The 121,974-nt window shown below is 38.0% G+C and overlaps 1 protein-coding gene across 2 annotated transcripts; it reads right to left on the reverse strand.

Annotated features, from left to right (window-relative positions):
- Positions 1-28,105: 28,105 nt before the first annotated feature.
- On the reverse strand, positions 28,106-111,390 carry IL13RA2 (interleukin 13 receptor subunit alpha 2). Of its 2 annotated transcripts, XM_070785217.1 has the most exons (10): positions 111,297-111,390; positions 47,398-47,524; positions 41,580-41,731; positions 40,378-40,531; positions 39,679-39,799; positions 36,014-36,198; positions 34,727-34,869; positions 33,415-33,559; positions 29,019-29,134; positions 28,106-28,266 (listed from the first exon to the last, which is right to left on the reverse strand). In XM_070785217.1, the coding sequence occupies exons 2-10, from the start codon at positions 47,489-47,491 to the stop codon at positions 28,234-28,236; spliced, it is 1,143 nt and encodes a 380-aa protein (XP_070641318.1). In that variant the 5' UTR covers positions 47,492-47,524; positions 111,297-111,390; the 3' UTR covers positions 28,106-28,233. The 2 variants fall into 2 exon arrangements, with proteins under 2 accessions (XP_070641318.1, XP_070641319.1); XM_070785218.1 differs by lacking the exon at positions 29,019-29,134.
- Between the last annotated feature and the right edge of the window lie 10,584 nt (positions 111,391-121,974).

Raw genomic sequence — 121,974 nt, forward strand, 5'->3', positions numbered from 1 at the left:
TCCTATCTTGCCTCTTCCTGCTTCCCTCTTCTCACTGGCAATCAGCAGTTTGTGCTCTATATCTGTGAGTCCATTTATTTTCAAATTATATTACCTGTTTTTTTTTATATTTTAAAATTCCACATATAAGTGATAACGTACAGTATTTATCTTTCTCTGACATTTCACTAAGCATACTCCTTTTCAAATCCATCAGTGTTGCTGCAAGTGCCAAAATTTTGTTCCTTTTTATGGCTGAGTAGTATTCCATTGTATGGATATACCATTTCTTTAACCATTCATCTGTTGATGGACTCTTAGGTTGCTTCCATATCTTGGCTGTTATAAATAATTCTAACTTTTAATACTCTTGATGGTGTTTTCCCAAGGCTGTGTTTGTAGTGCTCTGGAGACTTAGATGGTTACTAGTGTGCTGTGAAGACTGTATTGAGTTCAAGGAGAAGAAAGAGGGGTTATCTATCCTTGACTAAAATAATCAATGATGAGAATTCATATAACTGTACAGAGGGCATTAATAATGGAGTACTCTGAGGCAGAATGATAATAGCAAGGACTTTGGCATTAGCCAGTCTTGGGTTTGAATTCTGTGTGATTTTGAAAATATGACCTAAATTTACTGAGCCTCAGATTTCAAAAAAGTACAAAAAACTCAAAACATAAAACATTCCAAAGGTAAAAAAGAATAAAATAGCAAATGTAAATGCACTCATCACCAAGTTTTAATATGTAGAATAATTATATTTACAAATACAATTGTAGACTCATGTATATCATTCCCCAAGCACATTCCCCTCCCTGCTCTCCAACCCTGCCACTCTCCAGAGTCCCACCACACACACACACTAAAAGAAATTAATACTAAAAAACTCAAAAAGACTCTGACATATATAAAGGAAAATTACTTCTGAAATGGCAGAGGTTGGTAGAGATTCTCTTATTGAAGAGTTAATATATCAAGCAAAAGATTAGCAAAAGAGTTTTCATAGGGAGGTCATGGATAGCATTTCTAATTTAAAAATGTTAATTGGACTCTGCCAGGGAAATATTCGATTTCTAATAGGCAGAATGGTTTTCTGAACATGAGCAGATTAGTTAGTCCCTATAATGAGTTCTCAAATATATGAGTTACCAAATACACATTGGCTGTATGTTGGTAATGGATAAGTTTCTATATCAGCTTGATTGGGTCACAATGCCAAGATACTTCATCAAGCATTCTGGATTTTTCTATGAAGGTGTTTTTGGATGAGATTAGCATTTAAATTGGTAGACTTTGAGTAAAGCAGATTACCCTCTATAATGTGGATGGGCCTCATCTGATCAGTTGAAAGCCTTATGAAAACAAAGATTTGGCTCCTCTGAGAAAGAAGAAATTCTACCTTCAGGCTGCCCTTGTACTAGAGCTACAACATCAACTTTTTTTGGATCTCCAGCTTTCTAGTTTAAGATTTTGGACTTAAACCAAACCTCTGGATCACTTAAGCCAATTCCTTATAATCTCTCTTTCTCGTTCTCTCCCTATACACACAACATACACACACACACACACACACACTTTTGATTCTGTTTCTCTGGAGAATCCTGAGTAATACAGTTGGTTAGGCAGCCCATCTTTGTTTCCCAAAGGGTAAAATCGTGGGTGCTTTCTAATCATCCTATTTATTGGTTCCTATGTTTCAAATATATATACACAGCTGTACATGCATTACATATCATGTCACTCCTTAGTGCAAAAACTCTCCATGACCACCTCTGTTTACCAGGTTAAGTAAAAAATGCCTCAGCTTAGCACCCCAAGCTGTCCACAGTTTCCCTGTTCACTATATCTTTATGCTCTTATACTCCAAAGAAATTGTATCAAATACTTATTTTATGTGACTCTTGTTAAACTTGGGTAATATTCATTCTGTACCCTGCATATCTTAAACTCAACTTCAGACATATCCTACCATGTTTCAGATTTTCTTTTAGAAGCTGAAGATTTGTGGGGACCAGATAGATTTGATCCCTTTTCTCATGGAGTTGGGAAGAGGCAGAGAAGGCATACTGGAAAAAATGACATTTGGGTTGAGAACGAGCACAGGTAGGAGTTAGACAAAAAAAAAAAAGGTGGGGGGGCACAAGGAGAGAACATTCTAGGCAGAAAGAGTGGTTTGTATGAACATTCAGAGGCCAAAAAGGGGAGATAGGGCAAGACTTTTTGGGAAATGAAAAGAGCTCATTAAATTGAAAGTTAAATATGAGCATGGAAAGATAAATGATGAAACTGGAGAATTAAGTCAGATCAGATCATAAAGGACTTTGTAAGTTCTACTACTAAGGTTGTAGTGATGAGATGGGCTTTATTATCTTTATCTTCCTTCCACATGTAAGGAGATTGAGTCTCAGAGGAGGTAAATAATTTGCTCACTAATGCTGGTGTTTTTCCTTCTGCACACAGAGCAGATTTATACTATTCTCCTCTCTTGAAGTTAGATGTGGCCATATGAGCTATCTCACTTCTAAGTAGGAACATTTAATTGTTGGTTCTCAACTCTCCAGTGTTCTTTTCCTCTGCACTGTCAAACAGGGAAGCACCCATTGATAACAGAAATGCAATACTGAGCCATCAAGTAGAGGACAGCTACCCTGAAAAGCCACCCCGACCAGCAATGGACTGTTTAGGAGAGAAAGAAATTCATGCTGTTTTAACTTACTGAGATCTTTAAAATGTTTACTATTGCAGCATAACATGACCTATCTTGGTTTATATGCCCCAGAAAGTAAAATCAAAGTGTCCCTTAATTTAATACCTAGTAATGTCTTTGAGGACACTGTGTAAAAAGTAAAGATAAAGTTAATGTGACTAATTTTTAACAACTTGCCAGAATTTACAGTCCTCCAAATTAATGTTCTTGCCTTCAAAGTAGTCACTGTGGGATTATATAATAACTTAAATGATATTAAAAACAGTTATGAAATTACTTTTACAACTCAGCCTCAAAATTGATTAATTTAGTCATTTACTATGTGCTGGGCATTGGGGAGAAAAAGATGAAAAGACATGTTCTTTCCCCTTCAGGACCTCATAGTGTTATAGCAGGAAATATGTTCTAAACTGTTGCAATGCATGGTGGGGCCATAGATGAAGAAATGATCAGTTATACCAGAGAAATTCAGGGAAGGCTTCATAAATTAGAGATGAATAGGTTTTCATTAGATGGATACATTGGGGTGGGAACAAGGCTATTTCAGGAAGAGGGACAATGGGAGCAAAGGCACAAAGGTTTGAAGTAACTCAGCACATTTTGGTAAGTGCAAATGCTTCTGTATATCTGGAGCCTAGTGCAAGAAAGGGATGCTGGAAGGCATGAATCTGGAGAACAGATAGGGTGCAGATATGGGAGGCCATCCATTGTGCTAGCAAGGATTGTAGCACAGGCAGAGTGGTTCTGGAGCCAGTGGTTCAAAATTCTCTTCTGCAGAAACAAAGAGAATGGCACCAGTGCTGGTTTAGCAGAATATTGATGATGGCTTCCAAACGCGTCCAAGTTTCTGAAAAGTATTACCTTTATATTTGTCTCCTTAGGTTTCTGAGAAGTAAGTACAAGACTCACTACTTCCTTAATGGCCTCTATTCTGCTTTCATGTTTTGGTCCCCACCCCCACTTTTTTTGCATTATGTTTAATCTTAAAACTCATTTCAAATTATTTGAGAAGTAGATGTAAATCCCAAATCAGGACATCATAGAAACATAGAAGTCTAGAGGTACACGAGGCCTTTGCATTTAACTGAGGGCAAAGTGTATGGACATCAGTAGAGCCCACTTGTACAGATGGGACTTTGTTGTCAGGTTCTCCTGAATATTCTCTCATGCTTAATTTCCCCATGCTTAATGTATGTGAGAAGAGGAGGTAAGGGAAGCCTTGGAAGTAGAATGGGTGAGTAAAAATTTTTGCAATGTCTGTTGCTGGTACATGCTGTTTATAAATCAATGTCTAAAAGTTCAAGAGTCATGTGGTGGGCAAAGGACAATACCCTATTATATGCCTCACTGTGGTCCTGTGGTTAAGACTCCACATTCCCAATGCAGGGTGCCTGGCTTCAGTCCCTGGTCAGGGAACTAGATCCTGCATGCTGCAACTAAGAGCCCACAGGCAGCAACAAAAACTTGGCCCAGCTAAATACATTAAAAAGAAAACCTCATTGCAAAGATGAAATGTTAAAAGTAAATTCTTGTCTTCAGAATTAGAATTGGATTAATAAATAAACTATAAAACTTTAAATAAGGAATATGCTGTTCTCAGTGATGTCAGTGCAGTATTCTTTATAATTTAAAAAAAAATTGGAATGAAGCTAAATGATATACCAAAGGAGATTTAAGTAATGCCTAGTGTAATGATGCTAGTAAAGTAATGCTCAAAATTCTCCAAGCCAGGCTTCAGCAATATGTGAACTGTGAACTTCCAGATGTTCAAACTGGTTTTAGAAAAGGCAGAGGAACCAAAGATCAAATTGCCAACATCTGCTGGATCATGGAAAAAGCAAGAGAGTTCCAGAAAAACATCTATTTCTGCTTTATTGACTATGCCAAAGCCTTTGACTGTGTGACTCACAACATACTGTAGAAAATTCTGAAACAGATGGGAATACCAGACCACCTGACCTGCCTCTTGAGAAACCTATATGTAGGTCAGGAAGCAACAGGTAGAACTGGACATGGAACAACAGACTGGTTCCAAATAGGAAAAAGAGTATGTCAAAGCTGTATACTGTCACCCTGCTTATTTAACTTATATGCAGAGTACATCATGAGAAATGCTGGGCTGGAGGAAGCACAAGCTGGAATCAAGATTTCCGTGAGAAATATCAATAACCTCAGATATGCAGATGACACCACCCTTATGGCAGAAAGTGAAGAAGAACTAAAGAGCCTCTTGATGAAAGTGAAAGAGGAGAGTGAAAAAGTTGGCTTAAAGCTCAACATTCAGAAAACGAAGATCATGGCATCTGGGCCCATCACTTCATGGGAAATAGATGGGGAAATAGTGGAAACAGTGTCAGACTTTATTTTGGGGGGCTCCAAAATCACTGCAAATGGTGATTGCAGCCATGAAATTAAAAGACACTTGCTCCTTGGAAGAAAAGTTATGATCAACTTAGATAGCATATTAAAAATCAGAGACATTACCTTGCCAACAAAGGTCCATCTAGTCAAGGCTGTGGTTTTTCCAGTAGTCATGTATGGATGTGAAATTTGGACTGTGAAGAAAGCTGAGCACTGAAGAATTGATGCTTTTGAACTGTGGTGTTGGAGAAGACTCTTGGAGTCCCTTGGACTGCAAGGAGATCCAACCAGTCCATTCTAAAGGAGATCAGTCCTGGGTGTTCTTTGGAAGGAATGATGCTAAAGCTGAAACTCCAGTACTTTGGCCACCTCATGCGAAGAGTTGAGTCATTGGAAAAGACTCTGATGCTGGGAGGGATTGGGGGCAGGAAGAGAAGGAGACGACAGAGGATGAGATGGCTGGATGTCATCACTGACTTGATGGACATGAGTTTGAGGGAATTCTGGGAGTTGGTGATGGACAGGCAGGCCTGGCGTGCTGCAATTCATGGTGTCACAAAGAGTCGGACATAACTGAGCGACTGAACTGAACTGAGTGTAATGATAGAATGAAATATCATATAGCTATGGTTGGGATTTTTGGGAGGTGATTAGGTCATGAATGGAATTAGTGCCCTTATAAAAGGGACTGCAGAGAGCTCTCTCACTCCTTCTGCAATGTGGGAACACAGAAAGAAGACAGTCATCTGAACAGGAGGCGGATCTTCACCAGACACACAATCTGCCAGCACTTTGATCTTAGACTGCCCAGCCTTCAGACCTGTGAGAAATGGATGTTCATTATTGAGGCCTATGGTATTTTTGTTATAGCAGCCTGAATGGACTAAGACAGAAGTTGATACTGAGAAGTGAGGTGCTGCTATAATAAATACCTAAAAATGTGGAAGCAGTTTTGGAATTGGGTAATGGGTAGAGGCTGAAAGGGTTTTGAGATGCATGTGAGGCAAAAGCCTACAATTTTGTGAACAGAATTTTAAAGGCAATTCTGGTGAGAGTTTAGCCCCCATACCTGATTTAGGTGGTACTTAGATGAGACCTTGAACTTAGACTTTAGAGTTAACTCTGGATCCAGTTAAGAATTTTGGAGCTGTTGGGATGAAATGAATGTATTTTGCATTCGAGAAGGACATGAAGTTTCGGGGGCCAAAATGTTATTAACGGAATGTTTGTGTCCCCTACCAAATTCATATGTTGAAATCTTAAACCCAATATGATGTTATGAGGAGATGGGCCCTTTGGGAGGTGATGAAGTCATGAGAGTGGAGCCCTCATGAATGGGATTTAGTGTGCTTGTAAAAGCGACCCCAGAGAGCTCTCTAGCCACTTCCACTGTGTAAGGAGACAGTGAGAAGAAAAGTGTGTATGAACCAGGAAGCAGGTTCTCTCCAGACACTAATTCTGCCAGCACCTTGATCTTGGACTTATCAGTCTCCTGACTGTGAGAAATAAATATTTGTATTTTAAGTCACCCAAGATATGTTTTTTTTACAGTAGTCTGATTGGGCTAATATCACTTTATGCAGAAAAGGCAGTGGCAACCCACTCCAGTACTCTTGCCTGGAAAATCCCATGGATGGAGGAGCCTGGTAGGCTACAGTCAATGAGGTCACAAAGAATCGAACACGACTGAGAGACTCCACTTTCACTTTTCACTTTCATGCATTGGAGAAGGAAACGGAAACCCACTCCAGTGTTCTTGCCTGGAGAATCCCAGGGATGGGAGAGCCTGGTGGGCTGCTGTCTATGGGGTCACACAGAGTCAGACATGACTGAAGCGACTTAGCAGCAGTAGCATGATGATTTAAATGACTCATAAAGAGAAATAAATGCTCACTGAGGTTACTGAAAAAGAGAAATCCTAAAGTAGCCAACTTCACAGGATTTTCCAGGTAAGAATACTGGAGTGGGTTGCCATGTGGCACTAGCCTAAAAGAACTGTTTCCTGTTGAATTTGTTTTCTTGGCTATTGAAGATGAGAAAAACAGAGTGTGAAATTGAGCTTGTTCACATGAACAGTTCCTGAAATTCCAAGCGGGTTGGGAGTTATTTCTCCAGGTGGAGAATCCTCTCTTTGTATCCTTCCTATTTCTTTTAACAAGGGGATGAGTTGAAATTCAGAAATTTTATTTTTGAGTAAGATGAATGAAGGCTCCCCCTTTAAATTTCCTCTCTTCTGTATTTTAGGCTTATGAATTATAATCTTTGAGAAATGGGGGCTGCAAATCCAACCTGGTGTTCCTCCCTCTAAAATTGTATCAGAAATAGTTTGGGGGAGAATACAAATATTTTATTGCTGGGAATTCACATGAATCTCTTCAAAAGATGATTTGGGTGCAGATCTGAAAAAAATGGGATAAGATGGTTCTTCTAGGCTGAAGGAATACTATTTTAAAAGTCACTCTCTCATCTATCTAAATCCCACCATTTAGTCTTTTCACACAAAATATGCTTAATGTAGAAAATTTAGAAAATATTAGTAAGTAAAAAGAAATAGGACACATGTAGTTATGGCAACTACTATTTATTGAGCACTTACTGTGTACTTATACACTGTCTCATTTAATCCTCAAAACAACCTGAGATTATATAAGGCAATAACTATGATATTGTATTGCTGGGCTTAAAATATACAGAGATATAATACATATGACAAAAATAGCACAAAGGTGGGAGAAATAAATTGAATTATATTGGAGCAAAATTTATTTTATCAGAATTTAGTATTAATTTGAAATATATTGTGATAAATTAGTAGATTGTGATAAATATTGTAATCCTTAGAGTACCCAGTTATAAAACATCAAAAACTGTAGTAACAAAAATTAGTAGAGAGATGAAATGGCACACTGAAAATATTTAACACAAAAGAAGGAAGTAAATGAAATAGCAAAGATAGAAGTCATATAGAAAACAAATTGAGAATGGCAAATGAAATTAAACTATAATAAGAATTGAATTAAATCTGAATAGTTTAAATACCCTAAACAAAGAGTAGAGAACAGTCAGACTGTATTAAAAAAAAAAAAAAAAAAGCATTCAACCACATGCTATATTTAAAAACACAAATATGTTGAAAGCAAAAGAATGGAAAAAAATATATTCCATTATAACAGTAACCATAGGAGAGCTATCATGGTTATATTGATATCATAAGATCATGGCATCTGGTCCCATCACTTCATAGCATATAGATAGGGAAGCAAAACGAAGATCATGGCATCTGGGCCCATCACTTCATGGGAAATAGATGGGGAAATAGTGGAAACAGTGTCAGACTTTATTTTGGGGGGCTCCAAAATCACTGCATATGGTGACTGCAGCCATGAAATTAAAAGACACTTGCTCCTTGGAAGAAAAGTTATGATCAACTTAGATAGCATATTAAAAATCAGAGACATTACCTTGCCAACAAAGGTCCGTCTAGTCAAAGCTATGGTTTTTCCAGTGGTCATGTATGGATGTGAGAGTTGGACTATAAAAAAAGCTGAGTGCTGGAAAATTGATGATTTTGAACTATGGTGTTGGAGAAGACTCTTGAGAGTCCTTGGGACTGCAAGGAGATCCAACCAGTACATCCTAAAGGAACTCAGTCCTGAACATTCATTGGAAGGATTGATGCTAAAGCTGAAACTCCAATACTTTGGCCACCTGATGTGATGAACTGACTCATTTGAAAAGATCCTGATGCTGGGAAAGATTGAAGGCAGAAGGAGAAGGGGATGACAGAGGGTGAGATGGTGGGATGGCATCACCGACTCTATGGACATGAGTTTGAACAAGCTCCGGGAGTTGGTGATGGACAGGGAAGCCTGGGGTGCTGCAGTCTATGGGGTTGCAGAGTCAGACACGAATGAATGGCAGAACTGAACTATAGCTTTACGTGCCTATATCAGAAAATATGCTAAAAAAAATAGAGTTGAATCAACAATCTAAGCTTCTACCATGAGTAAAAAAGAGGAAATTAAACCCAAGGTAAGCAAAAGGAAATAATATGATTATGAGGGAAGCCATGAAAGAGAAAACAATAAATAAATAAATAAAAATCGTTAAAAACAAAAGTTATTCCTTGAAAAGATTATCATTAACAAACTTTTAACTAGACTGATTAACCAAAAAAAAAAAAAAAAAAGGAAAGGAAAGGAAAGGCACAAATTATTAAAGTCAGGAATGAAAAAGAAAACTCTTCTGACCCTTCAAAAATTAAAAGGACTTTAAGGAAGTGTGTTCATTTCCTAGGATTGCTGTAACCAATTACCACAAACCGGGTTGTTTAAAACAACACAAATTCAATCTCTCACAATTCTGGAGACTAGAAGTCTGAAATTAAGGTGTTGGTAGAGCCACACTCCCTCCAAAAGCTTTAGGAGAGAACTTTTCCTTGCCTCTTCCAGCCTTTGGTGGTTGCTGGCAATCCTTGGCATTCCAGGGGGTTGTGGTTTCATATGTGTGTGTCTACTCTACGTCTTCAGATAACCATAGGAGGACCCATATTTAGATTCCACTTTAATCCAGGATGCTGCTGCTGCAAAGTCGCTTCAGTCGTGTCCGACTCTGTGCCACCTCATAGATGGCTGCTCACCAGGCTCCCCTGCCCCTGGGATTCTCCAGGCAAGAACATTGAAGTGGGTTGCCATTTCCTTCTCCAATGCATGAAAATGAAAAGTGAAAGTGAAGTCGCTCAGTCGTGTCCGACTCTTAGCGATCCCATGGACTGCACCTTCCAGGCTCCTCTGTCCATGGGATTTTCCAGGCAAGAGTACTGGAGTGGGGTGCCATTGCCTTCTCCGGAAAACTGTATACTTTCCCATAAGTTCAGGAACGGGGCAAGGATTTCTGCTTTCACCATTTCTTTCAGCACTGTACTGAAATATCTAACTAGTGTAATAAGGCAAAAACAAATATAAATAAATGATGAATAAATACATGATACACATTAAGTTTGGAATGAAAGATTTAAAACTGCTATTATTCACAGATTTCATGATGTAGAAGAATCCACAAAACACTAGAACTAATAAATGACTTTAGTAAGGTTGCATGATACAAGATCAATGTACAATATTCAATTGTATTGTTTCATACTAACAATAAACCATCAGATATTGATATTAATAAAACAATTCCATTCATAATAACATCAAAAAGAATAAAATGCTTAGGAATACATTTACCAAAATAAGTAAAAGATTTGTATAATAACAACTACAAACATTGTTGAGAGAAATTAAAGAGGATCTAAATAAATGGAAAGACATTTAATTTTCATGGATTGGAATATTCAATATTGTAAAGATGGCCGTTTTCACAAAATTGATCTATAAGTCACTTCAATCCCTATTTAAATCCTAGCATCCTTTTCTTGGTAGAAACTGATAAATAGACCCTCAATGTATATGGACATGCAAAGACCTAGAAGAACCAAAAATTTGTGAAAAAGAAAGATAAAATTTGAGGCAATACGTTACTAAATTTCAAAATTTACTATAAAGCCACAGTTAACAAGCCAGTATAGTGATGACATAAGGATAGACATATAGATCAATAGAACAGAATTGAGAGTCCAGAAATAAGTCTTCACACTTATGATCAACTGATTTTCCACAAAGGTGTCAGAGAAATTCAACTACAAGATAGTCTTTTTAACAAATGATGCCAGGATGATTGGATCACTTCAGTTCAGTTCAGTTCAGTTCAGTGGCTCAGTCGTGTCCGACCCTTTGCGACCCCATGAATCACAGCCCGCCAGGCCTCCCTGTCCAGCACCATCTCCCGGAGTTCACTCAAATTCACGTCCATCGAGTTGGTGATGCCATCCAGCCATCTCATCTTCTGTCGTCCTCTTTTCCTCCTGCCCTCAATCCCTCCCATCATCAGAGTCTTTTCCAATGAGTCAACTCTTTGCATAAGGTGGCCAAAGTACTGGAGTTTCAGCTTTAGCATCATTCCTTCCAAAGAACACCCAGGGCTGATCTCCTTTAGAATGGACTGGTCGATCTCCTTGCAGTCATATCTACTTGCAAAATGAATGAATTTGGGATATATATATATCCACTCAAAGTAGGTAATCAAGCTAAATGTAAGAGCTACAACTGTAAAACTGATGGAAAAAAATATAAGAGAAAATCTTCATGACCCTGGGAACTCATGACCTTGAGTTTTTACATACAGTATCAAAAGTAAAATCCATGAAAAGCTGATAAGTGAACTTAAAATTAAAAGCACTTGTATTTCATAGGACATTCTTAAGAAGTTGCACTCTTGGTCATTTTCCCCAAAGAAATAAAAATTTATGTTCATACAAAAACCTACACACAAATGTTTATAGCAGCTTTATTTTTAATTGCCATAAAATGTAACAACCCAGATATTCTTCAATAGGTGCGTGGTTAAACAAATGTATATGCATCCACATCATGGAATACTACTCAGGAATGAAAGGTAATGAACTATTATTTTATGCATCTATATGGATGAGTCTGCAAGGAATTATATTTAGTGAAAAAACTCCATATAAGATTCCAGACCAAGATGGTAACATAAGAGGATCCTGAATTTCCTTCCTCTCATGGACACACTGAATGTACAGCTACACCTGGAGCAATTTCCTCTGAGAGAAATCCAGAAACTAGCTGAGTGACTCTTAAACATCAAGTGACTGAGGAAATACCATCACTGGAACAGATAGGAAAGACTGAGACACTAGCCATAAACCCACCCCTAGCACAGTACCATACAAATAGGAATGAACTTCAAACTCCTAGCTTCTCCCTGAGGAAAAAAAGATTTGGACCACACATCTACTGCCCCAATTTTTAACACTTTCACCTGAGAGATGGGCCCCCAGAACACCTAGCTCTGAAAGCCGATGGGGCTTGCATTCCTGAGTCCCACAGGACTATGGCAAACAAAGAACCAGCTCAGTAACAGGCATGCAAGCACTCAACTGTGGCTGGCCTCCAAGGCTCAGTGCAGAGGAACACACAAAAATGCTCATCTCCCAATCTTTCCCATAAAAGAGTTTAACTGCATATTTTACAACTGCTGCCTGAGGGTCAAGGTTTTAATTAGCATGCAGCTGATTACTGCTTTCCTTCCTGGAGCCCCCAAATCTGGTGAGCACTTTCCTCAATTTCCCCCTTTTGTTCTCTCCAACAATAAAACCAATTTGCCAGTATTTCCCTTGAAGGAGCTTGTCCACATATCTAGTGCCTTAACTTTTATGGCTGCCACCTGAGTATCAGGCTCCCAAATCACCTAGCTCTGTAAGCCAACATAGCTGGCATTCATGAGTTCCATAGGACTAAAGCAAACAATGACACAATCTTTAAACAAGCACAGGATCACTCTTCATGCAGCAGGAGCAGGCAAAAACCATGCATCTCCCAGTTTCTCCCTTGTAGGAGTTTGACTACTTCCCAGCTGCTGCTAGAGGGTCCAGGTTCTAATCAGCCTTTATTACTCTGATGCCAAAGCCAGTCAAGGACAGTGCAAGAAAATAAAATTACAGGCCAATATCCCTGAAGAATACAGATTCAAAAATTCTCAACAAACTGAATTCAGCAATACATTAAAAGGATCATACACCATGATCAAATGGGATTTATTTCTAGGATATAAGGACAGTTCAGTATATGCAAATCAATCAATGTGATAGCCCACATTAACAAAATAAAAAATAAAAATCATATATCATTTCAATAGATGGGGAAAAAAAGCATTTTATAAATTTCAACATCCATTCATGATAAAAACTGTCAACAAATTGAGTATAGAAGGAATGCACACCAACATAAAAAGCCATATATGACAAGCTCACAGCTAACATCATACTCAATAATGGGAAAAAAAAAAAACAACTTTTCTTCTAAAATCAGGAAGAAGACAAGAATGCCCATTCTCACTACTTTTATTCGATACTACTCTAAGGCTAGCCAGAGCAATTAGACAAGAAACAGAAATAAAAGGCATCCAAGTTGGAAAGTAAGAAGTAAAATTGTCTTTTTTCAGATGACATTGTATTATATTGATATTTAGAAAACTCTAAAAAATCCACCAAATAGTAAATTCAATAAAGTTACATGATTCAAAATCAGTTGTGTTTCTATACACCAACAATGAACTATCAGAAAGAGAAAGTAAAAAAAAAAATGCCATGTACAATAACTTCAAAATAATAAAATACTTAAAATACTTAGGAATAAATTTAACCAAGGAGGTAAAAGACTGGTACACTGAAAACTATAAGATATCAATAAAAGAAATTGAAGATGACACAAGCAAGCGGAAATATTTGCCACAGTCATGGATTGGAAGAATATTGTTAAAATGTCCTTACTATTCAAAGAATTCTTCAGATTTAATGTAATCCCTATCAAAGTTTCAAAGGCATTTTCACAAAAATAGAAAAAACAATTCTAAAATTCATATGTAACCATGAAAGACCTTGGATAGGTAAGCAATCTTGAGAAAGAACAACAAAGTTGGAGCCCTAACACTTCCTCATTTCAAACTATATTGTAAAACTATATATAGTCATCAAGCTGTATGGTACTGACATGCAAACTGACACATATAGGAATGAAGCATAATCGATAGCCCATAAATAAACCCATACATAAAAAGGCCAATTAATTTTTGACAAACTAGCTAAGAATATGCAATGAGGAAAGAATAATTTCTCAAAAAAATAGTGCTGGGAAAACTAGACATCCACATGGAAAAAAATGAAACTAGACCCCTATCTTACACAAACACAAAATAACCTCAAAATGAATTAAAGACTTGAATTTGAGATCTGCTAAAAACAAAACAAAACATACAGGTTATGCTCCTTAACATTGGCCTTGGCAATTTTTTTTTTTAATTTACACCAAAACCAAAGGCAACAAAATAAAATATAAACAAATGAGACTATTTCAAATTAAAAAGATTATGCACAGTAAAGGAAACCATAAACAAAACGAAGAAGAGACAACATATGGAATGGGAGAAAATATCTGCAAACAACACATCTGACAAGAGGTTAATATCTAACATACACAAAGAACCACACATCTCCAAAGCAAAAAATGGACAATTCAAAGATGGACAAAGGACATAAACAGACATCTTGTAAGAAGATACACAAATTGCCAATGAGTACATGAAAAGGTGTTCAACATCACTAATCATCAGAGAAATGCAAATCAAAACCACAGGGAGATGTCACCTAACACCTGGTAAGATGTCTATTATTTAAAAAAAAAAAAAAAAAAAAACGAGAAATAAATGCTGGTGAGGTTGCGGAGAAAAGAGAATCCTTGTACACTGTTGGCAAGAATGTAATCTGGTGTAGCCACTATGAAAAACAGTATGAAGACTCCAAAATAATTTTAAAATAGAAATACCATAGTGTGATACAAAATAACTATCTTGAAGAGATAGCTGCTGGAGAAGGCAATGGCACCCCACTTCAGTACTCTTGCCTGGAAAATCCCATGGACAGAGGAGCCTGGTGGGCTGCAGTCCATGGGGTTGCTAAGAGTCAGACACGACTGAGCGACTTCACTTTCACTTTTCACTTTCATGCATTGGAGAAGGAAATGGCAACCCACTCCTGTGTTCTTGCCTGGAGAATCCCAGGGATGGGGGAGCCTGGCGCGCTGCTGTCTATGGGGTGGCATGGAGTTGGACACAACTGAAGTGACTTAGCAGCAGCAGCAGCACATAGTAAGGGGCCTATAGATCTTGAGAAGTATAAGCTGGATCAAGGAACTATCTGAAAATGAATTGGCCCCACACTGTCCAAACAGATCCAGAGAAAGTCCTAGATATATTTTTACTATTATCATTTTTTAAATTAAAAAAAAATATTTTAATTCCTTTATTACTCCTTTAATTTTCATTGTTATAACCTACTATTACCTTGAAAAAAAGACTCTATTTTTAAAGCAAACTTCATATATATATATATATATATATATATATATATAAAATAATTTTTGTGACTTTTTTTTTTTTAATATTGTGTTTTTGAGAATCTAACCTCTACTCTAGACTTTTAATCTTTGCTTTTTGATACTTGTTATCAATTTTGTACCTTTAAGAACCCAATCTTCAGTACCCATTTTTACTTGGGAGCAAAATTACTGGCTTGATTGCTCTCTCCCCCTTTTGACTCTCCTTTTTCTCCACCAGGTCGCCTCTATTTCCTCCCTCCCCCTTCTCTTCTCTATGCAACTCTGTGAATCTCTCTGTGTGTTCCAGGCTGTGGAGAACACTTAGGGAACAGTTTACTGGCTGTATCTGTCTCTCTCCTTTTGATTCCCCCTTTTATCCTCCTGGCCACCTCTATCTCCTTCCTCCCTCTTCTCTTCTCTGTGTAACTCCATGAACATCTCTGAGTGGTCCAGACTGTGGAAAGCACATAGGGAAGTGATTACTGGCTAGCTTGCTCTCTCCTCTTTTGATTCCTCCTCTTCTCCTTCTGATCACCTCTATCTCCCTCCTCCCTCTTCTCTTCTCCACGTAACTCTGTGTACCTCTCCAGGTATCCCTCACTGTGGAGAAACTTTGCATCATTAACCTAGATGTTTTATCATTGGTGCTGTATAGATGGAGAAGTCTTAAGGCTACTATAAGAATAAGACTGAAAACCAGAGGCAGGAGGCTTAAGTCTAAAACCTGAGAACACCAGAGAACTCCTGACTCCAGGGAACATTAATTGATAGGAGCTCATCAAAAGCCTCCATACCTACACTGAAACATTAATTGATAGGAACTCATCAAAAGCCTCCATACCTACACTGAAACCAAGCACCACCCAAGGGCCAACAAGTTCCAGAGCAAGACATACCACGCAGATTCTCTAGCAACACAGGAACATAGCCCTGAGCTTCAACATACAGGCTGCCCAAAGTCACACCAAACCCACTGACATCTCAAAACTCACTACTGGACACTTTATTGCACTCCAGAGAGAAGAAATCCAGCTCCACCCACCAGAAAAGCAAAACAAGCTTCCCTAACCAGGAAACCTTGACAAGCCACCCATCCAATCCCACCCACATCAAGGAACCTTCACAATAAAGAGGAACCACAAACTGCCAGAATATGGAAAGGTCACCCCAAACACAGCAATATAAACAAGATGAAAAGGCAGAGAAATACTCAGCAGGTAAAGGAATGGGATAAATGCCCACCAAACCAAAAAAAAGAGGAAGAGATAGGGAATCTACCTAATAAAGAATTCCGAATAATGATACTGAAAATGATCGACAATCTTAAAAACAAAATGGAGTTACAGATAAATAGCTGGGAGACAAGGATTGAGAAGATGCAAGAAAGGTTTAACAAGGACTTAGAAGAAATAAAAAAGAGTCAATATACAATGAATAATGCAATAAATGAGATAAAAAACACTCTGGAGGGAACCAACAGCAGAATAATGGAGGCAGAAGATATGATAAGTGAGGTAGAAGATAGAATGGTAGAAATACATGAAGCAGAGAGGAAAAAAGAAAAAAGAACTAAAAGAAATGAGGACAACCTCAGAGACCTCTGGAACAATGTGCAATGCCCCAACATTCGAATCATAGGAGTCCCAGAAGAAGAAGATGTAAGAAAGACCATGAGAAAATATTTGAGGAGATAATAGTTGAAAACATCCCTAAAATGTGGAAGGAAATAGTTACCCAAGTCCAAGAAACCCAGACAGCCCCAAACAGGATTAACCTGGAGAAACACCCCAAGACACATATTAATCAAATTAACAAAGAGGGAATGGCAGGACATAAAGTGATGAAAAAGAAAAACCTACAGCCCAGATTACTGTACCCAGCAAGGATCTCATTCAAATATGAAGGAGAAATCAAAAGCTTTACAGACAAGCAAAAGCTGAGAGAATTCAGCACCACCAAACCAGCTCTCCAACAAATGCTAAAGGATATTCTCTAGACAAGGAATACAGAAAGGGTGTATAAACTCGAACCCAAAACAACAAAGTAAATGGCAAAGGAATCATACTTATCAGTAATTACATTAAATGTAAATGGGTTGAATGCCCCAACCAAAAGACAAAAACTGGCTGAATGGGTACAGAAACAAGATTCCTATATATGTTGTCTATGAGAGACCCACCTCAAAACAAGGGACACAAACATACTGAAAGTGAAGGACTGGAAAAATATATTCCACGCAAATAGAGATCAAAAGAAAGCAGGAGTAGCAATACTCATATCAGATAAAATAGACTTTAAAATAAAGGCTGTGTAAAGAGACAAAAAAGGGTGTTACATAATGATCAAAGGATCAATCCAAGAAGAAAATATAATAATTATAAATATATATGCACCCAACATAGGAGCACCACAATATGTAAGACAAATGCTAACAAGTATGAAAGGGGAAATTAACAATAACACAATAATAGTGGGAGACTTTAATACCCCACTCACACCTATGAATAGATCAACTAAACAGAAAATTAACAAGGAAACACAAACTTTAAATGATACAATAGACCAGTTAGACCTAATTGATATCTATAGGACATTTCACCCCAAAACAATGAATTTCACCTTTTTCTCAAGCACACACGGAAACTTCTCCAGGATAGATCACATCCTGGGCCATAAATCTAGCCTTGTAAATTCAAAAAAAAAAAAAAAAAAAAGAAATCATTCCAAGTATCTTTTCTGACCACAGTGCAGTGAGATTGGGTCTCAATTACAGGAGAAAAACTGCTAAAAATTCAAACATATTGAGGCTGAACAACACGCTGCTGAATAACCAACAAATCACAGAAGAAATCAAAAAGAAATCAAAATATGCATAGAAATGAATGAAAATGAAAACAAAAGAACCCCAAACCTATGGGACACTGTAAAAGCAGTGCCAAGGGGAAGGTTCATAGCAATACAAGCTTACCTAAAAAAAAAAAAAAAAAAAAAACAAGAAAAAGTCAAATAAATAACCTAACTCTACACCTAAAGCAACTAGAAAAGGAAGAAATGAAGAACCCCAGGGTTAGTAGAAGGAAAGAAATCTTAAAAATGAGGGGAGAAATAAGTGCAGGAGCAACAAAAGGGATCATAGCAAAAATCAACAAAGCCAAAAGCTGGTTCTTTGAGAAGATAAATAAAATTGACAAACCATTAGCCAGACTCATCAAGAAACAAAGGGAGAAGAATCAAACCAACAAAATTAGGAATGAAAATGGAGAGATCACAACAGACAACACAGAAATACAAAGGATCATAAGAGACTACTATCATCAACTATATGCCAATAAAATGGACAACTTGCAAGAAATGAACAAATTTTTAGAACAGTACAACTTTCCAAAACTGAACCAGGAAGAAATAGAAAATCTTAGAGACCCATCACAAGCAGAGAAATTGAAACTGTAATCAGAAATCTTCCAACAAACAAAAGCGCAGGATGAGATGGCTTCACAGCTGAATTCTACCAAAAATTTAGAGAAGAGCTAACACCTATCCTACTCAAACTCTTCCAGAAAATTACAGAGGAAGGTAAACTTCCAAACTCATTCCATGAGGCCACCATCACCCTAATACCAAAACAAGACAAAGATGCCACAAAAAAAGAAAACTACAGGCCAATATCACTGATGAACATAGATGCAAAAATCCTTAACAAAATTCTAGCAAACAGAATCCAAAAACATATTAAAAAGATCATACATCATGACAAAGTGAGCTTTATCCCATGGATTCAAGGATTCTTCAATATTCGCAAATCAATCAATGTAATACACCACATTAACAAATTGAAAAAAAAAAACCATATTATATCTCAATAGATGTACAGAAAGTCTTTGAAAAAATTCAATATCCATTCATGATAAAAACCCTCAAGAAAGCAGGAAAAGAAGGAACATACCTCAACATAATAAAAGCCATATATGACAAACCCACAGCAAACATTATCCTCAATGGTGAAAAATTGAAAGCATTTCCCCTAAACTCAGGAACAAGACAAGGGTGCCCACTTTCACCACTACTATTTAACATAGTTTTGAAAGTTTTGGTCACAGCAATCAGAGCAGAAAAAGAAATAAAAAGAATACAAATTGGAAAAGAAGAAGTAAAACTCTCACTGTTTGCAGATGACATGATCCTCTACATAGAAAACCCTAAAGACTCTACCAGAAAAATTCTAGAGCTAATCAATGAATATAGTAAAGTAGCAAGATATAAAATCAACACACAGAAATCCCTTGCATTCCTATACACTAATAATGAGAAAATAGAAAGAGAAATTAAGGAAACAATTCCATTCACCACTGCAACAAAAAGAATAAAATACTTAGGAATATATCTACCTAAAGAAACTGAAGACCTATATATAGAAACCTATAAAACACTGGTGAAAGAAATCAAAGAGGACACTAATAGATGGAGAAATATACCATGTTCATGGATCGGAAGAATCAATATAGTGAAAATGAGTATACTACCCAAAGCAATCTATAGATTCAGTGCAATCCCTATCAAGCTACCAACGGTATTTTTCACAGAACTAGAACAAATAACTTCACAATTTATATGGAAATATAAAAAACCTCGAATCGCCAAAGCAATCTTGAGAAAGAAGAATGGACCCAGAAGAATCAACCTGCCTGACTTCAGGCTCTACTACAAAGCCACAATCATAAAGACAGTATGGTACCGGCACAGAGACAGAAATATAGATCAATGGAACAAAATAGAAAGCCCAGAGATAAATCCATGCACCTATGGACACCTTACCTTTGACAAAGGAGGCAAGAATATACAATGGAGAGAAGACAATCTCTTTAATAAGTGGTGCTGGGAAAACTGGTCAACCACTTGTAAAAGAATGAAACTAGAACACTTTCTAACACCATACACAAAAATAAACTCAAAGTGGGTTAAAGATCTAAATGTAAGACCAGAAACTATACAACTCCTAGAGGAAAACATAGGCAAAACACTCTCTGACATACATAAATCACAGCAGGATCCTGTATGACCCACCTCCCAGAATATTGGAAATAAAAGCAAAAATAAACAAATGGGACCTAATTAACCTTAAAAGCTTCTGCACAACAAAGGAAACTATAAGCAAGGCAAAAAGACAGCCTTCAAAATGCGAGAATATAATATCAAATGAAAGAACTGACAAAGAATTAATCTCAAAAATATACAAGCAACTCCTGCAGCTCAATTCCAGAAAAATAAACGACCCAATCAAAACATGGGCCAAAGAACTAAACAGACATTTCTCCAAAGAAGACATACAGATGGCTAACAAACACATGAAAAGAATCTCAACATCACTCATTATCAGAGAAATGTAAATCAAAACCAGAATGAGGTACTATTTCACGCCAGTCAGAATGGCTGCTATCCAAAAGTCTACAAGCAATAAATGCTGGAGAGGGTGTGGAGAAAAGGGAACCCTCTTACACTATTGGTGGGAATGCAAACTAGGTACAGCCACTATGGAGAACAGTGTGGAGAGTTCTTAAAAAACTGGAAATAGAACTGCCTTATGACCCAGCAATCCCACTGCTGGGCATACACACCGAGGAAACCAGAACTGAAAGAGACACGTGTACTGCAATGTTCATTGCAGCAGTTTATAATAACCAGGACATGTAAGCAACTTAGATGTCCATGAGCAGACAAATGGATAAGAAAGCTTTGGTACATATACACAATGGAATATTACTCAGACATTAAAAAGAATACATTTGAATCAGCTCTAATGAGGTGGATGAAACTGGAGCCTATTATGCAGAGTGAAGTAAGTCAGAAAATAAAATACCAATACAGTATACTAATGCATATATATGGAATTTAGAAAGATGGTAATGATAACCCTGTATGCGAGACAGCAAAAGAGACACAGATGTATAGAACAGTCTTTTGGACTCTGTGGGAGAGGGCAAGGGTGGGATGATTTAGGAGAATGGCATTAAAACATGTATAATATAAAAAAAAAAAAAAAAAGGAAAGAGACAAGTGTACCCCAGTGTTCATCACAGCACTGTTTATAATAGCCAGGACATGGAAGCAACCTAGATGTCCATCAGCAGATGAATGGATAAGAAAGCTGTGGTACGTAGACACAATGGAGTATTACTCAGCCATTAAAAAGAATACATTTGAATCAGTTCTAATGAGGTGGATGAAACTGGAGCCTACTATAGATAGTGAATTAAGCCAGAAAAATAAACACCAATACATTATACTAACGCATATATATGGAATTAAGAAAGATGGTAAGATAACCCTGTATGCAAGACAGCACAAAAGACACAGATGTATAGAACAGTCTTTTGGACTCTGTGGGAGAGGGCAAGGGTGTGATGATTTGGGAGAATGGCATTGAAACATGTGTAATATCATATGTGAAATGAATCTCAAGATCAGGCTTGATGCATGATACACGATGCTCGGGGCTGGTGCACTAGGATGACCCAGAGGTATGGTATGGGGAGGGAGGTGGGATGGGGGTTCGGGATGGGGAACACGTGTACACCCGTGGCAGATTCATGTTGCTGTATGGCAAAACCAATACAAAATTATACTGTAATTAGCCTCCAATTAAAATAAATAAATTTGTATTTAAAAAAAGAACAGATGACATTCCAAGAATAATGGACGTCAAGACATTAGTCTAGTAAAGCTCCTGGATTTCAGAAATAGGAAGACTCAGGCAAAAATCAAAAGAAACAAAAAAAAAAGGTGGGAGCGGAGTTCATGCTGAACTTAAACTTTGGTGTGGAGTCACTCAACATTCATGGACAAAGCAATACTCAGGAAAATAAAATGTGGTCCAGTTCAGTTCAGTTCAGTTGCTCAGTAGTGTCCAACTCTTTGTGACCCCATGAATCGCAACATGCCAGGCCTCTCTGTCCATCACCAACTCCCGGAGTTCACTCAGACTCACATCCATCGAGTCAGTGATGCCATCCAACCATCTCATCCTCTGTTGTCCCCTTCTCCTTCTGCCCCCAATCCCTCCCAGCATCAGAGTCTTTTCCAATGAGTCAACTCTTCACATGAGGTGTTGTTCAATTAGAAATAAATATTATCCAATATACATGACCTCAAATTATGAATCCTTCATGAAAAAAATTATTAAAGGACTAATGTAGCAAAATAATAACTGATGGTATAAATAGCAGCAGAAGTTTAGCTGAGCAGAAGATCTATTTAAACCTCAGATTAAAGATAAAACACCTGAAGAATTTATGGTAATAAAACACAACGGAAATATGGAAATAACTTTTTAGAGTAGACTGGTGAAATGAAAACAATGAGATACCACTACACACTTATTGGAATGGTCAAATACAAAAATCTGAAAAAAAAAATCTGACAAAGTCAATTACTGGCAAAGATGAGGAACAACAGGAACTCTCATTCATTGTTAGTGGGAATTCAAAATGGTACAATCACTTTGGAAGCAATTTCTTACATAGCTCAACATTGTCATACCGTATGATCTAGCAATTATGCTCCTAGATAGTTAACCAAATGATTTGAAAGCTAATGCCCACACAAAAACATGCACATGAGTTTCATACAGCTTAATTCATACTCTCTCTCTCTCTCTCTCTCTCACACACACACACACACAAACACACAAATTGGAAGCAACCAGAGTGTTCTTTAATTGATGAATGGATAAACAAACTATGGTACATCAACATGACATAATACTATTCAAGATTAAAAAGAAATGAGCTATCAAATCACAAAAAGAAACAGATGAAATCTGAATGGATGTCACTAAGTAAAATAAGCTAGTCTGGAAAAGGTTATACACTGCATGATGCCAATTATAGGACATTCTGGTAAAAGTAAAACTGTAGAGCGAATGAAAAAATCTCAGTTTTTTTTTTTTCTTTTGCTTCAAAATAGTTTTATTAGTTTGGATGCAGTTTGTGAACAATCAACTTTTCCTCTCCTACTTTGACACACAAATCCACTCGATTGGGGGTCTTTATCACCCCATAGCTCATATATTTTAATGTTATTGTATGCATCTGCAGTCACCTTGAATTTGGGGAGTCTGAGGTTACCACTGGTTGCCCTGGCGAGTTTCAGATTCTGCACCCTGGACACAAATTTCACAAGGTCCATCTTGAGCTGGATTAAGGTATCAAAGGTATAGCCTGTCAAGGGAAGGCTTTTTTTCTTTTTTTCTTTCCTGGAGAGCCAAATGAACTGCCCTAACGGGCAGGGGTGCACATTTACTCTCACCAACTCTCTCCTGCTACCTTAACTATCATGTACATCAGAACAATGAAGAAAAGCCAGAGCGACATGATCTCAAGCCAGTCTTGGGCATGCTCTGGTAGATTCTGCTGAATTAGAATGTGCCCCCCACAGAACACCTTCCCCTGGAGCTCTTCAGCTTTCTCTCTCAGGGAAAACTTTAAATCGTAGAAACAGGAGACACACATAAATAAAAACAGGAGCCATTTCAGGGACCACATGGTGAGAAGAGAGGAAATGGCTCCTGGTGTGCTAGTCTGCCCTGGCACCTGGAGACTGAGGAGCAGGTAGGGCTGGGCTCTTTGTGATGTCGCAGAGGGCCCGCCATGGCCAGAACTCATGTGGCCATTGTGATGACTTCAGGGCAGAGGATAAGGAAGCTTGCCAGGGTCAACTGGGAGTAGGTCTTAAAGGGACATGGCGACATTTCCAGCAGGCAATCAAAAAACAGGGAGTGACAGAATGCTATCTCCTTGCCTGTGTTTTCTTTCTGAACCTGGTGCTCTACTGAGAGGGTGGGTCCATCTTCTATTTTTATTTTTCCATTTGTTGAATCCAGACATTGGGTGAGCAGAGTAGCAGGCATGTGTCCCTGTGGAGCAGAGAGCCAAGTGGGAAAAAAGATATTAAAGGTCACAAACTAGGAGCCACTGATGTGTTTTGTGTGGCCTACACTGTTCCTAAAAATGACTGTGCTCAGATGAATGGATAAGGAAGTTGTGGTACATATACACAATGGATTATTATTCAGCTATAAAAAAGAACACATTTGAGTCAGTTCTAATGAGGTGGATGAAACTGGAGCCTATTATAACAGAGTGAAGTAAGTCAGAAAGAGAAACTCCAATACAGTATATTAATGCATATATATAGAATTTAGAAAGAAGGTAACAACAATTCTATATGCCAGGCAGCAAAAGAGACACAGATGTAAAGAGCAGACTTTTGGACTGTGTGGGAGAATGCAAGGGTGGGATGATTTGAGGAAATAGCATTGAAACATGTATATTACCACAGGTTAAACAGATGACCAGTTCAATTTCCACGCATGAAGCAGGGCAGTCAAAGCCAGTGCTCTGGGACAACCCAGAGGGGTGGGATGGGGAGGTAGGTGGGAGGGTGTTCAGGATGGGGGACACATGTGCACCATGGGTGATTCATGTCGATGTATAGCAAAAACCACAACAATAATGTAAATAAATTATCCTCCAATTAAAATAAGTAAATAAAAATTTTAAACTTCATTAGATATTAGAAAAAAAATGACTGTGCTCAGTCACTAAGTTGTGTCTGACTCTTTGAGACCCCATGGACTGTGGCCCACCAGGCTCTTCTGTCCCTGGGATTTCCCAGGCAAGACTACTGGAGTGGATTGCCATTTCCTTCTCCAGGCATAGAGGATGTTTTAGGGCAGTGAAATTCTTCTGTATAATGTTATGGTAAATACATGACATCATATTTGTCAAAACCAGTAGAACGTTACAGCACAAAAAGTGAATCAATGTATCCATAACTTGTTGACATCAAGAAAGGAATGCAGAATTTGACTAATCTAATTATATTAAAAATGTATGAAACCACCTCACTAAGATCCCCTGACTTAAGTAACTTTGGAAATGAATGGAGTTTGCAAGATTAAAAGCAAAAGAAAAAGGCACTGTAATCTAGTTGATAGTGTTCTTTCTCGTAGGGGTATAGGTTGACAATCCTGATACTGTTATACATGTTTCACAAGTATAGGTCTACTTAAGGAAATGGTGGTGCATCCTATCATTGAATACAAGTGGTAGTAGACAATGGTATTCTAGTTTATATCTCAGTTTTAGGTCTTTTCTCTCCTTTTAGAGACAGATGATCAGTGACAATGATAGTCAAAGCTGCAGTTAATCTGCCCATGTTCTAATCTATCCATTATATTATTTTAGTCTTTTTCATTCTAGAATATTGCAATATATTAGTGTTTTTCTTTTTTTTATAATTTTTTATTATTATTATTTTGTTTTTACTTTACAATATTGTGTTGGTTTTGCCATACAACTGAATGTGCAAATGAATCACTTGGGGATGTTGTTAAAGTGCAGACTGTTAATTAAGTAGGTCTGGGTTGGAGTCTGAGATTCTGCATTTCTTCTAGTAAGTTCCCAGGAAAAACCCACTCTGTTGGTCTGTGGACCACACAGCAGAATAATTCTGAATAATATTAGATATTGATCTAAAACTTGATTGTAATCTATAGATCATTAATCTCTAAATTTTAAAGTAACTGTCTATAGCTCGGTTGCCACATCTTCTACTAGGAGTTAACTGTCAATCGGTCTGAAGTTTGCATGTACCTTTAAAAGGCTTCTTACTGATTTCAGAGGCTTGTGCTTTTTGGTCTCTGAACGAATTAAAACACACACACACACACACACACACACCATGAGAAAATAGGAAATGTTGCCTGCCAACTAGCATAGGAAACTCTCAAGCTTGTATTACATAGTTTATAACATCTGAATATTTCAAATACGATCTCTTGTCATTTCATTATTTTCAGCCTTTTAAGCACTGCAAGTTAGGCTTCAACAGTACATATACCGAGAATCTCCAGATGTTCAAGGTGGATTTAGAAAAAGGCAGAGGAACCAGAGATCAAATTGCCAACATCCGTTGGATCATAGCAAGAGCAAGAGAATTCCAGAAAAACATCTACTTCTGCTTCATTGACTACACTAAAGCCTTTGACTGTGTGGATCACAACAAACCATGGAAAATTCTTAAAGAGATGGGAATACCAGACCACCTGACATGCCTCCTGAGAAATCTGTATGCAGGTCAAGAAGTAACAGTTAGAACTGGACATGGAACGAGGGACTGGTTCAAAATTTGGAAAGGAGTACATCAAGGCTGTATATTGTCACCTTGCTTATTTAACCTATATACAGAGTACATCATGTGAAATGCCAGATTCAATGAAGCACAAGCTGGAATCAAGATTGCCAGGAGAAGTATCAATGACCTCAGATAGGCAGATGACACTACCCTTATGGCAGAAAGTGAAAAAGAACTAAAGAGCCTTTTGATGAAAGTGAAAGAAGAGAGTGAAAAAGTTGGCTTAAAACTCAACATTCAGAAAACTAAGATCATGGCATCTGGTCCCATCACTTCATGGCAAATAGATGGGGAAACAGTGGAAATAGTGTCAGACTTTATTTTTGGGGGCTCCAAAATCACTGCAGATGGTGACTGCAGTCATGAAATTAAGACACTTGCTCCTTGGAATAAAAGCTATGACCAACCTAGACAGCATATTAAAAAGCAGAAACATTACTTTGCTGACAAAGATCCATCTAGTCAAAGCTATGGTTTTTTCAGTAGTCATGTAAGGATGTCAGAGTTGGATCATAAAGAAAGCTGAGTGCCAAAGAATTGATGCTTTTGCACTGTGGTGTTGGAGAAGACACTTGAGAGTCCCTTGGACAGCAAGGAGTTCCAACCAGTCCATCCTAAAGGAAATCAATCTTGAATATTCATTGGAAGGACTAATGCTGAAGCTCCAAGACTTTGGTCACTGGATGCAAAGAAATGACTCATTGGAAAAGACCCTGATGCTAGGAAAGATTGAAGGCATGAGGAGAAGGGGATCACAGAGGAGGAAATGATTGTATGGCATCACCAACTCAATGGACATGAGTCTGATCAAGCTCAGGGAGTTGCTGATGGACAGGGAAGCCTGGCATGCTGCCTTCCCTAGGGTCACAGTAAGACATGACTGAGTGCCTGAACTGAACTGACCTGAAGCACTGCATGCTTCCCACCTTTTCATGAAATGGGAAGCACACATTTAGACTATGAATGTATTTAAAATTTCTTGCTTCTTATTAATCCTCTCCACATCTTATTTTAAAGCCAAACAACCTCATTCATGGTGAATACTTTCATCCCAAGTGCAATTAATAAAAAAATTAGGATCTCATATTCCATATTTGACAATATCTCTATGACTCAGTGCCATTCTCAAAATCACATTGTTTTACAAATACATCACAGATTATATTCTGACCCATCCCTAGATTTTTCTATATGTAGCACTCTCATCTTGGATTGAGGAAATGTTAAAGAGAAAACCACAGGCCCAAAATGGCACAACTTGTGCTAAAGCCCATGATAGCAAATGTAGATTAAACAACTAACCTAATTGCAGTTTTGACCTTCACCAGAAATGTAATCTTAATCAACCAGTCTGGAATTTTCTGGTCAGCACCAATGAGGTCACCTGCTACATGGGCTCTCTATATCCCCTCAGAGAAGAAGAGGCAATCTGCCTGCTAAAACCCCTTGCTTTCCCTTCCCCCCTCAAAAAAGATGTGTTGGCCTAAAAACAATCCTTTTTTCTTTTGCTAATAGCTTCCTTGCCCTATCCTTCTTCCTATAAAAATCTTCTGTTTTGTACAACCCCTCAGAGTACCCTTCTAGTTGCTAGGTAGGATGCAGTCTGATTCATGAATCACCTAATAAAGGTAATTAGATCTTAAATTTAATTGGTTGAACTTTGTTTTTGTTTTTGACCTCACCACCCAGCGTGAGGGATCTTAGTTCCCTGACCAGTGGAATTTAGAACCCTGCAGTGGAAGAGCAGAGTCATAACCACTTGACTGCCAAGGAAGTCTCTGAACTTTGTGTCTTAATAAGAAAAAAAAATCTGTTAATAGAATCCATAAAATTCCCTACTAATTGAGGATTTTAATAATCAAACACCTATTTAAAGACAACAATGTTGTCAAAATAAAATTTATTCAACATTTAGGAAAAAATTCAGTTTGATAAGACTCATATCTAACATTTGGCCATACGACTGGGATTTATTGAGTCAACAGAGTGAATCTTGATTAGAAAGGGCTTCTTTTTTCAGTATGAAAAACCTGAAATTAAGAAAGAGCTCCATTATTAACAGTCATTAATAACACAAACTATTTGACTTAGATTAATAACTCAGAGAAATAGAAAAAAAGCATTCAGCAGGGAATAAAGCAAAACATTTCATGTACATTCACATTTCTTTTATCTTTAAAAGACTTGGCATTATGGTATTTTTCCTCTAATCACATTTCCTTCTTAAAGCTCACCAAAGATACAGTGGTCAACCTATAGCATTATCTGTATAACTCAAATAGCTAAAATCAGCTCATAATGCAGGTTATAATCAGCTCATAATGCAGGTTATGTTTTTGTATAGATTCTACTGTACAGCTAGCAGAACTGGAGTGTGAGCTCTCGGAGGTTATGCACCAAGATTTTTAAAATTTTTGCGATCTTTCACCTGTGGCACACTAGTAATATATATCAAGCTGTGTACATTTTAAGTCAGTCTTTCCTTTTCCCCATCCTGCTTTTCTCCTGTAATTCTCATGTTTTCCTTAATCTAAAGGTAGCGTTTCATGTTCTAAAGCATTATTCTTATACATCATCAAAAGCAAGTTCACCCCAAAATGTAGCTTTTTAGGGTTAATTTTTTAAATTACTGTTCATTCTTAAGACATCATCATAGTCTACACAACATCATTGTACATTCACAGTGTACAGGTGGTTATAAAATGTAGGTTCATCAGTTCTAAAGCAAAATATTTTTTTATCTATTACCTCAGACTAAACATGGTAATGCTATACAACTTACCATTTTCAATAAATTTCTTTGCTTATATAAAAGTGTACAAGTAACTATCAAAACAAATAATGAGACAAGAACAAACGGTACCAAGAAAAATAGTAAGATTTCCTTCCATATGTCACCTAGGATTAAAATCACAAAAAAAAAAAGGGAAAGGGTTAGATGTGTACAATTATTTTGAAAATGGAATTATTTTATAAATAAACTTGTAAATGGAGAAGAACTGAGTTAAACTTGGCAACTTCTGCCATATCTCCCAGTGTGATGTTTGAGTATGGCATTCCTTTAATTCGTGCACTTTTTTTTTATAGAACAACTACTTTACTGGATTGTGACAGCTCTTCATTTTGCTTAGAGAAATAACTACCTAAAGCCCCATTCTATTTTCTTTTAAAAATATTTATTTATTTATTTGGCTGTGCCAGATCTTAGTTGCGGCATACAAGATCTTTAGTTTCGGCATTAAAACTCTAAGTTGAGGCATGTGGGATCTAGCTACCTGACCAGAGTTAGAACCTAGGTCCCCCTGCATTGAAAGCACAGTGTCTTAGCCATTAGACCACCAGGGAATTTCCTCCCCCCATTCATATTTTCTTACATGATTTTGTTTCAAATTTGTTCTTGTGAATTTTTTACAAAAACACAGTGGTAAAATATTAACAGAGGGATTAGATAAACACACCATATGTATCTCTTAACTCGCAATAAGTCAAATGTTTATATCATACAATGCAGTAGTGAGTGAAAGTTGGTCTTCAATAAGTCTCAGTGCAAATAATGGAGCTAGTCTTTAAAAGTCATGTTTTTGAAATTGTCTCACATTCTGGAGACTAAAGAAATGAGCTTTTTCTTATCATTCCTTTTTTTTTTTTTTTTTTTTAGGGATGAAATTTTAATGGTTCTTCTGCATAGCAAGGGCTTCCCTGGTGGCTCAGTTGGTAAAGTGTCTGCCTGCAATGAGGGAGAGCCATGTTTGATACCTGGGTTGGGAAGATCCTCTGGAGAAGGAAATGGCAACCCACTTCAGTATTCTTGCCTAAAGAATTCTATGGACAGAGGAGCCTGGTGGGCTACAGTCCATGGGGTCACAAAGAGTTGGACACAACTGAGTAACTGACACTTTCACTGCATAGCAAGAAATGAGCAATCACTAGACAAATTGAAAATGTATACAAGGTTTATCCTTCCAAAACCAGTATCTCCCACATTTTTGAAATACTATGGAACATTTTGAATCTTAGGCCTATACCTATACTCAAAACTATCTCCAGCCCCACTTTTTCTTGGTGTCTTATTCATTTAGGATCTTATTTTCTATTAGAAAATTACCAAATTCATAGGCCCAGTTAAGAATTGCAAGGATATAATCCAGAGAAATGACTAATGATATGAGCTTCTGGCATGCAAAATTAACAGCAAGAAATAGGCTTCTTTTGTGAAGTTTCAGAGTAAATCCTGAATAAGATAGTCATTTTCAAAAGATTACTGTGCTATTTTTCTATAACTTAAAACATCCAATAAGAAATGTGCAAAAGAAATAAGACCACATGCATCTCAAAAGTCTTTGTTTCTAATCTAAAACTTATTAAGATTCTACCAAGAGATAGCCATCAGGGCAAAAGAAATCTGTCATCAAAAACATGGTTAAGATTACATACAAAAAGTTTAAAAAACAAAAACAAACAAAAAAACAACATAAATCAATTATACTCCAACTTTAAAAAAGATTATATGTAAAATATATAAAAGGATGTTATTTTGAGAATGTGGCTAAAAATCCACCATGTCTTCTTTAAACACTCATTGACTAATGAAAGTGAAAGTCACTCAGTCCTGTCTGACTCTTTGTGGTCCCATAGACTATACATGGAATTCTCCAGGGCAGAATACTGGAGTGGGTAGCCTTCCCTTCTCCAGGGGATCTTCCCAAACCAGGTCTTCTGCATTGCAGACGGATTCTTTACCAGCTGAGCCACAAGGGAAGCCCAAGAATACTGGAGTGGGTAGCCTATCCCTTCTCTAGCGGATCTTCCCGACCCAGGAATCGAAACAAGATATAATTCAGGGCACAGTGTCAGTTCCAGAGTCTCAGATTTTTTATATTAGTGACAAAAATGAAAAAAAAAAAATAAACATAGTACAAGTAAGTGTTCTTTCTGATTCCATGTATCTTTAGTTAATTGAGTTCTTTCTCTCTCTCTGCCTGTTTTTCCTCCATAGCCCTTAGTGATTATAAGATATATTTGGCTTCTTTGCTTATGTCTATCTCTACTTAACTTGGGAATAAAATATAAATTCAATGAGAACAAAGATTTTTTTTTTTTTTACCACTGTACCTCCAGTACCTGAAAAACTCTGACACGTAGTAGGTGCTTAACAAATATCTGATATATGAAAGAGAATGATATCAGTATACTAATAGCAAGATAACAAAAACAGATTCTATTATAATGGAACAACATAAAAGGAGATGAATGATCAATAAAAATGCCATTATATGTTTGTATCTGCATATGTGTTTATATGCCTTCAAGAAAGAACAAGGCTGAGCTGATTTCCTTCCATTTAAAATAATTACTAACATTTATATTGATAAAGCTAGTATACCGTGAAGCACAATAATATTTTGCCACTTTCTCAATGTTGTTTATATTGCTATTTTTGTCTTCCATGAAAGTTTATTTTCTTTTTTTAATTCTTTATTTTATGTTGCCATATTATTGGTTAACAATGTTGTATTAGCTTCAGGTGTACAGCAAAACAATTCAGTTATATATATATATATTTTTTTTTTTTCAAATTCTTTTCCCATTTAGGTTATTACAGAGTATTCAGCAGAGATCCCTGTGCTATATAATAGGTCCTTATTGGTTATTCATTTTAAATATAGTGTGTACATGTCAATCCCAAACATATTTAATTGAAATATATCTTTTACCATAAGTCACTTTAAATCAGTGTTGGAAGTAAACAGAATGTATATTTTACTAGTGATAACATATTATTCAGAAAAATGTTCATTAGGCATGGTACCAGACACTCGAAAACAAGTGTCTTGTTTAAGATTTCTGTTCTCTTGAAAATCAAAAGCATAGGAAAATATTGATTAAAATAGTCTTCCCCACAAAAGAACTAGCACATTCTCTCTTCTGAAAGAAAAGCAAGAATGTTGATAACTGAACTATAACAAGACTCTGAACTACAACAACTTAAACTAGCTAAAACAGAACATTAGATTTCCTATAAATCTATGTTCAGTTGAAGTGCTTGCTAATTTATCTTTTGTTTATAGACTATCTGCAAGAGCATTTGGAGAAGGCAATGGCACCCCACTCCAGTACTCTTGCCTGGAAAATCCCATGGACGGAGGAGCCTGATAGGCTGCAGTCCATGGGGTCGCTAAGAGTCGGACACGACTGAGCTAATTCACTTTCACTTTCACTTTTCACTTTCATGCTTTGGAGAAGGAAATGGCAACGCACTCCAGTGTTCTTGCCTGGAGAATCCCAGGGACAGGGGAGCCTGGTGGGCCGCCGTCTATGGGGTTGAACAGAGTCGGACACGACTGAAGAGACTTAGCAGCAGCAAGAGCATTTGGACTTTCATAATTACAAAATTCACTGAGAGAAAATTAATTTTGCTAGCAAAGAGCAAATAGTTTAGTTACTGTTCTTTTTAAAATATATTTTCTTCAATAACTATATCAACATATTTTATGATTGTTCCCTCTTTCTAACATTTAAATGGATTCATTTGAATTTCAATGGGGAAGAGGCATAGACTTTAAAAATCTTGAATAATGAGCATATAATTTTTCAAAACCATATAAAGAAGATACATAATATACCCAAGGGTCTAATAAAATACATATATGCTTGTATGTAAAACTTCAGAGTAAATGTACTACTGCAACTCCAGTTGGTACTAATACAGATTTGGTTAACATCTGGTAAGTATATAAGAAACTCAAGAATAGCACCACCAAATTTTGGAGCTAAGACTACCATTGGAAGGTAATCCACTAGCAAAATCAAAGCAAAACAGGTAAAATTAGCTTGTCAAATGAAAGTAGAAAGAATCAAACAGAATTTATTAAACCTTGCAGTGTGGAAAAGATACAGCTCAATTAATATTATAGACATCTATAAAAATAAGTAATATAGCCAATATTTTATAATAACTTTAAATGGAGTAAAGCCTTTTAAATTGTGAATCACTATATTGTACACTTGTAACTTATATCTCAAGAAACTATACTTCAATTAAAAAAAATGGTGAAGAAAGGTTGACCCTATGATATTGATAACCTGTGTCACTAAATTGTAGTGACCTATGACATCCAATAAGGCATCTTCTTCTTCAAACAGTGCTAGAAATACTCTACTGTTCTTTTATCCCATACCTTTCCAGCACTGTTCATCACTCCACTCACTCCATATTCCATCATCTGCACAATAAATATTCATTTTGCTTCTTACTAAAAAGCATAATTGGAGACTTTCATTTGATGTTCTTGTGATGTATATTTCATTTTCAATTGTGGTAGTCTGAAAGCCAAGAAAAAAATAAGATGTCATTATTTGACCTAACTGCAGCTAGCCATACTCCATTTGATTTGTCATTTTTATAAAGTGAATTTTGTTACATGAAATAAATGCATCAAATGCCTAGAAAGGTATATACCAAAATCCTAACAGTGGCCATCGCTGTATGGTGTTTTACTTTTCATTCTTTCTTCCTTATTTATACTTAAAATTTTTCCTGTAGTGATAATGGATTACTGGTAGTAAAGGGAATATATGACAGGGCAAAATTCCTAGGTAGTTTTGGTGCTTATGACTCCCATTTTGGATTAGTTTCAAATTGTCCAGATTCCATAAATTAGAAAATGCTACATATACTGAGTTAGCAAAAAGAGTCATCATCGAAGGTTGTTTCTATGGATACTGTAAAGTTCATACACACAAAGCTTCTTTTTTCCCTTATTCTTATTTTGTTTAATCATAAGACCAGTATAACAGTGCTCAGGGCCTGACATGAAACCACCCCTTCCGATATGAGAATACACACAGCTGGATGTTCTCAAAAGAAAAAAAGAAAATCACTTCATGATTACTTCAGTTTTTCATTTAAAAGAGCCAAAGAGTGTTTCTCATCCAAAACAACAGCTTTTCATTTGTTATAACTTTTCTTGGGAGCTAGCATAATGTAATGTAAATTAAAGTAGACTGGGAATAAGATCTGGATTCTAGTTCTAGGTACATAATTTTATTGTAAGTCAATTCACTTCCTTGGGACTTGTAAATCTATTTTTTCAAGTAGAATAAATCAGTTTTTTTCATCTGTACGTGAAGTGAATTGATTAGAACTAGTCTAATCAATTGTCTCCACCACTTGTCTTCATCACTTGTTTCCACCACTCCCTAAGCTGGAAACCAATGAATAAAATTAATATATAACAATTTGGAAACAAGTGACTAGATTATCTCTAAGGACCTATGTAGCTTTAAAGTTGGTATAATTAGCTGATTATACTTTCAGACTGCAAGCATCTTTCTGTTGTCCACAAGATTGTTTGATTTTCTGGAAGTTAAACTAAGGTGCATGTCATGTTCCATCCTCATGTGAATAGCAACTGACTTTGGTTCTCATGTTTACTATTTTATTTAAAAGGCTGTGTTTATGATTTTCCCAAATAAATGAAATTTCCATACCACCCAGGCAGTATCATCTTCTGTGAACTCAATTTCATAAATGAGACATTTTGCTGGAATAGGTCCTCTGGGAATGCTCCATTTCAGGTTGACTTCTGAATTCTTCATAGTAAGACTAAGGTAGTCTGGTGGCAAAGGTTTAACTGAAAACAAAAGGAAACAGTTTCAACATGAAAGTTATTGAAGTTTAGCAGTAGCCTTTATCAAAAGCTAGGGGCACCTATTAACTGAAGCCTCCAGGGTAAATCAGGTGGCTCAAGACTATTCTCTATAAGTAAGTAAATAAGCGTTAGTTGCTTAATTGTGTCTGACTCTTTGAGACCCCATGGACTGCAGCCCACCAGGCTCCTCTGTCCATGAGATTTCCATGCAAGGATACTGGAGTGGGTTGCCATTTCCTTCTCCAGGGGATCTTCCCAACCCAGGGATCGAACCCAGGTCTCCTGCACTGCAGGCAGATCCTTTACTGACTGAGCTATAAGGGAAGCCCCAATGTGAATTAAAATCAAAGCCACTTGCTAACCAAGATCAGTTGAAGAAACTTGGTTATTTGGGAAACTGATTTTTTGTTAAGCCACATATTGACAAATATGTAAAGAGAAAAGCTAGAAGATCCAAATCATTACAGTCATTTTTCCATTTTATGGCATTAGAAACAACTACCACAACAAATTACTACTAGTATTTTTATTTTTATTAATAGCTAATTCTTATTTAGAGCTTATGATGTGTCAGGAAGTAAACCAGGAATGTTCCATCATAAACTTATTCATATCTCACAATAAATCTATGAGGTGGTCCTCTATTATCTTCATTTTACTGATAAGGAAATTGAAACATATTAAGAGTAACTCACCCAAAGTCATATAGCTAGAATGTAATAAATTCAAAATTTATGGCTGGCTCTAGAACCTGTCATTCTTATAACTGTTAGAAATGAGAACACAGACTCAGACAATATCCAACCTATTCCCAGGGCCTTTTGAGCATTGGGAATGAGTGATTCCATAATTATTCCATTATTAACACTAGACAAAAATACTTTCTAGAAGACAAACTCTGAAGCTGGGAAACAAATTATGAATTCTAAATGAAAACTATGCTTTATACTCATTCAATTCCTTATCTTCCATACTTTTATATTTAATTAGTTCTTCCTTGTACTCTGTTGGCCTCCAGTTTTCTGGCTTTGCATTCCAGTAGATATCTATTTATCTACCTCTTCTCTTCCACATGGTCGGTTGTAAATGGTCTAAACTAGAAACATTTTGAAGTTGTTTACCTCACCTATATTTTGAAGCTGAAAAATGAAATAGCTGGGTCTGATTAACTGGGATTCTGATGATCCATTAACACAGATGTAGAAATCTTTATAGTCTGATGACTCCAAGTAGGGAAACCTGCATCCAATATTTTTTCCTTTAGCCTGGATGTAATCAATACACTCTAACACATGGTCCAAGCCCTCATACCTATAAAAAGAAGTGTGGTAAGAATTGTGTTTATCAATATCTTCTAGTTGTATGTTGCTCAGTTTTCAATTATTTTAAAATACCAGATAAATAAAAAATAATTTAATAACATACAACATTTACTGAATACCAACTATGTGCCAGATCCCATGAAAAGTGCTAGGGGTACAATAGTAAGGAAAGTAGACACAGCCCATTATTTTACAGAGCTTACAGTCTGGTGGGAATCTATATAAAATTTCAGATATAAGGCAATAATTCTTACTCATATATTTAGGTTATGTTGATTCACCAATAGGATTGTGAATCAAAGAATAAGATTCCTATTAGGAAAACATGGGATTTATATTGATAATCCTGAATGGTACTGCTTTTTGAAATACAGTACTGAAGAATTTACTAGAAGAAAGCAGATTTAAAAGCAGATTTACAAGGTGGCCAAGAAGCACAGGAAAAGATGTTCAACATCAGTAATTATTAGAGAAATGCAAATCAAAACTACAATGAGGTGTCACCTCACACCAGTCAGAATGGCCTTCATCAACAAGTCTACAAACAATCAATGCTGGAAATGGGGTTGGTAGATGCTAACTATTACATTTAGAATGGATAAACAGCAAGCTCTTAATGTATAGTACAGGGAACTATATTCAATATCCTGTGATAAACCACAATGGAAAAGAATGTATATATGTATATAACTGAGTCATTTTGCTGTACAGCAGAGATTGGAGCAACACTGTAAGTCAATCTCACTTCAGTGGGAAAAAAAGAAAGAAAAATAATGCTGGAGCAGGTGTGAAGTAAAAGGAGCCCTCCTACACTGTTGGTGGGAATATAAATTGGTATAACCACTATAAAGAACAGTATGGAGGTTCCTTAAAAAAACTAAAAATAAAACTACTATATGATCCAGCAATCCCACTCCTGGGCATATAGCTGGAGAAAACTAACTAGGAAAGATACATGCATCTCAGTATTCATAGTGGCACTGTTTACAGTAGCCAAGGCATGGAAGCAATCTAAATGTCCATTGATAGATGAATGGATAAAGTAGATGTGGTACATATACAAAATGGAATACTACTTAGCCATAAAAATAAATGAGATCATGCTATCTGCAGCAACATGAATGGAGCTAGATATTATCATACAAATGAAGTAAATCAGAAAGAGAAATAAAAATATCATATGATATCACTTATATTTAAATATACAAAATGACACAAACGAACTTATTTACAAAACAGAAACAGTCTCATAGACTTCAAAAACAAACATGGTTACTAAAGGGGAAAGGTGGTGGTGGGGTAAATTAGGAGCTTGGATTAAAATATACACACTATTATATACAAAATAGGTAATCAATAAGGACCTACTGTATAGCACAGGAAACTACTCAATATTCTCTAATAACCTATGTGGGAAAAGAAACTGAAAAAGAATAGATATATGTATATGTATAACTGAATCACTTTGCTGTACACTTGAAACTAAAAACATTGTAAATCAACTATATTCTAATATAAAATAAAAATCAAATTTCAAAGTAAATAAAATATAAAAATGAAAGAGAAAATTTAATTAAAACATTTAAAAAATAAAAGCAGACATAAAATATTGTTATGTTTAATAAAATGAATGAAAATCCTCTGAGAACATAATACACATAGGGATAAATCTCATAAAAGCCAGCCAGTTCAGTCACTCAGTCGTGTCCGACTCTTTGCAACCCCATGAATCCCAGTACGCCAGGCCTCCCTGTCCATCACCAACTCCCGGAGTTCACTCAGACTCACATCCATCGAGTCAGTGATGCCATCCAGCCATATCATCCTCTGTCGTTCCCTTCTCCTCTTGCCCCCAATCCCTCCCAGCATCAGAGTCTTTTCCCTTTGCATGAGGTGGCCAAAGTACTGGAGTTTCAGCTTTAGCATCATTCCTTCCAAAGAAATCCCAGGGCTGATCTCCTTCAGAATGGACTGGCTGGATCTCCTTGCAGCCAAAATATGAGCCTAGCAGCTGATATGGTACTGGTACAAATATCTGGACTCCATTGAATTCACTTTATGCCAAATATTTTGCTAAGTCATATCCGACTCTTTGTAAACCCATGGGCTGCAAGGTTTCCCTGCCCTTTACTATTTCCCAGAATTTGTTCAAACTCCTGTCCATTGAGTCAATGATGCCATCCAACTAACTCATCCTCTGTTGCCCCCTTCTCCTCCTGTACTCAACCTTTCCCAGAATCAGAGTCTTTTCCAACAAGTTGGGCTCTTCATATCAGGTAGCTAAATTATTGGGGCTTCAGCTTCTGCATCAATCCTTCCAATGAATATTCAGAGTTGATTTCCTTTAGGATTGACTGGTTTGATATTCCTGGCTGTTCAAGGGACTCTCAAGAGTCTTCTCCAGCACCACAGTTTGAAAGTGTCAATTCTTTGGTGCTTAGCCTTCTTCATGGTCCAACTCTCACATCTGTAAATGACTACTGGAAAAACCATAGCTTTGACTATATGATTGTTGGCAAAGTGGCCATGAAATTAAAAGATGCTTGCTTCTTGGAAGAAAAGCTACAACAAACCTAAATGGTATATTAAAAGCAGTGACAACACTTTAAACACTTAGTGAGAGTTAACAAAGTCATGGAAGTCAGAAAAAGGATCAGGTTTTAATAGCTACATGGTTTTTTAAAAAGCAAGAATATGAAATATGTCAAAACTATTTAGGTTATAATTCCATCTATCTAGAAGATGCAAAATTTAACTCAGTACAGAAACAATGATTGCATTCCTTATATCACCCATAGAGTGCCTTCTAGTAGCTACAGCCTAAACCTACTTATTCCCATTGAGAACCCTAAACAACTGTAAATAAACTTCATCATAAATCCAACTCTGAAAAAGTATAATGAATTCAGTTTAATGAAAATGAAATTCGCTCAGTTGTGTTCAACTCTTTGTGACTGCATGGACTATACAGTCCATGGACTTCTCCAGGCCAGAATACTGAAGTGGGTAGCCATTCCCTTCTCCAGGGGATCTTCCCAACCCAGGGATCGAACCCGGGTCTCCACATTGCAGGCGGATTTTTTATTAGCTGAGCTATCAGGGAAGCCCATCTAGAGGCCCAAGTATCTGTTTTGTTTGCCTTGTTTGTATTTTTTAAAGTTTGAATTGGTATGTATATATGTGCTAGTCACTCAGTCCTGTCAGACTCTTTGCGACCCCAAGGACTGTAGCCCTCCAGGCTTCTCTGTCCATGGAATTCTCTGGGCAGGAATACTGGAGTGGGTTGCCATTCCCTTCTCCAGGGGATCTTCCCAATTCAGGGATTGAACCCAGGTCCCTTGCATTTCAGGTAGATTCTTTACCATCTGAGCTACCTGGGAAGCCCTAACGAAAATACAGTTACTCATACTGTGGATTAATTTTGATAGATATCTTCTGGATATGGAATTCTTATTATAAAAATACTTACCAGTAGTATAACCTGTAATTGCTATCCAAATGGGCACCCATGCCAGGTTTCCAAGAGCAGAGTAAATATTGCCAGTTGTAATATACACAATCCATATCCTGAATTTTAGTGTCCAGATTTCCTAAGAAATGAATAAACTGTGAATGCTTGAAAGACATGATAATGAATCACTTGGGAAATCACTAAGCAATTTTATTTCATTTCCTTTGACCTCTCCACTTCATTTAGCAATCAACATAATCAGGAAAACCCCCAAAGGAAGTTGTTGGAAATCACTTCACTTCAAGTGGAACATGCAAAATCAAAAACTTTTCAGGGCTCATTTATTGGTACTAGTGTAAGCATATGCAGAAGTGCCAAATTAATAATTCTAGGATGCTCTGAGCAGCTGCATAGTTGCATGTATATTCACTGATATGAGCCCCAAACTGGGATCTATATTAACCTAATAAGGGCTATAGTCTATGGGGCCACAAAGAGTTGCACATGACTGAGCATGCATGCATGAAATAAGATGTAGGTTTTGCCACATATGTTTTCTGATTTAAAGAATTCAAAACACCAGTCACCCACTTCTCAGAAGGATTCTATTTTGTGCCACATTCTCAACTGTACATATAATCTGCTGTATAAGTGTTAAGGAACTTACTTCCCATAGATTTTTCTAACAGTATTATGACAAGAGAGCTTTGTTTTAACCTTGTGATGATATCCAATAAGTAGCTTCTGACCATGAACTTTGAACTTCTGATCCATTTGTGCATTGCCTTGGCAGAAGTGTGTGTATCTTTGCTTCAACACCTTTGTTAAGATCAAATCCATCTTTGTAAAGTAGATTCTTAGTGATGATCGTCTGTTTGATAAAAAGATGAGACAGAGTCAAGCTTAGAAACAATAATGGTATCATGAGCCACATTAATAAGACTAAAAAGTCATTAATACTCTGGGGAGTCCTCAATAGCTAAGAAATTCCAGATGATTATCTGATAAAGTGTCCCAGATATATTTTTGGCAGAGTTCACCTTCTGCATATTATGTCATTTGATGAGATCTTAACACCTCATTTAAAATAAATTCTGGAAGACAAAAAAGGCTCTGTGGCAAGAACTTGAGCTATAACCAACTTAAAATCAAGGGATAATTTTCATGTACCATATGCCTATTACATGACAATTTATCACCTTTCAAAAATCACATGAAATCATGTACAATCTTGGTGGTAACTGGAGGAAGCCAGACAAAGTGCGACTATCTGAAGGACTAAAGCCATATATCATTTATCTTTTTATTCCTGATACCTAGCTAGTGAAGTAGCTGGCAAAAAAGTTTTGGAAAACTTTTGGAAAAAAAGTTACTCAATGACTGTTTGATTTTAATTGTTCTTTGAAACTACCTAGCTGAATTAAGAAGATAACAGAATTCCTTGTACAATCAAAATCTTTGAAAGAAATGCTTGTTGACTATGTAAATAGTTAATGATTCAATAAACTTTCACTGAGCACTTACTACAATATATGCAAAGAACCATGCTGTGTTCTGTAGGGTGAGTACAAAGATAAATAAGGATTAATTCCTACAGAGAAAAAGCTGACATCATCCAGTAGCATAAGTAAGATCCATACACAGGATTTAAGTAACTCTGAAATATGGTAATATGTATAAGTACTCTATGAGTCCATATTTCATGAGATCAGGTTTTCCTTTCCTGTACTTCCAGTGGTAGTCTTAATAGTGGGTGGGGTGAGAACAGATATTGCAGGATACACAGGAGACAACAGCAGGCATGCAACTTATATCTTAATAATAGCTATTGAGATACAGAAATAAGAGCAGACACTGACATCAGGAATCACAAGAAAACTAATAAGCACTCTAGTATCTTAAGTGCATGCTTTACTTACCCTCCAGCTTTCACTATCAACATTTCGATATTTTAACTCATATTCTACAGTGCATTTGTTAAAATTATCCAGAGACACTGGAGGTTGCCACTGCAAATAGAGATAACCTAAATATCCAGGGTCCACTATTTGAAAATCCTGAGGAGGATTAACTGAAATAAAATCAATAGAATATTTTAATTTTTATCCTGAATTTTATGACAAAGATTTTTAAATCTAGATTACTTCCATATGTCCATCAACTGATGAATGAAAAAAAAAAAAAACTATGATACATTCATAAAATGGAATATTATCCAGCCATAAGAAAGAATGAAATACTGATATATGCTAGAACATGAATGAACCTTGAAAACCTTATGCTAAGTGAAAGAAGCCCACATATTGCATGATTTCATTTACGTGAGATATTGAAATAGGCAAATTCATAGAGACAGAAAATCAATTAGTGGTTGTCAGGTGCTGGAGGGAGGGGCGAATGAGATGTAACTACTTAATGGATATGAAGTTTCTTTTTGGGGTGATGTAACTATTCTGGAATTTGGTAACTGTGGCTATTATACAACTTTGTGAATATACTAAAAACCACTGTACATTATACTTTAAAAGAATAAGTTTTATGTCTTGTGAATTAAATATCAGAAAAGCTGTTTTTAAAAATCTAGATTACTACTACATAGTTGTCCCTTCTTTAAGAAATTGCATATGTAAATGTGACTTAGCCTAGCTAGGTATTGTTTTCATAGAAATAAGAAATTCAACATGGAGTTATCTCTGCAGTCATATAGACCACAATTTGGTCTTGGGTAGGAACATTTTATTACATAAATCTCTCTCATAGCAAGAATCAGTCAGTATTAATCTAGTGTTTACTATATGTATAACAACATAACATACATGGCACATAGACACAAAGGGATAGAAAATATAAAATATGGCACACACAAAAAGGGATAGAAAATATAAAATATGACTACTCTGGCTAAGTGCCTTAAGAATTAGGAGAACAGGTAGATTTTGTTGGTCCATTCAAGATAATTGAATCCTCTGGTTAACTAAAGCTCAGAGCTATTTGTAGAATATGCAAACCTGAGCCATTCTTTGGAAGGACTCAAAAAAAAGTGGTAGGCAGCTGAGTGACAGGAAACAGCTTCTTTTATTTCAAGGGAGGGGGCAGCAGGAGGCAATGGCTCCTTCATCTGGTGATTTAGAAACCAATAAAAATTAACAAATTATTCTATAAATGTAGAAGTGTTAGTCACTCAGTCATGTCCAACTCTTTGCAACTGCATGGACTGTAGTCCACCAGACTCCTCTGTCCACAGAATTCTTGAAGCAAGAATACTGGAGTGGGTAGCCACGCCCTTCTCCAGGGGATTTTCTGGACCCAGGGATCAAACCTGGGCCTCCTACATTGTAGGCAGATTCTGTACTGTCTGAACTACAAGGGAAGTCCCATAAACTTACTAAGCCTACTAGCAAATCTAGTACATAGTACTGCTCTCATGTTGCCTTTCTGCTAATAATTTCTTCTCATTTCTGCTCTGCTTTTCATTTTAATACTTTACTTCATATTACATATTGAGGTAAGTAAAAGAATCAACAGAAATAAATGATGCCACAAATAATGATTTGAAATGAGAGCCCCATGAACCAAATAAAGAAGGTCTCTATTGAGGATGAAATGACAATCCTATTGTTTCATGATTAGAAATTTTTGTTAAATACATACTTCTAATTACCTTCTGCAATGAAAAGTTCATTACACATGACTTAATAATTGTGTAATTATTTTTAAAATTCATTTTAAACTTATGTATTTTTAAAACTTATTTAATTGTCTTAAAAGTTAAGGTAGCTATGGTTTTTTCCAGTAGTCATGTATGGATGTGAGAGTTGGACTATAAAGAAAGCTGAGTGCCAAGAACTGATGCTTTTGAACTGCGGTGTTGGAGAAGACTCTTAAGAGTCCCTTGGACTGCAAGGAGATACAACCAGTCCATCCTAAAGGAAATCGGTCCTGAATATTCATTGGAAGGACTGATGCTGAAACTCCAATACTTTGGCCACCTGATGTGAAGAACTGACTCATTGGAAAAGACCCCAATGCTGGGAAAACTGAAGGTGGGAGGAGAAGGGGACGACAGAGGATGAGATGGTTGGATGGCATCACCGACTCAATGGACATGAGTCTAAGCAAGCTCCAGGAGTTGGTGATGGACAGCGAAGCCTGGTGTGCTACAGTCCATGGGGTAGCAAAGAATCAGACACAACTGAGCGACTGAACTGAACTGAGTAATTAAGGAAAGTTTTCAGTTAATTGCATACCAGACAATGAGGTTTTGGGTAAATAGCCTCTTTATTAGAAAAGATTATATGAAAACTAGGGCAGAAATAAATGCAAAAGAAACAAAAGGGACCATAGCAAAAATCAACAAAGCCAAAAGCTGGTTCTTTGAAAGGATAAATAAAATTGACAAACCATTAGCAAGACTCATCAAGAAACAAAGGGAGAAGAATCAAATCAATAAAATTAGAAATGAAAATGGAGAGATCACAACAGACAACACAGAAATACAAAGGATCATAAGAGACTACCATCAGCAATTATATGCCAATAAGATGGACAACTTAGAAGAAATGGATAAATTCATAGAAAAGTAACAACTTTCCAAAACTGAACCAGGAAGAAAGAGAAAATCTTAACAGACCCATCACAAGCATGGAAATTGAAACCATAATCAGAAATCTTCCAGCAATCAAAAGCCCAGGTCCAGACGGCTTCACAGCTGAATTCTACCAGAAATTTAGAGAAGAGCTAACACCTATCCTACTCAAACTCTTCCAGAAAATTGCAGAGGACGGTAAACTTCGAAATGCATTCTATGAGGCCACCATCACCCTAATACCAAAACCTGACAAAGATGCCACAAAAAAAGAAAACTATAGGCCAATATCACTGATGAACATAGATGCAAAAATCCTTAACAAAATTCTAGCAATCAGAATCCAACAACACATTAAAAAGATCATACACCATGATCAAGTGGGATTTATCCCAGGGATGCGAGGATTCTTCAATACCTGCAAATCAATCAATGTAATAAATCACATTAACAAATTGAAAAATGAAAGCCATATGATTATCTCAATAGATGCAGAGAAAGCCTTTGACAAAATTCAACATCCATTTATGATAAAAAAAAAAAAAAACTCTCCAGAAAGCAGGAATAGAAGGAACATACCTCAACATAATAAAAGCTGTATATGACAAACCCACAGCAAACATTATCCTCAATGGTGAAAAATTGAAAGCATTTCCCCTAAAGTCAGGAACAAGACAAGGGTGCCCACTTTCACCACTACTATTTAACATAGTTTTGGAAGTTTGGGCCACAGCAATCAGAGCAGAAAAAGAAATAAAAGGAATCCAAATTGGAAAAGAAGTAAAACTCTCATTGTTTGCAGATGACATGATCCTCTACATAGAAAACCCTAAAGACTTCACCAGAAAATTACTAGAGCTAATCAAAGAATACAGTAAAGTTGCAGGATATAAAATCAACATACATAAATCCCACGCATTCCTATACACTAATAATGAGAAAATAGAAAGAGAAATTAAGGAAACAATTCCATTCACCATTGCAATGAAAAGAATAAAATACTTAGGAATATATCTACCTAAAGAAACTGAAGACCTATATATAGAAACCTATAAAACACTGGTGAAAGAAATCAAAGAGGACACTAATAGATGGAGAAATATACCATGTTCATGGATCGGAAGAATCAATATAGTGAAAATGAGTATACTACCCAAAGCAATCTATAGATTCAATGCAATCCCTATTAAGCTACCAGTGGTATTTTTCACAGAGCTACAACAAATAATTTCACAATTTGTATGGAAATACAAAAAACCTAGAAAAGCCAAAACAATCTTGAGAAAGGAGAATGGAACTGGAGGAATCAACCTGCCTGACTTCAGGCTCTACTATAAAGCCACAGTCATCAATACAGTATGGTACAGGCACAAAGACAGAAATATAGATCAATGGAACCAAATAGAAAGCTCAGAGATAAATCCACACACGTATGCACACCTTATCTTTGACAAAGGAGGCAAGAATATACAATGGAGAAAAGACAATCTCTTTAACAAGTGGTACTGGGAAAACTGGTCAACCGCTTGTTAAAGAATGAAACTAGAACACTTTCTAACACCCTACACAAAAAAATAAACTCAAAATGGATTAAAGATCTAAATGTAAGACCAGAAACTATAAAACTCCTAGAGGAAAACATAGGCAAAACACTCTCCGACATAAATCACAGCAGGATCCTCTATGACCCACCTCCCAGAATATTGGAAATAAAAGCAAAATTAAACGAATGGGACCCAATTAAAATTAAAAGCTTCTGCACAACAAAGGAAACTATAAGCAAGGTGAAAAGACAGCCTTCAGAATGGGAGAAAATAATAGCAAATGAAGCAACTGACAAACAACTAATCTCAAAAATATACAAGCAACTCCTGCAGCTCAATTCCAGAAAAATAAACGACCCAATCAAAAAATGAGCCAAAGAACTAAATTGACATTTCTCCAAAGAAGACATACAGATGGCTAACAAACACATGAAAAGATGCTCAACATCACTCATTATCAGAGAAATGCAAATCAAAACCACATTGAGATACCATTTCAAGCCAGTCACAATGGCTGCGATCCAAATCTACAAGCAATAAATGCTGGAGAGGGTATGGAGAAAAGGGAACCCTCTTACACTATTGGTGGAAATGCAAACTAGTACAGCCACTATGGAGAACAGTGTGGAGATTCCTTAAAAAGCTGGAAATAGAACTGCCTTTATGACCCAGCAATCCCACTGCTGGGCATACACACTGAGGAAACCAGAATTGAAAGAGACACGTGTATCCCAATGTACATCGCAGCACTGTTTATAATAGCCAGGACATGGAAGCAACCTAGATGTCCATCAGCAGATGAATGGATAAGAAAGCTGTGGTACATATACACAATGGAGTATTACTCAGCCATTAAAAAGAATACATTTGAATCAGTTCTAATGAGGTGGATGAAACTGGAGCCTATTATACAGAGTGAAGTAAGCCAGAAAGAAAAACACCAATAGAGTATACTAACGCACATATATGGAATTTAGAAAGATGGTAACAATAACCCTGTATGCGAGACAGCAAAAGAGACACAGATGTACAGAACAGTCTTTTGGACTGTGTGGGAGAGGGTGAGGATGGGATGATTTGGGAGAATGGCATTGAAACATGTATAATATCATATAAGAAATGAATTGGCAGTCCAGGTTTGATGCAGGGTACAGGATGCTTGGGGCTGGTGCATTGGGATGACCCAGAAGGATGGTACAGGGAGGGAGGTGGGAGGGGGGTTCAGGATGGGGAATATGTGTATACCTGTGGTGGATTCATGTTGATGTATGGCAAAACCAATACAATATTGTAAAGTAATTATCCTCCAATTAAAATAAATAAATTTAAATTTAAAAAATAAATAAAAATAGATAACCAAAAAAAAAAAAAAAAGAAAAGATTATATGAAAAGGTATACAAAGTATATTTTAGTTTGGCTTTTATCCCACAAAATTTTTTTTATCATCAGTTACGTTACACATGAGGCTGACTAGTAAGAACGTATCTTTTGTGTTGGGCTCCCTGAAATATTTCCAATAATAATCCATCTATTTATGCACTTTCATATGGTAGCTTGAAAAGGCAGTTAATATCTCTGATTTTAAAACTACTCCATTCTTGGTTTACCTTTTATTTCAGCATTTGAAGACAAAGTAGAGCCAAAAGCTGTGCAAATAAGAAGGGTATATAGACATCTGATATCCAAATGAATGAAAGCCATTTCTCTAAGATTTAATACCTTGAAATTTCCACTCTAAGAAGGAAAAAGATACAATTTTAACATTGTCATACTTCAATATGGACTAAATGTGATTAAAAACACAGTTAGGAACTCTTCGTGGGCTTTCCACCAAGAACTGGGAAAACTGTGCCCCTTTGAATCATTTAAACAGAAAAAAAAAAAAAAAAAAAATCAAGCTTGGAACCAAAATAATTGGAAAGGAAGATTTTTGTCTCATCCTTATGAAAGCAAAAACAAGACAACACAAACATATCACTTCAACCCCCGGATTTCACACACACACACACACACACACACATATTATACATCACGTGATATGACCAAGATATGATGAGCTCAAATAGCCTTCAGCCTGAAGACTGAACCAGACCCACCTGAGTGTTCTTATCTATTTGCAGGGGGAATTATATCATTAGTCTCCATAGTGATATTCTCCACTAGCCACCAATACATACACACACTCTTTTCTATGACAAAAATTATTTGAAAGTTATCTGAATATTGATAAAAGCTCAGAAACAATACCAAATATACCAAAGCCTCAAATAACTCAGAACTTTGCTTCATTTCTTCATAAACATTAAATCCTCATCATCTAATCTCCTATGTGTTCTACTCTTCCCTGTATTTCTTATATCAGTAAATGGCACCATAATCTTCCCAGTTGTCCAAACCAGAAACCTGAGTCTTCCTGAACCCCTCCCTCTCCCATCCAATTTCTCCATTATCACTACACCTTCCTAAGCTGAGGATCTCATCATCAGGGATCTCCTTATCCAGTCTTTCTTGCCTCCAAACCATTTCACATCACATACAGTAAGGACAAATCTGAAATTATCACCTCTCTTAAAACAGCAATTCACTGCCACAGAATACAATTTAATCATTTTTTCCCACTGAAGAATACTGGTTTTATGATCAAAACTAAAAGGATTCATGTCTCCACACATGTATTCAATCAAAAAATACTCTCCTTTCCATAAAAAATCATTACTTCCAGTTCTACACTTCTCTTTCAGTCTATATTCTTAAAACCAACAATTTCACAGGAAGGATTAAAAGTCAATTACCCCAACAGTCAGAGACTGCTTTTCTTTTCTCCTACTTAAGTTAATTATGCAGGACAGACCCTTTTCCCCTGCCCCACCCTCTTAATCTTACCTGCTCCAGTTGTAATGTTCTCATGTTGCTAGGCTTCAATTATTACATAATGGAATCTTGGAATCAGACTGTTAGAGCCAGCAAGTATATTGGAGGCAATGCTAGTCCAATCCTCCTTTATATATTGGGAAGTAAAACTCAGACTTGCCCAAGATTACACAGTAAGTTAGTAAATTAGTAACAAAGCTGGAAGTAGAACAGAGATGTGATTCCCAGTCTAGTGCCCTTCCACCCTAATATGCTGGATCCCACATGTTTGGCTCAGTATTATGAAAGCTTTTCCCTTGGGACTCCAGCATTTAAGTCTTCCTTAAGTTAGCTAGCCAGGCTGAAGCAACACCATGCTATTTCTTTTTCTCTGTCTCATACAATCATAAGGGGATGCCATTTCTCTTACTGAGGTCCAATGAATCTCTCTCCACAATTCCTTCCTCCCCATCAGCAGCCCATTGCTGCCTTCTAAGGCATGTGTAAGTAGTAAGTGGGTTTGGTGAACAGAAGGCCACATTTCTGCCATAGAGATGCTCTTAGAGATAGAGATAAAAAGACTGGTTACTTTTGGATCCAAGGCAATAATAGGTCTGACAAACAAATTCTTTCATATTATCTATAAGGATGAAGACAATCATGCTTGCCCTATTATCAATCTGTCCTTAAATATTTTATTAGCCCCTGGTCATGTACAGCATAAAAGCTAACTAAGGTTAAAAATAACTTGCTTCTATTCTATTTATAGGCTACTGAAATTAAACTCAGACCATCAAATAGCATTTCCTGGATCAGTTAAACACATTTAAGCAAAAATGGGAAATAGGCTAGCTGGCTTCCTGAATCAATTATGTAGAAATCCACAAAAGGAATTCCTGAATAGCAGTGTCCCACCTAGACTTTCTTACCCAAGTGAATGTGAAGACAATTCTTTCCTCAGCTTCTGGGTTACAAGACAGTCACTAGTGCAATGAGGGGTTTTATATATATATATATATATATATATATATATAGTTATATATATAGTTATATATATAGTTATATATATAGTTATATATATAGTTATATATATAGTTATATATATATAGTTAGCAGAAAAGTGAAAGTGAAAGTGACGTCACTCAGTCGTGTCCGACTCTTTGAGACCCCATGTACTGTAGCCTACCACGCTCTTCCGTCCATGGGATTTTCCAGGCAAGAGTACTGGAGTGGGTTGCCATTTCCTTCTCCAGTAGTTAGCAGAAGGACAGAGTTTTTCACAAGGGATCTGAAGGCAAATGAAAGATGGGGGATAGAAATGCAGAGATACAAAATTTGAAACAGTTTCAGATATACTCCCCACTCCCAGCCCACAGTTAACAACCACTTATCTGGTCATTTTATTTTTAAAAATGAGGAAATACCCAAAGAGGAAAGTGAGTCATCCTAGCTTACACAACTTACTGGGAGCAGAGCTAGGACTGAAAAACAGCTCTCTTGAGCCCTTTCTGCTGACTAAATAAATTTTCTTGTTATAAGGAGTCTATCCTGCACCTATCTTTCCAGAAGTCTCCCTGCAAACCTTCCTCAACCTACAGTCGCCACCCAAACCATCAACCCCACCACACAGTTTTATCATCATGACATTTTTAGCAGAGTAATAATTCAACAAACTTTGATTGTGCATCTTTTTTTTTTTTTTTTTTTGCCAAATACTATTCCAGGTAAATCTTGTCTGAAGACGCAAGGTGCAAGTGATGAATCATAAAATCTAAAATAATGATAATATCTCCTACTATTGATTGCATTCCCAGCACCTCAGGCACTGGCCTGTGCTAAGCCCTTTATATGCATAATCTCATTTAATACTCAGTCAGCCTTGGATGTATGCAATATTTTTATTCCCATGTTAAAGACCAGAAATTGAGAAGAGAAGAAATTAAACAACTTCCTACAAGTTACTACAGGCCATAAATGGTGAAGCTTGGATTTGAACCTAAAGAGCCTAGTGTCAGACTCCTTGATAACCAATACACTAGGCAGTTTCCAGACCTAATATCAATGTGGCAAACAACTTCTTGTTTCTGTCCACTCAGTTTTACACAACATTTTTGCTCAGACAGTTTTCCACTAAGAATCATCTTTGGGAAAACAAGCCTAAAGCTAGTTCCTGGTTTCAGCCTCCCTTCCCCATCTCTTGAAAGCCATGCTAGATAAACTCTTCATTCTAAGCATTGGCTGGGACAATTCTTGCATTATTGGAGAAACTCCAGGTACTTACCAATAACATTGTTTCTCAAGAAATGGATTATCGTAAGTAATTATCATAGCCCCCCCCCTTCCCCCCCTTTCCAACTTAGAGATATTTATTGAATCTCTAATACTTTCCTTCCTGTCTGATAATCAACCACACTGAACAAAAACAGGTATTCCTGAAACAGCCAGGGGGCCAGGGCACAGATTCTATAAGTCACAAGATAGGGGAGTTTATAGGTGGGGCTAAAAGCCATCTAAAGCAAATTTAGAATCACAGCACAATATTGTAAAAGCTGACAGGACTGACTAATCTTTGAATAAACCAATAGATATATAGCCAAGGAACTTGTTATAATACAAACAAAATAGTATAAATATCAACTTGGATTTCAGCCCTGCCTCCGCCACTAATGTGATTTCAGTTCAGTTCAGTCACTCAGTCATGTCCGACTCTTTGTGACCCCATGAACTGCAGCACGCCAGGCCTCCCTGTCCATCACCAACCCCGGAGTTCACCCAAACTCATGTCCATCGAGTCGGTGATGCCATGCAGCCATCTCATCCTCTGTCGTCCCCTTCTCCTCCTGCACCCAAGCCCTCCCAGCATCAGAGTCTTTTGCAATGAGTCAACTCTTCACATGAGGTGGCCAAAGTATTGCAGTTTCAGCTTCAGCATCAGTCCTTCCAAAGAACACCCAGAACTGATCTCCTTTAGAATGGAATGATTGGATCTCCTTGCAGTCCAAGGGACTCTCAAGAGTCTTCTCCAACACCACAGTTCAAAAGCATCAATTCCTCGGTGCTCAGCTTTATTCACAGTCCAACTCTCACATCCATACATGACCATTGAAAATACCATAGCCGTGGCTAGATGGACATTTGTTGGCAAAGTAATGTCTCTGTTTTTCAATACGCTATCTAGGTTGGTCATAATTTTCCTTCCAAGGAGTAAGCGTCTTTTAATTTCATGGCTACAATCACCATCTGCAGTGGTTTTGGAGCCCCCCAAAATAAAGTCTGACACTGTTTCCACTGTTTGCCATGAAGTGATGGGCCCAGATACCATGATCTTCGTTTTCTGAATGTTGAGCTTTAAGCCAACTTTTTCACTCTCCTCTTTCACTTTCAGCAAGAGGCTTTTTAGTTCCTCTTCACTTTCTGCCATAAGGGTGGTGTCATCTGCATATCTGAGGTTATTGATATTTCCCCCAGCAATCTTGATTCCAGCTTGTGCTTCTTCCAACCCAGTGGTTCCCATGATGTACTCTGCATATAAGTTAAATAAGCAGGGTGACAATATACAGCCTTTTCCTATTTGGAACCAGTCTGTTGTTCCATGTCCAGTTCTAACTGTTGCTTCCTGACCTGCATATAGGTTTCTCAAGAGGCAGGTCAGGTGGTCTGGTATTCTCATCTCTTTCAGAATTTTCCACAGTTTATTGTGATCCACACAGTTGAAGGCTTTGGCATAGTCAATAAAGCAGAAATAGATATTTTGCTGGAATTCTCTTGCTTTTTCCATGATCCAGCAGATGTTGACAATTTGATCTCTGGTTCCTCTGCCTTTTCTAAAACCAGCTTGAACATCTGGAAGTTCATTGTTCACATATTGCTGAAGCCTGGTTTGGAGAATTTTGAGCATTACTTTAGTAGCGTGTGAGATGAGTGCAATTGTGCAGTAGTTTGAGCATTCCTTGGCATTGCCTTTCTTTGGGATTGGAATGAAAACTGACCTTTTCCAGACAGAATGACCTTTGTTCATTTCCAAGGAAAACCATTCAATATCACAGCAATCCAAGTCTATGCCCCAACCAGTAACCCTGAAGAAGCTGAAGTTGAACAGTTCTATGAAGACCTACAAGACCTTTTAGAACTAACACCCAAAAAAGATGTCCTTTGCATTATAGGGGACTGGAATGCAAAAGTAGGAAGTCAAGAAGCACCTGCAGTAACAGGCAAATTTGGCCTTGGAGTACGGAATGAAGCAGGGCAAAGGCTAATAGAGTTTTGCCAAGAGAACACACTGGTCATAGCAAACACCATCTTCCAACAACACAAGAGAAGACTCTACACATGGACATCACCAGATGGTCAACATCGTAATCAGATTGATTATATTCTTTGCAGCCAAAGATGGAGAAGCTCTATACAGTCAGCAAAAACAAGACCAGGAGCTGACTGTGGCTCAGATCATGAACTCCTTATTGCCAAATTCAGACTTAAATTGAAGAAAGTAGGGAAAATCACTAGACCATTAAGGTATGACCTAATCAAATCCCTTATGATTTTACAGTGGAAGTGAGAAATAGATTTAAGGGACTAGATCTGATAGATAGAGTGCCTGATGAACTATGGGCGGAGGTTTGTGACATTGTACAGGAGACAGGGATCAAGACCATCCCCATGGAAAAGAAATGCTAAAAAGGAAAATGGCTGTCTGGGGAGGCCTTACAAATAGCTGTGAAAAGAAGAGAAGTGAAAAGCAAAGGAGAAAAGGAAAGATACAAGCATCTGAATGCAGAGTTCCAAAGAATAGCAAGGAAAGATAAGAAAGCCTTCCTCAGTGATCAATGCAAAGAAATAGAGGAAAATAACAGAATGGGAAAGACTAGAGATCTCTTCAAGAAAATTAGAGATACCAAGGAAACATTCCACGAAAGATGGGCACAATAAAGGACAGAAATGGTATGGACCTAACAGAAGCAGAAGATATTAAGAAGAGGTGGCAAGAATACACAGAAGAACTGTACAAAAAAGATCTTCACGACCCAGATAATCACGATGGTGTGATCACTTTCCTAGAGCCAGACATCCTGGAATGTGAAGTCAAGTGGGCCTTAGAAAGCCTCACTGTGAACAAAGGTATTGGAGGTGATGGAATTCCAGTTGAGCTCTTTCAAATCCTGAAAGATGATGCTTTGAAAGTGCTTCACTCATTATGCCAGCAAATTTGGAAAACTAATGTGCTTAGAGGCAAATTATAACTCAATTTCCATCTATAAAGTGGAGGTAATGACACCAGCCTGGCAGTTTTGCATTTAAGATTAAACGAGATAATGTATGTGAAAGAGAATAGTAAATTGTTCTATATATTTGCAAGGGGTTTGCTTCTGAGCATCATATTACTCAGAAAAAACTTGAAAACAGCTTGCTCTAAATCCACACGTTTCCTCCTACTACTTCAGCAAAATCTACTTGTGCACAGTTGATAAAAAGGCACTTATTGTAAACCTCTAACTTCTACCACCCTTTTGGACCCATTAGCTACCTTTATTGGTCTTTGTCTTAGTAATAATAATTTATTGCATTTATTAAGTGTTTTATACTTTACAAAAATATATGGAATTATTTTAACAAATCTGTAGGTATAAAAGTTTGTATCACATATCTACAATCATTAAGACTGGGGTTTAGAGAAGTGATGTGACTTGAAAAAGATCCCACTGCTTGTAAAATCCACACTGAAATGAAAGGTAAAAGAAGTAAGGAACAGAAATACTTTGTAAGGCTAATAGTGCAATCACTTACATAATATGGTTTTGTAGAAAATTTCCTTCTCTACCTTGACAAAGAAGAAAAAAAGATTCTTCCAAAGTATCTGAAATGGCCACAGGTTCTTTTAAAAGGCAATTACTAAGTTACAATGACAAATATTATCTATCAAAAATGATCAATGAAGTTTTGCAATGTCACTAATGTGGCCTATAAAAACCACCTAAAGGGAAGTATGGCCGCGTTATTTCTATTGCCGTTTAGGGGAAAAAAAAATCAGTGTTATGAAATTTGATACTTTCTGTTCACATTATTTAAAATATCTAAAAATATCAGCCAAAGCAATTGGAATAGGGTTAGGAGAACAAGAAAGTGGGAAAAATAGAAGAGAACTAATGGTTGAGTAGTGTGTTAGTCACTCAGCCATGTATGACTCTTTTTGACCCCATGGACTGAAGTTCACCAGATTCCTCTATCCATGGAATTCTCCAGGTAAGAATACTGAAGTGGGTTGCCATTTCCTTCTCCAAGGGAATTTCCCAACACAGGGATCGAACTCGGATCTCCTGAATTACAGGCAGATTCTTTACAATCTGAGTTATCAGATAGAGAGAAATAGAAAAGAAGGGTTGATACAGGAAAAGCTTTACCAAAGCCCAAGCTCTTTTTCAACTTGTCCAAAAGAATCTGGGTAAGGAACACAAGAAACCGAGGAAAAATAAACACACACACACACACACACACACACACACACACACAAACTCACACTGAGACTGAGGAGCAAAGAGAACAAAGAAGCAGTTTATTCAGGGCAGATGCAAAGGGTGTGGGCATCCTCCTGAGTGAGGAATACCCACAGGGTGTTGATACCCTCCTTTTAATATCATTTTCAGCTCTGTGAATGGGTGGGGGTCTTTTTCATGAGGGGTGGAATATTTATTGAAGGGAAGGTTGAGGTTTGGCCCAGAATGCACCGTGTAGCAGGCAGTACCAGCTTCTGGTCCTGTGCATTTGTCTCCTAAAGCCACTGTGTGTGCTCTTTAAGAGCTGTTTTCCTTAAACTTTCCCTTTCTAGTTGAGCACCACATGTGAAAATTCCTAGAGGGTCATCAGCAACCTGTGCTTTTTTATTTGCACATGTTCCATGCTTTTCAAGGTCAGAGTTTCTTGCTCAGATGCACAAAGGGTTCCTTCTAGACGCCATTTTTCTCTGCATCATGGTCTCATTAAGTGCAAAACAAGGAGGTGGCTTTGCCTTCTGCCTAATGCCTATACATGAGGAGCCCATCCTTGCGCCAGCCTATCTTTCCTGCCTCAAGGTGATTGCAAAGGCTTAAATGTTGTCTTTGGGTGAAATGATAAAATTATATGGTCTTACATGAGAAGACATTGACTAGAAGATCTGGGCTCTAGCACCAACGTTAGCAGGGGATTTAGAAAATGATAATAATAGGGACTATAGTTTCTTAAGCTCTTACCAGGTGTCAAGCTTTGTACAGATGTTTGATATGGATTAACTCATTTAAGTCTCACAAATGTTGCTAGTTACTATTATTATTACAATATCCCAATATTATAAATGAGTTGTTTGAGTCTCAGAAAAGTTAAGTAAATTATTCAAGGTTATACAATTTAAGCAAAAATTATGTCCAAATCTAATTCTAAAGACTATGCTCCTTTTAACATATAAATGTCTTTCCATCTCACTTTAGTGAAACTCAATTTCCTCTCATAGGAATTATCCCTGGGACATCATTCTGCTTCATCAGTTAATCTGGTGTGAATCCATCCATGGTTTCAGGATGTGACTCAAAAGTCCCAGCTTCCTGAATAAGCAATCTTGTTTCAAGGAGACCATCCAACATGTACAAATATTTATTCATAGTTTATGGAGTATAGCCATGACTCAGCATCATAATTAGCACACCTGGAACCTGCCAGATCCTGAGGCCAACAACATTTTGAGATCAACGCATAGCTCAATAATAGTACAATCAGTCTATAAACTATTGATGAGTCGATTCTGATTTAGATAATAAGTGGCAATTATTACTTCCTGCAGTGGAATAGCTTTTAAAGAATGCTAAAGATGACTTTGTGTACTTTAAAATATAAAAGGACTTTGAATCAGACAGATTCGTCATGCTTGCCTTTAGTCAACTATCATTTCCCACAAAAGTGCAAAAAAAGTTAGGCACATGATGAATAATGGAAGTCACTGCAGATGAGTGAAGTACAGGTAGGATCTCCTTTTAACAAATACCACTTTAGCATCCAGTTATAAATAACATGATTATATTTGTGTCCATGTCAGCATTACGTACTAACATTGTTTCTTGACATTTATGAAATATGTTCAATAAATCTTGTAAAACATAAGTAGTCATCTTATTCCCTAATTCTTTTTATAGATGGTTTCCTGTATAACATCTTGAGTTCATCCAATTGACAAGTTTCCTGAAGTACTATCAAAGCTACAGAATTCGGTTTTAAGCTATTCAGTTCAGTTCAGTTGCTCAGTCGTATCCGACTCTTTGTGACCCCATGAATTGCAGCATGCCAGGCCTCCCTGTCCATCACCAACTCCTGGAGTTCACTCAAACTCAGGTCCATCGAGTCGGTGATGCTATCCAGCCATCGCATCCTCTGTTGTCCCCTTTTCCTCCTGCCCCCAATCCCTCCCAGCATCACAGTCTTTTCCAATGAATCAACTTTACACCATGGCAACTGACAGGTTTATAGTGTTAATTCATGAAGCAGCTTACACATTTCAGAATCTGTTCCTAGTCTGGGCAGATCAGAGCCTTTTACTTTATAATTCCATCCAATAAACCAACAAAAGGCTTTTACAACCCTTTAAAAAAATCTTCCAGGTCATCAATTTCTTAAAATAAGTAAAGTTCTTCTTATTAAATACATTACATTCTATTCAAATTAAGTCACAGCTGAAGAGCAATGCAGTATCTTGAAAGGCATCACTGCTCTGGAACTAGCAAAACAATCTCTTTTGTTTGTTTAACACCCTTCTTCTCACTCCCAAATGTTCCCAAATACTTGTTAGTGAACAAACACTGTGTACCCAAAACATTCACTTTGAATAACAAACTTTGGAATAACAACTTTAAAAGTCATTCCTTAAAAAACTGGAAATAGAACTGCCATATGACCCAGCAATCCCACTGCTGGGCACACACACCGAGGAAACCAGAATCGAAAGAGACAAATGTACCCTAATGATCATTGCAGCACTGTTTACAGTAGCTAGGACATAGAATCAACGTAGATGTCCATCTACAGATGAATGGATAAGAAAATTGTGATAGATATACACAATGGAATACTACTCAGCAATTAAAAAAATGCATTTGAGTCAATTCTAATGAGGTGGATGAAACTGGAGCCTATTATACAGAGTGAAGTAAGCCAGAAAGAGAAACACCAATACAGTATATTAACACATATATATGGAATTTAGAAAGATGGTAACAATGATCCAATATGCAAGGTAGCAAAAGAGACACAGATATAAAGAACAGACTTTTGGACTATGTGGGAGAAGGCAAGGGTAGGACGATATGAGAGAATAGCATTGAAACGTGAACATTACCATATGTAAAATAGATGACCAGTGCAAATTTGTTGTATGAAGCAGGCAACCCAAACCTGGTGGGATGGGGTGGGGAGTGAGGAGGGTGGGGGGTTCAGGATGGGTGGGACAAATGTACAGTCATGGCTGATTCATGTCAATGTATGGCAAAAACCACCACAATATTGTAAATAGTCTTCAATTAAAATAAATTATTTTTTTTTTAAATGCACAGAGAAAAGAGGAAAGGAAAGGAATAAACTACAAGCAATTATGTAAGTGGAAAAAAAATAGTTTATTTGTCCCTACCTTTATCCTACTTGGTCTTCAGAAACAAAAGGAAATTATATTTGAAAGAAGATAATACCCATAGCCTCAGTTTATCTCCACAATTTTTCACAAACAGTATGTGGCATTAGATAAAAAGTTATCAGGGATGCAAAAAAAAAAAAAAAACAAAGATCAGAATCCTGGTCCCCTCTCCATAATGATCATGGAGCTGGGCCACCTAGTTCTCCTATTTAGGATATTTATTGTATAGGGAACAGAGCTGACTAACAACATCCATTAGCCACACCTTTAGAGCCACTAAAGTGGTCACATCAAGGCTACACTTTCCCCAGGCTGTTGCCAGCAACAACTGAGCACGGCAGGGCTATCAGAAGTGGGGCATTTCTCCCTGATGCACAAGCCAACTCTTACACTCAAACTTTTTTCAAGTCCAGAATTTATGGATGAACAAAACATTTCTGAGCACAAAATAAAAACATAACCCAGTTCATCTTCCAGTGTTTTGTGACAAAGAACATGATCATCCCAATTTGCTAAAGAATGTGTAACAATATTCTTTATTTTTTTATTTATTAATTTGCTTGTTTTTGTGCACCAAACTTGATACTGTTTGTAGGTGGACAAATACTACAGACAGGCATGATACAAATGTGATTGGAAGCAAATTAAAAGTGTAAACATTTAGGGAGGTCCTAAGATGGCAGAGGAATAGGACGGGGAGACCACTTTTTTACCCACAAATTCATTGAAAGATCATTTGAATGCTGAGCAACTTTCACAAAACAACTTCTGAACACTGGCAGAGGACACCAGGCACCCAGAAAGGCAGCCCATTGTCTTTGAAAAGAGGTAGGACAAAATATAAAAGATAAAAAGAGAGACAAAAGAGTTAGGGACAGAGACCCATCCCTGGAAGGGAGTTGTAAAAGAGGAGAAGTTTCCAAACACCAGGAAACCCTCTAATTGGGTGGCTCTGTGGGGAGTTTTGGAATCTCAAAAGGCAACATAACTTGGAGGAAAAAAATAAATAAAACCCAAAGATTACACCCCTAACTGCAACTCCCAGTAGAGAAGTAGCCCAGATGCTTGCATCCACCACCAGCAACTGGGAGCTGAACAGACAGGCACAGGCTGCATTGCTTAGGGTAAGGACTGGGCCTGAATGCCCTGAGGGCAATCTGAGGGAGCTAACGGGAGATAGAAACCCAAACTGTGGGATAGCCAGAGCGGGGGCGGGGAGAGGAAAGAGAGGGAGAAAGAGAACTTCCCCACAAAAAGCTCTAACCTAAGGCACTGCTGGGCTCGCTCACAGAACAAAGGACTGAGTGAATACCAGAGGAGAGGTAGCCAGCAGCGGACTGGCCCATCCCCTACTGGAGCCAGGGAGGCAGGCGGGCGCCAGCCTGAGCTGGAAGGCAAGGGGCAAACTCGGCCCCAGAGATGGCATCCTCTACCAAACTGAGAGCAGGCTCCCAGCTGCTAACCAAGTCTTCCTGGGATCCTGGATGGTTGACACCCGCCAGGAGGGTCACAGCCAAAGATCAGCTCCCCACAGGAGACACATGGCACATATGAGAAGGTGCTCCCACTGTGCACCTGGGAAACCAAGCAACCAGGATCAGGGAGGAGATAAGATGCACTGCCCCACACAGGTAGAGAGCGCTCACCAAGCATCTGGTCGCCTGAGCTGCTCGGACCTTGGAAGGGCACAAAACGCAGGCCCAACCAAGTCTGTGCCTGTATGGAGTACCCGGGAACCTGAACCTGAGCGGCTTAGACCTGGGAAGTGCACCCAACCCAGGGCCCTCTTTAGACAGTTCCCTTGCAGAGCAACCTGGAGCCTGAGCAGTGTAGACCAGGAAAGCACACACACCTGATCAGGGGCAAACCCAATGTGGCTCAGGCGCTGCAAGCACTCCCCACACATGCCAGTGATATTTGTTTGTAGTGTTCCCCCCTCCCTGCACCACAATTGAACAAGTGAGCCTAAATAAATGACCACCTTCAATCCCTTGTGTCAGGGCGGAAGTTACATACTGAAGAGACTTGCAAACAGAGGAAGTTGAAATAAACAAAGAAGAGGGAACCACTTTGGAAGTGACAGGTGCAAAAGATTAAAACCCTATAGTTAGCATTGACTACATTGGAAGCGACCTATAGACCTTGAGAAGACGTATTAGCTGGAACAAGGAACTATGTGAAACTGAACTGACTCAATACTGCCCTCAACAGCTCCAGAGAAATTTCTAGATATATTTTACTATTATCATTTTTTAATTTTTAATTTTTTTAATTTTTAAGTTCTTTATTGCTCCTTTAATTTTCCTTTTTAAAACCTACTATTACCTTGCAAAAAAAGACCCTATTTTTAAAGCAAATTTCATATATTTTAAAATAACTTTTGCAATTTTTTTTAATATTGTATTTTTGAGAGTTTAACCTCTACTCTAAATTTTTAATTTTTGCTTTTTGGTATTTGTTATCAATTTTTACATTTAAGAATCCAATCTTCAGTACCCATTTTTACTTAGCAGTGTGATTACTGGCTTGATTGCTCTCTCCCCTTTTGACTCTCCTTTTTCTCCCCCAGGTCACCTCTATCTCTTCCCTCCCCCTTCTCTTCTCTACCCAACTCTGTGAATCTCTTTGGGTGTTCCAGGCTTTGGAGAACACTTAGAGAACTGAACACTGGCAAGATTGGTCTCTCTCCTTTTGATTCCCTTTCCTCTCCTCCTGGTCACCTCTATCTCCTTCCTTCCTCTTCTCTTATCTATGGAACTCCATGAACCTCTCTGAGTGTTCCAGACTGTAGAGAGCACATAGGGAATTGATTACTGGCTAGACTGCTCTCTCCCCATTTGATTCCGCCTCTTCTCCTCCTGGTCACCTCTATGTCCCTCCTCCCTCCTCTTCTCTCCATGTAACTCTGTGAACCTCTCTGGGTGTCCCTCACTGTGGAGAATCTTTTCACCAGTAACATAAGTGTGTTGTCATCAGTGCTGTACAGATGGAGAAGTCTTGAGGCTACTGTAAGAATAAGACTGAAAACCAGAGGCAGGAGGCTTAAATCCAAAACTTGAGAACAGCATAAAACTCCTGACTCTAGGGAATATTAATCGACAAGAGCTCATCCAAAAGCCTCCATACCTACACCAAAACCAAGCTCCACCCAAGAGCCAACAAGTTTCAGAGCAAGACATACCAAGCTAATTCACCAACAACACAGGAACATAGCCATGAACATTGAAATACAGGTGGCCAAAAGTCACAGCAAACTCATAGACACTTCAAAATTCACTACTGGACACTTGATTGCACTCCTGAGAGAAGAGATCCAGCCCCACCCACCAGAACACCGATGCAAGCTTCCCTAACCAGGAAACCTGGAAAAGTCACTCATCCAACCCCACCCATAGGGAGCAACCGCCACAATAAAAAGGAACCACAAACTTCCAGCATAGGGAAAGGCCACCTCAAACACAGTAACCTAAACAAGATGAAAATGCAGGGAAATATTCAGCAGATAAAGGAACATGATAAAAGCCCAGTAACCCAAACAAAAGAGGAGGGGATAGGGAGTTGACTTGAAAAAGAATTGAAAAAGATAGTAAATTGAAAAAGACTTGAAAAAGATAGTAAAAATCATCCAAAATCTTGAAAACAAAATGGAGTTAAAGATAACTAGTCTGGAGACAAGGATTGAGAAGATGTAAGAAAAGTTTAACAAAGACCTAGAAGAAATAAAAGAGTCAATCAATAATGAATAATGCAATAACTGAAATCAAAAGCACTCTGGAGGGAACCAACAGTAGAATAACTGAGGCAGAAGATAAGATAAGTGAGGTGGAAGACAGAATGGTGGAAATAAATGAAGCAGAGAGGAAAAAATAAAAAAGAATTAAAAGAAATGAGGACAACCTCAGAGACCTCTGGACAATGTTAAATGCCCCAACATTCAAATATAGGAGTCCCAGAAGAAGAAGACAAAAAGAACGGCCATGAGAAAATACTTGAGAAGATAATAGTTGAAAACTTCCCTAAAATGGGGAAGGAAATAATCACCCAAATCCAAAAAACCCAGAGAGTCCCAAACAGGATAAACCCAAGGGGAAACACGCCAAGACACATATTAATCAAATTTTAAAAGATCAAACACAAAGAATAAATATTAAAAGCAGCAAGGGAAAAACAACAAATAACTGAGAAGGGGAGTCCCATAAGGATAACCGCTGACCTTTCAATCAACCTTCTTCAGGCAAGAAGGGAATGGAACGACACACTTAAAGTGATGAAAGAGAAAAACCTACAACCCAGATTACTGTACCCAGCAAAGATTTCATTCAAATAGGAGGGAGAAATCAAAAGCTTTACAGACGAACAAAAGCTGAGAGAATTCAGCACCACCAAACCAGCTCTCCAACAAATGCTAAAGGATCTTCTCTCGACAGGAAACACAGAAAAGATGTATAAACTTGAACCCAAAACAACAAAGTAAATGACAACAGGATCATACTTATCAATAATTACCTTAAATGTAAATGGGTTGAATGCCCCAACCAAAGACTGGCTGAATGGATACAAAAACAAGACCCCTATATATGTTGTCTACAAGAGACCCACCTCAAAACAAGGGAGACATACAGACTGAAAGTGAAGGGCTGGAAAAAGATATTTCATGCAAATGGAGACCAAAAGAAAGCAGGAGTAGCAATACTCATATCAGATAAAATAGACTTTGAAATAAAGGCCGTGAAAAGAGACAAAGAAAAACATTACATAATGATCAAAGGATCAGTCCAAGAAGAAGATATAACAATTATAAATATATATGCACCCAACATGGGAGCACCACAATATGTAAGACAAATGCTAACAAGTATGAAAGGGGAAATTAACAGTAACACAATAATAGTGAGAGACTTTAATAGCCCACTCACACCTATAGATAGATCAACTAAAGAGAAAATTAGCAAGGAAACACAAACTTTAAATGATACAATGGACCAGTTAGATCTAATTGATATCTATAGGACATTTCAACCTAAACCAACGAATTTCAACTTTTTCTCAAGTGCACACAGAACCTTCTCCAGGATAGATCACATCCTGGGCCATAAATCTAGCCTTGGTAAATTCAAAAAAATTGAAATCATCTCAAGCATATTTTCTGATCACAATACAGTAAGATTAGATGTCAACTACAGGAAAAAAAAAAAAACTATTAAAAATACAAACATATGAAGGTTACACAACACACTTCTGAATAACCGACAAATCACAGAAGAAATCAAAATATGCATAGAAACAAATGAAAATGAAAACACAAAAACTATTCAGATTCAGATTAAGATCAGTCACTTAGTCATGTCTGACCCTGAGACCCCATGAATTGCAGCACGCCAGGCCTTCCTGTCCATCACCAACTCCCAGAGTTCACTCAAATTCACATCCATCGAGTCGGTGATGCCATCCAGCCATCTCATCCTGTGTCATCCCCTTTTCCTCCTGCCCCCAATCCCTCCCAGCATCAGTCTTTTCCAATGAGTCAACTCTTCTCATGAGGTGGCCAAAGTACTGGAGTTTCAGCTTTAGCATCATTCCTTCCAAAGAACACCCAGCGCTGATCTCCTTTAGAATGGACTGGTTGGATCTCCTTGCAGTCCAAGGGACTCTCAAGCTTTGGGCTGGTGCACTGGGACAACCCAGAGGGATGGTACAGGGAGGGAGGAAGGAGGAGGGTTCAGGATGCGGAACACGTGTATACCTGTGGTGTATTCATGTTGATATATGGCAAAACCAATACAATGTTGTAAAGTTAAAAAATAAAATTAAATTAAAAAAAAAGTCTTCTCCAACCCCACAGTTCAAAAGTATCAATTCTTCAGCACTCAGCTTTCTTCACAGTCCAACTCTCGCATCCATACATGACGACTGGAAAAACCACAACACCTATGGGATTCACTAAAAGCAGTGCTAAGGGGAAGGTTCATAGCAATACAAGCCTACCTCAAAAAACAGGAGAAAAATCAAATAAATAAGCTAACTATCCACCTAAAGCAACTAGAAAAGAAGAAATGAAGCACCACAGCATTAGTAGAAGGAAAGAAATTATGAAAATTAGGGTAGAAATAAGTGCAAAAGAAACAAAAGAGAACATAGCAAAAATCAACAAAACCAAAAGCTGGTTCTTTGAGAAGATAAATAAAATAGACAAACCATTAGCCAGACTCATCAAGAAAAAAGGGGAGAAGAATCAAATCAACAAAATTAAAAATGAAAATGGAGAAATCACAACAGACAACACAGAAATACAAAGGATCATAACAGACTACTATCAGCAATTATATGCCAATAAAATGGACAACTTGGAAGAAGTGGACAAATTCTTTAAAAAGTATAACTTTCAAAAACAGAACCAAGAAGAAACAGAAAATCTTAACCAACCCATCACAAGCACAGAAATCGAAACTGTAATCAGAAATCTTCCAACAAAAAAAAGCCCAGGACCAGATGGCTTCACAGCTGAATTCTACAATAAATTTAGAAAAGAGGTATCCTACTCAAACTCCTCCAGAAAATTTCAGAGGAAGGTAAACTTCCAAACTCATTCCTTGAGGCTACCATCACCCTAATACCAACACATGACAAAGATGCCACAAAGAAAACTACAGACCAATATCAATGATGAACATAGACGCAAAAATCCTTAACAAAATTCTAGCAAACAGAATCCAACAACATATTAAAAAGATGATACATTATGACCAAGTGGGCTTTTATCCCATGGATGCAAGGATTCTTCAATATTCGCAAATCAATCAATGTGATACACCACATTAACAAATTGAAAAACAAAATCCATATGATTATCCCAATAGATGCAGAGAAAGCCTTTGACAAAATTCAACATCCATTTATGATAAAAACCCTCCAGAAAGCAGGCTTAGAAGAAACATACCTCAACATAATAAAAGCCATATATGATAAACCCACAGTATACGTTATCCTCAATGGTGAAAAATTGAAAGCATTTCCCCTAAAGTCAGGAACAAGACAAAGATGCCAACTTTCACCATTACTATTCAACATAGTCTTGGAAGTTTTAGCCAGAGCAATCAGAGAAGAAAAAGAAATCAAAGGAATCCAGATTGAAAAAGAAGCAAAACTCTCACTATTTGCAGATGATATGATCCTCTGCATAGAAAACCCTAATGACTCCACCAGAAAATTACTAGAGCTAACCAACGAATATAGTAAAGTTGCAGGATATATAATTGACACACAGAAATCCCTTGCATTCCTATACGCTAACAATGAGAAAACAGAAATAGAAATTAAGGAAACAATTCCATTCATCATTGCAACGAAAAGAATAAAATACTTAGGAATAAATCTATCTAAAGAAACAAAAGACCTATATATAGAAAACTTAAAAACACTGTTGAAAGAAATCAAAGATGACACATATCAATGGATAAATACACCATGTTCATGGATCAGAAGAATAAATATAGTGAAAATGCAAATACTACCAAAGCAATCTATAGATTCAATGCAATCCCTATCAAGCTACCAGTGTTATTTTTCAGAGAACTAGAACAAATAATGTCACAATTTGTATGGAAATACAAAAAGCTTCTAATAGCCAAAGTAATCTTGAGAAAGAAGAACGGAACTGGAGGAATCAATCTGCCTGAACTCAGGCTACACTATAAAGATACAGTCATCAAGACAGTATGGTACTGGCACAAGACAGAAACATACATCGATGGAACAAAATAGAAAGCCCAGAGAAAAATCCACATACCACTGAACACCTTTGACTGTGTGGATCACATTAAACTGTGGAAAATTCTGAAAGAGATGGGAATACCAGACCACCTGACCTGCCTCTTGAGAATCCTATATGCAGGTCAGGAAGCAACAGTTAGAACTGGACATGGAACAACAGACTGGTTCCAAATAGGAAAAGGAGTACGTCAAGGCTATATATATTGTCACCCTGCTTCTTTAACTTATATGCAGAATACACCATGAGAAACATTGGGCTGGAAGAAGCACAAGCTGGAATCAAGATTGCCGGGAAAATATAAATAACTTCAGATATGCAGATGACACCACCCTTATGGCAGAAAGTGAAGAGGAACTAAAAAGCCTCTTGATGAAAGTGAAAGAGGAGAGTGAAAAAGTTGGCTTAAAGCTCAACATTCATAAAACTAAGACGTGGCATCTGGGCCCATCACTTCACGGCAAATAGATGGGGAAACAGTGGAAACAGTGTCAGACTTTATTTTTCAGGGCTTCAAAATCACTGCAGATGGTGATTGCAGCCCTGAAATTAAAAGACACTTTCTCCTTGGAAGGAAAGTTATGACCAACCTAGAGAGCATATTCAAAAGCAGAGACTACTTTGCCAACAAAGGTCTGTCTAGTCAAGGCTATGGTTTTTCCAGTAGTCATGTATGGATGTGAGAGTTGGACTGTTAAGAAAGCTGAGCACTGAAGAATTGATGCTTTTGAACTGTGGTGTTGGAGAAGACTCTTGAGAGTCCCTTGGACTGCAAGGAGATCCAACCAGTCCATTCTGAAGGAGATCAGCCCTGGGTGTTCTTTGGAAGGAATGATGCTAAAGCTGAAACTCCAGTACTTCGGCCACCTCATGCTAAGAGTTGACTTACTGGAAAAGACTCTGATGCTGGGATGGATTGGGGGCAGGAGAAGGTACGCCAGAGGATGAGATGGCTAGATGGCATCACCGACTCGATGGATGTGAGTTTGAGTGAACTCTGGGAGTTGGTGATGGACAGGGAGGCCTGGTGTGCTGCAATTCATGGGGTCACAAAGAGTCGGACACGAGTGACCTGAACTGAACTGATGAACACCTTATCTTTTACAAAAGATGCAAGAATATACAATGGAGAAAAGACAATCTCTTTAACAATGGGTGCTGGGAAAACTGGTCAACCATCTCTAAAAGAGTGAAACTAGAACACTTTTTAACACCATACAGAAAAATAAACTCAAAATGGATTAAAGGTATAAATGTAAGACCAGAAACTATAAAACTCCTAGAGGAAAACATAGGCAAAACACTCTCTGAGGTAAATCATAGCAGGATCATCTATGACCCAACTCCCACAGTAATGGAAATAAAAGCAAGACTAAACAAATGGGATCCAATTAAGCTTCAAAGCTTTTGCACAAGGAAGGAAACTATAAGCAAGGTGAAAAGACAGCCTTCAGAATGGGAGAAAATAATTGCAAATGAAGCAACTGACAAAAAAGAATTAATCTCAAAAATATACAAGCAGCTCCCACAGCTCAGTTCCAGAAAACTAAGTAACCCAATCAAAAAATGGGCCAAAGAACTAAACAGACATTTCTCCAAAGAAGACATACAGATAGCTAACAAACTCATGAAAAGATGCTCAACATCACTCATTATCAGAGAAATGCAAATCAGAACCACAATGAGGTACCATCTCAAGTTGGTGAGAATGGCTGCTATCCAAAAGTCTACAAAAAATAAATGCTGGAGAGGGTATGGAGAAAAGAGTACCCTCTTAGACTGTTGGTGGGATGCAAACTAGTACAGCCACTATGGAGAACAGTGTGGAGATTCCTTAAAAAACTGGAAATAGACCTGCCATATGACCCAGCAATCCCACTGCTGGGCATACACACCAAGGAAATCAGAATTGAAAAGACATGTGTACCCCAATGTTCATCACAGCACTGTTTACAATAGCCAGGATATGGAAGCAACCTAGATGCCCATGAGCAGACGAATGGATAAGAAAGCTGTGGTACATATACACAATGGAATATTACTTGGCTATTAAAAAGAATGCATTTGAATCAGTTCTAATGAGGTGGATGAAACTGGAGCCTATTATACAGAGTGAAGTAAGTCAGTATTCAGTTCAGTTCAGTTGCTCAGTCATGTCCAACTCTTTGCAACCCCATGAACTGCAGCACACCAGGCCTCCCTTTCCATTGCCAACTCCCGGAGTTTACTCAAACTCATGTCCATTGAGTCGGTGATGCCATGCAACCATCTCATCCTCTGTCATCCCCTTCTCCTCCTGCCTTCAATCTTTCCCAACATCAGGGTCTTTTCCAATGAATCAGTTCTTCGCATTAGGTGACTTTTCTGGTGGCTCAGGTAGTAAAGCGTCTGCCTACAACACGGAAGACATGGGTTCAATCCTAGGACTGGGAAGATCTTCTGGAGAAGGAAATGGCAACCCAGTCCAGTATTCTTGCCTGGAAAATCCCATGGACATAAAAGCCTAGTAGGCTGCAGTCCATGGGGTTGCAAAGAGTCAGACATGACTGAGCAACTTCAGTTTCACACTCACTTTTTCAGTTCTTCGCATCAAGTGGCCAAAGTATTGGAGTTTCAGCTTTAACATCAGTCCTTAGAATGAACACCCAGGACCGATTTCCCTTAGGATGGACTGGTTGGATCTCCTTGCAGTCCAAGGGACACTCAAGAGTCTTCTCCAACACCACAGTTCAAAAGCATCGATTCTTCTGCACTCAACCTTTTTATAGTTGGACTCTGACATCCATACATCACCACTGGAAGAACCTAGCCTTGACTAGACAGACCTTTGTTGGCAAAGTAATGTCTCTGCTTTTTAATATGCTGTCTAGGTTGGTCATAACTTTCCTTCCAAGGAGTAAGTGTCTTTTAATTTCATGGCTGCAATCACCATTTGCAGTGATTTTGGAGCCCAGAAAAATAAAGTCAGCCACTGTTTCCCCATCTATTTGCCATGACGTGATGGGACCAGATGCCATGATCTTAGTTTTCTGAATGTTGAGCTTTAAGCCAACTTTTTCACTCTTCTCTTTCACTTTCAGCAAGAGGCTTTTTAGTTCTTCAGTTCAATTCAGTTCAGTTCAGTCGCTTTCTGCCATAAGGGTGGTGTCATCTGCATATCTGAAGTTATTGATATTTCTCCCGGCAATCTTGATTCCAGCTTGTGCTTCATCCAACCTAGCATTTCTCATGATGTACTCAGCATATAAGTTAAATAAACAGGGTGACAATATATAGCCTTGATGTACTCTTTTCCTATTTGTAACCAGTCTGTTGTTCCATGTCCAATTCTAACTGTTGCTTCCTGACCTGCATACAGGTTTCTCAAGAGGCACATCATATGGTCTGGTATTCCCATATCTTTCAGAATTCTCCACAGTTTATTGTGATCCACACAGTCAAAGGTTTTGGCATAGTCAATAAAGCAGAAATAGATGTTTTTCTAGAACTCTCTTGCTTTTTCGATGATCCAAAGAATGTTCGCAATTTGATCTCTGGTTCCTCGGCATTTTCTAAAACCAGCCTGAACATCTGGAAGTTCACAGTTCACATATTGCTGAAGCCTGGCTTGGAGAATTTTGAGCATTACTTTACTAGCGTGTGAGATGAGTACAATTGTGTGGTAGTTTGAACATTCTTTGGCATTGCCTTTCTTTGGGGTTGTAATGAAAACTGACCTTTTCTAGTCCTGTGGCCACTGCTGAGCTTTCCAAATCTGCTAGCATATTGAGTGCAGCACTTTCACAGCATCATCTTTTAGGATTTGAAATAGCTCAGCTGGAGTTCCAACACCTGCACCAGCTTTGTTCATATCACCTCCACTATCTTTGTTCATAGTGATGCTTCCTAAGGCCCACTTGACTTGCACTCCGGGATGTCTGGCTCTAGGTGAGTGATTATACCATCATGGTTATCTGGGTCATTAAGATCATTTTTGTAAAATTCTGTGTAATCTTGCCACCTTTTCTTAGTATCTTTTGCTTCAGTTAGATCCATACCATTTCTGTCCTTTATTGTGCCCATCTTTGCATGAAATTTTCCCTTAGTATCTCTAATTTTCTTGAGGTCTCTAGTCATCAGTATATAGGTAGTATCTAAAGCCATAGGATTAATTAAAGTCACCTAAGGAATAGTGTCGAAGAAGGCAATGGCACCCCACTCCAGTACTTTTGCCTAGAAAATCCCATGGACAGAGGAGCCTGGTAGGCTACAGTCCATGGGGTCGCTAGAGTCAGACACGACTGAGCAACTTCACTTTCACTTTTAACTTTCATGCATTGCAGAAGGAAATGGCAACCCACTCCAGTGTTCTTGCCTAGAGAATCCCAGGGACGGGGAAGCCTGATGGGCTGCCGTCTATGGGGTCACACAGAGGCGGACACAACTGAAGCGACTTAGCAGCAGCAAGGTACAGTGTGTGGCTTCCCTGGATGCTCAGTCGTAAAAATCTGCCTGCCAATGTAGAAGATGCAGGTTCAGTCCCCAGGTTAGGAAGATCCCCTGGAGGAGAAAATGACAACCCATTCCAGTATTCTTGCTGGAAAAAAATCCCATGGACAAAGGAGTCTGGCAGGCTACAGCCCATGGCTAGCAAAGAATCTGACACAACTGAGCCACTGAGCACACACACCCACACAAGATAGAGTGTAAATAAGATAAAGAGAAGAGGAGCAAGGACTGAGATATATAGGACCCTCCAATATATAGAGGCCAAAGTGATGAGAAGGTACCAACAAAAGGCACTAAAGGGAGGCCAAGGAAAAGAGAAGGAAACCCAAAACTTGTGGTGTCTCAGAAACCAAGTAAGGAAAATGCTTCAAGGATAAAGTGACAGACAATGTCAAAAGCTGTCAGTAAGCCTGACTTGTGGACACAGCTGGGGAAGGAGAGTGTGGAAGGAATTGAGAGAGTAGCATGGAAACATACATTACCATACATAAAATAGATAGCTGGTGGGAATTTGCTCTATGATGCAAGGAGCTCAAATCTGGTGGTCTGTGACAACCTAGAGGGGTGGGATTGGGTGGGAAGGAGGTTCAAGAGGAAGGAGACATATGTTTACCTAAGACTGATTCATGTTGATGTATGGCAGAAACCAACACAATATTGTAAAGCAATTATCCTTCAATTAAAAATAAATTAAAAAAAAAAAAAAAAAAGCTGTCGATAGGCCAAGTAAGATGAGGCCCGAGAATGGTCTAATAAGTTTGGCAAACTGAAGATAACTGGTAACATTGATAAGGGAATAAGTGGAATGTCTGGAGCAAAACAGATTAAAATGGGTTCAGGAAAAAAATGGAAGGGTAAAAATTAGAGACAATGAGTATGGATAATTCTCTTGAGACTTTTGCAATGAAAGAACATAAGGTGCTCTTGCTAGGAGGAAGTCACTCATTTCTTCCCTTTGAAGACATGAATGGAGAACATTTTACATAAAGGCTTGATACTGTTGTTACTTGGATTTTGGTCATACCTGCTTAATAACAGTAAATGTTCTTATTTGAAGGATGCAGGCTACAGTATTTTAGGATTGTATTGATCCTTATCAAAGCATACCATACCAAGGCAGAACATTTTTCTGAGACAATTAGAAACGATCACAGTTGAGTTTCACCAGTGAATATTTTAACAAATACTTCACATCTGCTCAAATTGTTTTACTAAGGTATCTGCATCTTCTCACATTTCCAATGAAATATTATTTTTAAAAGCCTGCGATTTTTCCAGACTATTGAACATCTTTTCTTTTCATCTATTTGCAATCTGGGATTTCATTCGTTTTCTTCTAAATTTGTCTTCTGCAGCAAAAGTAACAACAAAATAAACAACTTTATAGTTTTATAGGGTGCTTTAAAATTTGGCTATTGGTCTAGAAATATGACTGAAGATCAGAATGAAGGTATATCAGAAATTCTGGTTCTAGGGAACATAAAACCTATATGGTATTTTGAAAACTTTGAAACAAAGGGATCAAATAATAAAACTATACAAACTCCCAAAGGGTTCCAGTAAATGCACATCTTTAAGCAAGAGGATTTGTATTCTGGCTTAGATTGGCAGTCTATTTGAAACTCAGCATAGAGGGTCCTATTTCATCATTCATGCTCTTGCTGTTTGTTTCTTCTCCCACAGATCTCTCACCTTCTTTCCTTATATTCTTTTTCTACTTTCTCCCTCTTTTCCTCTTTCTTATTGATTTTTTTTTTCTTTTCCATTAGGTGGAAATAAATATATATTTTTTTTATTTCTGGCTGTCCTTAATTTAAAAAGACTATAGCATTCTCTCTTTGGAGCTTCCCTGGTAGCTCAGCTGGTAAAGAATCTGCCTGCAATGCAGGAGACCCCGGTTTGATTCTTGGGTCAGGAAGATCCCCTAGAGAAGGGATAAGCTACCCATTCAAAAATTCCTGGGCTTCCCGGTGGCTCAGATGGTAAAGAATCCACCTGCAGTGCAGGATACCTGGGTTTGATCTCTGGGTTGGCAAGATCCCCTGGAGGAGGGCATGGCAACCCACTCTAGAATTCCTGCCTGGAGAGTCCCCATGGACAGAGGTGCCTGGCAGGCTACAGTCCATTTGGTTGCAAAGAGTCAGACCAAGTGACTAAGCACAGCACATTCCCTTTTCTTAATATATTTTCCTTAATTCTTTGGCTTCAGAATATTTTCCAAGCATTACTTGAAGATTAGGCCAGTTTTGTAACCTTGTAAGTTTACTTTTTAAAAGTGTTTATGACCAAGAAAGTTCTTTTTTACTTGTATGTGGGCAGACCTTCATTGTTTTTCACTGGGCTGACTGCCCTTCATAAAAACGAATTTCCTGCTTTAAGAGGACTGGTTCTTTATCTGCTTAAAAGCTCTAAATTCACTTCATAATTTTAAGTGGTAAATCTGCCTACTCACCCACTTTCTCACTGTTTTGGGTAGCTGCTTTTGAGCATGGGTTAGACAACGTTTCCTAAATGACTTCAGAGTCCTCTCATCAAAATAGAACCTCAGAGTGTCTATTTTTATGGCTTGTGCCTTTGATTGCTGTATTGGTGCTGACATGGTCATAGGCATCCATCCAGATCTTCATTTCACAGACATTTCCTAAGCATTCATCTTTGTACTCAAGGCTACAGATATGAAAATGACCTAGATACGGAGTTCCCTGCCATCAAGTTTATTGAAGGACAGCAAAAAAGAAAAACAAAACAAACAACACAGTAACTCAAAACACACTTATCAGAATGGTCAAATTCAGGACACTGAGGACAATAATAAATGCTGATAAGGCTGTGAAGCAACAAGAACTCTCATTTATTGCTGGTAGGAATGCAAAATGGTACAGCCACTTTGGAAGATAATTTGGCAATTTTTCACAAAACTAAACAAATTATTACCATATGATCCAGCAGTCATGCTCTTTGGTTATTTACCAAAAGGAGTTGAAAATTTATGTGTACACAAAAACCTGCATACAAATATTTATAGCAGCTATATTCACAACTGCAAAAACTTGGAAGCAACCAAGATGTCACTCAGTTCATTCATGCAAAGGGCAACATTTAAATGATGTAGCACTTCCTATGGCTGGAGTCTCCAATCAGATATCTGAGGAAAACATCATACTGATCCATCCCACCCATAAATATTATAATCACAAAATGCTGAAATAGAAACTTTACACAGTGACAAAATACAATGTGACAACAGTTCAGTATTCCTCCTTGAGGCCTTCAAAGTCCTTACTGTTCTAAATAAGTGCCAGAGAATGCTCTCTGGCCATTTGGAGTTTCTGCTAATATGAGAAACTTACAGGTACCATAGCCCTCTCCCCTCCACCATGAGCTGCTGTTGCCACAGTTTTCTGAATGATGTTCTAATGGTGTATGCATATAGTTTTAGTCCAATGCTGTTTCAACTTTTTCATATGTTGACAGCTCATCCACATGCTTTGTTTATTCTCAAAATGTCCTGGAGTTCAAATTCTCAATGAATCAGTACTAATTCCAATAATAACCTACACTGTTCTTCCTGCCAAAGTGCCAGATAAATAAAATGGCTGATTCCAAAGACAGAAAGTAATCACTGCTGGATGAGCAAGGTCAAACGTACCTAGAGAAAATAACTATTTGTAGTAGAATCAAACCTAGAAAAGCATGGCTTTGCCTTCCTTTGATGGGCCATCCATGGGAGAGTTAGAATGAACAATTCCTTCTACCCTCCAACCCTGTTTCATTCCTTAGAAATGGGCAGTTTGCTCTTCAGGCATCCCTAGGCCCTCTTGATTCTCTTGGTTGTTGTTTAGTCACTCAGTCACATCTGATGCTTTGCAACCCCACGGACTGTAGCCCACCAGGCTCCTCTTTCCATGGAATTCTCCAGGCAAGAATACTGGAGTGGGTTGTCATTTCCTACTCCAGGGGATCTTCTGACCAAGGGAGTGAACCCGGGTCTCTTGCACTGGCAGCCAGATTCTTTATCAGTGAGCCACCAAGGATGCCCCAATTCTCTCCATACTTACTAACAAAAGAATTATATATATATATATATTCTCAGTTCAGTTCAGTTCAGTCGCTCAGTCGTGTCTGACTCTTTGTGACCCCATGAATCACAGCACGCCAGGCCTCCCTGTTCATCACCAACTCCCGGAGTTCACTCAGACTCACATCCATCGAGTCAGTGATGCCATCCAGCCATCTCATCCTCTGTCGTCCCCTTCTCCTCCTGCCCCCTATCCATCCCAGCATCAGAGTCTTTTCCAATGAGTCAACTCTTTGCATGAGGTGGCCAAAGTACTGGAGTTTCAGCTTTAGCATTATTCCTTCCAAAGAAACCCCAGGGCTGATCTCCTTCAGAAAGGACTGGTTGGAGATTATATATATAAATTTACACACAAAAAACATACTTGGCTTCCACCGTCTATCACCATGGCTTATATGTAGATGAGAAAACAGGCCAGAAAAGTTAACTGATTTTCCCATAATCCCCTTTCACTCTAGCTTACATTTTAAGTACTGTCACTGTGATGATTTTTCAGCTTTGCAACAGTTTGATTGCTTTTTCCAAATCCATTTGGCAGACTTTGCCTTCTTCCTTTCTTTGTTAAATCTAGATTAGCTCCCATACTCTCAAACTAAAACTGCCCCTTTGCCTGTTTGTCCTAACTTCCTAAGAAAATCCCAACCAATAAAATTAGTTCAACTTTCAGGCTTTCTCTGGGCCCATCCCTGAGAAAGTGAGTGCTGAAAGAATAAATCTCACAATAGATTAATTCCATGATAAAGTTATAATATTCAATTTTAAAGGAACCCACAGTACTGCTCAGAAACACTATTATATGCCTCTGTTTAGCTTTATTCCATTCTTGACAATAATTATAAACTTCTTCCAGTATCTTCCATCCTCTCATTTCCTCTCTCTTGATCTCAGCACATGACTTTGTCTCTTTAAAAGCAAAACTGAATAAGGACCTGTTAGATAGCACAGGGAACACTTCTCAATGCTCTATAATGATCTATATGGGAAAAGAATCTTAAAAAGTGAATATATGTATATGTATAACTGATACACTTTGCTGTACACCTGATACCAACACAACATTGTTAATCAACTATACTCTAATAAAAATTTTAACAAATAAATAAAAACAAAAGTGAAACTATTGTATGGAGATTTCCCTCATTTTCTTGATTCCACATTTTCCCCATATCCTCTCTTCCTTCCCTACTGTTATAAAAAAAAGAGTATATTCCCTACTAAGGTAAAACTCTTCATGTGTGTTTCAGACTCCAACTTTGATCACATTATCAGGGTCCTTATAATTTAATATTTTCTTTTCTCCTATATCTTCAGAGAAGGGATAGCAAACAACTTCAGTATTCTTGACTCGAGAATCCCATGAACAGTATAAAAAGGCAAAAGGATACGACACCAGAAGATGAGCCCTGTATGTGGGTAAGTGTCCAATAAGCCATTGGGCAAGAGCAGAGAAATAGCTCCAGAAATAATGAAGAGGCTGGGCCAAAGCAGAAATGATGCTTAGCTATGGATGTGCCCGGTGGTGAACATTTGATGCAAAGACAGGCACAATAAAGCACAGAAATGGTATGGACCTAACAGAAGCAGAAGATATTAAGAAGAGGTGACAAGAATACACAGAAGAACTATACAAAAATATCTTCATGACCCAGATAACGATGATGGTGTGATCACTCACCTAGAGCCAGATCCTGGAATGAGAAATCAAGGGGGCCTTAGGAAGCATCACTACAAACAAAGCTAGTGGAGGTGATGGAATTCCAGTTGAGCTATTTCAAATCCTAAAAGATGATGCTGTGAAAGTGCTACACTCAATATGTTAGCAAATTTGGAACACTCAGCAGTGGCCACAGGACTGGAAAAGGTCAGCTTTCATTCCAATCCCAAAGAAAGGCAATGTCAAAGAATATTCAACCTACCCTACATCTGCACTCATCTCACATGCTAGCAAAGTAATGCTCAAAATTCTCCAAGCCAGGGTTCAACAGTACATGAACCACGAACTTCCAAATGTTTAAGCTGGATTTAGAAAAAGGCAGAGGAACCAGAGATCAAATTGCCAACATCTGTTGGATCATAGAAAATGCAAGAGAATTCCAGAAAAACATCTTCTTCTGCTTTATTGACTATGCCAAAATCATTGTGTGGATCACAATAAACTGTGAAAAATTCTTAAAGAGATGGGAATACCAGAGCACCTTAACTGCCTCCTGAGAAATCTGTATACAGGTCAAGAAGCAACAGTTAGAACTAGACATGGAACAACAGACTGGTTCATAATTGGAGAAGAAATATGTTAAGGCTGTATATTGGCACCCTGCTTATTTAACTTATATGCAGAGTACACAACGTGAAATGCCCAGCTGGATGAAGCACAAGCTGGAATCAAGATTGCCGGGAGAAATATCAATAACCTCAAGTACACAGATGACACCACCCTTATGGCAGAAAGTGAAGAAGAACTAAAGAGCCTCTTGATGAAAGTGAAAGAGGAGAGTGAAAAAGCTGGCTTAAAACTCAGCACTCGGAAAACTAAGATCATGGCAACTGGTCCCATCACTTCATGGCAAATAGATGAGGAACAATGGAAACAGTGAGAGACTTTATTTTGGGGGGCTCCAAAATTATTGCAGATGGTAACTACAACCATGAAATTAAAAGACGCTTGCTCCTTGGAGAAAAGCTATGACCAACCTAGAAAGTGAAAGAAAGAAAGAAAGTGAAGTCACTCAGTTGTGTGTGACTCCTTGTGACCCCACAGATTGTAGCCTACCAGGCTCCTCCGTCCATGGGTTTCTCCAGGCAAGAGTACTGGAGTGGGTTGCCAGTTCTTTCTCCAGAGAATCTTCTCGACCCAAGGATCGAACCCAGGTCTCCTGCACTGTAGGCAGACGCTTTACCGTCTGAGCCAACAGGGAAGTGATGACCAACCTAGACAGCATATTAAAAAGCAGAGACATTACTTTGCCAACAAAGGTCTGTATAGTTAAAAGCTATGGTTTTTCTAGTAGTCATGTATGGGTGTGCGAGTTGAACCATAAAGAAGGCTGAGCACTGAAGAATTGATGCTTTTGAACTGTGGTGTTGGAGAAGACTCTTGAGAGTCTCTTGGACATTAAGGAGATCCAACTGGTCCATCCTAAAGGAAATCAGTCCCAAATATCCATTGGAAGGACTGATGCTGAAGCTGAAACTCCAATACTTTGCCACTTGATGCGAAGAACTGACTCACTGGAAAAGACCCTCCTGCTGGGAACGATTGAAGGCAGGAGGAGAAGGGGATGACAGAGGATGAGATGGTTAGATGGCATCACAGACTCAATGGACATGAATTTGAACAAGCTCCAGGAGTTGGTGAAGGACAGGGAAGCCTGCCGTGCTCCAGTCTATGGGGTCCCAAAGAGTTGGATATGACTGAGCGACTGAACTGAACTGGTGGTGAAAGTAAAATCTGATGCTCTAAAGAACAATATTGCATTGGAACCTAAAATGCTAGGTCCATGAATCAAGAGAAATTTGACGTGGTCAAGCAGGAGATGGCAAGCGTGAACATAGACTTTTTAGGAATCAGTGAACTAAAATGGATGGGTGGGTGAATTTAAATAAGATGATTTTTATATCTATGACTGTGGGCAAGAATCCCTTAGAAGAAATGGGATAGTCCTCATAGTCAACAACAGAGTCCAAAATGCAGTACTTGGGTAATCTCAAAAAAGGCAGAATGATCTCAGTTAGTTTCTAAGGCAAATCATTCAACACCACAATAACCCAAGTCTATGTAGCAACCACTAATGCCAAAGAAGCTGACGTTGAGCAGTTCTATGAAGATCTACAAGACTTTCTAGAACTAACACCAAATAAAGATGTCCTTTTCATCATACAGGACTGGAATGCAAAAGTAGGAAGTCAAGAGATACCCGGAGTAACAGGCAAGTTTGGCCTTGGAGTACAAAATGAAGCAGGACAAAGGCTAAGAGTTTTGTCAAGAGAACACGTTGGTCATAGTAAACACCCTCTTCCAACAACACAAGAGACCACTCTAGACATGGACATCACGAGATGGTCAATACCAAAATCAAATGGATTATATTCTTTGCAGTCAAAGATGGAGAAGCTCTATACAGCAAAAACAAGACTTGGAGCTGACTGTGGCTCATATCATCAGCTCCTTATTGCAAAATTCAGGCTTAAAATGAAGAAAGTAGGGAAAACCACTCGACCATTCAAGTATCAAATGCTTTACAATTACACAGTGGAGGTGACAAACCAATTCATGACATTAGATCTGGTAGACAGAGTGATTAAAGAACTATGGACAGAGGTTCATAACATTGTACAGGAAGTGATGACCAAAACCATCCCCAATAAAAAGAAATGCAAGAAGGCAAAATGTTTGTCTGAGGAGACCTTACAAATAGCTGAGAAAAGAAGAGAAGTGAAAAGCAAAGGAGAAAGGGAAAGATAAACCCAAACCCAACTGAATGCAGAGTTCCAGAGAATAGCAGGGAGAGATAAGAAAGTCTTCTTTCTGGCTTACTTCACTCTGTATAATAGGCTCCAGTTTCATCCACCTCATTAGAACTGATTCAAATGTATTCTTTTTAATGGCTGATTAATACTCCTTTGTGTATATGTACCACAGCTTTCTTATCCATTCATCTGCTGATGGACATCAAGGTATATGGAATTTAGAAAGATGGTAACAATAACCCTGTATACGAGACAGCAAAAGAGACACTGATGTATAGAACAGTCTTTTGGAGTCTGTGGGAGAGGGAGAGGGTGGGATGATTTGGGAGAATGGCATTGAAACATGTATAATATCATATATGAAACGAGTCGCCAGTCCAGGTTTGATGCACGATACTGGATGCTTGGGGCTGGTGCACTGGGACGACCCAGAGGGATGGTATGGGGAGGGAGGAGGGAGGAGGGTTCAGGATGGGGAACACATGTATACCTGTGGTGGATTCATGTTGCTAATGGCAAAACCAATACAATATTGTAAAGTTAAAAAATAAAATAAAAAAGTAAAGTCTTCTTAAGTGAATAATGCAAAGAAATAGAGGAAAACAAAAGAATGGGAAAGACTAGAGATCTCTTCAAGAAAATTAGAGATACCAAGGGAACATTTCATGCAAATATGGGCACAATAAGGACAGAAATGGTATAGGCCTAACAATTTGGCAAAACTAATACAATTATGTAAAGTTTAAAAATAAAATAAAATTAAAAAAAATTCTTTTCCTAAAAGGTTAAAAAAAAAAAGAAGAAGATACATTAGATCTGGCTCTTTTTTATAAAGCTAATGGTAAAGAGTTAGGATTTTATTTCACAAATTAAAGGCAATTATTATCATTTGGATAGTACCTTGGAAAATGTTTACCACTCTTTGTGAAACATTCATATTCTACAATATGTTGTATACTGAGTTAACAGATTTATGTGGCAATAAAGGAGTAGGAAAAAAAAAAGAGATTAAGAAGAGGTGACAAGAATACACAGAAGAACTGTACAAAAAAAGGTCTTAATGACCCAGTTAACCACGATAGCTTGGTTAGTCACCTAGAGCCAGATATCCTGGACTGCAAAGTCAAGTGGGTCTTAGGAAGCATTACTATGGACAAAGCTAGTGGAAGTGATGGAATTCCAGTTGAGCTCTTTCAAATCCTGAAAGATGATGCTGTGAAAGTGCTGCACTCAATATGCCAGCAAATTTGGAAAACTCAGCAGTGGCCACAGGACTGGAAAAGGTCATTCAAATCCCAAAGAAAAGCAATGCCAAAGAATGTTCAAACTACTGTACTGTTAAGCTCATTTTGCATGCTAGCAAGTTAATGCTCAAAATCCTTCAAGCTAGGCTTCAACAGTGACCTGAGAACTTTCAGACGCTCAAGCTGGATTTAGAAAAGGCAGAGGAACCAGAGATCAAATTGCCAACATCTGGTGGATCATCAAAAAAGCAAGGGAATTCCAGACAAACATCTTCTTCTACTTCATTGACAACTTTAAAGCCTTTGACTGTGTGGATCACAACAAATTGTAGAAAATTCTTAAAGAAATGGGAATACTGGACCATCTTACTTGTCTGCTGAGAAACCTGTATGCAGGACAAGAAGCAACAATAAGAACCAGACATAGAATAATGAACTGGTTCATAATCGGGGAAGAAATACGTCAAGGCTGTATATTGTCACCCTGCTTATTTAACTTATATGCAGAGTTCATCATGCAAAATGCCAGGCTGGATGAATCACTAGCTGGAATCAAGATTGCTGGGAGAAATATCAACAACTTCAGATATGCAGATGACACCACTCTAATGGCCAAAAGTGAAGAGGAACTAAAGAGCCTCTTGATGAAGGTGAATGAGGAGAGTGAAAAAGCTGGCTTAAAATTCAGCATTCAAAAAACTAAGATCAATGCAGGTGGCCCCATCATTTCATGGCAAATGGATGGGGAAAAAGTGGAAACAATGGCGGATTTTATTTTCCTGGGCTCCAAAGTCACTGCGGACACTTGATGCAGCCATGAAAATAAAAGACACTTGCTCCTTAGAACAAAAGCTATGACAAACCTAGACAGCGTATTAAAAAGCAGAGACATCACTTTGGCAACAAAGTTCCATATAGTTAAAACTATGGTTTTTCCAGTAGTCATGTACAGGTGTGAGTTTGGACCATAAAGAAGATTGAGCACTGAAGAATTAATGTTTTCAAACTGTGGTGTTGGAGAAGACTCTTGAGAGTCCCTTGGACAGCAGGAGTCATGTCTGATTCTTTGCGACCCCGTATACTATACAGTCCATGGAATTCTCTAGGCCAGAATACTGGAGTGGGTAGCCTTTCCCTTCTCAAGGGGATCTTTCCAACCCAGGTATCGAATCCAGGTCTCCCCCATTGCAGGCAGATTCTTTACCAGCTGAGCCACAGGGAAGGTGATCCAGCCAGTCATTTCTAAAAAAGTCAACCCTGAATATTCATTGGATGGACTGATGTTGAAGCTGAAGCTCCAATACTTTAGCCACATGATGTAAAGATCTAACTCATTGGAAAAGACTCATGCTGGGAAAGATTGCAGGCAGGAGAAGAAGGGGGCGACAGAGGTTGGATGGCATCATCAGCTCAGTGAACATGAGTCTGAGCAAATTCCAGGAGATAGTGGAATACAGAGGAGCTTGGTGTGCTGCAGTCCATGGTGTTGCAAGAGCCGGACATGACTTAGCAGCTGAACAGCAACTACATATATCTTTAATATACATGAGATGTGTGTACAGATACATAAATATCAGTTCGATATACCCATTAGCATTAAAATATCCTATTTCTCCCCAAACTTAAAAAAAATAAATAAAAAACTATCTTACCCATATATTTGTCTCCACCTACTGCTCTAATTCTCCCAACTTCTTCACAGTCAAATTTCTAGGAAGAGTTGTCTTATCTTTGCTATTTTCACACCTCCCACTCACTCTTCACCACTCCATTTCTTTCCGGGTTCTTCCGCTAATCCATGACTTTCCTGAAACATGTGACTGAATCCAATCAATCTTTTTTTAGCCCAATCTTAGTGGAATTCATCTGTTAACCACCATCCTTCTTGAAACAGTGTTCCCTTGGCTTTTCTCACAGCAGTGTCCCAGTTTTCCTTCTACCTCTCTGGCTACACTTTTCATTTCATACAGGTTCACACTTTACTTATCCTAATATTAAATGAAGTTCTTTGAAACCCTCATCTCCTTGACTGTATGTTCTCCCTAGGAAAATTTATCCACTCCCTAGCTTCCATTACCATCTACATGCTAATGACTTTCAAACATTTCTCTCTCACTCAAGCTACTGTTCCTGTTCTGAGCACCAGACCTGTATATCTAATCATTTTCTCAAAATTGTACACTTAGAAGTCTCAAACACAACGCAAATGCAAAATATCAAAATCACAATCTTCCAACTGAAAAGGGGTCCTTTTGCCAGAGTTGTAGTAGTTTCAAGGTGTCAAGGTGTAGTGGTCCCATATCACTAATTGGCAGTGGAATCTATTCAACAGTATAAACCAGAAATGAAAGAATAGACACCTAATCAAAGAATAAACACCTAATATCTATATCTCACATCTAACCCATAATCATTTAATCCATTTTTCAAACATTCTGTGAAATTACTTGAATCTGTCTCCCTACCATACTAGTTCAAATCATCATCATAATTTTCCTGGACTCTTACAATAACTTCTTAATACATGTCTCTGAATTTACTGTGGCACCACCCTATTTCCACACTGTAGGCTAAGTGCCTTTCTTCTGTTTTCCAAATGTAAATATGATTATGCAACTTCCTTACTAAAAATTCTTCACAGCTTCCTTTTGGAATAAATACAAAAATATTTGACTTGATTCTCAAGGTCCTAAGTATTGTGACATCTGACTACTTTTACAGATGCCTTTTATACATTCTTCTATATTGTGGTCTGGGCTCTCACTAGAGGGCCTGCGCACTTGTTAATCCATCTTCCTGGAATATTTGTATCTCTTTCTATCCCCCTTGGACTAGTTCACTTCTACTCATATTATTTTCTCCATTTCACATGAGAAAATGAGACACAGAAGGGTTAAATTACTGATCCAAGATTACATAGCTAGTAAGTAGGAAGATAGTAAGTACAAGGGAAGTGGGCTTCCCTTGTAGCTCAGTCGATAACAAATCTGCCTGCAGTGAAGGAGACCCGGGTTCAATCCCTCAGTTGGGAAGATCCCCTGGAGAAGGAAATGGCAACCCTCTCCAGTATCCTTGCCTGGAAAAATCTCATGGACAGAGGAGCCTGGTGGGCTGCAGTCCATGGGGTCACAAAGAGTCGGGCATGACTGAGCGACTAACACTTACTTACTTACTTAAGTAGGAAGAAGCAGTATTCCAGCCTAATCAGTCTGATTCTAGAAACCTTTTAATTCATAAAACACCAACACTGGAAACTTTCCTTCAAAGTAGTTAGAATTTAAAATTATACATTTATCACTGTGACTGTTTGAGTAGGGCCCATCAATTCTGGTTATTGTAAAGTCCATGAGAGCAGAAACTGCTTCTGCTTTTGTATTAGTATGAGGCTTGTCACATAGTAGGCAGTAAATGTCTGCTGAATGAGTGAATGAACTGATATGACTTTGACTATGAACTAGTTATTTCCAGAGACTCTCTCATTTGGGAAAACTGACAGACTCCTCATCCAAAACAAAGTTACCATGCTCTATCATAGTGCCTTGATACTTCTACATCAGTCACCAATAATATTTTTAACTTGTATAAATAACAAACCTGTACTTATCAAAGAAAGGCATGGAGAAGAATATATCTTTCCTAGAACACTGATAAATTCCATTTATGAAGATTTTCTTAAGATATCCAAATAACCCTTCAGTACATGATTTCAAAACACAGACAGATGATGAAATTCAGTTGTCTCTGTTTCAAAGAACGTGAATACACATGGGGATTATAAATATTCAAAACACTAATGCAACTTATCATCAATTTCCTTTCCTCTATTTCCAGTACCAAATGACAGTAGGACTTCCCAAGCAGTGTCCTAAACCAGAAACATAGGAATCATCCTAGATTCCTTTCTTTCATTTATCTTCAACCATGATCTCCTTCTCTAATTATTTTACCTTTGTGACCTATCCATATCACTCCATCTTCGCTGTCATGACCCTAATCCTAACCATCACCCTTCCTTGACTGATGAAGTACAATTACATCCTGATACATTTTACCCTATACAACATGTCAGATTCAAGCAATCTTCAATGCTGTAGCCAGTGTGACCTTTTCAAAACACAAATACATCCATTCAAACTCATTCATTGGCTTCCCATTGCTCTACAGGTCAGTTTATAATAGCTCACAATTCAATGCTGCTTATAGTGTGCTAAGTGATTTTATAAGCACTTCACTGTATTACTTCACTTAATCATGACCATGGCATTATGAAATAGGTAGTGATGTCATCCTATTCTACCAATAAGGAAACTGAGGCACAGAAAAGCTAAATGATTATCTCAAGGTCCCATAGGTAGTAATGAATGGAGACAGATTCAAAGGCAAGCACGTATCATTCCAGAGTTTGTGCCTTAATCTCTATGCAGCATTGCCTCTCATAAAATAACATATAAACTCTTTAACATAGTAATCAATACTTCTTATTATCTGGACCTTATTAACACTTTCAGTCTCATCTCCTACCTATAGATCTTAAAAAGTAGAGTTTTGCATCTTTAAGCTGTTAGTTATGCAGGTCCCCTGATACCAATCCTGTTTTACCTAGCCTAATCATGATTACCCCTAATCACTGAGATTTAGCTCAAGTAGCACTTACTTCTGGGCTTTCCAGGTGGCTCAGTTGTTTAAGAATCTGCCAACAATGTAGGAGATACAAGTTTGATCCCTGGGTCAGGAAGATTCCTTGGAGGACAGCATGGCAACCCACTCCAGTATTCTTGCTTGGAGAACACAATGGGACAGAGGAGCCTGGTGGGCTCCATAGGCTCCATCAGGAGCCTTGTGGGCTTCATACGGTCCATAGGGTCACAAAGAATCGGACATGACTGAAGTAACTGAACACACAGACATGCATAGCACTTAACTTCTATAAGCTTTCTGCACTCCCTCTTCCCAGACTGAATTTTGTAAGTCTCCTCTGTACTCTCTACTGAAATATTAGGGAATGAAATTCTACAGTATGTTAAAAGGCACTCACAATTTAGTGAAGGGAGAATCTCATAAACAGGCAAGTATTGCCAATGTATTTTGGGATAATTATTTGTATTTTTGTCTAAGTTTTTTCACTTCTCCCTACAATTTTAAGAAGATAGTTGAGCCTTTTTTTCTTCTTTACCTCACCCGAGGAGATCCCTACTCCCCGGTTGCCAGGACTGAAATTTGAAGTTTTCCACACAGACCTTCCTTCCTGGCTTCTGTATTCCCAAAACCCAAGCTCACTGGAGAGATCATGCTTGGACGTACCAATGCAGGTCTCTGGAAGACAGATAGAATTTCTTTTAGGATATTCAAGCTAGAAAGGGACATACACTTTAGACAAAAAGAAGTCAGGGCTCTGATAGGGGTTAGAGGTGGCAAGGAGAACAGGAGAACTCAACATTCGATAGTGGCAGCCAAGGAAGGGCAAAAGCTCAGAGAAATCGTAATGAGTGTGCTGGGCTCTAGACACAGGGGACTCAATCCCAGAAATCATCCAGTCCCCTAAGCATGATACAGAAGAAGCAGCAGCAAACCAAAAAGGACCATACCTGACAGAGACAAAATGGTATATCAGAGACTATATCATACAGTTGACAGTTACTGATTAGTGACCAACAGGGCTTCCCTGGTAGTGTGGTGTTGCCTAAGTTTTCAGCATATTTGCTTGAGCCAGTAGGAGGTTCAAGTATTGACTGAAATTGCATATTTTATTTTTCTGGCAGAATGTTGAATACAAGGGAACTGAACATATTTAAATGTGAAATTTCTTACATACACACGTTTGTGGACTATTTCATGATGCTAACTTCAATTAAAAGTAAAGATATACCCATTTGAATGCAGAGTTCCAAAGAAGAGCAAGGAGAGACAAAAACACATTTCACAGTGACCAATGCAAAGAAATAGAGGAAAACAATAGAGTAGGAAAGACTAGAGATCTCTTCAAGAAAATCAGAGATATCAAGGGAAATTTTCATGCAAAGATGGGCACTAAAAAGGACAGAAATGGTATGGACCTAACAGAAGCAGAAGATATTAAGAAGAGGTGACAAGAATACACAGAAGAACTACACAAAAAAGATCTTCATGACCCAAAAAACCACGATGGTGTGATCACTGACCTAGAGCCAGACATCCTGGAATGTGAAGTCAAGTGAGCCTTAGGAAGCATCACTACGAACAAAGCTAGTGGAGGTGATGGAATTCCAGTTGAGCTATTTCAAATCCTGAACGATGATGCTGTGAAAGTGTTGCACTCAATATGCCAGCAAATTTGGAAAACTCAGCAGTGGCCACAGGACTGGAAAAGGTCAGTTTTCATTCCAATCCCAAAGAAAGGCAATGCCAAAGAATGCTCAAACTACCACACAATTGCTCTCATCTCACACGCTAGCAAAGTAACGCTCCAAATTCTCTAAGCCAGGCTGCAACAGTACGTGAACCGTGAAATTCCAGATGTTCAAGCTGGTTTTAGAAAAGGCAGGGGAAACAGAGATCAAATTGCCAACATCCTTTGGGTCATCAAAAAAGCAAGAGAGTTCTAGACAAACATCTATTTCTGCTTTACTGACTATGCCAAAGCCTTTGACTGTATGGATCACAACAAACTGTGGAAAATTCTTAGAGATGGGAATACCAGACCACCTTACTTGCCTCCTTATAAATCTGTATGCAGGTCAGGAAGCAACAGTTAGAACTGGACATGGAACAACAGACTGGTTCATAATTGGGAAAAGAGTACATCAAGGCTGTATATTGTTACCCTGCTTATTTAACTTATATGTAAAGTACATGATGAGAAACACTGGGCTGGCAGAAACACAAGCTGCAATCAAGACTGTCAGGAGAAACATCAATAACCTCATATATGCAAATGACACCACCTTTATGGAAGAAAGTGAAGAAGAACTAAAGAGCCTCTTGATGAAAGTGAAAGAAGAGTGTGAAAAAGTTGGCTTAAAACTCAATATTCATAAAACTAAGATCATGGCATCTGGTCCCATCACTTCATGGCAAATAGATGGGGAAACAGTGGAAACAGTGGCTGACTTTATTTTGGGGGGCTCCAAAATCACTGCAGATGGTGACTGCCGCCATGAAATTAACAGAGTTTTGCTCCTTGGAAGAAAAGTTATGACCAACCTAGACAGCATATTAAAAAGCAGAGACATTACTTTGCCAACAAAGGTCCATCTAGTCAAGGCTATGGTTTTTCCAGTAGTCATACATGGATGTGAGAGTTGGACTATAAAGAAAGCGGAGTGCTGAAGAATTGATGCTTTTGAACTGTGGTGTTGGAGAAGACTCTTGAGCGTCCCTTGGACTGCAAGGAGATCCAACCAGTCCATCCTAAAGGAAATCAGTTCTGAATATTCATTCATTGTAAGGACTAATGTTGAAGCTGAAACTCCCATACTTTGGCCACCTGATGAGAAAAACTGATTCATTGGAAAAGACCCTGCTGCCGGGAAAGATTGAAGGTGGGAGGAGAAGGGGATGACAGAGGATAAGATGGTTGGATTGCATCACTGACTCAATGGACATGAGTTTGAGTAGACTCTGGGAGTTGGTGATGGACAGGAAGGCATGACGTGGCCATGGAGTCACAAAGAGTCAGACACGACTGAGCGGCCAAACTGAACTAAACTGAACTTCAATTATAATGAAGTGAAGTTAAAATCGTGTCTGAGCCTACCAGGCTTTTCTGTCCATGGGATTCTCCAGGCCAAAATACTGGAGTGGGTAGCCATTCCCTACTCCAGGGGATCTTCCCAACCCAGGGATCAAACTTGAGTCTCCTGCATTGCAGGTGAATTCTTTACCAACTAAGCCACCAGGGAAGCCCAAATTATAATAAGATGTGGTAAGTTTCCAGAGAGAGGCAAGCCCTTAGGAGCACAGAGGACTGGCACATAATCTACTCTTGGGAGTGGTGGAGTCAAGTAAGTGTCCTTACAGGAATATGTATCTAAACATCCTCATAGATAAGGAGTAGGTGTGTGCCTGGGGAATTTGAGGAAAGGATTTCTCTTCAATGGTAATTGATGAAGCAAAAGCAAGGAAGTGAGACATCTTAATGAATTCATGGATCTATTACACAAGTGGTTTGCTTTGGCTGCAGTATACCGGTACATTCCCAAGTGGTGCAGTGGTAAAGAATCTGCCTTCCAATGCAGGAGATGCAAGAGAGTCGGGTTCAATCCTTGGGTTGGGAAGATCCCCTGGAGCAGGAAATGGCAACCCACTCCAGTATTCTTACCTGGGAAATTCCATGAACAGCTGATACATAGGCATGCTTTCTGAGTCCTGTTAAGACTTTGGACTTAATCTGATGGTAATAAATGGTACTGACAGGAGGAACTGATAATCATTGACATTAGTGAAACAGAAGATTCCAAGGAAAAAGCATTCAACAGCCAAGAGCCTCACATGTCAATGAAGGAAAGGCATGGGGGCAAGCAAGACAAGAACTGAAATGCGCCTGCTGTACTTGGAAATAAGAAGTAATTCATGACTATGGTCGGAGAAGGCAATGGCAAGCCACTCCAGTACTCTTGCCTAGAAAATCTCATGGACAGAGGAGCTTGGTAGGCTGCAGTCCATGGGGTCGCTACTAGTCCGACACGACTGAGCAACTTTACTTTCACTTTTCACTTTCGCACATTGGAGAAGGAAATGGCAACCCACTCCAGTGTTCTAGCCTGGAGAATCCCATGGCGGAGCCTGGTGGGCTGTTGTCTATGGGGCCACACAGAGTCGGACATGACTGAGGCGACTTAGCAGCAGCAGCAGCAGTGACCATTGTAAAGGCAGTTATATGTGTGGACCCATTATTGAAGTTTGGTTGTACAAAGAAGGGTCAAGAAATGGTATTTCCCCCCCTCTTTCTAAGAAAAGAACTCACAGAGAGGAAAAGGTTAAAAATACAGAAGAGAAAGGTGATCATTATATAAAAAGATCCCTGAAATAGCAATAGGAAGGTATGGAATCTAAAACAAAGGCAGAGAGATTGAACTTGGATTGATAGAGGGCTAGCGTATCCTCAGACAAAAGCATGGATAAAGATGCAAATCAGTGTATGTATAAAAGATGACGAGGTAGGTGGAGGAGAGGTTCAGACACACCTGGTGGCTCTTATTTTCTATGTCAAATAGGAACCAAATCCACCTCTGGAGAATAAATGTGCTGAGTAGCTGAGTAGGAGACTTAAGAGAAGTGACCATTTGCAACAGCCAACAAAGAGGGCATAAAAGAGCTGAAGGAAATCCATCTGAATAATGACATGTAGAAGAATGACCTGGTTAGCTCCTGTTCATTTATTAGATCTCAGCTCAGATGTCACTTAGAGAAGCTGATGTGCAGCCTCTGCTACATGCTTTTAGAGCACTGACTACTTTTCCTTTAAAGACTTATAATGGTTTTAACCTTATATTTATCTGATTAACTTCTATTTCAAGTCAATGAGGATTAAGTAAGTGTTAGTCGCTCAGTCGTGCCTGACTCTTTGTAACCCCATGGACTGCAGCCCACCAGCCTCCTCTGTCCATGAGATTTTCCAATGAGCATTAGGGAGTATGTTTACTTTGCTCACTATGATACCATTTAACCCTTAGTTTCCCATCTCTAAAACTTGAAGAACATTAATCCTTTTCTACATGTGTATGATATGGATATAATTAGCTTAGCACCAAACTAGAATTTCAGATATTAGAAAGCAGGAACTTCAAATTATTCCCTGTTGTATCCTCAGTACCTAGCACAGTGCATGACACAGTGGATGCTCAATAAATATTTGCCTACACAAGTAAAACCAATATGGCAGGACACCAAATCTCCTGACTTCCATTCCAGTGCTCTTCCCACTCTACCACAACTACCCACACCAAATGTCTACTATGTTATAATTAATATATATGCATATATATTATTATTTTTGTTTTACTCAAGAAGAAAGTGAAGTTCTGGGAGATTAATTATCCCATGAAAGTTAAACAGCTATTAATAGCATGTGGAATCAGAATTCAGTTCCAGGTCTTCCTGGCTCCTAAATCTGAGTTCTTTCTGTAATTTCCCACTGCTGCTAAGATATTAAATGATGAAAGACTTAATACATGAACTCTCCCAGGGGTATGTGCATTTGGAAGTCCTCCCAACATCTCCACTGGCAAACATAAACAAAACAAGGAAAGTAATCATTTAGAGGTAAAACCTCAGGGAAAGTGAACATGACGAGTCAATGAAGATGATATTTGTGGACAGGCACCTGTCAACTGCTTTGCAAATCATATCATGTAGGCACCTGCCTACCTACTCTGTGACTCTATGTTATCCATCTCCCCAGTATAAATCTTGAGCCAACAGAAAAAAATGAAAGACATAATTCCAAATCTTCTCAGTATTGTCTCCATGAAACTATAGAAGAAGCATGGAATAATGGGAGGAGCCCAGACATTGCAGCCACACAGATTTAAACAACACACTTCAGCTTTCTGTACCTAAATTTTTTTACCTATAACATGAAGGCAGTAATACTTGGGGTTTAGGAAATACTTAAATGGGAGGAAAGTAGAGTGAAAGTGAAAGTCACTCAGTCATGTCTGACTCTTCTCGACCCCATGTACTGTAACCTGCCAGGCTTCTCTGTCCATGGAATTCTCCAGGCAAGAATACTGGAGTGGGTTGCCTTTCCCTTATCCAGAGGATCTTCCCAAATCAGGGATCAAACCTGATATCTCGCATTGCAAGTGGATTGTTTACTGTCAGCCACCAGGGAAGCCCAGCATACTGGGCATAAAAACCCAATTGCTATTAGTTGTCTTCAGCTTCTCCCATATCTAGGCGCCACCTCTTATCAATTCTTTGGAGACACTCTGAAAAATACATCAAAGGGAACAAGCAATCTATTTCACCCCTACTTCTCCAAGTTGTAAAAAAGTACAGGTGATATTTCTCCAATTGTCAAAAAAAAAAAAAAAAAAAAATACCCTGAAGTCAAGTTTTTCATTTACAGGTAACATCATAGCATCAAAAAAATTAAGAATCCAGTAGTTGTTCTGTTTCACCTTTGTTTAATCTTATTGTTTGAATAATCATTTCAAACATTTCTACTGCCTTTCACATTAGGCAGAGTCAGGACATCTGGTTCATTTTACAGATGAATAAATAAAGACAGAGAAGTGGGAGGATGTCTATCCCAAGGTCACAGGACTATATATGGGAGGTTTATTATTTAATAATAAGAAGAAATCATCTATGAGATTCCAAGTCTTAAACACTCTAAAAATTCTGTGTATCAATAAAATTTTGACCAAAGACAGCTGATAGACACCCTGTATTCATCTAATTTTATATATCTTTTTACATATTCAAAAAAGAAAGATAATCTGGAAGCACCCAAAATAAGTGCAAGGTATAAAAGTGATAGTCACATTTAAGTGTTAACTATATATTCTTTCAAAGGAAGACGACGTCAGATGCATAAAATGCTAGTTGACTTCAGAGCAAAAACAGTGAAAATCAGAAATTTTATTTTAATAACTTACTATATACATAACCATAATATTCAAATAAATAAAATCATCATATATAGAGGTATGCATGCTCCATATATTAAATCAAACTGTCATATAAAAGAAATCATTCATTTTAAAGGAGCTCTATGGTTATTTCTAAGGTTAAGAGAGAAAAGTTACAGTGAAGTGGAAAATTCACATTTATAGAAAAAAAAATCACACAGAACTCTCAGAAAACCTCTTAACTTTAAAATGAAACTATCTTTACCATTTCTAATGGACCAGGTTTGCTTATAAAAGGTATGATTTTTTTATAGAAAATAAAAGCTAATAAGATGAGAATAATAAAAATTAAAATCCAGTGTTATTTACTCTGATTATCCATCACCTATTAGTTAACTTCATGCAAAATATTACAATATTTTCCCAGATTAATATTGTCAAGTCAACTTTTTGCCACAAAAAAGAATTATGAGCCCCTTTTAAAAGAAGTGAATAAAGTAAAACAAAAAATTATTCAAAATAGCTTACCTCTAATTCCCACACTCCCTCCCTCAAATTTAAGTTCCAGACTTACTACAAGTGAATAATGTGTCCAGTTATAACTGAATTCTTCTGCAATGTCACTGAAATCTGTCTCAATGAACAGTTTCTTAGCTTAACGGATTTTAAATGACCTTAGAACTAAAGTTTTTATGGAGGAGGAGCTCTGCCTTATCCACCAAATGTACTGTCATGAGAATATGTGAATTTAAACAGGTCAGCATTCAAGGTTATATTTGTCAAAAGATTCAGAGGAAATCACAAAGTTCATCTGAATGATTTTCTTTCCCTTTTAATTAGTTCCTGATATGGCATTGCAGTATGCCAATGTTATTTTACTATGTGACTCACCACATTGGAAATTAAAAGATAAGTAAGTGATTAAAGGTAAGTATGTTATTGCCAGGACTATGTTGTTTCCTCAGAGTGCACTATCTATAAAGTACTTTACTGTGTTGAGTTTCACATATCTTTAAGTATGAAAAGTATCATAAGTGGACAAGGAATCAGGAAACCTGGATTCAACTTTAGACTCTCCTTCCCACCGTCAGCCAGGTGACTTTGGGCAATTTCTTTAACTTCTTTGGCCTCAGTTTCAAAAAATTTATTGAATGGAACCTCAAAATTCATCTAGTTTAACTTGCAATTCCAAGCAAAAATTGCCTCTGCATTTCCCCCTAAGAAACAGTCAGTTTCTCATATGTAAAATTAGCAGTTAGAACTAGATGATGACTAAGGTTTTCCCTGATTTCTAAAATTCCTGGTGTTGTAATTAAAACTCAGTAAGTGTCATGTATATTTTTCCCATTGAAAGTTTATAAAATATCCCTTTACATAACCAAACAAGATTTTATGTTAGCCCAGATAAAACTAAGAAACTCAGATCACCATCAAGTTGGCCCTCATCTTTCAAGTCTCCACAGTTTTTAATCCATTTCTGATTTTATCTCCATGACCAGGAACTATGCAAAACTATAAGAAGCTTGGATACTTTTGATGTTTTTCGAAAGTAGCTGAAGTGGTGACAGTGATTTATTCCAAAATAGGAATGAACTGAGATTGGATTCAGTCTATATACCATCTAATATTCCAATGGATTAAAAAGTTATCTTTTTTGCTTTGGAACACAGGTTCAGAATTGATAACTTCTCTCCGATAACAAAGATATATTTTACATTAAATATATGAATAAACAAATAAAAAGCAAAGAGTCTGACTGAAGAAGGTACCATGGATTATAGTCTTGACTCCATTACTACATGTGTTTTACCTAAGTTTTTTTCCTTCTTTATTCATTTGCATAGTTAATGCTTCCTCTTAAATTGAAGTTGAAGATGGAAAGAAACAGAATTGTTCAGGGAATTTGGTATTTGCTTTTCAGATGTCAGCTAGTTTGGCTCTTTTGTCAGAAATTACTTATCAGGCCTACATGAGGAATTTTATAATCAGAATTTGCTGACGAGATGATAAGGAAATAGAGACCTAGATTCAAAATCTTCTTTACTTTCCCTGTGATCACAATTACAATTAATTAATTTAGTCTCTACTTAAAAAAAAAAAAAACTCTCTAGGAAGTTTTCAAGCTTCCTGTATCCCCCAAATCCTCTGGCTCTTGCAAATATTTTATTATACTATGTAATATAATGGAGAGGTACAATTAAAGAAATAGTATAATAATATCTTGGAATAACACAGTACATTTATTTATAGACAGGCAAACTGTCAGCTACAAATTGGCACTTGCCATCTACCTCTACAAGGATTAAATCATGTGCTGCTACAGCTGCTGACTTTCAACAACACCTGAAAGGAGCTCAGGGCAGAGAGCAGAAATGAGGCACCATGTGTTCTGGGAAAAATTGGCAGGACAGGTCTTCAGATAGATATTTTTAGGAGCTGATTTTATGAGCCCAATTCTTGCATCTCCTCATATCTAGAAAAGCACTAAAATCATTCATGGTGACACCTGTTTATCGTGACTAGCAGTCACCTACAAGAGACTAGCAGAAACTTTTGCAAAAAATATGTGCTTGATTGCATGTACTTCCCCTTCATCAAAATCACATATTTTAGACCTTCCCCTCTACCTCTTTGGAGCAGTTTCTCAGAGCTATCTGAGGTGCTGTCTCTCAGGCTATAGTCCTCATTTTGCCTGAAATAAAACTTGACTCACAGCTCTCACACTGTGTGTTTTTGTTGACAAAACCATAAATTAAATGTCATACCTTGGTGCCCATGGGGGATTAGTCCCATGATCCCGACACGGATACCAAAATCCATGGATGTTCAAGTCCCTTATATAAAATGGTATAGTATAACTGGCCCTCCTTATCTGTGGATGCAGAATACCCATATCTGGAGGGCTGACTGTATAGTTGATAAAATGAAGTTGGAAACAATAATGCACCATGCCTCAGAAATTAAAGTTAATTAGATTTGAATTTCTACTTTGATTTGATAGCTTAGTCAGTGAAAGCATAGGCTTAGCTTTGCCCTTTAGTGTGAAGGGAAAGACACTAAAAAGACAACTCATTTTAACATACTAAAAGTCCTACTTGATGGCTTTCTAGTGACATCAATAGAAGTTGCCAGTGATACTTTGTATGCTTATACTTTAGCACTCATTACTCTGACCCAGATACAAAGCATGTTGCGATTCCTAAAAAAATAATTAAAGAATTTGGGAATAAGCCTAATTGGTGTAGAGAAAGGAAGTGGGACAAAACTAGTTGGAGCAGTCCCCCACTAGCTGAAAGTTAGTCTATACCAAAACCAAAAAAGAGTATAAACCCACATTTGATGAAGGCCAGGGTCAGTGTAACCCAAGGGACATGAAATGAAAAGGTACGTCAAAGCCTCAGAGCAGGGAAGCTTCTAAGAACAGTTGGGATAAGGTCATTCTTCTGAGAGAATCAGGCAAGATGATACAAATGATTCTGCAGTCAACAGTCAGTCCCTGAAAAGTGGTCAGCAAAAACTAGGCCAAAGATTTAGGCCTGGGTCCCAATTTCAACAGAGACACAGAAAAAGAACTGAACTTCAGATCGGAACCAAAGTCCAATTAAACGGCCAGTAGCAGATGGTGGGGTAAGAGAGAAAATCTAAAGCCTGAGCTTACAAAGTGTCCCAGGGGCCCAGATCAATTTCAGAGGCATAGCATACATTAGGCTTTTTCCAAACCTCCACCTGTTAAAACAGAATGGTTCTTATTGGGTCAAGAGTATGTCAGAACTGAGCCTTTGTAGGCTGATATCACTAGGAGAGACAAGTACTATCCATGAGCTCTTTAGCAGGAACGTATTTTTTGTTGTTGTTCAGTCACTAAGTTGAGTTCAACTCTTCGCAACTCTATGGACTGCAGCATACCAGGCTTTCCTGTCCTTCACTATCTCCCAGAGTTTGCTCAGACTTATGAATATTTAACATATTTATTACCTTATTTTATCCATTAGTACCCTGAGATAGTTAAGTAGATAATATTTCAGTTTTAAAAATGAATATCATTCAAGTTTCAATAGGTTAAATTATTTCCAGAAATCAAACATTCAAGAAAAATAAAATGGGTAGACCTCACAACTAGTCCAATGCTTTTCCTATAAAACTACTGCTGGGATTCTTCCTGATACCTCAGCAGCTAAAGTAGCTGACTGGCAGGGGTCATGATATCTCTTTCATTGTGTAAAGTTCTGCAACTCCCACCAAAACAGGAAAAAGGAATTCTTAAACTTTTGATAAAATGAGGCAATTAGCAAAGACATTATTTAATGTGTCATAGTATTATTTTCTTTGTAATGCTAAAAGACATTAAATAAGCACGAACAAGAAAAATAAGTATTTAAAAATAATTAAAATAACCATTGAATAGTTTATATGTACAAACACACACACTTTTTAAAAAAAAAATTCTTTGAATTTGAGAAAAGTTTTTAAACTTTCAGGCAAATGTCAAACTTCTCAGGTTCTGTGGGGATTAAAAAAAAAATCATAACACCCCAGAAAACTGACTTGAAAAGTTATTTGGTAAAGTTGACATGTCTACAGAAAAGCAGTGTGCTATAAAGAACATACTCTGTGAGACAGACAGCATCTAGACTGCCTGCATTCCTCTGAATCCAGTTTTTAATACTCTAAAACCAGCTATTATTCATTTATGAACTCTGAATTCCTCTACAGACTACCACAGATTCAAAGCAAGATACCAGAGCTAAGATTCTCAGGAAATCTGCAAAAGCTAGGAAATACAATTAGCACTATCATGATGCAGTCCCCAGAATAACACCAAACACACTTAAGCACAGACACATAGACTGTCAAAGCTCAGTAGTACAAGATTCTGTTTTCCATTCACTCACCTTTATTCAATGGTCCATAGAGCAATGATGTGCCAAGTACTGCTCTAGATATTTAGGGTACAAATGTGAGTTAGATACTATCTCATGTAGCTCATATTCTAGTTAGAGGGATAGAAACTAGAAACTTGATAATTATAGTTCTGTGTGATAAGAACAGTAAACTATGACAGAATCATAGGCAGCAAAAGAAGCTAAGAGGAAAGAACTCATTCTATGAGTTCTCATTCTATGAGTGTTGTGGAAAAGGTGAGTGTCTTTAAGAAGAGACTGGGGGCGGGGAGTAGAGGAGTGAGCAAGTAGGTAGGAGACTGATGCTCCTTATATATTTGCTCTTTGTCCCCAGTTCCTGGCACAAATTTCCTAAGACTCTTGGAATTTCTGAGTGAAAGGAATGTCTTCTGTATTTTTAATAATCACCTTTCAGCCAAACTTAAGCTTATGCTAATGAGGTGATGATTGGTGAGCCCCAACTTAGCTCAAAATGAGGGTTGGTTGTCAGAGGAACCAACCTTGAGATTAGAGGTTGGAACTATCATCCCCACTACCTGAGCTCCTGGGAGATGAGAGGGGGCTGGAAGTTGAGTTCCATCACCAAAGATTTAGTCAGTTATGCCTAACTAATGAGTCTTTGATAAAAACTCCTAAACAACTTGGCATGGAGAGTTTCAAGGTTGGTGAGCACATCAAGATACAAGGAAGTTGACACACTTGGAGAGAGAATAAAAGCTCCATGAACTGAAGTACCCCTACCCCTACGGATACCTTGCCCTTTTACATGTCTCCCACTTGGCTGCTCTTATAATAAACCATTAATAGACAGTATAGTGTTTTCCAAAGTTCCTTGAGTCATTCTAATGAACTATCAAACCTAAAATGAGTCATTAGGACTTCCTGAATTTACAGCCGGTTGATCAGAAGTACTGGGACTTTTGACTGGCATCTGAAGTGGGGACAGTCTTGAGGGATTGACCTCTTAACCTGTGGGGTCTTTGCTAACTACAGATAGCATCAGCATTGAATTGAATGGTAGGATATCAGTTGGGGTCAGAGAATCTGAGACTGAATAATCAGTTCATGTTAGAAAGTACTACAAACAAGTCAACTGTCTTTTTAACCATTTCTGTATGAGTCATCAGTTCAGTTCAGTTCAGTCACTCAGTCATGTCCAACTCTTTGTGACCCCATGAACCGCAGCACGCCAGGCCTCCCTGTCCATCATCAACTCCCAGAGTCTACCCAACCCCATGTCCATTGAGTCGGTGATGCCATCCAACCATCTCATCCTCTGCCATCCCCTTCTCCTCCTGCTCTCAATCTTTCTCAGCATCAGGGTCTTTTCCAATGAGTCAGTTCTTCACATCAGGTGGCCAAAGTATCGGAGCTTCAGTTTCAGCATCAGTCCTTCCAATGAACACCCAGGACTGATCTCCTTCAGAATGGACTGGTTGGATCTCCTTGCAGTCCAAGGGACTCTCAAGAGTCTTCTTCAACACCACAGTTCAAAAGCATCAATTCTTCGGTGCTCAGCCTTCTTCACAGTCCAACTCTCACATCCATACATGACTATTGGAAAAACCATAGCCTTGACTAGACGGACCTTTGTGGACAAAGTAATGTCTCTGCTTTTTAATACGCTGTCTAGGTTGGTCATAACTTTCCTTCCAAGGAGTAAGCGTCTTTTAATTTCATGGCTGCAGTCACCATCCACAGTGATTTTAGAGCCCCCCAAAGTGGTGTCAACCACTGTTTCCACTATTTCCCCATCTATTTCCCACGAAGTGATGGGACCGGATGCCATGATCTTAGTTTTCTGAATGTTGAGCTTTAAGCCAACTTTTTCACTCTCCTTTTTTACTTTCTTTTCTTTTTTTTTCATCAAGAGGCTCTTTAGTTCTTCTTCACTTTCTGCCATAAGGGTGGTGCCATCTGTGTATCTGAGGTTATTAATATTTCTCCCAGCAATCTTGATTCCAGCTTGAGTCACAGGCCACTATTTGCAAAGGCCTAGGTCTTTCAGGAAACTTATCAAGATAATGTTGTTTGATAAACTGTAGCAAAGACTGTTTGTCAGCATCCATTTTCATGTTCTTCCTGTTAGTAATGGAATCTTATGAGCTGTATCTGTGTCCAAGGCTTCTGAGCCAGAGACTACATTTCCATACTCCTTTGCAGTTAGGTATGAGAGAAATTTAGACAATGATATGCAAGCAGCAGTGATGTGTGTGACCTTTGGTCATATTTTGACAAAAAAACTCTTGTCCACTTCTTTCTCTCTCCTCACTAAACCAGTAGGCTATAGCACAGACATGATAATGGAAGCCAATTTGACCACATAGACAAAGTCACCATTCTAGGAGACAGCCAGGCAACAGACAGAAGGACCCTCAGGCTTGGATGATCTCCTGCAGCAGTGCTGCATGCCCACCTTTGGTCTGTTGCTTGAGCCATAATATTTCAAGGTCTCTTGATTATCACAACTTACTGTGTAACCCTAAATAACATAGGGATAAATCCTCATTAAAGTACAATTGAATTCACACCTGCACTATTTATAATAGCCAACACATGGAAGCAAGCCAAGTGCCCATCAACAAAGGATTGGCTTAAGAAGATGCGGTATGTGTAAACAATGGAATATTAGCCATAGAAAAAGAATGAAATAATGCCATTTGCAGAAACATAGATGGATCTAAAGAGTATTATGCTTAGTGAAGTAACTTAGAGATAGACAAACACTATATGAAATCACTTATATGTAGAATCTGGAAAATAATACAAATGAATCTATGCACAAAACAGAAATAGACTCACAGACATAGAAAACAAATTTATGGTTATGAAAGAGGAGAAGGGAGGGAGAGACAAATTCGGGGTATGGCATTAACAGATACAAACTACTATACATAAAATAGATAAACAATAAGGATTTACTGTATAGCACAGGGCTTTATAACCTTTATCTTGTAATAACCTATAGAAAAAAAGAGTCACTATGCTGTACACCTGAAACTAATACAATATTGTAAATCAACAATACTTCAGTTTTTCAAAATACAATTGCTATTACTTAATGTGTTACTCTTCCCAAAGGTATCTGCACAAAGGTATCTTCTATCTAAAAATCAAAGAATGTATAAATTAAAAAAAAAAGTGCCCTGGAATGATAAGAGGAAAAACACAGACATGAAATAGACTTCACAATATTAGTTTGAACATAGTATATTATCTGCTATCAGGCATTTTTTCAATTTCTAAATTTGCTATTGTTTAAGAATATTGAAAGATAAATAAAAGTAGAAATAATATAATGAAACTGCATGTACCCATTATCTAGATTCAACAATTATCAAGATAACATTTTTATTAATCATATCATGAAAACTGATATTCCTATTTTCAAAGGTAAGAAAGTATCATGGTAAGAGACACTGCTGAAATGCTGAAACTAATCTAAAAATCATAGTCTAACACCCTCTTTTTTACAGCCAAGTAAACCAAAGCCCTGAATACAGAGATGACCTATCAAAGCCATTTAGTTAGAAACAGCTGGTATAAGAATCAGTTTCCACTGTATCATACTGCTATTTAATATTAAATACTGTTTAATTTACTTGAATCTTTTGAAAATAACTGATGAAACATGGTAAAGCCCTTTTTCCATAAATTCATTAAAACAGACTATTCTCCAGATGAGTCTTTTCTACCTAAAATATTTTCCTAAGAATACAAGTTACAAAACAACTCTTCCACTTATCCCCTTTTACATCTAAATGTACTATAATAGAAATAGTTCATCAATCAAGAGTTCAGAGAAATAATCATATAGAATTTTACCGTAAAATCATGACCTTTCCGGATTTGTCTCTTGATAATGCTAAGACGGGAATAAACACATGATGAACTTGTTAATGAACTACTAACAGGAAACCAGAGTATACACATGTGTATCCTTGGATTGAGTCTCAATAAAGTTAGGAAGTTAAGTCCCAGCTGGAGACCAGACAACCAGCAGAAAATTCCTACAGCCAGGGCACAGCATATTTTAGAAAAAATAAAGATCAATAAATATTAATTTCCTCAAGTTGTCATTCTAATACTGGCACAGGGGTTTTAAAATGCTTAAACAATTCCTAAACTGGGTTTCAAAACCATTTCACCTATTAATCTTTGCATTTCATTTAGAAGAAAACTACAGGTTTTATGGTTCATATTTATTGCATATTTAACAGTTGGCTTCAAAGTGGTTATATTGCTTGAAAACAGAACAGCTGGATTATTTTAACTAATATTGAGATGATCTTGTGAATTATATTTTAGATTGCCAGCATATCTTTGAAGAAGTGCTTCATTTCTTTCCTCAGACTGTGACCTACTTTCTCCTTAGGTTGCTGCTGCTGCTGCTGCTGCTAAGTCGCTTCAGTTGTGTCCGACTCTGTGTGGCCCCATAGACGGCAACCCATCAGGCTCCTCCATCCCTGGGATTCTCCAGGCAAGAGCACTGAAGTGGGTTGCCATTTCCTTCTCCAATGCATGAAAGTGAAAAGTGAAAGTGAAGTCGCTCAGTTGTGTCCAACTCTTTGCGACCCAATGGACTGCAGCCTACCAGGCTCCTCCGTCCATGGGATTTTCCAGGCAAGAGTACTGGATTGGGTTGCCATTGCCTTCTCCGTCTCCTTAGGTTACCACCATTCATTCATTCAGTCACTCATTTATTTGGCAAACACTGAGTTCTGTGTTAGATAAGCTGTATACAACAATGAATGAACAAATTCCTGCCCTCACTGAACTTATATTCCACTGTTAGAGATAAACCATAAAACAAACAAGCAAAAATAGGTTAGGTATGGATGTGAGAGTTGGACTGTGAAGAAAGTTGAGTGCCGAAGAATTGATGCTTTTGAACTGTGGTGTTGGAGAAGACTCTTGAGAGTCCCTTGGACTGCAAGGAGATCCAACCAGTCCATTCTGAAGGAGATCAGCCCTGGGATTTCTTTGGAAGGAATGATGCTAAAGCTGAAACTCCAGTACTTTGGCCACCTCATGCAAAGAGTTACTCATTGGAAAAGACTCTGATGCTGGGAGGGGTTGGGAGGAGGAGGAGAAGGGGACGACAGAGGATGAGATGGCTGGATGGCATCACCGACTCGATGGACGTGAGTTTGAGTGAACTCCAGGAGTTGGTGATGGACAGGGAGGCCTGGCATGCTATGATTCATGGGGTCGCAAAGAGTCGGACACGACTGAGCGACTGAACTGAACTGAACTGAATGATAAATGCCATACAAAACACAAGAGGCAGGTTAAGAGGCTAAATAGTGATGGGTGGAGTGAGGGAACAAGGTTTTTTTTAGAAAGGATGATTAGGAAGGCCTCTCTGAGGAAGGATCTGAATAAAAAGGTGGAGGGAGTCATGAAGATAACAGTAAAGAGTGTTTCAGACAGATGGAACAACAAGTACAATGGCCCTAATGAGGGACTGTGTTTGTGGGTTGGGAGCAGAGTAAGCAAGGAAGAAAGTAAGAAGAGGAAAGGTCAGAGAGGTAGAGGTGCAGTTTGTGTGGTGCCTTCTAGGCCATTTTAGACTTTGGCTTTTGTTCTGAGTGAGATGGGAGTCACTGAAAGGTTTTCATCAGGGAGTATACGAAATTACTTGTATCGTTGATATAATTCCAGCTGCTGAAAAGATAATAAACTGGAAAAGGAAATAGTTTTCTAGTAATTTTCTAGCCAAGAGATAATGGAAGTTTATACTATGATGGTGGAAAGTGCCATATTCTGAATATATTTTGAAGGTAGGTCTGGTGTGATCTTCTAAAAGATTAGATGTGGGGTATATGAGTGAATGGGTAATCTAAAATGATACCAAGGATTCTAATCTAAGCAATTAGGTAAACGGTGATGCCATTTACTGAAAGGAGGCACACTAGGGGAGGAGCAGGCTAGGCATAGGTATGAAGAATTCAATTTTGGACATGGTAAGTTTGAGCTGTTCATTAAACTTCCAATGAAGATACAGAGTGGACAGTTGGATACACAAGTCTAGAGTATAGGGGAGATGTCAGAACTAGAGTTAATGATACATGGCTGTTGTTTTAGTTATTAAGTTGTGTCCAACTCTTTTGCAACTCCATGGACTATAGCCCACCAGGCTCCTCAGTCCATGGGATTTCCCAGGCAAGAATCCTGGAGTAAGTTGCTATTTCCTTCTCCAGGGGATCTTCCCTGACCAGAGATTAGACCCATGTCTCCTGCATTGGCAGGTGGATTCTTTACCGCTGAGCCACCTGGGAAGCATTAATGATATATATGTGGTCCTTAAAGTTCTGAGACTGAGAATGAGACTGTCTGGTGATCATATTTTTGGATTGTGTAGCAGGTTGAGGCATGGGTCATTCTAGAGAATTACTACACAATTGCAAGGTGATTGAAACAACTATCTAATATCAGCATATAAACTAAATGATGTTCACTGGTTTTAATCTGTATGCCCTTTATTCTCAAGTACAAAAGTATATTCAGTCCTCTTTCTTTTAACTTATTCTATTTTAAATAGTCAAAGTTTCAGCATTATTAACACTCCACTGCTAATCACTAAGCTTCTAAAAGCCACAGTCTTACTCACTTTATAAGACTCATTCTTACAAAGCTCTTTTCTAGAAATTTTCCTTCCCTGGCTAGTGGCATTATCACATTAAAATATGAAACTTTCTTACTTTTAGACACCTCATTTCCCTTCTTTCCTATTTAAGTTTGAAGACCAATGAAAAATTTTTGTGCTCTTATGACAACTAGGGGGCAACAAATGAAAATTTCCCTGAAGATAAAGTTGTTCAAAGACTCATAATTTCAGGACTCAAGAGATATCTTTAAAAAAAAATCCTCAAAATTCATCAAATTATACACAGTAAATATGTACAGTTCTTTCCATATCAATTATACTTCACTAGTGCACTCATCTCACATGCTAGTAAAGTAATGCTCAAAATTCTCCAATCCAGGCTTCAGCAATACATGAACCGTGAACTTCCTGATGTTCAAGCTGCTTTTAGAAAAGGCAGAGGAACCAGATATCAAATTGTCAACATCCGCTGGATCATGGAAAAAGCAAGAGAGTTCCAGAAAAACATCTATTTCTGCTTTATTGACTATGCCAAAGCTTTTGACTATGTGGATCACAATAAACTGTGGAAAATTCTGAAAGAGATGGGAATACCAGACCACCTGACCTGCCTCTTGAGAAATCTGTACGCAGGTCAGGAAGCAACAGTGAGAACTGGACATGGAAAAACAGACTGGTTCCAAATAGGAAAAGGAGTACGTCAAGGCTGTATATTGTCACCCTGCTTATTTAACTTTTATGCAGAGTACATCATGAGAAACGCTGGACTGGAAGAAACACAAGCTGGAATCAAGATTGCCGAGAGAAATATCAATAACCTCAGATATGCAGATGACACCACCCTTATGGCAGAAAGTGAAGAGGAACTAAAAAGCCTCTTGATGAAAGTCAAAGTGGAGAGTGAAAAAGTGGGCTTAAAGCTGAACAGTCAGAAAATGAAGATCATGGCATCCAGTCCCATCACTTCATGGGAAATAGATGGGGAAACAGTGGAAACAGTGTCAGACTTTATTTTTGGGGCTCCAGGGTCTCTGCGGATGGTGATTGTAGCCATGAAACTAAAAGACACTTACTCCTTGGAAGGAAAGTTATGACCAACATAGATAGCATATTCAAAAGCAGAGACATTACTTTGCCAACAAAGGTCTGTCTAGTCAAGGCTATGGTTTTTCCTGTGGTCATGTATGGATGTGAGAGTTGGACTGTGAAGAAGGCTGAGTGCCGAAGAATTGATGCTTTTGAACTGTGGTGTTGGAGAAGACTCTTGAGAGTCCCTTGGACTGCAAGGAGATCCAATCAGTCCATTCTGAAGGAGATCAGCCCTGGGATTTCTTTGGAGGGAACTATGCTGCAGCTGAAACTCCAGTACTTTGGCCACCTCATGCGAAGAATTGACTCATTGGAAAAGACTCTGATGCTGGGAGGGATTGGGGGCAAGAGGAGAAGAGGACGACAGAGGATGAGATGGCTGGATGGCATTACTGACTCGATGGACGTGAGTCTGAGTGAACTCCGGGAGTTGGTGATGGACAGGGAGGCCTGGCGTGCTGCGATCCATGGGGTCGCGAAGAGTCAGACACGACTGAGTGACTGAACTGAACAGAACTGAACTGAAGCTGTTAAAAATATTTTTTAAAAAATATTTCATTCTGTATCACTGGATTGTTGTGCTGACTTTCTGTTACTACTAGTTTCAACTGATCTCTCTGGTAGATTCCCATTAATCCTTATGTATTTAAATGTTGAGAGCAAATTATATACCATCTTCCTTGGTTCTGAGCTGCTTTCTAGCATATATATGTGACACACATTTAGAAGAAGACATAGATTAGCTAAGAGAAATGCAGATATACCTAGAAAATTAATCACGACAGCTTCAGATCTTCGTATAGTGTCTAAGAACATTAATTTGGGAGTCATACTGCCCGGGTTTGAATTTCAGCACCATTACTTACTAGTTGTGTAACTCTAGAGAATGTACTAAAACATCTTCATGCCTTACTTTCCTCATCTTTAAAATGGAGATAGGAATAGGTCTCACTTCGCAGAATTGTGAAAGTGAAAGTCACCCAGTTGTGTCCAATTCTTTGCGACCCAATGAACTGTAGTCCATGGAATTCTCCAGGCCAGAATACTGGAGTGGGTAGCCTTTCCCTTCTCCAGGGGAATCTTCCCAACCTAGGTATCGAATCCAGGTCTCCCACATTGCAGGGGGATTCTTTACCAGCTGAGCTACAATGGAAGCCCAAGAATACTGGAGTGGGTAGGCTATCCCTTCTCCAGCAGATCTTCCTGACCCAGGAATCAAACTGGGGTCTCCTGCATTGCAGGTTGATTCTTTACCAACTGAGCAATCAGGGAAGCCCTTCACAGAATTGTAGAAATAATTAAATGAATACATATAAAGCATCTACTATGTGCTTGGCACACAGTAAGCCTATGTGTGAATTGGGTGATAGAAGATTTTGATCAGAAGGTTGGGCAGGGGTGGAATAAAACAAAGCTCTATCTGTCCACTTACTTGTCAAGATTTACCCCTTGCCACCTATTGGGGTTAGAAGTCCCATATGGGAAAGAAGCAGGTATGTGTTAAATATTTCACATTTGCACAGTATGACTCATTCTTATCTTGAGTATTTTGCAAAGTAGAGACTAGGACTGCTAATTTTAGTGATTTGTAAGGAATGAAGGTATACATATAGATGCACATATGAACAAAATTAAAAAAAAATCCTAGAAGATGGACGATAAACATAATAAGAAAATATGAAAATGGAAGGAGATTGGAGAGCAAGAATTGCTAAACCATCAAAGACCTCATTCCCACACTTGGCAATTATGCCTAAGCTGTCTGTATTTTTTTTTTTTTTTAAGTAAGAGGGACAATTTTCTGTAAATGCTTAATAGAAATCTTTTAAGTTCCACTAGTGATACAAAAGAGGCCCCTCTTTTGGAGAAAATGTAGCAAAGAGTGTCTCAAGATATAACATTCATAGATAATTATAAGTTCCCAAACATTAAATAACAATAACCAGATTCCTTCCTTAGTTTATCAATTCCATACGCCAGAGTGGGCTACAGAATCTCTGAGACCCAAAAGATAGAATAAAGGATTGTAAGGAAGCCAGTGTGAAAAAGCAGCTATCATTTCCACTTCTTCCTAAAGGTTGAAAAACCTAAATTAGGAGAAAAGCATAAAGATATATTTCCTTCCCTCAAGAAGCTGATAGTCTAGTCCAGGAAAGGTAGAGAGGTGAAAAGACAAATGGAATGCAGTCCACTAAATACTAACTGATAGACAGAAGCATTTTTTTCCATATGGGTCTATGGAAATCCAGGCAGTGAGTTTCAGTGAGGGGATGATGTCTGCGTGGAGTTTTAAATGAGAAATAGGAGATAAATGATAAACAGGAAATGTCACTATCTTCTCCTTGGATTATTGGAAGTATTCCCTATCTTCCCTCTGACCCACCCTCTCTGGCACACAAGAAAAATATGAAGGAGGACTTGAGTTGTCTAGGCAGGGAGAAATTGAGATGGGTCCAGCAAACATAGTTTTTATTTAGAACAAGGTAGCTTGACTGTGTGTAAATTTGGGCCATATGCTTTTTCTTTTCATTGGCCTTCCACATTACCATGAGTCTTTTAGAGTGACACACTATTTGACAATTTTCATCTGCTATGTTATCCAAATACTTAATGACACAGATTCTAATTCCAAGCTACATAGATGCTCCCTTACTATGGACACCTTAGAAAAAAATTCAATAGCTGTGAACATTCTTTCTCATAAGGCTTGGTGAGATTTGTTGTTGCCAATATATGCCACCTTTAATTTCTTAGCTATCATCTGTGATATTTAATGAGTCAAATTCCTATGATAGCAAATTTCTTTTATTTCCCTGCATGGTAAATCAGTATCTCTCCCTTCTCCTCCTTAGCCCATTATGAGACTCAAAAGAAAAAGGTCATTTCTAAAATCATAAGAAATATCTTCTATATGAGTCTCCCTCTGCCATGGTACTCTTCCTGTGTCCTCCATTTTTAAAGAATATGTTCTTCTAAATTCTCTCTCTCTCATAAGCCTGTCAAACTTCTGTGGACCTACAGGTTCTTATCACTCACAGACATACACACACTCATGGGACGTCCCCAAACAACCACCAAAATAAAGAAAGATTTAGTGATGTGTATTAAGAGCACTAGACCGTGAGTTAGGGAGCCTGAGTTTTGGCCCTAATTCTACCATTGTTACATTGGATACAAATTTATTTTCTCAGGACCTCCATTTCTTGAACCGTAAAATAAGCTTGATGACCTACAAAGTCATATTCAGCTCTAATTATTATCCAAAAATTCTTTAAAATAAAATTTGCTTTGTTACAAATACATTTACTTTATACAATTTTACTATAAATTTTAAGAAAATTAAAATGTTTGAGATACAGTCACTTCTTGTGAATTGTTTCCACAAGGCCTATGAAAGAAGAGTACTATGAGTTAAAAGCAAATGAACTTATAAACAAAAGATATTAAATATGGTAACCTCTTGGTGATATCTGTGGAAAGGAAATTATTCAAATAAATACTGTTTAGTTTTACAAAATGCTTAAGGTAACAGAACTTGTGTGGACTGGCATAGTTTACATTATTTTCCCTCCTTCTAATGAGTGATATTAATACTAATCACCACCAATGAAATAATTATTACTGACACTGTAAAGAAACATACTGAAATATTATTCAGACCATCATTATGTTTTGAAATGAGAGGAAACTATTAAAGATCTCAATTTGCTTACAGAAGATTTTTTTTAAATCACTTAACCAATAGTTTAAATGCAAATCATGCCAGTACACTCCAATATTATTTGAAGACAACATGATTCCAAAAGAGCTACAGCACCAAATGTAGTACTACAGAAGAATCCTTAAAGTCACTAGGTCTTGCTGCTACACTCAAACCATCATAGACAGATGAGACTTTCTCCTATTTATAAAACTCTTTAGAGAGAAGATTCCACAACTTTCCTCAGGATCCATTTCCAATATTTCACAATCAAGTTTCCTCCTTAAGGGTCTAACAAAAATCTTCCATGTTTTCTTAAGTTTATTTAACCATCTAAGAATAAAGAGACCATTGACTATCCTCTGCATCTAAGTAACTGATATTTTAAGATAATTATTAAATTATCCATTAGGCCTCTCTTCTCTGAATTGATGAACACTGTTCCTTCAACATTCCCCTCAGAACACATCTCTTATATCCCATGACCTATTTTCTGTTACTCTAGGCAAATGCCTTGCTTCAGAATTTTGGTAAGGCCTGCCTGGATTTGAGTTTCTCTTTTTATGTTTTACACTCTAAAACTCTTGAATTTACATGGAGTCTAAAGTATCTGCTCCTTACCTAAGATTTTAGCTCTCAGAATAATATTAAGCAATTGCCAATATCATCCAAAATATAGCTGTATAACCACAGTGCACAAAACATAAATTTAAAAAATGTAAAAGTCCTAATTTAACCTCACAAAATAAGGCAATATAGTTTTAGCTTTGTGATATCCTGTCCAGAGGCCAAGAAATTATTCAAGTGGTATTTCTCAGGAAACAAATGTTTAGACTCTTGGGAGGAAGCCAGAAATCTGGAGTGGGTGATGTGGTTCTTGGCTCCCTAATTCTTATGTCACCAGAGAAATATTTTGGCTTAGCACTGAATACTCGTCCTCATTTCCAGACCATTTCGTGAAGTTAGAGAACTGTATAATGCATCCCATGCATTTTTATGGTCTAATTGCCATATGTTATATATTTGGAATTTGAACTTTTGGAGTGTATGAAGATATTGTCAATCTAAAAGCTGTCTTCCTATATATTACACAATAACTAATCCCTCTCTAAGGTCTGGTTCAGTACCTGACTTACTCTCTTGGGTTCTTAAACATCTCCTTCTCAATAAGACCTACACTATGTCCACTCTATTTAGAACTGCAACCTGTACCAATCACTCACACACACACTCATGCACACACACACACACCACACCTACTATTTCTATATTTCAAAGCATGCATTTCCTTTTAATATACAATATCATTTAGTGAATTGTCATTTATTGCTTGTTTCCCTCCTCTAGACTGTAAGCTCTATGCAGCAAGTATTTTTGTCTGTTTTGCTCCTGATGATGACCAAGTGCCTATAACTAGTACCTAACACACATTATGTGCTCAATAAGTATGTCCTAAATGAATGAATGAGTTGAATAATCCCTGAGGGATAGTGAGTATACAGATTGGCACTATGACATGCTCTATTTTGATATATTATTGAAGGCATCAAACATCAGTTAACTCATTAAGTTGAAAGCTCACAGTCATCCCACCTCAGTACTAACGCGCTATTTTCTCTGTCAGGAATGCTCTTCTGTCACTGCTGCTGCTGCTGCTAAGTCGCTTTAGTTCTGTCCAACTCTGTGCGACCCCATAGACGGCAGTCCACCAGGCTCCACTGTCCCTGGGATTCTCCAGGCAAGAATACTGGATTGGGTTGCCATTTCCTTCTTCAATGCATGAAAGTGGAAAGTGAAAGTGAAGACGCTCAGTCGTGCTGACTCTTAGCGACCCCATGGACTGGAGCCTACCAGGCTCCTCCGTCCATGGGATTTTCCAGGCAAGAGTGCTGGAGCAGGGTGCCATCGCCTTCTCCGTCACACCAGCTTATTATTCATAACTAAAGTGTCACCACCTCTGAAAGTGCTTCCCTCACCACCCGATGTCAATTAGACACCAACACAGCCTGAGAAAGTGATTGCCAGTCACTATCACAATGCCAGTCACTGTTTTAGTTCCTTCATTATATTGTAACTTCTTATTAAAAAAACCAAATCAACTTTTTGGCCATACTCGCCACTGCCTGAGGTTATGTTATTGGTTTATTTATATATATATATACTCGTGTAAAATGTGCAAGCTTTGTGAGATCAGCAGTATATTCCCAGCATCAGGGTCATAGTAGGTAATTTGTCAATACTTGATGAATGAATGAATAAATTACTAATTTGTAAAAATGTAAATCATGAAGTTGAAAACAGAAATGACAAGGACTATTCATCCAATTGCAAAATATTATTGGATGCTACTTTCATTTATTTATTTCAAAACATATATTCAGTGGTTACAAGTTGTACTTCATCATTTATATAGATAAATATATTCATATACACAGTCACATATGTATTATCTGTAAACACTTAGGGCACACATGTAAGAAGCAAAAGGAGTAAAGGAGAACAACACAAGAAAAGTGAAAACAAAATGGAGGCAATCATGGGTTGATTTGAGAAGTGGGAGGATAATAAGAGGTTTTGGGATAGCTGAAAAGACTATTAAAATGTCCCAGAAAAAAACATATGATTAAAGCATAATCAGAAAATATCTCACCTGGATTGCTCATGAAACTTAACTTTGATCAGGTACACTTGGTCAGCCTTACTCCACATAAACCTCACTTTTTTCGTACTCCTGGGAACTCTACCTATTAAAAACCTGAGATTTTAATACCAAATTCCTTTCTCCCAAGGTGCTACATCTCCCTGGTTTCATTAAACTCCTGTAGTTTGTTTCCTCACATTCAAAAAACAAACAACAACAACAACAAAAACACCCAAAGGCATTTGGTTACCTTAGTTAACAAAATAGAAATGATAAGTATTTAGCTCTTGGTTTTTCAGTGGCAGGTGCTCAATTAATATCTGCTAAATGGAAATAGAAGAATACAGGAATATAGACATCATTAAAAGGCAGCCTGATTTCTATTACTAAATAGAAATTTTTTTGTCATGTGATCTTGGAAAATGAACATTTATAGAAAGTTAAGTATTAGAAAGGTAAGTTTTAGACTTACCTTCTCATGTGACTATAAGCCTTCACATTCTCTGGCAATGAGTCTGAAACTAAATGGGTGAAGTTGTCCCAGTGATTTCCCTTTTGTGCTTTCCACTTATCTCTAAACGATTTCTTTTTAAGTAGAATTGACTAAAACAAGAACAAAGGGAATGCTGACACCACTTGGACTACAGGAAACATTTGGAAATGGGAAGCAATGTCTATATTTCCTTCTTTCTCTTTTTTAGAAAAACCCCTGTAACATTTACAATATGTTCATTTAAACAATTTGTTTGAACAACTGGAGGAAAGTGTCAGCATTCTAAAGGCAAAACACACTAAAAGGCATTTATTTTAATTTTGAGGGCACAGTTCACATTTTATCCTCTGTCATTTTCCTTTTATATTTTTTTATTAAGCTTCCAAAGTAGTTTATATTTTAAAAACAAGATGAACACATCAGAGCAATACATAGCTCTAAATTTCATATTTATTTTTACATGTGAGTTTCATAAGAAGCCACTGAGATAGGAAGAACAGGAAATATTCACTCCATCTTCTAGAAGAGGAAAATAAAAAGTTCATTTTCCAAGACCACATGACAAAAAATTTTCTACTTGGGAATAGAAACCAGACTGCCTTTTAATGTTGTCTATATCCCTATATTCTTCTATTTCTATTTAGCAGATATTAATTGAGCACCTACTACTGAAAAACCAAGAGCTAAGTACTTGATACAAACATAAGATAGAGTCTCTCTCTCCTCAAGGAAATTAGTATTCAGTACAGAAAACAGAAATTTGTGAGTACCAGGACCCAGGAGAAAGGAGCAGTGACTCCACAAAAGACTGACCCAGACTTGCCCAGGAGTGTCCAGGAATCTCCAGAAGAGGCATGGGTCAGTGGTGGCCTGCAGCAGGGTTGGGGGCAGGGACTGTAGTAGTACATGCATGGGATCTTTTGAAGGAGGTCGCCATTATCTTCATTACCTACACCATAGTTTGGCCCCAGGTAAATAGCAGGGAGGGAACACTGCTCCACCCATCAATAGAAAATTGGATTAAAGATCTACTGAGCATGATCCCGCCCATCAGAACAAGACCCAGTTTATCCCTCAGTCATTCTCTCCCATTAGGAAGCTTCCATAAGCCTCTTTTCCTTCTCCATTAGAGGGCAGACAGACTGAAAACCACAATCACAGAAAACTAACCAATCTGGTCACATGGAACACAACCTTGTCTAACTCAATGAAACTACAAGCCATGCCATGTAGGGCCACCCAAGATGGACGGGTCATGGTGAAGAGTTCTGACAAAATGTGGCCCACTGTAGAAGAGAATGGCAAACTATTTGAGTATTCTTGCCTTGAGAACCCCAAGAACAGTATGAAAAAGCAACAAGATAGGACACTGAAAGATGAACTGCCCAGGTCGGTAGGTAGCCAGTATGCTATTGGAGATCAGTGGAGAAATAACTTCAGAAAGAATGAAGAGATGGAGTCAAAGCAAAAACAATACCCAATTGAGGATGTGACTGGTGACAGAAGCAAAGTCCGATGCTGTAAAAAGCAATATTGCATAGGAACCTGGAATGTTAGGTCTATGAATCAAGGCAAATTGAAAGTGGTCAAACTGGGAATGGCAAGAGTGAACATCAACATTTAAGGAATCAGAGAACTAAAATGGACTGGAATGGGTGAATTTAACTCAGATGACCATTATATATACTACTGTGGGCAAGAATCCCTTAGAAGAAATTGAGTAGCCATCACAGTCAACAAAAGAGTCCAAAATGCAGTACTTGGATGCAATCTCAAAAACGACAGAATGATCTGTTTGTTTCCAAGGCAAACCATTCAATATAACAGTAATCCAAGTCTATGCCCCAACCAGTAATGCTGAAGAAGCTGAAGTTGAACAGCTCTATGAAGACCTACAAGACCTTCTAGAACTAACACCGCAAAGATGTCCTTTTCATCATAGGGGATTGGAAAACAAAAGTAGGAAGTTAAGAAACACGTGGAGTAAGAGGCAAATTTGGTCTTGGAGTACAAAATGAAGCAGGACAAAGGCTAACAGAGCTCTGCCAAGAGAATGGACTGGTGATAGCAAACACCCTCTTCCAACAACACAAGAAAAGACTCTACACATGGACATCACCAGATGGTCAACACTAAAATCAGATTGACTATATTCTTTGCAGCCGAAGATAGAGAAGTTCTATACAGTCAGCAAAAACAAGACAGGGAGCTGACTGTGGCTCAGATCATGAATAGATATGCCAACTTCAGACTTAAATTGAAGAAAGTAGGGAAAACCACTCGACCATTCATGTGTGACCTAAATCAAATTCCTTATGATTATACAGTGGAAGTGACAAATAGATTCAAGGGATTAGATCTGATAGACAGAGCTCCTGAAGAACTATGGAGGTGGGTTCATGACATTGTACAGGAGACAGGGAGCAAGACCATCCCCAAGAGAAAGAAATGCAAAAAATTAAAATGGCTGTTTGAGGAGGCCTTAAAAATAGCTGTAAAAAGAAAAGCAAAAAGCAAAGGAGAAAAGGGAAGATATACCTATTTGAATGCAGAGATCCAAAGAATAGCAAGGAGAGATAAGAAAGCCTTCCTCAGTGATCAGTGCAAAGAAATAGAGGAAAACAATAGAGTGGGCAAGACTAGTGATCTCTTCAAGAAAATTAGAGATACCAAGGGAACATTTCATGCAAAGATGCACTCAGTAAAGGACAGAAATGTTATGGACCTAACAGAAGCAGAAGATATTAAGAAGAGGTGGCAAGAATACACAGGAGAACTATACAAAAATCATCTTCACAACCCAGATAATCATGATGGTGTGATCACTCACCTAGAGCCAGATATACTGCAGTGCAAAGTCAAATGGGCCTTAGAAAGCATCACTACGAACAAAGCTAGTGGAGGTGATGGAATTCCAGTTGAGCTCTGATGCTGTGAAAGTGCTGCACTGGATATGCCAGCAAATTGGGAAAACTCAGCAGTGGCCACAGGACTGGAAAAGGTAAGTTTTCATTCCAATCCCAAAGAAAGGCAATGTCAAAGAATGCTCAAACTACTGCATAATTGCACCCATCTCAAACACTAGTAAAGTAATGCTAAAAATTCTCCAGGCCAGGCTTCAACAGTACGTGAACCATGAACTTCCCGATGTTCAAGCTGATTTTAGAGAAGGTAGAGGAACCAGAGATCTAACTACCAGCATCCACTGGATCATCAAGAAAGCAAGAGAGTTCCAGAAAAACATCTATTTCTGCTTTATTGACTATGCCAAAGCTTTTGACTGTGTGGATAACAATAAACTGTGGAAAATTCTGAAAGAGATGGGAATACTAGACCACCTTACCTGCCTCTTGAGAAATCTGTATGCAGGTCAGGAAGCAACAGTTAGAACTGGATATGGAACAACAGACTGGTTCCAAACAGGAAAAGGAGTACATCAAGGCTGTATATTGTCACCCTGCTTATTTAACTTATATGCAGAGTACATCATGAGAAATGTTGCACTGGATGAAGCACAAGCTGGAATCAAGACTGTTGGGAGAAATATCAAAAACCTCAGATATGCAGATGACACCACCCTTATGGCAGAAAGCAAAGAAGAACTAAAGAGCTTCTTGATGAAAGTGAAAAGGGAGAATGAAAAAATTGGCTTAAAGTTCAACATTCAGAAAACTAAGATCATGGCATCTGGTCCCATCACTTCATGGCAATTAGTTGGGGAAACAGTGGAAATAGGGACAGACTGTATTTTTGGGGCCTCCAATATCACTGCTGATGGTGACTGTAACCATGAAATTAAAAGATGTTTACTCCTTGCAATAAAAGTTGTGACCAACCAGATGGCATATTAAAAAACAGAGACATTACTTTGTCAACAAGGTCCATCTAGTCAAGGCTATGGTTTTACCATTTGTCATGTATGGATGTGAGAGTTGGACTATAAAGAGAGCTGAGCACCGAAGAATTGATGTTTTTGAACTGTGGTGTTGGAATGGACTGTTGAGAATCCCTTGGACTGCAAGGAGTTCCAACCAATCCATTCGAAAGGAAACAGGTCCTGAATATACATTGGAAGGACTGGTGTTGAAGTTGAAACTCCAATACTTTGGCCACCTGATGAGAAGAGCTGACTCATTTTAAAAGACCCTGATGCTGGGAAAGATTGAAGGAGGGAGGTGAAGGGGATGACAGAGGATGAGATGGTTGGATGGCATCACCGACTCAATGGACATGAGTTTGAGTAGACCCCGGGAGTTGGTGGACAGGGAGGCCTAGCATGCAGCAGTGCATGGAGTCACAAAGAATTGGACATGACTGAGCAAATGAACTGAACTGAATGGAAAACAGACATGTAAATAAAAATTGCTAATATGGTAAGAAGTTGTATTAAGATGGTGATCTCCAAGCTCATAGATAATAAAATCCACTATGTTTTCTTATTTGAATACAGTCTCTCAGTACATATGTTCAATTATAAGTTATACACATAGTGTCATAATTAGCTAATCTCTTAAGGCAAAAAATATTTTGAAGGTGAAGTTCACTATTACTATACAGGATATATTAATACATTCATATATCAGAGTCTTGTTAACTTTGAATGCTGTAGGCCATCATTTCAGCAGGACTTATTAGATCATCATGTTTCTTGGATTTCTTTTGTATTTAAACTAATAATACAGTTAACAAAGAATACTGTCAATTTCTTTATCATGTTTACATTATTAGCAATATCATCAATATTCTTTGTCAAGGTTAGTTTGCTTAAAATTTAAATAACATGATTAAGAAATCTAACTGGGAACATGTAATGTACAGCATCTTGTACTATTGTGAAATTAAACTATTAAATAACTGTTTTGATGCATTCCTCTATACTTTTACTCTGGGATACCTCAGAGATATTACATGACATCACATGTGACCCTCTGTTATCAAACAGACCAAGTGATGACATCATATATAAATGACCCTCTGTTATCAAACAGACCAAGTGATGACATAATATATAAATAATTATACATAGTATTTTATTATATATAATAAAACAGATTATTTTTGATTAAAATAAATATAGACATTCTTATATGTATACTCAACACCAATGTCCATCTAAAACAACCCCTAGAGTATATTTCTCTAACTTGAGATAACACTGTACTGGTCCATGCAACGGTCAGAAAAGGAATTTCAAAATTTTCAAATATTATCCAAAAACACTAAAAAGTGTTTTTTGTTGCTTTCTGATCCCTAACTAGAAAATTGTCTAGTCATGGTATCTCAAATTCAATATCTATGCTTTCTAGCTGAGCTTTTACTATATTTACTCTATAATGTTAAGGCTCATTTAGGAAGAATGAGTGTAAGAGATTGTCAAAAACTGGGTCCCATACTAATTAAATGGTTCTATTAACAGTCTAGGGCTTCCCTAGTGACTCAGTGGTAAAGAATCCGCCTGCCAATATTGCAGGAGTGAAAGTTAAAGTCGCTGCATCATATCTGACTCTTTGCGACTCCATGGACTATACTGGAATTCTCCAGGCCAGAATACTGGAATGGATATTGCAGGAGACCTAGGTTCAATCCCTGGGTCAGGAAGATCCCCTAGAGAAGGAAATGGTAACCTACTCCAGTATTCTTGCCTGGAGAATCCCATGGACAGAGGAGCCTGGAAGGCTACAGTCCATGGAGTGGCAGAGTCTGACACCACTGAGTGACTAAACAACAACATTAACAGGCTAAGATTACATATCTCATGTGTTATTACTTTATCTATGGACTTACTAAGTTACAAGTGACTATGCTTTGAATCATTAATATTCTCAAGATCATAAATATAAACAATGAACATGGTGTATTAAGCCAAATATACTTAAGGAAATATGATGTAATGGAAAGAATTGTGAAGTCAGATAGGCTTGAATTTAAATCCCAGCTTAGCCATTTAGGAGTTATGTAGCCTCGGCAAAGTAGCTTAATTTTCTGAACCTGTTTCTTCAAGTGTTAAGTGGAAGTAGTATCATCCCCCTGCATCAGGACTTTTCATGTGCAAAACATGTCATTCAGTAAGTACTCAATAACTTAATACCAATTATCACTTAAAATAAATAAAATTATGTGCAAATGGAGCAAAATTTTCAGCCTTGGGCTCCTGGTAATTATACTTTCTGGAAGAGCTTTCATGAATTTGCTAATGTACTGGCTCATTGGAAAAAATATGACAAACCTAGATGGCATATTAAAAAGCAGAGACATTACTTTGCCAACAAAGGTCCATCTAGTCGAAGCTATGGTTTTTCCAGTAGTCATGTACGGATATTAGAGTTAGAGCATAAAGAAGGCTGAGTGCCAAAGAATTGATGCTTTTGAACTGTGGTTCAAGAAGACTCTGGAGAGTCCCCTGGACTGCAAGGACATCAAACCAGTCAATCCATAAGGAAATCCAACTCAATGGACATGAGTTTGAGTAAGCTCTGGGAGATGGTGATAGACAGGGAAGCCTGGGTTCGATCCCTGGGTTGGGAAGATTCCTTGAAGAAGGGAAAGGCAACCCACTCCAGTATTCTGGACTGGATAATTCCATGGACAGTACAGCCCAAGGGGTCACAAAGGGTCGGACACGACTGAGTGACTTTCACTTCACTTCAGGGAAACCTGGTGTGCTGCAGTCCATGGGGTAGCAAAGAGTTGGATACAACTGAGTGACTGAACAACAACTGGCTCATTCATTCAACTAATACTTATTGAGTACTAACTCCATGCTCAGCATTGTGCCACATTTTATAGGGAATACAGTCCTCTCCTATTACAACATAGTGTGTGCTTAGTCACTCAGTCATGTCTGACTCTTTGCGACCCCATGAACTGCAGCCTGCTAGGCTCCTCTGTCCATGGGGATTCTCCAGGCAAGAATACTGGAGTGGGTTGCTATGCCCTCTTCCAGGGTATCTTCCCAACCCAGGGATTGAACCCAGGTCTCCTTCATTACATGCAGATTCTTTACCAACTGAGCCATCAGGGAAGCCCTACAACTTCCTGGGAAGAACTACACCAGGGAAGAACTGCCATAAAAGTGTAGGTGAAGCTGCTATTAACAAATAAACACAAACATATAATTGCTCAAATGTAACAAAAGCTTAATTCTTGTTCACTTAACAATCCAGAGTGGGTATTCAGGTCACCAAGAAATCTTTCTATTAATACTTTCAACATATTGTTTCCAAGGTTCCTTTGGTTGTCATAATTCCTTCCCATTGAAAGGAATAAAATAAAATTTGGAAATTTTGGAAAAGCAAATAAAATTTGGAAGTGCACACATGAAGGTTCTATGGGCAAGTCCTGAACTGGTGTTTGTAACTTCTGCTCCCATTCCACTGGAAAGAACTTCGTCAGATGGCCTAACCTAACTGCAAGGGAAGCTGGGAAATATAATCTAGTTAGGTGCCCAAGAAGGAGAGTAGAACAGACTTTGGTAGATAGTCACCAGTTTGCAGTTGATTTCTGAACAAACATAAAAAAGACAACAATGTCTGTACAGTATGTACAGGCGATCAGAGTTTATAGAAAGGCTGGGGGAACATACACTACTGCTATTGGAGAAAAAATTCTCAACCAAATCACTGTGTTTACATATCTTCCAATTTATTCTGTAAGGTTTGGTTCCAGACCACCACAGTAAAGCAAGTATTGCTATAAAGCTAGTCATACAAACTTTAAAAAATTTCCCAGTGCATATAAAAGTTATGTTTACATAGTAGTTTATCAAGTGTGTGATAGCATTATGTCTGAAAAATATATGTTGAATATGTATCTATCTTAATTTTAAACATTTTATTTGCTAAAATGTTAGCAATCAATTGAGCCTTCAGAAAGTCACAATCTTTTTGCTGGTAAAGGGTCTTGCCTTGATGTTGATGGCTGCTGACTGATCAGGGTGGTGTTTGCTGAAGACTGCTGTGGCAATTTCTTAAAATAAGACAACAATGAAGTTTGCCACGTCAAGTGAGTCTTCCTTTCATGAACAATTTCTCTGCAACATGCGATGCTGTCTGATAGCATTTTACCCACAGTAGAACTTTCAAAATTGGAGTCAGTCCTCTCAAACCCTGACACTGCTCTATCAACTAAATTTATGTAATATTCTAAATTCTTTCCTGTCACTTCAACAATCTTCACAGCATCTTCACCAGGAGTAGAGTCCATCTCAAGAAACAACTTTATTTGCTCATCCATAAGACACAACTCCTCATTTATTAAAGTTTTATCATGAGATTAGAGCAACCCACTCACATCTTCAGGTTCTATGTCTAATCCTAGGTCTCTTGCTATTTTCACCACATATGTAGTGACTTCCTCTACTGAAGTCTTGAACCCTTCAAAGTCATCCATCAGGGTTGGAACCAACTTTACCCAAACTCCTGTTTATGCTGATATTTTGCCCTTCCCATGACAGGAATGTTCTTAATGGTACCTAAAATGGTGAATTCTTTCCAGAAGGTTTTAAGTTGACTTTGCCCAGATCCAACAGAGGAATCACTATGGTTAACTATAGATTTACAAAAATTTTAAATCAAGACTTGAAAGTCTAAATATCTCCGTGCTCCACGGGTTGCAGACTTGATATATTAGCAGGCATGAAAACACATTAATCTTATTGTATGTCTCCATCAGAGCTTCTGGGTGACCCAGTGCATTTTCAATGAGCTGGAATATTTTGAAAAGAATCTTTTTTTCCTGAGCAGTAGGTTTCAACAGTGGGCTTAAAATATTCAGTAAACCATGTTAAAAACATGATGTACTGTCATCCAGGTTTTGCTGTTCCATTTACAGAGCACAGGCAAAGTAGATATAACATACATGGGATTTTTAGAATGGTAAATGAACATTGGCTTCAATTTAAAGTCACCAGCTGCATTAGCCCTTAACAGGACAGTCACCTTGTCCTTTGAAGGCAAGAACTGACTTCTCTCTAGCTATCAAAGTCCAAGATGGTATTGTCTTCCAATGGAAGGCTGTTTCATCTACATTGAAAATCTATTGTTTAGTTGAGCCAACTTCATTAAGCATCTTAGGTAGATGGTCTGGATAACTTGCTGCAGCACTTGTTATAGAGATAACTTCTTTCCTTCAGCCTCATGAACCAATCTCTGCTAACTTCAAACCTTTCTTTTGCAGCTTTCTCAACTCTCTCAGCCATCATAGATTGAATAGATTTAGAGCCTTGCTCTGGATTAGGCTTTGGATTAAAGGAATATTGTGGCTGGTTTGATCATCTATCCAGTCACTAAAACATCTGCATAGCAACACAGTTGTTTTGCTTTCTTATCACTCATGTGCTCACTGGAGTAGCACTTTCAATCTCCTTCACAAACTTTTCATTTGCATGTACAACTTAACTGGCACAAGAGGCCTAGCTTTTAGCCTTGTCTCAGCTTTCAACACACATCTTCCTCACTACGTTTAATCATTTCTAGCTTTTGATTTAAAGTGTGAGAAATGTGGTCCAGTGATTAGGACTCTGCACTTCCACTGCCCAGGGCCTAGATTCTATTCCTGGTAGGGGAAATAACTAACCAAATATATACATAAAGTGAGAGAAATGTGATTCTTTCACTTAAACACTCAGAGGCCACTGTAAGATTATTAATTATCCTATTTTCAATATTGTTATAGGGAGGAATAGTGAGGCCTGAGGAGAGGGGGAGTAATATGGGCATGGCCGGCCGATGGAAGAGTCAGCACACACACAATGATTATCAATTAAGTTCACTATCTTATATGAGTGGAGTTCATGGCACTCAAAAACAACTACAATAGTAACATTAAAGATCACTGATCACAAAGCACCATAACAGATGTAATAATCATGAAAAAGTTTAAAATATTGTGAGAATTACAAAAATGTGACAGAAACACAAAGTGAGCAAATGCTGTTTGAAAAATGGCACCAATTGACTTGCTTGAAGCAGAGTTGCCACAAACAAAAAAAGTTTGTAAAGAAAACACCCTGAGGGATGGATGGGGAGGGAGGAGGGATGGGTTCAGGATGGGGAACACATGTACACCCATGGCTGATTCATGTGAATGTATGGCAAAAAGCACCAAAATATTGTAAAGTAATTAGCCTTCAATTAAAACAAATTAATTATAGCTACTACTGTGGGCAGGAATCCCTTAGAAGAAATGGAGTAGACATCATATTCAACAAGAGTCTGAAATGCAGTACTTGGATGCAATCTCAAAAATGACAGATTGATCTGTTCGTTTCCAAGGCAAACCATTCAATATCACGGTAATCCAAGTCTATGCCCTGACCAGTAATGCTGACGAAGCTGCAGTTGAATGGTTCTATGAAGACTTACAAGACCTTCTAGAACTACCACCCCCAAAAGATGTCCTTTTCATTATAGGGGACTAGAATGCAAAAGTAGGAAGTCAAGAAACACCTGGATTAACAGGCAAATTTGGCCTTGGAGTACAGAATGAAGCAGGGCAAAGGCTAATAGAATTCTGCCAAGAGAATGCACTGGTCATAGCAAATACCATCTTCCAACAACACAAGAGAAGACTCTACACATGGACATCACCAGATGATCAACACAGAAATCAGACTGATTATATTCTTTGCAGCCAAAGATGGAGAAGCTATATACAGTCA

Source organism: Bos indicus, chromosome X (assembly GCF_029378745.1).
Source record: "Bos indicus isolate NIAB-ARS_2022 breed Sahiwal x Tharparkar chromosome X, NIAB-ARS_B.indTharparkar_mat_pri_1.0, whole genome shotgun sequence".
Classification (NCBI taxonomy): Eukaryota; Metazoa; Chordata; class Mammalia; order Artiodactyla; family Bovidae; genus Bos; species Bos indicus.

Excerpts from the sequence above, each read along its gene's own strand:
- IL13RA2 (XM_070785217.1), bottom strand. The coding sequence starts at position 47,491 with ATGGCTTTCATTCATTTGGATATCAGATGTCTATATACCCTTCTTATT. Across the intron at positions 41,732-47,397 it reads TTCAAATGCTGAAATAAAAG|TTAATCCTCCTCAGGATTTT; the intron begins GTAAACCAAGAA and ends ATTTTATTTCAG. Across the intron at positions 29,135-33,414 it reads TGATGAACAGTGCTGGAAAG|GTGACATATGGAAGGAAATC; the intron begins GTATGGGATAAA and ends TTTTAATCCTAG.